This window comes from Dermacentor andersoni, chromosome 1 (genome assembly GCF_023375885.2).
Source record: "Dermacentor andersoni chromosome 1, qqDerAnde1_hic_scaffold, whole genome shotgun sequence".
Lineage (NCBI taxonomy): Eukaryota > Metazoa > Arthropoda > Arachnida > Ixodida > Ixodidae > Dermacentor > Dermacentor andersoni.
In genome coordinates, this window is record NC_092814.1 from 149,690,675 (window position 1) to 149,834,853 (window position 144,179).

General features: G+C 47.2%; 1 protein-coding gene, 1 long non-coding RNA gene and 1 other non-coding gene across 4 annotated transcripts; 1 reads left to right on the top strand and 2 right to left on the bottom strand.

Moving 5' to 3' along the window:
* Window positions 1–4,022: 4,022 nt before the first annotated feature.
* nenya lies at window positions 4,023–96,435 on the bottom strand. Of its 2 annotated transcripts, none has more exons than XM_050192376.2 (16): window positions 96,166–96,435; window positions 96,000–96,061; window positions 95,873–95,935; window positions 95,708–95,764; window positions 93,238–93,296; window positions 66,769–66,840; window positions 65,253–65,353; window positions 46,293–46,353; window positions 43,507–43,549; window positions 38,025–38,115; window positions 36,789–36,819; window positions 26,924–26,992; window positions 26,819–26,865; window positions 26,722–26,753; window positions 4,249–4,298; window positions 4,023–4,173 (listed from the first exon to the last, which is right to left on the bottom strand). In XM_050192376.2, the coding sequence occupies exons 1-16, from the start codon at window positions 96,275–96,277 to the stop codon at window positions 4,140–4,142; spliced, it is 984 nt and encodes a 327-aa protein (XP_050048333.1). In that variant the 5' UTR covers window positions 96,278–96,435; the 3' UTR covers window positions 4,023–4,139. The 2 variants fall into 2 exon arrangements, 1 of the variants encoding a protein (XP_050048333.1); XR_007602238.3 differs by having other exon boundaries at window positions 4,134–4,173; window positions 26,722–26,772.
* TRNAT-GGU (transfer RNA threonine (anticodon GGU)) lies at window positions 23,048–23,120 on the bottom strand. The gene has a single exon. It is a non-coding gene; the product is annotated as a tRNA-Thr (tRNA).
* Window positions 96,436–96,670: 235 nt separating the features above from the next.
* Window positions 96,671–106,743, top strand: LOC126544880 (uncharacterized). Its single transcript, XR_007602247.3, has 2 exons — window positions 96,671–97,241; window positions 106,394–106,743. It is a non-coding gene; the product is annotated as an uncharacterized lncRNA (long non-coding RNA).
* Window positions 106,744–144,179: the final 37,436 nt, after the last annotated feature.

The window sequence follows — 144,179 nt, forward strand, 5'->3', positions numbered from 1 at the left end:
ACGGAACTGTGGGCTTTTCTTTAAATATTCTGGCCTTCAGTGAGCATTTTCAGGTGTCAAGCTTAATGTAGCATATAGTAGTTATGTTGGACATTGCAGGGTTAATGGATTTCATGTGTTTCGAGCGATTTCCAGTGGCCATTTCATTTGAAGTAATTTCAGTATAGGCTGTCTGCATTACTCGTTTACTATCTTAGTTGAGCAGTGCGTACTTCTCTTAAAAGAGTGCTTGTTGCTTGAGCCATGTTATGAAATTCATTGGTATGTTCGAATTGAAGAATCTGTGGTGATGTGAAATTAAGCATATGTGCATTTTGTAAATATGTGGGTCATCATATAAACTACTGGACAAGTGTCAAAGAGTGCACAACATAAAACGTGTAATGCAGCCTATTTATCAGGCGACTAGGTTAACTGCTTTATGTAATGCTATTGTTAGTGAAAATCTGAACTCAAGCTCAAATGAAGGACTTGCTAAGGGTCAACTACTCTTGTGCAACTCCTGTGTGAACATGGCACCACTCTTGACATCGTTTTTGCAGAGAAATATTGAGTTCCGCTTTGGGATGCTTTCTTTAGGAAGTCACGTTAATGCAGGGAAAAACCATGTTTTTCTTTATTTATAGATCAATATGTAGAAGTGGTGCTGTGGCATTTTGTGACTGAGATTAGCAGAGGAGCTGTTGCATTGGCAGAGAATGTTTACAACTTTTAGTTTTATTATTTTGCTTCAGCTTATTGCACTGTTACTGCTGCTGAAAGTTGTCAGAGTTGTTTCCTGGCATTTGTAAAACATTGACAGTACTAAAGAAGACAAGAATCAAAAACTGCAAAGGATGCTGTTGCATGCCAAAGTTTGACAGCAAACGTGTACTGGGTTATAGGCGCAAATTTTTGCATACAGTAAGCCAATAACTGCATCAGCACTCCTATCAAGGTCTTAAAAAAGCAAATTGGTTAAGTAAGAGGGTGTGTGTGTCATGGGTGATCATGAGTGATGTGTTCTTGGATTTTGTTGCGAATGAGCCTTTCAAGCATATATAGTAGTCAAACTTCATGGATATAGGATAACTTGTAATTCCCTGTGAAATTGTTATGCTGTGCACATGCATTTATACTCTCATTTTTCCCTTCTGGTTAACCTCTCTGCCTTTCTTCCGTCTCTTTCTCTGTTCTCATTTGAACAAAAGAGAATTTTGTTTATGTGGATATAATGAACTTTATTTAGTGCAGAATCAAAATTTACTGATAATTTTGTGCTGATAGGCCAAAATTAAGCAGAGCTTGACACTGCTTGTGACTTGCCAGAATTTGCAATTAAGAGGAAGCTTTAGCTCGGGCCCAACTCCGACGCGGCCTATTGAAATACATGTAAAAACGCAAAAACGTTTTTCTGAGATAACCCCTGGACCGATTTTAATGAAATTTGTTGCATTTCAGAGAGAAAGTTAAATTCTAGTGACTGTTGGAAGCGGAATTTTGATTTAGAGCTTGAATTTTGTTAAAAGGAATTTCAAAAATTCGGGCGTCTGAAAAAAATAGCACGAAGTTTACAAGCTATTAGCTCTGCATCAAGAACAGATATCGCGATTCTGTAAACGGCATCCATTAGACCATTCAAAGCGGACAAATTTGATATGTCAGTTTATATCTTACGTGAATTTGTTACGTTGTTTACGAAGGTTCTGCAAAAGTTGTAATTGCACATTACTCCATTTTTTGAGGTTCATGTGTAACATATCAATTTTGTCCGCTTTAGATGTGCTATCAGGTACAATTCACAGAATTGCGATATCATTTTTTCTTGCTGAGTTAAGGAGTTGTAAACTTGATAGTTTCGTTTTCTGAAAATTTGTGATTTTTGCCAAATTTTTATAAAAGTTTGACGACCTAAATCAAAAATTCGAAACCAACAGTCGCTAGATTTTAAGCTTTTCTTTTAAATGCGGCAAACCCCGTCAAATTTAGTGCAGTGGTTGCTGAGAAAAACGAATTCTCCTTTTACATGTATTTAGATAGGAGCACCCGAGCTAAAGCTTCCTCTTAAGAACACTTGAGAACTGTCCACTGCCTGGCAATGCACCAAACCGTTGGTGCTTACATGTGCACTCTTCCACTGCTGCTTCGCACCACACATTGGCAATGCCACTGGGTCCTGCGCTCTTGTGCACACAGCACACCGTGCATTGCTGAAGGAGCACATGGCTTGCAGTACGAAGGCACACATGATACATGCTGCGTGATCTAATTGCGGTTGCAAGAATCTGCTGCATGTGCACAGCTAAGGGACCATATCTTCCAATGATCCATTTAATTTTCCAATCTTCTTGCCATTCGTAGTCGGCTCTGACAAAGCTGCGCCATTGTGATCACTTGCACAGGGCAACTAATGCAACAAATTATAAAAATGGACTATGAAATGTATTGTCACAAATTACAACCACTGCTTATGTTCTGGGCAATTGCTCGATGTACTGTATCAGCATTTCAAGAACGAGCCAATGAAGCGCTGATAGCCCACGCTTCATTGCAATGCCCATCACTGGCCACTAGAGTAAAGAAAATGTTCTTTGTTTATAAGCGTCGGCTTGCATGTAACCACAAGTGTTATACGAAATCGGAGCCTTGCCGCGCCCTGCCAACACATTAAACATTAAGGCCTGGTATGCCGCTACTTGAGCGCACGCAGCAGTGCCATAAATGGATTTTTGTTTACAGCTGCGTTAGCGAAAGCAATCATCACTGATAAAGACATGGCAGGAAACTATCTTTTGCTGTCCTTTGGCGGTGGGCACTGGGTTCTTGCATCAGCTTACCCGGTGGTCACTAACAGCGCACCCTGTGTTTTCCTGGCAGCCATGAGCGCGGACACCCATTATAACAGATAGAGATAGAACGATGTAAGTGCAGTTCCCACTTCAACTTTGTTATAGTGAGGTTTTACTTTAGGCCTCATTATAAAAGTTGATATATAACACCTTTCCTGTGCATTTCGTATTTTGTGCGTCTTCCATAGTGCTGTTAGCATATTTCATATTGCACTGTGTCATTTATGATAAATCTTCTACCTGTGGTAACTTTGTTTTAATCGAAATCACTGTCACCTGTCATTCCAAAGCTTTTGTTGATTGTTTCCATAATGTGTATGGCAGCATGAGGACATCTATCGCCTTCCCAAAATAGGTTGACAGTAACATCTCTGCACTCTTGTACCAAAGTATTTCTGTGTGCACATTATTCAAGTAGCAATCTGAAACATGAAAAGTGTATTTGCTGCCCTGCTTTTCTCGCAAACTACTGTGCCAGAATGAAGTGTGAACACAGTTTGTTTTGTTGCTCAACAGGTCTGGAGCAGTGATGTAGTTCAGGTTACATCGGCAAGTGCAGGGCGGGGACAACAGCACGTTATTGCAGCAATCTGTCGTAAAGAATCCGCATTACCCGCCGTGGTTGCTCAGTGGCTATGGTGTTGGGCTGCTGAGCACGAGGTCGCGGGATCGAATCCCGGCCACGGCGGCCGCATTTCGATGGGGGCGAAATGCGAAAACACCCGTGTACTTAGATTTAGGTGCACGTTAAAGAACCCCAGGTGGTCTAAATTTCCGGAGTCCTCCACTACGGCGTGCCTCATAATCAGAAAGTGGTTTTGGCACGTAAAACCCCATTATTTAATTTTTTTTTTTTAAAGAATCCGCATTGTCATTGTCGGACTGAAGGGAACCTGTGGCATGTGCTGTCGTGCAAGAAAACTGAAAGGAGTCCATTAGGATGGCAGATTTGGCCATCCAGAAACATTTCCTACAGGTGATAGTCTTCATGAGCTCATGTCCTATGCTCCCTTTGCTCAGTCTTCACTTCTGTGGCACTTCACCAGCAAGTTTGTACCAACTCAGTTTGCTGTTGTAATGTGTGGCCATATGCTAAGATTTCATCACACACTGAAATGATTTTCTGTCCCTTGTCTCAGTGCCACTGTTTGCATCTCATTCTAGTCCATTGGTATCAAAGTAAAATAAAGTGAATAAAATGTAACTTCTCTTTATTGAAATGACATAGCGTGTACAACATGGCTGTTGTCAACACAACCCCTTCTCAGCACTAGTGCCTTCAGCACTTCAGTTTTGGATAGCTGCACCTGTTCAACTCCTTGAAAAGCAAGTGCTAGCAGGTGACCTGCAAGAGAGATCAGGTTGACATAATTTGTTGTTATTACGTAGTTCAACTTTATTTCTCCCTAAATATACTTACAAATTCAGCTGCTTCCTCCTCTGGGTTGCCCCATACGGTGTTCTCGGCAGCTGTTGCAGAAGTTTGAAATATAAATAATGCATGTACTGCGGCAGTGGTTTATCTACAACACTAACACCCTCCCTTCAAATTTTCTGAAAGAGACCCCCCCATCTTTCTCCAGCACTGGAGGTACTGCAAAATGCCAAATGGACAGGAACAGATGTCAGGCATAAGGACAGACAAAAAGAATTGTCGAACTCAACTGCAATATACATCTCGTATAGTGTGAAGCGAATGATTATGTAGAGGTTATATTCTGTCACGTTAATATTCCTAGTATGATAGGATATTTCTAATTGCAAGATATGATTGCAAGCAAATTAAAACCTAGTGGCACATACACCTACTGGCATACGCACACATGCATACCCAGTGGCAATAATGACAAAAGCTGCCGGTGGCCATCTGGGTGTACATTGTAAGAAGTGCAGTTGTCAACCTTGAAAGTAATTTGAAGTCTTGGCAAAAGACTGCAATCAAATGACCCGAGAAATAATGGAAGCATATTGTGTGTGTGTGTAACCCCCTCCCCTACACACATTTTTTGTAGAATCCCCCACCAAAACCAAAATATAGAATAAATGCCTGTACTCTGTATATTTCAGCAATGCGTTGAATATAGCAGAGCTGTTTTTGGCAACAATGTTTAGGCTGGTAGACCTCACAATTATTGCAATTGCTGAATAAAGTTCTCTAGCTTTTAGTTAGGTCAGGGCACATGTTACAATTGCACAAGTGAAGCCAAGTATTCATCAAGGCACGTCCATGTTATTGCGGAATGTGACGCTCCCATGAGGTTAAACTTAAAGTATTCGGCGATTTTTCGATGTGCACTGATCTTCATAAAATTTCGAAGATAGGTTCTTTTTTGCACTCTGATTATCTGTGCCAAACAATATGGCTGCAAGTCGTTTAGTTTTCCCGAAAATGTATTTTAAAGATTGGTTGCATGTTCAAGACTTCTTACTGGCCACCCTATGTTTGTGACGTCAGAGACTACACTGTCGCTGAAATCGCGGTTGTCTAGTTAGGGAGATCTGTAAAAGCACCTTGTGTCGTCGGGAGGCATCATCAGCTTCGCTTTTTTGGTGTTAGCGCCACGTGTACTGCGTGTTTACATTACGGTAGTGTAGGATCTGATGTCAACTCATTGTGACATCACACGAAGCAGCTACCTGTTTCGGTGTTGGTATCTCGTCTATTAGTTATATAAAATTATTGATGAATTTCTAAGCAAATTGGGCCACCCTACAGGTGACAGGACTGTCAATGCCATTTGAAAATGACAATATCAATGACAAAAAGCGGCGGAGTTTCCCTTTTAGAGTGACCAATACCAATATTTCCTCCTGCCACAAAACAGTCCCATCAACGTAGATTAATATGTGGACATTTCCGAAACTACTATGTGTTATTCCTTTTCTAGGTTCACGTGAATGTTGTTTCTTAATGTAGGTTCGAGAACACGTTTGCAGTCGGCCAACCTGTTGCTGGTTGGTGGGGTTTTTTGGCACGAGGGCCAGATGTAGCCAAAGAGAACCAAGGCGATGATAATGGCTTACGAGTGGTATACGAACTCAGAATTACGAGGGGTGCATGAAACAGCTGTAGAGAGGCCTAAAACCAGCTGGAAAGAGTAAAATATGTATTACACTATGACAATGACAAATGATGTGTGGTACGAACAAGATATATACAGTTAAACCTCGATATAACGAAGTATTTAACTTTTCATTACCTGTTGTCGATAGAACATGTATTTCGAACCTCAATATAACGAGGTGTGTATGCGATTTCAATATAAAGAAATTTCGCTTCCGCCGCAAAGGAATGCCGAGACAATAAATGGAAACTTCCGCGGACGCAGATGGTCCAATGATTTACAAGCGGCTGCTTGTAAACGCGCCTCTCGAATCGCGCGCGGCGCGACAAGAGCGACCGCCAAAGTGGGAGCCGCATCATGTTCCGTGTAAAGTCCAAGTGCGATAAGGTCGTGCCACGCCCCGCGCACTTTGTGCTTAGGTGCGAGCGAAAGTGCCAGGGTGAGACAAGATGGTTTCACAAGTGCCGCCTTCCCGCGCGACCAAAGGGAGCGAACGATCAAGCACGCGCGAGGGGCGGTGGGAGGGGAGGGGGTTGGCGCGCGGGCGATTTCCGACGCGGCTCGGCCGTGGCTGCACATGGCTGTCAGCGTGGTTGAGCGCCGCGTGTGCAAAGAGTCAGTATGCCGAGACGGCTTGTCATCATGTAAGCCGTCTTCCCGCGCGTTTAGTATTGAGGGTGCGTAATCTCGAGTTTCGGTGACTCGGAGCGAGATGCAGACGAAGCACCCGCTGCCGGCGCTTTTCATGATAGCGTCGTCCCAGTGCGGGCGACACTGTCAGCCGCGGGAGCGGAGTGCACGCGGAAGCGTGGCTGGCTTCGCTTAATTCGCAACGCCTATGCGAAGGTATCGTCGACGTGGCGTGAAACCGTATCATTCGGGCGTCGATAAGCGGCAGAAGTGGTCGATGTTCGTGCGCAGAATTGACCCCGTTGAAGAGCAGCCAGATTCGCTCGTTTCATTTCGAGCGTGCCTGGTATAAACAAAACCAGCCTAGCTTAGATCAGTCTATCTTCCGCCAAGACTACGTACACCCCAAGCCTGGTGCTGTGCCGACTTTTACCTCGCCTCGTGTTCTGCTCTGGAATATGCTTCGTTTACAAAGCGCCTGCGACGAATGGCTCGTACTACTTGTACCATTGCGTACGCATATTGATAGCTGTCGCTAGCTGCACTTTCCGAGTCGCTGCTTTGTAGTGGATCCAGTCATGTGGTTGGCCACGTCTAATTCGGCGGCGATTAGAGCAAGCAGGAAATAGTCGCCGCTGGACAACGAGAACGAGGGCGACGGTGATGACGAGGACATCGCAGAGCACGTGCAGGCGTAGCAGACGAACTGGCAACACAGCTCGCGCGCCGGCGAGCGTGGCACGTCACAGTTTTGCGCGATCACGTGTCCAGCTGTGTTTACATTCCTTCTTTGGCCCATCTCGTTGCACTCTCAAACCGAAACTTGGACTGGTCGCGGTAAACAAGATTCCAAATAATTACCTGTCGCGCTCTGAAGCCAATGATGTTTCGTGCCGTGATTACCGAGTCATTAGCTACTTCTTGCAGCAGAAAAAACAAGATCGAAAATTTTGGTGTCCGAACTCCTTTAACGCAGGAACGGGCACCTAAGATCTGCGCTCTAAAAGCGTCTTTTCCGTGGCATATTAGAGTTACTGTATAGGCTGTCTTAAGGGAGCCTATTCAGTAACTATGGCATAGTACGGCACATCGATTCCGGCGCTGCTATCGAGGCACCCTATGGCATATGCTCTGCGGGCGCAGCTTGGCGCTATTGGCGGCGAGGAGTTAAGGAGTCGCCATCTATCGAAAGCGCCTCGCTGGCGTAGTATGAGGGATCACGCGGCGCGCTCCTCATAGGTTTTGCTGTCAGCGCTCACTGAAAACACCACGCGCGAGCTCTTCCAGACATTTCTGCAAGTACTTTCGAAACGAGAGAAGTTTGTTACTGTCTAAATAATAATCTTGTGCAAACTGAAAGCACAGAATCTCTTACAGACGCTATCTCTTTACCGAATACGTACAGTGAACGCCACTGCGCGCGGTCGCCATGATGGAGTCTCCCGAATCGGCTTCTTGCGTGAAAGGTAGGTAAACGCTGAGAGCAAACTATGTGCAACATGTTCTTATATAGTGTTTGTATAACTAAATGGAGCGTAATAGAATGAAGCCTCAATGCATTGATCGCACAGATTCGCAGCGACCTACTGCGCGTCTGCATGCTTGTCCACGCACTGTTTCGCTTTCGCCGCGTGCGCGTTCTCGCACCGTGTTATGAGCTTTAGGCCGCAGAATATGAGCATTTGACAGTATACAAGCAACCATTCTTGCGTGGGCGCTATCAGAGCTGTTCAAAAATAATTTCATTGTAGAGACTTCGACGCCTACAAGGACTGTGATGTGCCGTCGCTACGATTCAATCTTTTTTTTTCTTCTAAATTCTTGGACGGTTCAATAAGATTTCTCGAGTTTCGTCGCACTGTGTGTTTATCGGTGTTCTCAGCGTGCGATTTCCCGCTGCTTCTTTTTTGTAATCCAGTGCATCAATTCATAACACAAACGACCATATGCCATGCTTTTTTTTAATGTGCTTCTTACCGCTCCCTTTCCACTCCAGTGAACTTGCCAGTATCTACAGCATCAACAAGTTCATAGACCAAACCGTCATGGCATTAGTCGGGCAGCGGACTCGGGCGAGCGTCTCAGCGCGCGTTTTCCGAACATTGCAGACCCGGCGCCGTAGCAGAAATCTTCCTCGCTTCTGTGCTTGCTGCACACCCGAGTTGTAGCCGATGACTGTTTGCCGGTTTTGTGTTTCGCGAGCCAAGCTTCACGCAGCTTCTTGTCCTGGCACCGGGCTCCGTTGCGTACGTCCGGCACTGCGGCATCGAGCAGTAGCCTACCACGTTGCGCGCCTTCAAAGGCAGCCACTACCTATTGTAGTGCTTTCAAGCGTTGTAAAGGAGACACTCGAAGCGGGAATATCTCGCCACTAAATGAGGACCGCAGCGTACGAGGGAATTTAAAGGGACACTAAAGGGAAAAATGATTTCTTCTGCATCAGTAAGTTACCGTTCTACAGCACCAAAAACACCACTCTTACAACGATAAGAGGTTTGGTAAGCCAGAAAATGCGCAAGAACGAAATACGGGTGGCGACGCCTACTTGAGTTCCCGCACCTGGGGGCTGTGACGTCTTGAATATTGATGGCATCTTCTAGGGCCTACTAATTATATATAGCGGTACAGGTTGACTACATTGTGTTCTAAAAGAACCAATTATTAAACACGGCAAGTTTCGGGAACCTTTACTCAGCCAACGCGGCCCAAATGCGAAAACATACTTTGGAATCCCTGACGTCACACTGACGTAGCGGCGTCGGGGTTTCGGCGCGAAATTCAAATACTGATACTTGGACCTTGATTTCCTCATCTAATAATCAAACTATCTTATTGAAATTACTGCCTGCAGGGTTCTCAAACAATGCTTCATTAGTCTAAACTGATTTATTGTTTCGCTTTAGTGTCCCTTTCAACTCGTTTCAGCTCGCTTTGGCGCTCCCGAAGCAGCCGACGCGGCCGCTATGTCCACGTGATCCCTAATAGCACGTCACGTCGACGGTGGCGCCAGCTTTTCCAGTAGTGGAGCTCTAGGCCAATAGTCGGATACAACTCTTCAGTGAAGCCCCGCCCACGGCCTCATAACCGCCGGCCACTGTTCCTCCGCGAGGCTGCAAATAGTTCGTACTTCAAACTTTCCCCGTTACCTAAATAAGGCGGTAACCACAAAAATAAAAGCGCGTCATTTTGCACGTTTTCACTCGTCTATTATAGTGGGACGGTGAAGGCCTAATACTTTATTGAACTGAAATAAAACGCATGCTTCATTGCAACTAGTTATTGTCAAGTTTCACTTCAGTTGGCAGTGAAGTTTCATGAGTAAAACGGGGTCAGCAGTGAAATGAACTGTGCCGCCGACTTTTGAAGAGTGAAAAGCTCAGACTTCATATACTTTGTCCGTGTCTTTTGCACACCTCATCGCTTCCGCCGATAAAAAATACTCTTCAAGAACAGCAAACGCTCCAGAGGTATCAAGTACGACGCCATTTTTAAATGGTCGCATGACGACGATTTTGTTTGCTTCTGTGATTGGCTGGCGGAGTAACAATCCCGCGTGGTTCGTGCACCTTGTTTTCCAACCGCCGTTTATTTTTAAAGTTGTATCCTACTTTAGGCAGGAAATGGCTTGCAGCGTTTCTTGCTCTGTAACGATTTAAAGGGACCCAGAAACGATTGTGGGCGCGGCAGGGGCACAGCGACAATGCCGCTCACGAATCCTTTCCTGTTTTTCGTTCAGGCCGTGCTCTTCATCTGCCCGACACCCCCAGCCATCGAGACATGCTTCGGCCTTTCTGCGGCTGAGACGACGGAATACTGTATCTTCAGGCCTACCAGTCCACTGAGATGCGATATCAGTGACATGCTCCCGGACATGCGCACATGGGCACCGTTACTTGCCGGATTTTCCTCGCCGTCATCGGTTACGTCAGAGTTTTGGCAGCATGAAGGTCCGGCCACTTCGCGGATTCCGGCCAGTGGGCGCGGCAGGGGCACAGCGACAATGCCGCTCACGAATCCTTTCCTGTTTTTCGTTCAGGCCGTGCTCTTCATCTGCCCGACACCCCCAGCCATCGAGACATGCTTCGGCCTTTCTGCGGCTGAGACGACGGAATACTGTATCTTCAGGCAGCTTATACTTCGCTCGTGCGTCCCCTACTGGAATATGCTGACGTGATCTGGGATCCGCACACTAAAACGAATGTAAAAAGTATCGAGGAGGTTCAGAGAAAGGCACTGCGATTTATACACCACGCCTACGGAAGACAGGTATCGATATCTGATCTTAGCCGCTCCGGTCTTCCCACCTTGGAATCTCGTCGAAAAATGCACCGTCTGAAGATGCTATTTGCAATCATTAATAATTATACCAAATTAGACTTCCACACTTACATGCAGTACAACAGAACCCGACAGACTCGACACAAACACGAAAAAACAATTATAAGGCCTCAGTGCAGAACCAACACATACAAGCTGTCGTTCTTTCCAAGAACGATAGCAGACTGGAACAAGTTGCCCTACGATGTGGCCACCTTATCATCACCCGATGCATTTTTTTCAGCAGTCAGTTCTAGCCAATAACCTTTGTGAGCTCGGTTTCTTTTTTTTGGATTTGAATGTAACGCGTTTGCATCTTGTTTTGTTTGCTTTGCTTCGCAGTAACCTTCTGTGTGCCTATGTGGTTCTCTGTCGTAACTGTTACTGTTGTTGTTTTCTTGATGGACCATTAATATGAAAAGCGTCATGTACCCACTTCTGCCCTGGCTACCAAAAGGCGGCCGGCAGTATTGAAAAAATAAATAAATAAATAAATAATGACGATTTTGTATAAACGTGCTGAGCGTTAGGGTATAGGTCCTTCTGCTCATTAAGTGACGCATTTAAGTTCTCCGCGTAAAGCATGTAATTATAAGGTTTTAAATATGTGTATCGCTACCGATCGCAGCGACGCCGTTCCCCTGAGTTTTCAGTCGCCCCCTCTTAATTGACGTAACCCAATTGACATCAGTTTGGCGAGCTATCCGATTGGCTATATGATTCTACCGTGGTCGCGTCCAACTTTATTATGACCAAATGTTCGTAATAGTTGGAATGTTGGTTAATTTGTTTCTACAAAGACGCATACACAACGGCAATTTATCATCACACTCAAGCACGTCCAGCTGTGTACACAGCAAGTGTTGTCTGCTTGTGTTACAACGTTCTCCCTGTTGACGCGAATTGCGCAGACAGTGCTGGTCTCGAGCTTTCTTTTCGCGAGCACCATGGTTCGCCCTTGATGCGTTGTGGGCTGCAAATCTAGACATCGGCAATATGTCAAGCTGCGACATCGTGTCCCTCTGCAAGGCAACATGAGGGTGATGTGGCTGCAGCGCATCGGGCTGTCGATATCTGATCGGCGCCAGCATCTACGCGTTTGCGGTCGTCACTTCACGCCGGATGATTACTACTACTATAGAGCATTACAGCATGTCCGGTATTCCGGTAAATGCAGGCGGACTGCGTTTTACCGGATGAGCGGAGGCGCAAACGTGAACGGCCCGCACGTTGCAGCCACTTGGTGGCACAAAACTCAACCATGGCAAAGCTAATATGACAGTAACCAAGTGCATTCTATTTTGCTGCTGGTGTATATTTTCGTGAGCACCTTGTCTTTTTAAATGTTTAAAATCTTTTACACTTGGTTACAGCAATATTAGCTCTGTGTTTGGCTGGTTTATCTCTGCGCCACCAGCTGGCTGCACCGTGCGCGCCACTCATGTTTACGCCAAAGCCCCTTCATCACAGCGGCAGGACTACGGTTACGTGAATACCGGACACGTTCGGCGCTGCGACAGAATGCTCGCAACGCACGCTGCTTCGATAGCACTGGCTTGGGATCGACTGCCGGGCGGCTGGCGGAGAGATCTGGCTCCAGGACAACCGGAAGTAGATGACACGACGTGACGTCATGACGCAGAGCCAGTGAAAGCGGAGGTTAGCCATGGTCACTCGACGGGACAGTTGAGGAAAAAAAAGCATGGACAGGGAGGAGGGTAACTTGTAATCGTGCGTAGCCCTGTTAATATGAAACGCTTCAATTAAATTGCGGCGCGAATGGTTTACTGTAGCTGTACCCTACGTGTCTACAAAATTTATCCAAACCGTTTCAGGGACCCTTTATTACAGGAGCGTATGTTGTTAGTTCAGACGATATTAATTTCGCAGAGCTTTCTTAACTCGACATGCAGACGTGATTTAACGTATAACCCCAAGCAGACTGCTGGCACAGGCGGCTTGACTACGTACTAGAACTAAACTTTTCATGCAGAAGTGTTTGGTGTCTAAGTACCAAAGCCGTGTGCTGCAGGTTCTTAGAAGTCGAGTTCACCAAAACTGGAAGAAATGTTAGTGTGGGCGCAGGCGTTGTCAATTCAGTGCGCTTAGTTTCTCAGAAAACAAACTAATATGCGGTAGGCTTTTCATCGTTGAAAAATCTAACAAAATATGAGAAACTGAATACAAATTACAAAGCTAACCTTATACCGGGCTCCGATTATCGTTTTTATAGCAAGGCATCTTTTAGTAATTTTTAGTAATTGATTTTTTTAGCATCTTTCGTTAAAATTCCATGTAGATATTTTGATATTTCTTGGGGTATGTTATATTTCATCACTGTCTCTCTCTCTCTCTCTCTCTCTCTCTCTCTCTCTCTCTCTCTCTCTCTCTCTCTCATTTTTCTTCAATACGTGCATTCTTCTTGATTGATTTTATTTCCCATTTGTTCTTTATTATTCTTAACCGGCCGACGCCTCTTGATATAATTTAGCTTCTTTAAAGGGACTGACAACCATTATTAAGGACCTATTTTTTTAAGGCGCAACGCAAAGCTTACCCCTGGTAGTATTTACATCTGCAGCGGTTACTTCAAAACGCGCGTGGATACATAGTACGCAGAATTTTTCGATCTGAGCAGCCTCTAAAACAGTAGGAGTCCCTCCTTCAGCAACGCTGAGAAGCGAGAGCGATGTCGATAGCCCGCCTCGAAAATTGAGAAACCCGCCAATCGTTCTGCTTTCACAGGAATGAGTGTAACTGTGGTTAACCACCTATATTTTGACCTTTTCAACCACTGAAAATAAAAAGCTGGTGCAATAAGCTGGCGTTGTTGTGCAGACATTTCCTAAATCTGTACCGCGTTTTTCCCCAAGTACACGCCTACGTCATGGCTTGCTGGCCCCCGTCGTCGTCGTCCTGTCGATAGACGAGCCAAGCCAACTCATCGAAAACGAAGGCGAAGGCAGTGCCACTTTTCTGCTCACCACAAACGAATGCTTGTCTGCACATTGTAAGACAGGAAGAACTCATAATAATAAAGAGTATACTGCATTTCAATACTAATAAAGAGACCGGGAACAGCGTACAGTATTAAAAGGTCACGTGGTGGACCTCTTATGGAGCTTCATGTTTTTGCCACCAAAGGTCGTTTTTTGCACCTTATAGTGATGAATTAAACATATAAATCCACGTTTAGTGAGAAAAACATGGCTCGTTTTAGCCACTACGATAGGGAATAATTCCATCAGCGCGGTTGTCTCGATTCATGTTGTGAGCGGTTGCCTGTTCCTTTAAGCTTTCTATAGTCTTCATTTGTATTTTTTTGCTCGTTTTTAAGCAGCCAGAAGCCTATCTCTTGTTGTTCTCTATTTCGTGGAAAATCAAAGTAAAAGGTAATGTTTGAGGTGACAAAATCTACAAAGAATCTTCAGGCATGCTAAGTTGCGCTGCATAGTTTCATCGGTTTCTAACACGATTTCTAACGAGTTCTAACGCACGAAGAATTTAAACACGAACACGCTCACAGGATGATGCACGTTTCTGATTGTGCTTTCTTCGTGTATGTCCTCTATGACCTGTGCTGCTAAACTTTGCATACATGACCAAGAACTACCTAGCATTACACGCAGCCAGTTAAAGAATCTTCACGCGGAAACAGGCGTTGTCAATCCAGTGGGATTAGTTTTCCTGGAAAAAAGAATTATTTCAGTTTGTTATAGCTCATCTACCTACTGTTGTTATTTTTGGTGGTGCCTTTCTTACGAATCCACTTCTGCTTGCGGCAGAGTATCCTCTTAGTGTATTGAAATAAATAAATTGCCGATACCTGACTGCGCCTTGCAAAAAAGGAAGAGAGAGAACGAGATCAAAAAAGTGACACCGGGCAGTAAAAAAATTTATTGCGGAAGAATTCATTGCATAACCACACAGTGCTCATAATCAATTTGAACACTGTATCTGTTAGATATGAGAGCGCGCAAGGAATGTATTCGTTAAAATGGGAACCCAGCTTTAAAAAAAAAGGAAGCGAAAGAAAAAACAACCAGCGCTGTCAAAAATTTACTTTGCGAGAATTCACTGTGGATATCTGCACATGTAATTCCAATAGATCATGTCAGCCCGGTATTTGTGGAACGTGCTCATAAGGAAAGCATTTGCAGAAATCGGGACGCTCCTTAAAAATAAAATCAAAATAAATAAGTGGCGTTGTCGGAACATTTTGTGCGGATGCTCAAAGCGTGGACACAGAATGGAGGAAGAGGTCAAGAAAGTTGGCAACCAATTATAGGGCAATTGTAAGTGTAGAGAGACAACCAGGAGTAATGAGAGAGTAAGTCGGAGAAACAGAGACAGCGAATTGGATACAATGAATGGAAAGGAAAAGGACCAAGGAGATCTACAAGAACAAGAAAACTGAAAAATATATCAGAAGGGAAAATCTGTACGATAACACGAAGGGAAGTGCCTTGCTATTTGAGGCTCGAGCTGGTTGCGCAAGGACAAAAACATGCCGGAGCAAATATTCGCAATTGAATAAGGCATGTGTATGCTGCAGCGAAAATCCGGAGACCACTCAGCACATCCCAACGGAATGCGAAGGGATACATCCAGCGAGACCAGTACGTAACGTACAACTTCCAGAAGCGCTTGGATTTAAAGTAGACGGAAGTGTCAACCGGTCAGCAGTCGAGATAAGGAAGAGGCGTTTAGAGTATTAGTGAAAAAAAGAAACAGGGAAGAGATTGGTAGGACTGGATCCGCTACAGGCACATGCAGCGGTACACGGTAGATAGAGAAGATTATAAAGAGATGTATACAAGAATGCTAGAAGGAAATGCATTGATAGCATACCTGAGTAACTCAAGCAGGCTAGGTGACGATTTGTCCCCAGCCCGTTCCAAAGGGGATGCCAATAAATCCCAATCATCATCGTCGTGCAAAAATTCACTGTGGTTAACTTCACAATGCTCATAAATTGTGTCAACGCGATTTGTGTGAGATTTTGGCGAGTGATTTTTTCGTTTCTTTTTTGCAAGGACCGAAACGCACATTCGCTCGCTAAAAAGAAAAGAAAAGAAAAAATGTCACTACTGCGGTTAGCCTCACAGTACTAAAATGTCACGTCAACGGAGCATTAGTGTTATTTGCACGTGTAAATATTTCATTTGCCGTGCGGATGGATGCAAGTTCCACCAGCAAGTGGCAGTGGTGCGATGCTTCGGTGGGCAGCGCACCAGGAGGTTCGCGGTCGAACTAGCGTCCACTACGCTCGAACTGGTCCGACCGATGTGCCGCGACTCGTTTCCGAGCGCACACGTGACCCTGGCAACATTTAACACCCGAACATTCTCGAGTGAAGCTAGCTTAGCAGGCCTCTTTGAGGAATTAACTTTCAGGCATTGTTTGGGATATCATTGGCCTTAGTGAGGTTAGAAGAACTGGTGAGGCTTATACAGTGCTGACTTATGGCTACGTCCTCTGCTACAGAGGACTTCCAGATAAGAAGCAGTACGGAGTAGGATTCCTAATCCATAAGGACATAGCGGACAACATTGACGAATCCTACAGCATTAATGAGAGGGTGGCAGTAGTCGTAAGAAAACCTAATAAGGGGTATAAATTAAAGGTAGCACAAGCCTACGCTCCCACCTCCAGTCATGAGGATGATGAAGTAGATCAGTTTTATGAAGGTGTGGAATTAGCGATGAGAAAAGTGCAAACTCAGTATACTGTAGTAATGGGCGACTTCAATGCAATAGTGGGACAAAAGCAGGCTGATGAACAAGCAATTGGCAACTACGGCGTCGATTTTAGGAACACTAGAGAAGCGATGTTGGCAGAGTTCGCGGAAAGGAATAAAGTGCGAATAATGAACACCTTCTTCAGAAAGCGTAGCAACAAAAACTGGACTTAGGAAACCCATAATGGCGAAACAAGAAATTGATTTCATACTTGCTACCGATCCCAGCATAGTGCAGGATGTAGAAGTGTTACAGAAGGTAAAGTGCAGTGATCATAGGCTAGTTAGGTCTATGATTCACCTCAATTTGAAGAGAGAAAGAGTAAAATTGGTCAAGAAGAAGCAGGCTAACCTAGACGCAGTAAGGGTAAAAGCAGACCAATTGATACTTGCAAACAAATATGTAGCCTTAGAACAGAGAGATGAAAATGACATAGATGTAATGACTGAAACCGTAACTAGGCTGGTTTCAGAAACAGCAATTGAAGTGGGAGGTAACGCAGCAATGCACCCAATAGGTAAGCTCTGCCAAGTAACGAAGGACCTAATAAAGAAAGAGAAAGAATGAAAGTGTCCAACTCAAGAGATCAGATAGAATTCGCGGAATCGTAAAAACTGATCAACAAGGAGAAAATGAAGAATATTCGAAATTACAACGTAAGAAAGACTGAGGAAGCAGTAAAAAATGGGCGCAGCATGAAATCAGTGAGAGGAAAACTTGGAATAGGACAAGCCAATGCATTGAAAGATAAGCAGGGTAATATCATCAGGAATTTCGAAGATATAGTAACGGCAGCGGAAGAATCCTATACTAACCGGTACAATACCCTGAGAAGCCACGATACCTACATTCCAAGTAGTAATGAACAGGCCGCAGAGGCTCCTTCTATAACTAGCAATGAAGTCAGAAGGGCCTTTAGAGACATGAAACGAGGAAAAGCGGCAGGAAGAGGTGGAATAAGAGTCGATTTAATCAAAGATGGAGGAGGCATCATGCTTCAAAAGCTTGCGGCCCTTTATACGAAATGTCTAACGAACGACAGAAAGCTGAGCTAGTTGGTAAGGATTCATAACGCAAAGAAGGGGTGAGGCGTGCAGACACGGACAGAAGAGAAGTGGACAACACGAACGCCAACTATCAACTGAAGGAAGCAATGAGGCGAAAAAAGAAAGAAGACATAAAACTCATATGCGCATGCTCTGGAATGATAGCACCACGTGTCAATCGGCTACACGTGCCGGTCTACGTGAGAGGTAATTGTTAATACATTTGATCTCTTTCTTATGTAAGGTAATCGAAGGCTGACTCACGCACGCACTTCCACCATTATTGATATGTCATGCCTCTAGTACAATACGCGTATCTTCATTCCTATGCCTGTACAATATCACGCATTCATCTAACTCGGGCGTGCAGTTACAATATTGGCATTCCTGGTAATGTAAGGAAAGATAAGAAGATCGATCCGCCGGTTAATGACTTGAGACGGCAAGCTGGGCGAGTTGGTGATTGAACATCTTCCTATGGGTGGCCAGCGCAACCCGGACTTTAACCAAGTCCTTCATGACCCGGCCTACTTGGCCGCGACAATAGCCGTGTGTTAGTGCCGTCTGCGCTCGTATTGTGTACTTCCTCTCGTCCTTCGTCCGGGTTGCGCTGCCCACCCATAGGAACATGGTTAATGACTTTTTATGTTCCATTAGCCTCTCACTGATACACCGCCCCGTTTGCCCTACGTAGATATCGCCACAGCTAAAGGGAACTTTATATACCACACCCATACGACAGTCAGTAAAAATGTTGTTCTTGATGTGCTTCGCTGTACAAATATCTGTTCGTTTTTTTGCCTGCCACCTGCTCCTTTTTTCTCTGCTCGGCAGCGCATATCTTACGTAGCTTATTGGGAGCAGTAAAAACAACATTAACACCATATCTACTTGCAACTTTTTTAAGCCTGTGCGATACTGAATGAATGTAAGGAATAGTCACTACTCTTTTCTTGCTATTACTGCTATCTGTAATCACGTCCGTCCCCCTCGAAATCGTCTTTAGGCGTTCAGCCACATTGGCCACTGCTACGCTAGGATAACCTGCTCCTAATAGGCGCCGGACCTGTGCATTAAAACTGGCGCTCATTTTGTGCATGCACGATATGGTGAGAGAATACTTAAGGCACGACATGGCAATTCCGTTTTTTACTACTTTGGAATGCTTGGAGTGAAAGTTTAACAATGGCTTCGAAGATCTAGGGGAGTGCTGCCAGCACACGTGATTTTGTTTGAAGACCAAGGAAATGTCTAGAAACTGTATTACGCATCTCGGAGGGAATTCCTTGGTAAACTTTAATCCTCCCCCATTAAGCTTAAATTGCTCACTTACTGAAGTAGCAGCGTAATCAAATTCGTCCCCATTGCAGATAATCAGGTAATCATCAACGTAACGAAATACCTTAATAACACAATCGTCCAAGGCCTTCTCAGCTGACAGCTGCTTAGAGAAGGCCTTGGGTGATTGAAACGTGGTGCTATCATTCCAGAGCATGCGCAGATGAGTTTTGTGTCTTCTTTCTTTTTTCGGCTCAGTGCTTCCTTCAATTGATAGTCGGCGTTCGTGTTCTCCACTTCTATTGTGTCCGCGTCTGCACGCCTTACCCCCTCTTTGCATTATGAAATGTCGAACGACTTCGGGGGTCCGAGAGAACTGGAAGAATTCCAACATTATAGTAATCCATAAAAAGGGAGACGTTATAGAATTGAACAATTATAGGTCCATTAGCTTACTTCCAGTATTGTATAAATTATTCACCAAGATAATTTCCGATAGAATAAGGGCAACACTTCATTCAACCAAGAGAACAGGCTGGCTTCGGGAAGGGATACTGTACAATGCATCACATCCATGTAATCAATCAGGTAATCGAAAAATCTGCAGAATACTATCATCCTCTCTATATGGCTTTCATAGATTGCGAAAACGCATTTGATACAGTAGAGATACCAGCAGTCATAGAGGCATTACGTAATCAAGGAGTACAGACCACCTGCGTAAATATCTTGGAAAACATCTACAGAGATTCCACAGCTACCTTATTCGTACACAAGAAAAGTAGGACGATACCTATACAGAAAGGGGTCAGACAGGGAGACACAATCTCTCCAATGCTATTCACTGCATGCTTGGAAGAAGTATTCAAGCTATTAAACTGGGAAGGCTTACGCGTAAGGATCAACGGTGAATATCTCAGGAACTTTCGTTTTGTAGATGACATTGTCCTGTTCAGAAACAGCGGGGTCGAGTTACAACAAATGATTGAGGTCCTTAACAGAGAGAGTGTAAGAGTGGGGTTGAAGATTAATATGCAGAACACAAAGGTAATGTTTAATAGCGTAGAAAGGAAACAAGAATTTATGATCACCAGTCAGCCTACAGAGCCTGTACAGGAGTATGTTTACCTAGGTCAATTACTTCCAGGGGATCCTTATCATGATAAGAAAACTTACAGAAGAATAAAAATGGGTTGGAGCGCATACGGCAGACGTTACCAGATCCTGACTGGAAGCTTACCATTATCACTAAAAAGAAAGGTGTACAATCAGTGCATTCTACCGGTGATAACATATGGGGCAGAAACTTGGAGACTAACAAAGAAGCTCGAGAACAAGTTAAGGACCGTACAAAGAGCGACTGAACGAAGAATTTTAATTAATTAATTATGGGGTTTTACGTGCCAAAACCTTGTTTCTGGTTATGAGGCACGCTGTGGTGGAGGACTCCGGAAATTTCGACCACCTGGGGTTCTTTAACGTGCACCTAAATCTAAGTACACGGGTGTTTTCGCATTTCGCCCCCATCGAAGTGCGGCCGTCGTGGCAGGGATTTGATCCCGCGACCTCGTGCGCAGCAGCCCAACACCATAGCCACTGAACAACCACGGCGGGTAACGAAGAATGTTAGGCGTAACGTTAAGAGACAGGATGAGATCGGTGTGGATTAGAGCAAACGGGGATAGCCGATATTCTAATTGGCAATAAAAGAAATAAATGGAACTGGACAGGTAATGTAATGCGCAGGTTAGATAACCGGTGGACCGTTAGGGTTACAGAATGGGTGCCAAGAGAAGTGAAACGCAGTCGAGGACAGCAGAAGACCAGGTGGATTGATGAAATTTATAAATTCGCAGGCGTAAGTTGGAATTGGTTGGCGCAGGACAGGGGTAATTGGAAATCGTAGGGAGAGGCCTTCGTCCTGCAGTGGACATAGGCTGCTGATGATGGTGATCTTTTTTTGTCCTCGGGCAGCCAACTCGGGCTTCAAATAGCAAAACACTGCCCTTCGTGTTACACAAACTTTCCCTCCGGATTTGTTGCCGCTTTTGTAAATCTCCATGATTAGCATCGAATTTACCGTCTCTTTCTCCCACTTTCTTTTTGATTACTCCTGGTTGGCTATTTACACTTTCAATGACCCTGAGTAATAAAACTTAAAGGCGCCGCTTTGCGCATTTTTTATTTCTTTGCATCAATTCTGAAGCCGCTGTTGTCATAGCTTCTGTTAGATGTGTGAAAAGTCTTACAAGTTTTTTAAATATTTAGCCACTATTATTTCAAACAAAAGCTTCTTTTAGTTAAAAGAAATGATGGCTTAAAACACAAATGCCAACACCTCCTGAGAGGTATGGAAAAGATATGAGCATGAATCACGAACATAATAATTTGACGGCCTGAAAGCCCGAAAATGCGACGATACCGTCAACTTTCCTTTCTCCGTGGACGATACGCATTTCTGTCGGCCGCCGTGCACAGGGCCGCTCATTAGTATATGTATTTCGCGCGGCTTGTCGCACCGTAAATTATGGCCTAAGATCTCTGCAATGCCGCTTCGGAGCAGTGTCACGCAACGTCCAAATGATGTTGACTTAAAGTCCTTTCCTGCGACGTTACGGGATAGTTCAGCCAATCAACAAGCTAACATGGCGACAATCTTGGAACATCACAATACATTCACGGTATGACAGATCCAATGTAGGGGTGCCTGAGCGCGACCGCTAACGTTTATTCTTTAAGCGCGAATATCACCATATAGCTGCCGAGGACCAAAAAGTTTCCTTCGAGAAAGCGTACCGCTTTACGTAATATTTCACCTTGATGAATGAATGAATGAATGAATGTTTATTTCATCTTGAGTATAAATTCAAGGTGCAGGGGCAAAAGGCGCACAGCGCCTGACAGGGGCTCCTGTACCCGTAAAGTACGCGTGTATTATACATTATTTAGTGGTAGTTCATTGGCAGTGAGCGAACATAGATAACGTTACATATTTTTACACATTGTGCACGAGTTTACACAGAAAACTGAGAACAGCAGAAATTGACAAATTATTGGGTTACAGTTTGTTTACTAATATAGGCGGTGAAATAATAAAATGGTCCCCTTTTCCCCCCTCTTCCCCTTTCCTCTCCCGGTCCACAAGCAGTAAAGTACAGGAAAGCGCGGAAACGCTCTTTGCCGAACTTCCGCTTCCCGGCACAAATTAAAAAAAAAAAAGTGTCTTCTTGATGGCCGATCAGAGAGCGAACATGGCGTATAATTGCGGCCGTGCAGCCGATATGCGTGACGAGAATGAGCCCGAGGTATATCGATGACAACGGGGGCAACATGCATGTCAATGAGGTGGTGAGCTAGAAGATGGCAAAGCCACTTTTCTGCATGGCTGCAGACCCTTCGATCAACCAGAGCGCAACGAACTCGTCGACGCAGAAATAAAGTTAGGTGCAGGTGCACGCAAAGCCTACTCGAAGACAGACAATGATGCTAATACTATGGTTGGCGCAGCCGCTTCCACCAGCTCTTAGAGTGGCTTGCCAAATTACTGCTTGTGCACAAGAGAAGACGACCCAGCTTTGCGGCCGCAACAGACGCTACGAAGGGCGTATACGCCTCGAAACGAGACGACAGCGTGGCGGCTGGCCTGCCGCCAGCGACTCCCTGCTCCGATTGTAACAGGACGGACGGCAGGGCTGATGTCTTCCATGTGCTCCGGCCATGCGACGCCCACCGGCAAGTGAGGCCCGACACACGGCACCGTGTCATGTGCACAGCTATACGAACAGCGTGCACCGACCCGCAGGGACGAACGAAAGGTGCTGCTTCGCGCCGGAGATGGGAGAGGCAGTGCACCGCGTCTAGGCCTGAGGAAGAGTCAACAATTGCCGGTACTTGGGCCGGATTAAGCGCCATCGCTGCCTTAATTCTTCACAGGAAGGAGACACAATCTATGCAATGCTATTCACTACGTGCCTAGAAGTATTCGTTAAGAAAGGGGGTTAACCGAGGGGCCCGATTTTTATTAGTCATATCATAAGCCAACAAGCAGACACCAAGGACAACATAGGGGAAATTATTTCTGCTTAACAAATGAAATAAAGAAACGATAAATTAATGCAAATGAAAGTGGATGAAAAACAACTTGCCGTAGGTGGGGAACGATCCCACAACCTTCGCATTACCTGTGCGATGCTCTACCAATTGAGCTACCGCGGCGCCGTTTCCCCATCCACTTTCTTGGGTATTTATGTTTCCTAGTAGAACCCTGGGAATGTTAGCCAGCGCCACCACTCACAAAACCTTGGTGGCGGATGTGGAACATCCTTTCTGTCGCAGGCGTCACGAGACCGTTATCTTTTTTTGGGTGAAGGCGACCGGTCAATAAACACACACATGCTACCTGAAGGCATCAATGTTGCCGGATTCGAGACTCTCGTTATGTAATGAACGAGAAGAAAGGGGGTTAACCGAGGGGCCCGATTTTTATCAGTCATATCATAAGAAGCCAACAAACACTGACACCAAGGACAACATAGGGGAAATTATTTCTGCTTAACAAATGAAATAAAGAAATTATAAATTAATGGAAATGAAAGCGGATGAAAATACAACTTGCCACAGGTGGGGAACGATCCCACAACCTTCGCATTACTACTAATTGAATTACCGCGGCGCTGTTTCCCCATCCACTTTCTTGGGTATTTATGTTTCCTAGTAGAAGGTTGTGGGATCGTTCCCCACCTGCGGCAAGTCGTTTTTTCATACACTTTCATTTCCATTAATTTATAAATGTCTTTATTTCATTTATTATGCACAAGTAATTCCCCCTGTGTTGTCCTTGGTGTCAGTGTTTGTTGGTTTCTTATGATAGAAGTATTCGTTGTTAGACTGGGGAGGATTAGGAGTAAGGATCAACGGGGAGGCATCTCGGAAAGCTACGGTGTTCAGCAATGATGGAGATAACTTGCAACAAATTATTGGGACCTTAGCCGACAAAGTGCCAGAGTAGGTCTGAAGATTAACATGCACAATACTGGAGGGCAAGAGAACGAGAATGCGTAATTGGCAGAATCTGTGCAATAGTAAGTTTATCTATGCCAATTAATCACAAGGGACCCTGGTCATAAGAGGGAAATTTACAGAAGAAAATGATCTGTCGGAGCGCATATAGTAGGCATTCCAAGTTATGACTGGCAGCCTGTCGCTATCCTTGAAAAAGTGAACAGTCATTGCATTCTAACGGTACTAAAGTATGGGGCAGAAACTTTGAGCTTAACAAAGAAGCTTGAGAACAAGTTAAGGACCGCGCAAAGAGCGATGGGACAAAAAATATGATAGGCGTAACGTTAAGAGCGAGGCAAAGTGCGGTGTGGATTAGAGAGCAAACGGGGGTAGCCGATATTCTAGTTGATGTTAAGGATAATAAATGAAGTTGGACAGGACATGGCAATGCGTAGCGCAGACAACTAACTGGTGGCCTGTTAATCTTATAGAATGGGTGTCAAGAGAAGGGAAATATAGTGTGGTACGGCAGAGAACTAGGTGGTGTGATGAAGTGAGAAAATTTTCTGGCATGGCCTGGAGTCGGCTGGCAAAAAGACGGGTAATTGGAGGTCGCTGGGAGAGGCATTTGTCCTGCAGTGGACATAAATAGGCTGATGATGATGAAGCGTCATCGCTGTTGCAATAAACGTACATTCAACTCATGCCCGCGAACATACAGCAGATTGTGCGACTGTACATACGTACGTAGTACGTAGAAATTGGACGGTCGCGCCAGAAGAAACTTTTCGCTGTTTCCCATAAGGTCCCCAAACCGTGTCTCACGATGCGCACATGTACAAGCTTCGAAAACATCGGGGGGGGGGGGGGGGAATTGCACCTCTGTCTCGCGTATACTATGATGATCACTATCGAAAGGGACCCCACGAAGGCCTGTTTGCGTTCTTGCCTTCTTGCCATTTCGTCGGGGCGCGCCTGTCTCTTCCTGTCTGTCAAAGAAAACTGACGAAAGAAAGACGATGCACACAGACTTCTACGAATTCTTACTGGAGATTCATGACGTGTTTAAAACGCTGTGCTAATAAATTATTTGTGCTAGTACAACATGGAAATCTTCACGAAGTTTTCGGGAGAGAACGTCGTTGAATTGAGGTTTGACCCCTATTAGAAAGATGTGCGCTAAAGAAGTAATGTCCGCTTCGGACAGCTCCTTCAGGACAGTGCAGTCAAGGACGCCAAGAGCTCTTCTCGATGGCCATAAATAAAAAACATTTTCCGTCGCTATCTCAAATGTACCGGTCAGTAAACCCGACGATCTCCGATAGGCTCAGGTAGAGTTACTGTAGTAAGCAACTATGGGTTATTGAACCTGCCCTGTCGAAGAGAGCTCATTCTCGAAACCTTTTGGAAAGTAAATTTAAATTTTTTCATAATTCGACAACGTTTCATCGCACCACTGCTTTTTAAATATATAATTAGGTCGTTTTATTTCAAGGTTAACAGAAAATGTAAGATTTCCTGTGGCAGATAGCATAATTCTATTCCTTCAGCTTACTGAGAGAGGCTAACGTTACTTGCACGAGAAATAAAAATGTATAATGGACAATGTTTCACTGATTAACTTTAACTAATTACTTTAGTGCATATAATAACATTTCCCAACTGGAAAAGAGTTCGCAAGTAATATCCTCTTTGAGCGAATCCTGAGGATGGCACCAGTTTAGAGATATGCGTTCGCGAATTGTGCGACGAAATGCATTGGTGTTCCAGTAAATTTTATCCCGAAGTGCAAAAAAATGCACTTTGTCAAAAAATGTAAGCGAAACAACAGTTCGTCTGAACCGCGTTTGGCGGCGCTTACCTCTAAATTGGTTGTCGTTTCATAATTCCTTACAAGTGGATGTGCCTACAAAAGTCGCTGGCTTCAATTCGTAATTTGCAATATGTGCCCTAAAGCAATTGTTTATAAAATTGATTAGCGATATTTTGTTAAGTCAATGATTCATTTGGATTTCATACAAGTGCATTCCAACTCCTCTAGTAATCCTGCTGAAGGATTAGAATTGTGCGATCTACCACAGACAGTAATAAAAAAAGGTCATCATAAAGTAAAACACCTGCTATATTCAATATCCATTCTCTGTGTGAGTATGGACTTTACTTTTCTTTGTAAAGTACCAGCGAGACTCGATTGAAAACAGCAGCTTTTTCCTAGGCAAACATATGCAAAGTGCTTTTAGTACATAATAAAAGCGGAAGCAGATTTCAAGGGAGAAACAAACAAAGTAATGGTAAATAATGTAATCGAGAAAACTTGCAATGATGCACGCAGATACCCCCGCGCGCGCGCGAGGAATGTCGCGAGAAATTGGGAGCTTTCCGCGTCGTGACGTTAAATGGCACATTTGATAGAAGAGTGTGACGAACAGAGCGAATTTCGTCTTAAATCTGGAATGGTCGTACTCAGTCTGGCTCTTTGGCCGAGTGGCTCACTTAAGAACCGAACAAACTTTATTCAACAGCCGTTTTTGGTGCTGAGTTGATGGTGCAATAAAGCATTCGATTTGATAACTGTATCCACGCAAGTTATGCTCAAAGAGAAGCATAACGTAATATTCAACTGCGAGTTCCGTACAAGAAAGCAGCGGAGGCTATAAAGCCTCAGCATTGTCAAGAACGTGGCTGCTGGGATCTTTGAGTGGTAAGCCAGTTATTTGTGGTTGTGCGAATCATTTGGGGCATGGAATACGAGTTAAAATCACTGTGTTGCACACCTGCCTTTTTAGAGGAAATGGTGAAAGAGCACATTACTCACCCTTATCGATGGGTTAAAAGAGCTCTTCGAATCTGTGAACAAACGGAATATCTTTAGACAAGCATTGTGCTGCTAAGAGTGGATATAAAGTACATACTGCCGCCAATTTCGTGTGGTGCGATTGCAGGAATGCTCGTGTTATATCTGAAATACGGAAAAAAAATTCAGTCTCTTGATCCGTGCTCCGCGTACGTACACTCACCGTGACAAAGAATCGGTGCTCGGTGTCCGGAAGCAGCTGCTCATTGACGACTCAGAGTCTTGAATCGACCTGTAGGCACCAGAGGGGCTCGAGTATAGATCACACGTTACACTTTTGTAATAAAATCGCTGCTTTATTGTAGGGATGTGCAAATAGTGATTTTTGAGACCGAATCGAAAAGAATCGAATGATGCCAGAAGCGAATCGATTATCGAATACTTTCTAAAATAATTTTTGAATAATGAATAGCCGTTATCACAATTAATATAAAAACATGTTCGCAAGTTTATCAAGGTTAACAAGTTTCTGTCATTACATAGTACGCTACGAAGCGCTGTTTATTAAGAGCACAAATGAAGCATTAGGAGCAGACAAGTAGTTTCTTCGCATGTACAGGGCTATTCGGTGTTAAGAATGGCCTGCCAAGGTGGCAACGTGCAAGTTATTTCAGCCCGCTGCACGTCTTTCGATCTACCCGCGGTGGGGGCGCCCTTCAGAGAATCAGCGAGGACAGCACTAACCAACCATGCGCTATTCGAGACACCAGACAATGGACCGCGGCGGAAGCCACTGTGCGAGGTGCGCTCTGGAATTTAGAGGCGCCGGCTGGGGTTGGGCGTGACCACCTGGCTACGGGGACGCAGGACAATAAACACCATGATGACTGCGCTGCAAAGGTCGTCTGCTCGCGGAGGGGGTACTGAAACCTGTGTGTGCGTGTGTGTGTTTGTAAAGCGTCCCGCAGAGAGGCGGCTGGTTTACGATGACGTCGAACGTTTTGCCTCACTTAGGGATCTAGGGAACACGAAGTGGATAAAACCAGCTGTTGTCGGCGGTTAGAGTGTGCTCGTCTGCTGTATGCTTCGTCTTGCGGGCTCCATTTGGGAGTCACGCTAGACTGTGTAAATGTATCCCATGTTCAAATGTAAATACTGCAAATAAATCCTGCTCGCCTAGTCCTGTCGCCCCAAGTTCCTCCGATCGTCCTACCAGCCCGACTCCAAATCTTACATCAGGTAGTGCGAATGATCGCTGCGCAGCCCGCAAAGTATGGCTACCTAAGTGACGCGGCCTGCTCCACTACACAAGCTCTCATGTTTTATGTCTACAATATTCCTGCGGACGTGAAAACTTACCATACCTTTGCTCCAGTTTTATGTTTTATTTGGGTGCAGTTCACGTTTAGAAATATTCACTAACTATTCGAAAGATATTCGCATTCACGAATAGTGCATATTCGATTCGGATATAGGACACTATTCGATTGGCTATTCGAATATTCGCACACCACTGCTTTATTGTATACAGCCAGTGCTGACTAAACGATCACCTTCTTTTAACCGTCTGCTGCAGGGTCATAGAAAAGCATAAAATAAGAGGTGTGAGTGAGACAACGGAGCAAAGGGAAACGCAATTGAGCGTCACGTGAAAGGGTAGTGCGGACCTGTCCAACGCCTCAACGTCACAAAGAAAAAGAAGAAACATTAGTCAACACGACTTTTAAAGACGTACCCGATGTTGGAGGTCAGCAGAGAGCTGTCGCACATGGAGGCTTTGATCTTGACACGAACAGGTGGATACTCCACCTACCACTATCGATGTGTCAATCTGGCATGGCATTTTCCTAGCCCGTATAAGTTTCTTATCACATTATTAAAAAAACAGAGGAAACAAGAAAAGAACAGCTGCCCTGGCCGCCCATTATTTGACGACCACGAAACAGATAGTACGGTAGAACGCTTGTCTATCCATGTTTCCCTAAATGTCAGTTTTTTTTGTCATTTTAATCGTATATTCTCTATCTCATTTTCTAAAGCGCCAGTTGTTTTCCTAATGCCTGTCTGGCATTGCTCAATTACTGATTTTCCCGCATTTTCACTTTTTTTCCTATTGTTTACTGCTTACTTTTTCGTTGTATTTCTTTTCTTAAGCTTCTGGTACAAATTCTACATACGCTGCTCAATTCTTGGCCGACGTGTCGCAGATGCTATGCGCCACTAAGACAGCAACGGTTCGTTGTCTTTGTTAAGTGACTGAGGCCAGCTGTCTCTCAGATTGTAGGACTGTCTGCACGCAATCCTACAATCTGAGGACTGTAGGACTGTCTGCACGCAAGGAGGGTATGAGCCATTGCGTTGCTGAATGAACGTGTTCCACGTCAGCTCTCTGAATTTTCACTAATTGCGCCGATTATTCAACTCGGATCTTCATGAAAGCGCATCGACCGGATGTATGAACCTACGTGGACCACCGGGATACCCAATTCCGAGGTAGGCGTCCATTTCTTCGGTAATTAGAGCCGATTTTGTGACCCACGAAGAGCGCCCACCGGCCTCGGCTTCGGCCGAGGGAAGCGGAAGGCCTACTCTCAGGCCGCATCGAGCCGCAGCCAATTACCGACCAATTGCTAATTTGGCAAGCAGACAGGGACCCAATATGTCGACCGCTATGAGAATTGAAGTCGATGGCGAAGAAATTTCGCCGGATCAGCTCACGAGAGCCGAGGGGTGGAAAACCGCCGGCGAGAAGTTGAAGCAAAGGAGCCACGCAAGCCAAGATGGCGCCGAATCCACAGTTGACGTCAGCAACAGACGTGGCGATGACATCTATGGCACCACCGACAAGAGCCTTCGTCACAGGATGACGCGGGTAAACAAGGGCAAGCTGCTCAAGGGCGCGAGAATGCCAGACCTCCCGCGCGAAGACGTGAAGATTGTAATGCGGCCACGCGGCGGGCTTCAAGTGAGAGATGTGGCCCGGGTCGAAATCAGCCGAGCCATTACTGGGGCGGCCCAAGTCGATGCAATTGCAGCAAGAGAAGATATTATTTGTCCAAACCATCAACAGAACATAATCGTCGTGAGTACCTCGAAGAGGGAGCACGCCGACAAGTACGCCATGGTGAAACGCATCGACATTCGAGGAACGGCCCACGAGGTGAGCACTTACGAATCGGCGCCTCACGGAACAGATAAAGGAGTGATACGGGGCATCCCGCTAGAGGACACCGCCCAAGAAATTCAAGACCTAGTGGTGCACAAGCACAACCCGACGGCGTTGCAGGCGAAACGGATTGGCAAGACCAGATCCGTGGTGATCGCCTTCGAGGGACCCAAGGTACCCAATTACGTGCGTTACGGGAACCTGCTCGTTGAATGTTCACTGCACCGCAAGCAGATCGACGTCTGCCACCAGTGCGGCCGCGTCGGACACCGAATGGACGTGTGCCCCAATCCCCAAAATCGCATCTGCCGGGGGTGCGGCATCGCCAACCCGGACAAACAGCATGCGTGCGTGCCCAAGTGCGGCCTGTGCGGCGGCAAGCATCTCACCGCTGACCGGGCCTGTAAGGCAAAATTTAAGACGCCGTACGTGGTGCGGCGCCGGCGCTGGGAGCGGCGCCGGGCCATCGACGACAGCAACCAAGAAAGAGCTCCTGCAGGCCGACCCCAACGCAGCACCTCTTCGCGGAGCCGTTCGAGAACGCCGCCACGCAAGGGCAGTCACCAAAGCCCCCAACGATCGAGATCCCGTTCCCGGGATGGCCCGAACAGGGCCGACCAGGCGCCATCGGCCGGCTCCAAGGACGGCCGCCGCTGGGAGACGATGGGGAAAGGAGGCAGTCGCAGCTCGAGCGCAAGACGCCGGGGGTCCCGTTCGAGGTCCCGGACGAGATTAAGAACCCGGGTCGAGTCCAACCAACGAGGGATACTCGCCGAGAAAAAGGTGGGCTGGACCAACAGGTCTTCCGTCGCTCTAGGGAACGACAGAGAGTTCCCACCCCTCAACCCTACCCCACCTCCCCCCTCTAACCAAAACTCCGCAACACGCCAAGAGTGCGGCGAAAGTACAGAACTTAAAAGACTAATCGAAAGGCAAAACGCCCAGATTCAGGAACAGAATGTGCAGATCAGAGCACTCATGAGTAAAATAGATGCGCTAGTTAGCGGCAACTCAGCAACTAAAATAACCAAAACGAGCACGGTGCCCGAGAACGCCAACGAGAAACGCAAGGTGCCGCGGAGGGACCCCCTCTCACCCCGCCAAGAGCGGAGAGGAGATGCGCAGCCCATGCAACGAGCATTGAATGTTCAAGAAGAGATGGACGCTGAAACCACCGCTGACTGCAAGACGGCAGCAGCGGCACCGCAGACGTCACATCAACAACAGCAACCGCCGCAGGAGGGCAAACTGGCAGCGATACTCGCAGCCATCAATCAAATTAACGAGAATCTCGGCAATATGAATACCAGGTTAGAGGCCTTCGAGGGTCAAATAAAGATCCTGTCAGTCAAGCACGAACGACTGGCGGCGAAGACAGCGACAATAACCGTGAAGAACAAGTTCGCAGCGCTAAGGAATGAACGCGCCAATAAAGTCAAGGAATCGATCGCGTACAGGCGCGGTCGCATCAAAACGTTAAAGGAAGATGGCGCAGACGCCGAACAGTAGAAAGCAAATCCGCGGGGGGGAAACAATGATCATTTACCAATGGAATTGCAGGGGCATCCGCACCAAGGAAGCCGAGTTACAACTTCACATAGATGGGCTCGACCAGAAACCGGATCTGATCGCGTTACAGGAGACACACGGCAGACCCAGACTCCCGGGTTACGTGACCTACACGGATCCGACGGAAGGCGGGACGGCGTTACTGGTGCGTACCAACATAGCAGCCACCCAGCACCTCACGGCGCAAAAGGGCTGCGAACACACGCTGGTCGAGGTTCACACAAGGACTATTGGCAGTGCCGGAAACCTGTTTGTAATGAGCGCATACTGCAGATCGTCACAAAGGCAGTACGACTTCAAAACAACAGTAAGCCAGGCGAAGAGGTTGGCGGGGAACAGGCCGCTCCTGGTCCTAGGCGACTTCAACGCCCCTCACACTACATGGGGTTACAAATACCAATCTAAACGAGGCAAGGCTCTTGCACAGGCAATGGAGGACCAAGGAATGGCGCTCCTTAATGAACCGGGCGTCGTCACCCGAAAGGGAAACAGCGTCAACAGGGACACCACCCCGGACCTGTCGTGGATGGCGGGCTCCCTAGAAGTGGCCTGGCGGAACGAAGACGTAGACCTGGGCTCCGACCACAGCATCATAAGTGTAACGATCAAGGGACCAAGGTACCGGGCAGCCCTCGGCAAAGCCCGGATCACCGACTGGGACCGAATGCGCAAGCACGCGGACGAAGAAAACGAGACCTCCGGAGAAAACGAGGAGGAGGGCAGACATCAAACGTACGCAGAATGGGCGCGAGAACAAAAGATCGCGCTCGACAAATTTACTCAAGAAGTTGTAACAACGATGCAGACGCCCTTCGTCGACGCCAAACTAGCACACATGTGGGAGGCGCGGCACTCGCTCACGCGAAGATGGAAGCGTCAACGACGAAACAAGAAGCTCGTCAAACGCATCGCGCTCCTCAACAAACAGATCACTGAATACGCAACCAAGCTGTGCCGAGAGAACGGGATGAGTACGTGCGACGGGCTGCAGGGAAAGCTCTCGGCGCGCAAGACCTGGTGCCTGCTCAGACACCTGATCGACCCGTTGAGCAGCAAGACCGCAACCAACCGCAACCTCACCAAAGTTCTGAACGCTTACGATGGCAACGGCCAAAGGCTCATTGAAGACCTCAATGCGATCTACCTCAAGACGGAGAGAGGGTGATTTCCGATACCGGAGGAGTACGGGGGACCGGAAAATCCGGCATTGGATGAACCGTTCACCATCACGGAGTTATTAACAGCCATAGACGAGAGTAATAAGACGAGCGCACCCGGAACGGACGCCATTACATACAAGCTGCTCAATAACATGAGTGATGCGGCGGCACACGGGCTCCTGGGTCACATCAACAGAACCTGGGAAAGCTCGAAGTTGCCCGCAGAATGGAAAGAGGCCGAGGTACGGTTCATACCTAAACCCGGCAAACCTCTGACGATCGAGAACATGCGCCCTATCTCGCTCACGTCCTGTGTGGGCAAGGTCATGGAACGCATGGTTCTCAGAAGACTTCAAGCACACCTGGACGAGACAAATCAGATGCCAGCGACCATGCATGGATTCCGCCAGCACCTGAGCACCCAAGACGTCCTGATCCAATTACACGAATTAGTGATTAAAAGAGCAACGAGGCACGCGCCCCGGGGTATACTGGCTTTGGACCTGAAAGGGGCCTTCGACAACGTGTCCCACGCCAGCATGCTCGAGAACCTGCGCAAGACGGGTTGTGGCCGCAAGACCTACGGCTATATTAAAGATTTCCTAACCAATAGAACAGCAACTATCCGGATAGGAAATGAGCGGTCAGAGCCTGTGGAGCTCGGAGACAGGGGTACCCCACAGGGGTCTGTCCTGTCGCCTCTGCTTTTCAACCTAGCACTCCTGCCCCTGCCCGAACTACTCAATCAGATCGAGGGCGTGGACCACGCGTTCTATGCCGACGATATAACGGTGTGGACGAACCGCGCGGGGTCCGACGCCTGGGCGGAGGAAGCCCTGCAGAGAGCGGCAACGACCGTCCACGAGTATGCCACGACCTGCGGCCTGAGCTGCGCTCCACAGAAATCTGAGCTGCTCATGGTACAGCCCGGAAGACCGAAGAAAGAGCCGCCGCCAAAAATAATCATCACCATCGACGGCACAGTGATCAAACCAACGCAGCAGATCCGGATACTGGGCCTTCTGTTGCGCAGCGACGGCAAAGCGCACGCAGCCGTCAACAAAATCAAGACCACATCAGAGCAAGTCCTGAGCATGATCCGGAGAGTCACCAACCGGAACAGAGGAATCAAAGAAGAAGACGCACTGCGCCTGGTGCAGGCATTCGTCGTATCACGCGTAACGTACTCCGCCCCGTACCTCCAGCTTGCGAAGGTGAACCGCGAGACGCTGAACACGACGATAAGGAAAGCAGTGAAACTCGCGATGGGCATCCCAGTCTACTCGTCAACGCAGAAGCTGCTGGAAATGGGTGCCCACAACACGGTGGAAGAGCTGGTGGAGGCACACCTATCCCACCAGAGAGTAAGGCTGAGCCGGACAGAGCACGGTCGGGCCGTCCTACGCAAGATAGGATGGCAAATTGAACAGCAACCGACAACGGAGCCGCTCCCCACAACGTGGAGAGACATTATTAAGACCAAGCCTCTCCCCCGGAACATGCAGCCGGGGAGGAACGACGAGAGACGCTCTGCGCGGGCCAAGGCAATGGCTCGACAGCTGGAAAAGGACCCAGAGGTTCTCTACGCGGACGCCTCGCTTCCCAAGCACGGAACCAGAGCAACGGCGGTCGTCACCACCATCGATAAACTGGTCACAGGCGCGTCGATACGGACGACGAATACAGCCGAAGCAGAAGAAGTGGCCGTGGCCCTCGTACTCGCACAACCGGGAGTGAGGACCGTGGTCACAGACTCCCAGACCGCCTACGCAAGCTACCGCAAGGGGAACATCTCTCCCGCGGCACTAGCGATCCTCACCAAATGCAAATCACCGGGACGGGCCGTTGAGCTCCTGTGAGTCCCGGCTCACTCGCAAGTGGAAGGCAACGCACTCGCCGACCACTATGCCCGAGAACTGTCAATCCGGGCCGAGGACGAGCCAGAGCTACCGCACCCCGTGACAAGCTACAAAGAAATCACGCAAATGTACAGAAGCGGCAGATGTAGGCTTCCCCGTCCGCATCCGCAACTCAGCCGACAGCAGCAAACGATCTTGCGACGCACGCAAGCGGGGTCGCTAGCGCATCCCGTGCTCTTGCACAAGATGTTCCCAGAGCATGACACTTTATGCCGTTTTTGCAGACGGTCAAAAGGCACTCTAGCACACATCCTTGCAGAGTGCACTAAGCTCAAGAACCCCCCACCATCCCTACCCCCCACCCTCCCTAGCCCCAACCCCCCCGAGCGATGGGAGACCTTGTTGTCCAGCCCCGACCTACCGACCCAGCTCGCGCTGGCGGCTAGGGGCCAGGAACTGCTGGACGCATATGGGACCTGAGAATAAGGTTCCACCCCATCTGGTGCCAGCGCGCACAAACCGTCACTAAAGGCTCAGTTCAAAAGTTGATTCTCTCCCTCTCTCTCTGCACGCAATCCATTTCTCGACCACGACTGTGTGCAAAGCGCAAGACCTTAAAAAATTAAATTATGGGGTTTTACGTGCGAAAACTACTTTCTCATTATGAGGCACGCCGTAGTGGAGGACTCCGGAAATTTCGACCACCTGGGGTTCTTTAACGTGCACCTAAATTTAAGCACCACGGGTGCTTTCGCATTTCGCCCCCATCGAAATGCGGCCGCCGTGGCCGGGATTCGATCCCGCGACCTCGTGCTCAGCAGCCCAACACCATAGCCACTGATAAACCACGGCGGGTGCAAGCCTTTGCTGCGCGGTGCACGTACGCCAGTCGCTGAGTGCGCGGTGCCACGCAAGTTCAACAAAGAGCAAACATTTGGAAGGCAAGAACGCTCAAGCGGTATGTGTCCTCAAACGTCCCAGCAGAACGTGGGAGCGACCCGCTGCGCCATAGTCGCGTATCTCGGGACTCGCAGTAAAGTTTTTCGCCCCACCCACCCATCCATCTATCCACCCACCCATCCATCCATCCACCCACCCATCCATCCACCCATCCATCCATCCATCCATCCATCCATCCATCCATCCATCCATCCATCCATCCATCCATCCACCCATCCGTCCACCCATCCGTCCACCCATCCGTCCACCCGTCCGTCCGTCCGTCCGTCCGTCCGTCCGTCCATCCATCCATCCATCCCAGCAGAATCCTCTACCAAAGTCTGCCACGTGTGCGTCAGCATACGTTTTATCTGCTCAAGTCGCGACAGTTCGAGCATGCGGGAGTACTTACACCATATATAGTGCCACACTAGGCCGATGCGAAGGCTTCCCAATTCTAAACTGAGCTTTATGGAATAGAGCTGGTGTGGCCGCTACAAAGGACGTACCTTGTTTGCAATAAAAAATCTAGCTATACGTTATTCTTCCCGCGGGAGTTCGCCATTTGCGCCTTTGATTCTCCAATGATCTCTTTTAGAGAGCTGACGTGAATATTCTTGCGATTGCGCGCTCAGGGCCGCGGCTTCAGAGTCACTGGCCAGCTGAGGTTCTTGGAGGCGACACAGGGTGCAAGCGCCACTCAAGAGACAACCCGAAGCGCCAGACCAACTGCTGCTTCCTGGTCGCCGCGGCACAGCGGCGCAGCCATGCAGCCGGCGTCCTCACAGCGTAGAGCATAAAAGTCGCGTGTGGGATGTTTTGCGGACGCGGAAATGAAACAGTCCAACAGATTATCTGTCACGCTATTGTGAGTGCGTAGCAGGAGTCACTTTAAGACTTCAGCCTAAGGATTCACGCAGGATTCACCCCGTGCGACCAGTTTATACTCCTTGAGAATGTGCTGAGGACATAGCGCATGGTCTGGTCAAGAATAGTCAATGGCATAGCTGCGATCGAATCCTCAGTTCAGATAACCTGTACACAAAATGGCCCATTCTGAATGGTTCCTTACGTCATCCTTGCTTACCCCGTAAAAAAATAACATAAAGAAAGAAGAGATAAAGTCAACGTGAATACGAACATCCTCTGGAATGGTAACGCTCACGGAAGTGCTGGAAGACTTGGAACGCGTAGTGTTCCCGGAGAAAAAAACAAAACAAATAAAATAAATAAATTAATTAATAAATAAATGGCCGAACTTCTTTTTCAATGTTCCGTTTTTTTAGCTATGAACATATAATTATTATGTACGTGATGTGTCGAATCGTGTTAAAATTGAATTAACATTGTAGCGCTAAGAGATTGTAGCGCTGAAGAAGGAGCCGGTTTTCTCACCTGCGGCGGTCAGCGTTTGCTGTTGAAAAGCCTAGAGGAGGAGAAAAAGAAAACGAGGAAGTTGTTGCAATGTAGTAGAATACCGTAATTTCCAATGGCTCGTCACCTTGTACGGAAGACGTACTACTCGTTGAGCTTATGCTCCTCTGGACAAAGCGCGGCGTCAAATTAACCGAGCCAGTTTTGCGATGTTAGCATTTTTTTTCTGTTATGCGCCTGTCAAATGGTATGACATTATGCCGATCGCGAGCCAAATTTCCCTTCGTTCCAGGTTCTTACACGTCGCAGTTAAGGCTGGTGACCTCACATGTAGAATTAGTTCCTCGCAGCTGATTCCACTTTGTTTTAGCTTTGAGGCCAGATAGTGTTTAACCGTTTTTTAGAGCCACCCAGATAGGCAAACCGACGGAATTGGCCCGCGCTAGATTCGCCATGTGCGTCCAGAACAGAACTGTGGGTGTCTGACAGCGCGCACCTTGATTTTTGTGAACGCGTTACGACATGGCGCACGCGGTGCTCTCTGGTTTCGTTCAATAAGCTGGGGTACTAAGATAAGTAGTGTGTTACTCTAAGAACTGTCTTGCCGCAAGGTTGCTAGCTTGAGAACAGGAAGCCATAAGTCACTGTCTTTTCGCTGGCGATGCTCGCGCTCCAAACTACGGACCATACTGCTCAAGAGTATACGTTTCCACACGACAACGACGACGAGAATTGCTCAGCACAAATCGGCACAGAAAAAGCACCAGTAGCAAATTCTAGCGTTCTGCTCGTGCGCAATGCATGTCTTCCCATAAATGGCCACGATTCACGTACGCATACACTGTACATTTTTTTTAGTTTTCTTTTAAAAAATGTTCAAAATGAGAGAATTCGGAAAATTCACTGAATATGGGTTTTCGACGGCTACAACTGCCATATTTGTTTTATAGGGAAAGTAAAGATAATTCTTTTTCGCGAAACTATATATACCTCCAGTATTGTGCTCTTGGCTTGAAAATTTGCAACGTTTGCAAATTTCGTCATAGTTCTAGATGCATGTTGACCCTCATCATTTGTTAGATCTGCCCATGGAGTTTCACAAACGACGGTGACTAAACTCGTGATTGAACAATGTTTCTTCTTTTTCCCCTTATTTCCTTCCTTCCCGCGCGACATAATATGCTTGGACTAAGAACGCCTACATGCTGTACAGCCGCAGCATCATTGAGACATGCAAGGATATTGGGCGTGCCTTACGGAGGGGTGGTGTGACTGCTCCGACGATAGCGCGGCCACGGTGTCGGCCGTCATCATCGTAGGCGTGCTGACTTCTCTGCTGGGATATGCCCTGCGGTGGTCGTGCGACACCTGTCAAACCCCGCGCACACCCACACACAGTGGAGTCCTCTTGCAGTGTTGCAAGCGCTCGCTCACACCATCTGACCGTTTTGCTGCTTACAAAGAGGGACCCTAGTTCCGGCTTGCACCACAGAAAATAGAGCGCGCACGAAAGACAGTGGCGACACACTATTGCAAAGAGCGCGAAAACGCGACTAATATCAAGGGGACCGCAATTGTGCGACAATACGAAACCCCGCAAGTTTTCATCTGCAAATAATCGCAAATACACAAATCAATTTCGCCCTATATAAAACAGGGAAAATTATAAACGTCTGTGCTTGAGGCCTAACAAGCTTTTATATTATCGGCTATGTATAAAAGGACGCCTCACTAAGTTGAGCTCATTTGAAAAGCGTTTTTTTTTATGCGAAAGCGTCAAATGGCCCATTGAGCGCAAAAGCCGGCGTCTGTCGTCTGTAGCAGCCCAACGGCACCTAAAAGCGCACTTCCATTGGCTGCGACACCACGTCACGAGCGCGCCTTGACGGAACAGAGTGGGCGAAAGGGGTTGCCTGCTGCGGCGATAGCGCGCCATGTGTTGCGTGAGGGAGGAGGGCACCGCCGCAACGCCACGTCACCCTCGCTCTCGAAATCCGGCGCGCGGTCCGTGTCTCTCTCACCTCCCACTGGGCTCTGTTGCGCCAACACCACCTAGGCCTTTTCACTCCGATCCATGACGTCATCTTACCTGGCCCGACTGCAGCAGAATCTAATGGGTAGGCAATACTCCCGAGTAGGCAACAGTGATTTTTACGTCACCACATTCATCACGCCAGCCTTGTCAGAAGAACTTTCGGGTCAGGTAGTGTGACTTCATGGATCGGAGTAAACAGAACTTCTGCTGTCTATTTGTTGTTGGCTGCACGCGCCTGCCGACCGACGGCTGCTGATTCTTCCTCGGTCGTCTCTACACAGCAGGCTGCTGATGCTGCTTGCTGGCTACGGCAGCACGTACCGCTACGGTGCATTACTCGCAGCGCAAAGCTCGAAGGGCCGCTCAGTGCCGTTCAAGTGGACATAAATGCTTTCTCATTGACAATTCATAAGTGCTTAGGAGTCCTCGGATTTGTTGTTTAGCATAACAGACTGATAGTTACACGGGACCGGAGCGGCCGCAGGCTCACTGCTGCCAAGGCGGGTGAAAAATCGTCTATATACTATTTACAGGTGTCTTAACGTAATGCTGGTTTTTTTTCTTTTTCGTAGTTGTCCTAAGCGTTTCGAGTCGAGTTTTGTAGCCATGTTGTAGACCTCGTCATGGTTCCAAGGCACCAGCAGTTGGCTTCATGTGATAATATATATATATATATATATATATATATATATATATATATATATATATATATATCGTCAGCCTGGTTACGCCCACTGCAGGGCAAAGGCCTCTCCCATACTTCTCCAACTACCCCGGTCATGTACTAATTGTGGTCATGTTGTGCCTGCAAACTTAATCTCATCCGCCCACCTAACTTTCTGCCGCCCCCTGCTACGCTTCCCTTCCCTTGGAAGCCAGTTTGTAACCCTTAATGACCATCGGTTATCTTCCCTCCTCATTACATGTGCTGACCATGCCCATTTCTTTTTCTTGATTTCAACTAAGATGTCATTAACTCGCGTTTGTTCCCTCACCCTATCTGCTCTTTTCTTATCCCTTAACGTTACACCCATCATTCTTCTTTTCATAGCTCGTTGCGTCGTCCTCAATTTAAGTAGAACCCTTTTCGTAAGCCTTCAGGTTTCTGCCCCGTACGTGAGTACTGATAAGACACAGCTGTTATACACTTTTCTCTTGAGGGATAATGGCGACCTGCTGTTCATGATCGGAGAATGCCTGCCAAACGGACCCCAGCCCATTCTTATTCTTCTGATTATTTCAGTCTCATGATCCGGATCCGCGGTCAGTACTAAGTAGATGTATTCCCTTACCACTTGCAGTGCTTCGCTACCTATCGTAAACTGCTGTTCTCTTCCGAGACTGTTAAACATTACTTTAGTTTTCTGCAGATTAATTTTTAGACCCACCCTTCTGCTTTGCCTCTCCAGGTCAGTGAGCATGCCTTGTAATTGCTCCCCTGACTTACTAAGCAAGGCAATATCATCAGCGTATCTCAAGTTACTAAGGTATTCTTCATCAACTCTTATCCCCAAGTCTTCCCAATCTAGGTCTCTGAATAACTCCTGTAAACACGCTGTGAATAGCATAGGAGAGATCGTATCTCCCTGCCTGACGCCTTTCTTTATTGGGATTTTGTTGCTTTCTTTATGGAGGACTACGGTGGCTGTGGAGCCGCTATAAATATCTTTCAGTATTTTTACATACGGCTCGACTACACCCTGATTCCGTAATGCCTCCATGACTGCTGAGGTTTCGACTGAATCAAACGCTTTCTCGTAATCAATGAAAGCTATATATATAAGGATTAGTCATTCCGCACATTTCTCTATCACCTGATTGAGAGCGTGAATATGGTCTATTGTTGAGTAGCCTTTACGGAATCCTGCCTGGTCCTTTGGTTGACAGTAGTCTAAGGTGTTCCTGATTCCATTTGCGATTACCTTAGTAAATACTTTGTAGGCAACATACAGTAAGCTGATCGGTCTATAATTTTTCAAGTCTTTGGCGTCCCCTTTCTTATGGATTAGGATTATGTTAGCGTTCTTCCAAGATTCCGGTACGCTCGAGGTCATGAGACATTGCGTATACAGGGTGGCCAGTTTTTCTAGAACGGTCTGCCTGCCATCCTTCAACAAATCTGCTGTTACCTGGTCCTCCCCAGCTGCCTTCCCCCTTTGCATAGCTCCCAAGGCTTTCTTTACTTCTTCCGGCGTTACTTGTGGGATTTCACATTCCCCTAGACTATTCTCTCTTCCATTATCGTCGTGGGTGCCACTGGTACTGTATAAATGTCTATAGAATTCGTCAACCACTTGAACTATTTCATCCATATTAGTAATGATATTGCCGGCTTTGTCTCTTAACGCATACATCTGATTCCTGCCAATTCCTAGTTTCTTCTTCACTGCTTTTAGGCTTCCTCCGTTCCTGAGAGCATGTTCAATTCTATCCATATTATACTTCCTTATGTCAGCTGTCTTACGCTTGTTGATTAACTTGGAAAGTTCTGCCAGTTCTATTCTTGCTGTAGGGTTAGAGGCTTTCATACAGTGGCGTTTCTTGATCAGATCTTTCGTCTCCTGCGATAGCTTACTGGCATTCTGTTTGACGGAGTTACCACTGACTTCTAGTACACACTCCTTAATGATGCCCATAACATTGTCGTTCATTGCTATATTATATATATATATATATATATATATATCGAGTATAGGGGATCCATGGAATGCTAAGCAGCCAGACATGGAGCGAAGCCACATTACCTGTTCATACCAGTTTACAGCAATAGCTCTTCCAATGGGCTTCTTTCTTGCTTTCAGTTTTCATTTAATTTCAGCCTGAAAGTATTACTGGTGGCAAACATTTACAGGGTGTGGTTTCCACGAAAGAGTAGAAAGAGGGTGGCTTCCCATGCAGCTTGCCCATAAGAGCTTGCATGTAGACATAGCTGATTAAGGATATTGGCTTAAGCTCAGGCCATATGTGAGTAGGACTGCATTTATATTGCAAAGCAGCTTACATTACCATGTTTACTCAATTTCTACGTGCACTTATTTTTCTGTAAAGGTTAACTAAAAATGACATGTGCATTATAATAGTGTACAAATAATAAAACTGCAATAAGTGATACTCAAGTTGCACCTCCAGTGGCCTTAGAGCTTAAAATGGCTTTCTTTCTTTTTTTTCGAGAGAACAAATCACTACTATTTTTCTCTCACCATAAAAATGTTGTGAGAAAGCAATTAATTAAGGTATTGCACTTTGCATTTCAAAGCGAATAGCTTTTGCTGACTTTTTCGCCCCCCCCCCCCCCCTTTCTTTTAAATGGTCGGTGGTCGGTCTTTCACTGCCAATGCAAAGGCACTGATGCACAGGAAGCGTGTGCTCGAGCAACTGAGTTGCAGGGTGAGTTCGCTGCCGAACGGCAAATATTACAGGTGTTTCAGATGCAGATGCTGTCTACATATACTACAACTACAAATGTGCTGGTTAATGGCTTTGTTCTCTACGAAATTATGCTGTGAAACAATAAACCCTATTGAAATATCCTCACTGAAACAAGTATACGCCATCAAGCACACAATTCCTCTAATAAAGTGAATAGCTTTCCTGGCACGTTCAGCTATTTACTTATACTAAAAATCACTGTCGATGGTTTCTGCACAATTTTTTCCAAGCATAAAAATTTAGGTGCGCATTACAATTGAGGGAATTACACGTTTCATTTCTGACCGTGCAAAATGGGGTGTCCATTACAATTAAGAGCATGTGAGAAACTAGTAAATATTACATTTGAGGGCTCTCAACATCTGTGCAGTGTCTGTTTGTTTTGAAGTGCTCCTCTGTATATAGCTTTAGTTATATTGAATCACTATAAACATGTGTTCGGTGCACAATCTACCCCTGTCTCTACACTTTTATTACACCCTTTGTAGTCATTATATATATATATATATATATATATATATATATATATATATATATATATATATATATATATATATATATATATGTCAGTATGGCCAAAATGTCAGTAAAGATCTGTTTTCCAAGGGCCTCTATTCTTTAAACTATTTCTGTGCCGGATCCTGTGAGTATATGCTCCACTGATTATATATTTATTGCAGACGGCTTTCGGACTCGTCCGCTAAAAATACCCGTTAATAGAAGAGTGGCACTATGCTATAGCTCGTCGGGGTCAGTCTCCACGAAGCTCCTCTAATCAAATGTAGTTCGTATTCAAGCGAATTGGTGAAAGTTTGCCTTACGAATAAGCACAACGTCAAACGCATTCATTTCTCCACAAAGATATGTGAGCAAGAAAGTGGTACTTGGAATCTTCTTGGGGACGCAGTCACGCTTCGATAGCACGTGGACCAATATATGTTTTGGAGTAAGTTCAGAGATTCACTCAAGCTTGTCAATTCCACATGACCAGCGCGCAATAGGCGCGGCTGGTCTGTCAGTGTGGATTGACCTGTTTTGCTATACTATGCGGACTGTTAGGTGTAGGTGGTCGATCACAATATTTTTCATGACAGTAGGAGTTGCTTCAACGCGCAGTAAAGTATATTGGCGCTCTTTGGTCATACCTGACCGTCAATTGCGCCATAAAAATCCATACATCATCATCATCATCATCATCGTCAGTTAAATATGCTGGAGGTAAATTACTTTTGGGCGGCTAAATTTGACCATTCATCTATGTTGCTGTAAACTTACCATGCCAGCCATCATGACAGCAGCTTGGTTGCTCGGGGTGTAGCTTGAAAAAGAAGGAGGAGTAAAAGAAGTTGAATACTGCAGTTTAGGTAAAAAAGAAAGCGTCACTAGCGTTATACGAAACAGTCGAAAGCTTAACGTAAAGCCTTGTGCAAACCAATCGCCAGACGCGAGGGTGTTTACTGAGCAGACACCACTGCTCAGGGAATGAATCGTGCAGCACACTGCGTACAAAAGCGTATACAGCAATGGAGTATTTTCACATTTGCCGCGCGTGCGTTGCAGTGAAGAAAATATATTTCGGTTTTATGTTTTCTACTTCTTACATACATCTAACATGACCATAAATATTAATCTAGGAAAAAAAGCGGCAGTAAAAGTGGCAAATCTTTATTTTTTAATAACAAAGAGGAAAAATGTCGCTGTTTCGCCTGCAAGGCGAAACATCGATTGCGCTAGCAAATTAGAAGACAGCAATACGAAGTAAGGATAGCAGTTTTATCGGTCGTAGAGACATCTAAACATTCGCTTACTTACTAAATTAACAAGCATGGTGACACGCGCGCACAAGCAAACATAAACACATCTCACTCGATGACCGCACACGCCGCTGTCAAAACGCCGGAGTGAAAGCGCGGCAGCACCCTGACCTTCGTGCTGCCTCTTGCTTCAGCGCGAACTAAGCGGCGAGAACACAGTCACACAAAGCTATCAACACTCGACACACTATGTCGCATGCATCGCATATCGCTTTAAAGATAGGGCGTGCGGCCGCACCATAAGCAGCCACCGCCGAAGTACAAAGCCTCCCCCCCCCCCCCCGTGCCTTGCGCGCGACGGAAGATGGCGCGCTTCCTCCCCGCTTTCCTCCTACGCGCGCGAGATCGCAGTCTGACCAACGCATCGCCGATCGCTTTCAAAATAGGGCGCGCGCGGCCGCGCTGTGAGACCGTTTTACCGGCGAGGAGGAACTTAGCCTCGAACCAGCGCACCGCGCCGCTCTCCTCCTCGCACTGGTATGTGCGGATTCCGTTTTCTCCCAGCGACAGCTTGGAAATGTAGCGGTTTCATTGCGAATTAGTGCGATTCTAACGTGTTCTGTCTGGGATATCGGCGATGTCAGATGGCTCAAGGTCGACGGGCTACCACTCTGCTGTATTCGGCTATAAAAATAACTTTAGAAAGCAAGCGTGAAGTGCCTGTTCAGCCGCGGCGACTTCGTGGACACCGTAGCTGCGATAGCAGAGAAGCGTCCGCTTTGTATTGCCAGCATAAACAGGAAGGACTTGATGCCATCGCGTGTATGTTCGGAAGGTTTTGGTCCCAGTGAGCGCTCGGCGACGAACTCGAAACTGGACCCCCACGATCAAATTGGAATATGAAAAAAAGATGCGTGTTCCAGTCGGTCAACTACTGCGAATTGATGAAGCTAACTATTTCTTCGTGCACGCACATCGAACTTATTCTGTTCAAACGTCTTCTAAGATTATCACACTTGGCAACCAACGCTCTGGCGGAATTTGACGGAGGATGTATTATAAAAACAGCACGTGCCGACTAAAAAATGAAGGTGTGTTATTTTCCATTCTGTAGCCAAAGCCATGCCTGCCGCGTAACGGCCGGCCCTAGTTCACACGGGCTCTCCCGTTCTTCCGAATCTCGCCGGCAAGCTGTCGACGCCGCTCATCGAGGGCTGTATTACTGCAGAAAATAAAAATGCTGATGCAAAGAGTAGTTGTTCGGCTTTCAACTCTGACGAGTAGGCGAGGTGCCCTTGCACGCACAGGTACCATTCAAGACCTAAGAGTGCGCATAATCTTTTAACGCGTCGCGTGCGTCGTCACGTGATAGTGGCTGCATATTCGCAGCCACTATCATTTTATCCATGTTAACAGCCTTTCGATCGAGTTATATTACATTTCTTTATTTTGTAGAGCTTGATGCCCCGGTGCCAGATAAACAATGTGTAGAAAATCGTACCGCAAAAACTTTAGGACCATGAAATCTAGCAAATCGTGTTTACTCGGAGCTTCGCATAAGCTGGATTGGGCTGTACGCCGGTGCTGCACACCGCATGACACATGAAAACACCTCTGATTGGCCTCGCCTGAGTCGATACCGTAAGAGAGTTCAAGGCTAGACATACAATAAAAACACGTTACATGTATACGTTACGTGCAGACAATGTTCAGACTTGACCTGCCTCCTATTTCGATCGTGGGGAGAGCTGCGGGAGCGCCTCTAGGCCCGTCGCCGTTCGTATACTGCAGCTATATCGAAGCTAAAAGCTTAGTGACGACACGCTAACAAGTTTTCCAATCCAAATAACTTGTTGAAACCTCTCGGGAAAGCGCGAAAACTTGCCACTCATCGTCAACAATACGTTCGCCGTGCACCCTCCAGCGCGATCCCGCATAACAGCATGGTGCCGCATGGTGCCGCATGGTGATCGCAAAATGGCGGCGCCCTCAATAAAACGGTCTATAAGCAGCCGGAGCAGAACACCCCCCTCCCTCCTTTTCACCGTCGCCTTGCGCGCGAGGGAAGACGCGCGACCATCGTCGGCGCACCCTCGCATGCTTTCACTCGCACATACAGCATACGGCGCGCGGCTACAATGTTTACGCCTTTGGACTTTATACGGTACATCACGGCGACGGCGACTGCAGAAATGCGCCTGGAACACCCATACAATTGCTATCACAATAGAAAGTATGTCTTTTTCTTCACTATATGCTGTTGAAGGAGAAGGAGGTGCAAAGTGATTGTGCATTTATAAACATTACCTTGTTACGCTGGAGTGCTTCTTCCTTTGGGAACGATTCGACGGAGTGAGCAGCGCGAACTCTGTAAAAGATGCCAAAAGAAAGACAGACTGCTGTCGTGCACACTCGACTAGCTGAAAGATATGTGCACAGCTCGTGTACAGTTGCAGGTATCCCTGTGTCGAGGTCTTCTAGATTGCAGCACAGTGCCCTCAACGGAGCAACTTTCTCTACATTCACGTACAAAAGGAGAGACCAAAGTTAGGAAGTGCCTGGGAGACCTCCGATGAAAAATTACAACGTGTAATCTCGGTTTATGACAGGCGAAAGAAGACACAACAGTTAGTCACACATAGTATACGTGCACGGTTACAATAAGAAAAAATAATCTGAAATGCGTAATAAAGACTACAACAACTCAGTAAAGATCACACAACTAGAGACAATAACTATTGATCACCGCAACATATTAGCTGTAATCAGCGTGGTCAGCAGATTTCTTTTACTATTTTTGTTTTTGTTTTTTGCTTTGAGCGGCGCCGGAGGGCCGGGGGGGGGGGGGGGGAGAGAACGATTGGGGTGAATAACGAAAAAGGCGAACTTCGTTTCATACGTTATAGCAGCTGATTCAGGTATTGGATACCTATGACATGTGCTGTTAACTTCTCAAGGCGAAGTGAGAAATCAATGTTTTTTCGAATATTGTCTTTCCAGCACGTTTATCAGCACTCCATTCAACACAGTGCTGATAAGTTCCAACTGGAATATCAATGCATTTCGCGAGATTTTAGGACGCATGTCTCGAAACTGGTGCTAAGCACAGGATTTTTGCTAAAGTATTTCAATACTGTTCGTCTTCAATTTCACAACTGGGCTATGTGCTCTAAAGCGACTAATTGCAAAATTGATTAGATAAACTTTGTTATTTATCTAAGAAAACTGCAGTTTGTCTTGCAAGCAGTGTCCGCTTCTTCAAGTAAACCAACTGATGTGACATAATTGCGACCTCCACAACGGGAAATCCTTCTAATATCTGTTTACGTTAAAATATAGATAACCCGGTAGCCTATATACGCGTATCCAGTTTTCGTTACCCACTTTTGGGTATGTGTGTCCATCGCTACCTATCCGTTTTCACTCCAACATAGGTCTCAGGGTAGTCCATGATCTAATCATCTAATAGGTAAAGCATCGGACTGCTGTGCTGAGGGAACCGGCTTCTAAACCAACCGTCGCACCAACTTGGGTCACTGGGTATGTGACGCTGGGTATGCATGGTAGAGTGTATAAGCGCGACTGAACGAGGACGTAGAAAGAAACAGATACACAGACACAGCGCTTCACTTTCAACTATAGATTTTATTTTCGCACGCATCGATAAATATATACCGTGCGAGCGGAAACAACATAACAGCAAAAAAGAACATTCAGTGGTGCATTTCGAAGAACCGTACACATGTGTAAGGCATGGGGAAAACATGTACTGCAATGGTCACAAAGATAAACCGAGGAATCGTATCTCCTTTTCCGATAGTGACACCGAAGGCTTGTTTACGCACTTTTGCTCTAATTTTACAATTTCGTAGGCCTCCACAATCTCCCTCGTCATCCTGCTATGAGCCTTATACAGAATGGAAGTGCTTTCAAACATGGGCTTGCAAGAACAATCTCGGCAGTGAATACCCAAATGACCCGAGATTACCCTAGTGACGTTATATCGATGCTCTTTTAATCTCTCATTGATGCATCTGCCGGTTTGGCCAATATACGTTCTTCCGCATGAAAGTGGGATGGCATAGACAACGTTATGAGTACAGGTTACAAATTGTTTGCGATGTTGGGTAGAACATGCGTGCCTTTTGTTATTCTCTGTGTTAACCTGTTTGCATAGCTTCTGTAGACGCTCAGGGGTGCATTTCATCGAAATGCACCACTGAAGGTTCTTTTTTGCTGTTACGCTTGTTTCCGCTCGCACGGTATATATTTATCGATGCGTGCGAAAATAAAATCTATAGCTGAAAGTGAAGCGCTGTGTCTGTGTATCTGTTTCTTTCTACGTCCTCGTTCAGTCGCGCTTATACACTCTACCATGGATGCTAACCAATTAGCCCGCCAACGTGTTTTAACTGGGTATGCGCCGCTTTTCAATGAAGCTCTTTCACGCCAACTTCGGGTACTGCGCATGTGCAATTTGGTATGTGCTGCTCTTCAATGAACCTCTCTGACGTCTAGTTGGGTCACTGGGTATGTGCCACTGGGCAAGTGCCGTTCTTCAATGACAAAAAAAAAGTCGCAGTTTCGCCCGAAAGGCGAAGCATCGATTGCGATGGCAAATTAGTAGACAGCGGTACGAAGTAAGGATAGTAGTTTTATCGACCGTATAAACTTAACAGTCGATTACTAACTAAATTAATAAGCACAGTGTCACGCGCGCACAACAAACATTGACACATCTAACTCGATGACCGCGAATACTCGCTGTCCGAACGCTGGAGTGAGGAAGCGCAGCAGCAGGAGCGAGCGAAGTGACATTCGCGCTGCCTATCGCTCCAACGCGAACTAATTAGCGCCGAGAACACAGCGCACACGAAGCTCTCCGCCGTTGGTGCGCCTAGACTCTGTCCCAACGTTACTAGACGACTCTGTCCCCCATCGCAGATCGCTTTCAAGATAAGGCTCGCGCGGCCCCGCCGTACACAGCAACCGCCGAAGTAGAACGCTCCCCCTCCCTCCCCTCCTCCCGGTTCCTAACGGAAGACGGCGCGCTTCCTTCCCTGCTTTCGTCGCGCGCGGGAGATTGAGCCGCCATCGTCGGTTCACCCTCGCAAGCTTTCACTCGCACATACACATACGGCGCGCGAGGACGATGTTATCGCCCTTGGTCTCCATACGAAGCATCAAGAGGATGGCGACGGCAAAAATGCGCCTGGAGTGGCCATATAATTGCTATCGCAATAAAGATCCTTTAAAATTTATCTGGTGCTGGGCGGAACTGAACTCGCGTCATATATATTCAGAATAGTGTCTGAATGTATATTCAGACACGCGCCGCTAGATGGCGCAGTGTATCCAGAGGGAAGCGCGGGAGAGGACCCGGCTGCAGAACACACCTCATACACGACGCGTTTCGGCGGTAGCAATACGGTGTGTCGCTACATTCGTTCAGTGCTAATCACCTTAATGTCACCTGCCATCCTGAGCTCAGTTTATAGTGGCACAATGATGGTCTTCCAGTGCACATGAAAATAAACAAATTAATTTAGAAATTCAGAGGTGATCTAGCGGTAAATGCGAAATAAATGCGTCGCACCCCTTTGAGGTCCCGGGTGCATGATTTAAACCGCGTTCGCCACATTAGAAAGTGTTGTTAAAGAGCTCACTCAACGCACGACCTGCATCTTCGAGGAGCGAAGTGCAACTGACGATTGTAAAGCATAGGTAAACAACTCTAACCAGTGGCGTGCCAACTATTTTTCCAACGGGAAGAGGCGAGCCCCCTCTCTCTCTCTCTCTCTCTCTCTCTATATATATATATATATATATATATATATATATATATATATATATATATTGACGCGAAGTAAGCTGCCCACTACAGGCAACGATCGCCAGAGAGAAGACGACGAAGGGAGCAGTTGTGCCCCGGGGTTTCCATCATTAAAAGAAGGCTGTTCTGTTTCTGCGAGCCCGTCTTAGTTATCTTCGTGACATTTTACTGGTGGAGGTGCTAGGTACATGCTACCACTGCCGGAGACGCAGTGCACCCCTGACACGTCTCCTGTGTGTAGTCCGGGAGAGATTACCCCTATGCACGCACGTACCAGCCGCCGTCTGAAAGGGCTCCAACCTGAGCACGGTCTTTTGCCCGAGCATCCGGACGATGAACCCGCGCTCACCGCCTTCTGTGCGGCTGTTGTGCCGGCGCACTTCATCGTCAACCAGCCGCAGGCGCCGATTGTATTCCAGGGAGATGCTAATGAACACGTGGAAGATTGGCTAGACCATTTCGAGCGGGTAGCTGAATGCAACGGATGGAACGAAGAAAGACCGCAAGCTGCGCAACGTGTACTTCGCGCTCCAAGACTCTGCGAGGACGTGGTTTCATAACCATGAAACGACATTGTCTTCGTGGGACGAATTTCGACGACAGCTGAGCGCCACATACTCCAACACGGACAGGAAAGAGAGAGCGGAGTTGGCAATACAGGCAGATTCCAAGCCCCGAACGAGAGCGTCACCACGTATACTGAAGACATGGCTCGGCTTTTCAGACATGCGGATGCCTCAATGGCCGAAGTCAAGGAGGTCCGATATCTGATGCGAGGCGTGAATGAAGAGATTTTGCTGGGCTTATTCGAAATCCACCCACTACACTTGCGGACTTCCGTGCTGAAGCGACAGCAATGGAAAGGGCCCTTCGACAGCGTGCCAGACAATACGACCGCAACGTGATGGAACTTGCGAACAGCCCCCCTACCATGACTTCGGGAAACCACCTCGAGGTCCTGCGCAATATGATCAGGGCTGTGTTACGAGATCTCCAGAAACTGCAGGTAACCGACGCGCCGACAGCACGAATTTCTGTGGCAGAGATAGTGCGCGACGAGAAAAGGCAAGTCATCCAAGCTCCTGAACGCTACACGGTACCACAACGGCGGGAGCCAGTCCGCATGACTTATGCGGACGGGGTACGACGACCGTCGCTGTACGGCCCCTCATACATCATTCGCTCCACTGAACAAACTGAAGTAGTATTCAGGCGTCGCAGTCCACCGTCCATCGAGGAGTCGAGGCCTCGGGAAAGCGACGTCTGGCGGGCTACTGACCTGAGGCCCCTATGTTTGCATTGCGGAGAGGCTGGCCACGTCTAGAGGATGTGCCCCTATCGGCTCGGGGGTCTCCGTGGGTTCCCTCCAGGTGCTCCTCGTCCACGACCTGGTGAGCGCCCTACGGAGATAGAGAACTTCATCGCGCGTCGTGGTAATTCATTGGAGCAGCGAAGGCACGAGCCCCGTTCTTCATCGCCCGCTCGATACCGATCGCCCAGTCCCGTGTTTCCTCCAGACGCTCGTAGGCGTCGTTCGCCCAGCGCTACAAACCTGGAAAATTGAGTGAAGCGACCTCTGGAGGTGAGGCCGCTGACGCCGAGCGCATCGAATATCTTCCATCACGACGACAACGATGACAACAAAACGACGTTCAGCCGCACTGCGGTGATCAACGCCAGGTTGTAACGTCGGACATACTGGTTACCATAGACGAAGTCACAGCCGTCAGGTTGTCACGGCGCATTACAGCCGTCTTGCTTCGGGACCCAATTTACTTGCAACAATGCCGGGCTATCCCTTCGCTTTTTAGCAGAGTCAAGCATTGAATAGCCCAACCGGCGGCGTACGAAGTGGGGGCCCTCAACTTGTTTGCCCGTGCGCGCCTCTGCGCTTCTCAATTAGCTGTGGTGCGATTCGATGTGGTCTGGGGAACTCGAAGGGGGCTCAGGAAACAGCCCCATATCTAACAGCGCAAGTTCTTCAGCCACTTACCGACCTGCTGCGTCGCGACTCCAAAAAAAAAAAAGAAGAAAAAAACGCCTACCTTCCACTGGACCTCGGAGCACGAACACTCCTTCCAGCAAGCCAAACTGCGGTTGGCGACTACAGTGTTCAGTGTTGCGGATTCATCCGTTGCCCGAACGCGCCAACTCCCCTTATGGCTGAGGCGTCGACCACGGCAGTGGGTGCAGTACTGCAGGAGTACGATTGCACAGACTGGAGGCCGCTACGTCGACCACGGAAGTGGGTGCAGTACTGCAGGAGCACGATTGCACAGACTGGAGGCCGCTGGGTTTCTTCTCAAAGCGCCTCAAACACACAGAAGCTCGCTACAGCACCTTCGGGAGGGAGATGCTGAAGGAGGAAGATGTTGGCCAACTATTGCGCTGTCAAGCATTTCCATTTTTTCTCGACGGCTGTAGCTTCTACATTCTGACCGACCACAAGCCGCTAACCTTCGTTTTCAAGAACAACAGTTCCTCGTACTCAGAACGTGAGCTTCGGCAACTTTCCTTCATCTCCGACTGAAATCCGCCGTATCTCTGGAACCGGAAATCAGGCAGCTGACGCACTCTCGCGGATCGGCGGTGTGCTTGCTGGCCCTGAGGATTTTCAAGCTCTAGCCTCTGCCCAGCAAAACGACCCCAAGCTGCACCAATTGCGGGAACAAGGCTGGTCGCTCCAGCTTGCCGAGGTGCCGCTTCCCTACACAACAACAGGTCACGTGCGACAAACCGCAGGCAGCTCCTCGCCTGTTCGTGCCCCATCAGTTTCTGCAGCCGATATTCGATTCACTGCACGGGCTATGCCATCCCGGCGTCAGAGCGACACAGCAGCTTATCACAGAGCCCTTCGTCTGGCCAGGGATCAACAAAGATGTTCGAAGCTACACAAGAAGCTGCCAAGTCTGTCAAGCCGTGAAAATGACCCGGCACACGCGTTCAGCGGTGAAGCCGTTTCGACCACCAAAGAGCGGTTTCGATCACATATACTTAGACTTGGTGGGGCCTCTTCCGTCCTGCCAAAGTTTCAGGCACCTCCTCACGTGTGTCCACCGGTACTCAAGGTTGCCTGAGGCGACGCCTCTAAAGACATCACGGACGAAAGCGTGGCGGAAGCATTTGCTGCTACGTGGGTGCGGTCCGCTTGTCCTTTGCGAATAACTGATGACCGAGGTCGACAATTCCAAAGCTCGCTTTTTTTCTGCTCTGACGAGACTACTCGGCACGGGCCTTCATAACACCATCGCTTACCACCCACAGAGCAACGGCAAGGTCGAGCGTCTCCACTGACAACTAAAAGACTCGCTGACCGCTACGCTCGACAGACAGCACTAGGTGGAAAGGTACCCCTAGTACTACTGGGTACTAGGGGTAGTAACAACTATCAAGGATGACCTCGGAATCTGCGCAGCTGAGATGCTCTGTGGATCAGCAATCCACGTTCAAGGCCAGTTTTTTGGCACCCAGCAAGGCACTCCGTCAGCGGCCGCGCAGCACTTAGAGAGGCTACATTCCAGGCTCGACCAGCTTCGACCTACACCCTCACGTGTCGCCCGCAGGCAGCCTGTGTTTAGTTTCCCGACAATGGCCACAACCACGCACGTCTTTCTGCTGCGCGACTCTAGCAAGCCATCATCGACTCCTTCCTATGAAGGCTGTAAGAGTTGAGGAGGACTTTGGGATGAAAACTGGAGGTTTATTTACATTATTTACAGTGAGACGACCGAGAAATTAACAGTCATAGAAGTCATTACGGGCCGGCAGCAACTCGGACGCTGCGACCCGTGGCAAGAAGCTCGAAAGAGATGAATCAAAGAATGCTCTCTTGGTGCTCCCGGTCTGTGTCTTTTAAGCCCTTCGGTGTCTCGATGTCACGTCACGTTCGGCCAATGGGCGAGCCCGCTCAGGTGACGCCATTTCCGGCCAATCGGCGAGCCCGCTCAGGTGTCGTCATTTTCGGCCAATGGTAGGCGCCCGTGCGATTGTGTCACACCCGGCGCACAGGGTCGCTCCTTGGGCCTCTATTGTCCGAGCGCTTACTTCTCTCTGCGGTATTGCCATCCTGACTTGCAAGCGCCGTGACCAAGGCGGAGAGGGTCGCTCCTTGGGCCCCAATTGTCCGAGGGCTTTCTCCCTGGAACAGTGCCAGGCTCTCGCTTCACTTTCGGGAAGAGTCAAGCAGTGAATAGCTCCACCTGCGGCGCACGTGGTGGGGGACGCCAACTCGTTCGCACGTGCCGCGCCTCGGGAATGGAGTAGATCTGCTTCTGCGTTCCTTACTTAGGTGTGGCGCGATTCGATGTGGTATGGTGAACTCGAAGGGGGCTCAGGAAAAGGTCCCGTATCTAACAAGGCCGACAGAACCTTGAAGATTGACGTACGCGGAAAAGAAGACAAAGTAGAGAGTTTTAGTTTAGCCTACGCAATGTTACGAACGACCTGCGGGGGCTGGCGACCTAGAGCAGAAGCGACCGACGAAACCTGTTTGGCCCGCTGCGATGACTCACTTTGTGAAAACAATGCGTCGAGTCAACAGGCAAACGGCGCCACCATGTCTACTGCGGCGACTCGCTTTCTAAGGACGACAATACGGCAGTCCCCAACCGAACGGCGCCGGGATGTATACACGCAGTCGGCGGACCAGGTATTATTAGTGGATTCGCCGTCACCGTCACGGTTTGTTTGAAGCGGTGGAACTCCTGGAAGAAGGTCTTTTGCGGCGCCGTCTCACGGGTCTTAGAAGTCGTCAGTCAGTGGATAGACGCGGCGGCCACTGACTGAAGGGTCAACTTTGGGATAAAGAGGCGCCTGCTCTGGTCAAGACCTCTGTCTGCGAGAACCCTCTCACCTCGGTGTGGTCAGTGAAACCTGTGCGGTAGTGTGTGTAAACCCTCCACATCAAAGGCGTCCAAAGGCTACGATGCCTTTGGACGCTCCGAATAGGTCGACGGTTGAACGGCCGTTCTCTCTCACTTAGGGATCTAGGGAGGGCAGAGTGTTTATAAGCAGCTGTTGCGCGGCTGCTGAGTGTGCATTCTCTTTCAGTCATGCTAGACTGATGAACTGTAACGTTCTCATGTAAATACTGTAAATAAATCCCATATTCCTCGTTCTCGATGAGAACAAGTCTCTCCCTTCAACAACGTCCTCAGCGTGGATGAGTTGGACGACGGCATGGGCCAGCTACCATCTATTTCATGCCCGACTCCAACCATTACAACTGGCTGACAGCGGTGAGACGGACTTTGCGACGTGGTGCTGTCTGCGGTGATGACACTAGTACCGAGTTTAATGAGTGTAAGGCGACTTCCAACTATGAAATCACCCTGGAAGAAGTGGTAAAACATTCGGTAAGCTCGCACTCTCTTAAACCCGAGCAGCTAGATGAGCTAAAAGGGCTGTTAGGGGAATATCTCGACAGATTCAGCGATCGGCCAGGCAAAACCGAACTAATAACGCATGAAATAGAGCTGACATCAACCGAACCCGTAAGATCGAAGCCTTACAGGGTGTCTCCACGACAGAGAGAAATTATGGAGGCAGACATACAGCGCATGCTAGACTTGGGAGTTATTGAGCCCGCTGAGAGTGACTATACGTCACGGCTAATACTTGTAGAAACCCCTAACAAGGACCCTCGTCCATGTGTTGATTCATCATCATCATCAGCCTGGTTACGCCCACTGCAGGGCAAAGGCCTCTCCCATACTTCTCCAACAACCCCGGTCATGTACTAATTGTGGCCATGTCGTCCCTGCAAACTTCTTAACTCATCCGCCCACCTAACTTTCTGCCGCCCCCTGCTACGCTTCCCTTCCCTTGCAATCCAGTCCGTAACCCTTAATGACCATCGGTTATCTTCCCTCCTCATTACATGTCCTGCCCATGCCCATTTCTTTTTCTTGATTTCAACTAAGATGTAATTAACTCGCGTTTGTTCCCTCACCCAATCAGCTCTAATCTCTTAACGTTACAGCCATCATTCTTCTTTCCATAGCTCGTTGCGTCGTCCTCAATTTAAGTAGAACCCTTTTCGTAAGCCTCCAGGTTTCTGCCCCGTAGGTGAGTACTGGTAAGACACAGCTATTATACACTTTTCTCATGAGGAATAATGGTAACCTGCTGTTCATGATCTGAGAATGCCTGGGAAACGCACCCCAGCCCATTCTTATTCTTCTGATTATTTCCGTCTCATGATCCGGATTCGCCGTCACTACCTGCCCTAAGTAGATGTATTCCCTTACCACTTCCAGTGCCTCGCTACCTATTGTAAATTGCTGTTCTCTTCCGAGACTGTTAAACATTACTTTAGTTTTCTGCAGATAAATTTTTAGACCCACTCCTCTGCTTTGCCTCTCCAGGTCAGTGAGCATGCATTGCAATTGGTCCCCTGAGTTACTAAACAAGGCAATATCATCAGCGAATCGGAAGTTACTAAGGTATTCTCCATTAACTTTTATCCCGAATTCTTCCCAATCTAGGTCTCTGAATACCTCCTGTAAACACGCTGTGAATAGAATTGGAGAGATCGTATCTCCCTGCCTGACGCCTTTCTTTATAGGGATTTTGTTGCTTTCTTTATGGAGGACTACGGTGGCTGTGGAGCAGCTATAGATATCTTTCGGTATTTTTACATAGGGCTCGTCTACACCCTGATTCCGTAATGCCTCCATGACTGCTGAGGTTTCGACAGAATCAAACGCTTTCTCATAATCAATGAAAGCTACATATAAGGGTTGGTTATATTCCGCACATTTCTCTATCACCTGATTGATAGTGTGAATATGGTCTAGCACTGAGTAGCCTTTACGGAATCCTGCCTGGTCCTTTGTTTGACAGAAGTCTAAGGTGTTCCTGATTCTATTTGCGATTACCTTAGTAAATAGTTTGTAGGCAATTGACAGTAAGCTGATCGGTCCATAATTTTTCAAGTCTTTGGCGTCCCCTTTCTTATGGATTAGGATTATGTTAGCGTTCTTCCAAGATTCCGGTACGCTCGAGTTCATGAGGCATTGCGTATACAGGGTGGCCAGTTTCTCTAGAACAATCTGCCCACCATCCTTCAACAAATCTGCTGTTACCTGATCCTCCCCAGCTGCCTTCCCCCTTCGCATAGCTCCCAAGGCTTTCTTTACTTCTTCCGGCGTTACCTGTGGGATTTCGAATTCCTCTAGACTATTCTCTCTTCCATTATCGTCGTGGGTGCCACTGGTACTGTATAAATCTCTATAGAACTCCTCAGCCACTTGAACTATCTCATCCATATTAGTAATGATATTGCCGGCTTTGTCTCTTAACGCATACATCTGATTCTTCCCAATGCCTAGTTTCTTCTACACTGCTTTTAGGCTTCCTCCGTTCCCGAGAGCATGTTGAATTCTATCCATATTATACTTCCTTATGTCAGCTGTCTTACGCTTGTTGATTAACTTCGAAAGTTCTGCCATTTCTATTCTAGCTGTAGGGTTAGAGGCCTTCATACATTGGCGTTTCTTGATAAGGTCTTTCGTCTGCTGCGATAGCTTACTGGTATCCTGTCTAACGGAGTTACCACCGACTTCTATTGCACACTCCTTAATGATGCCCACAAGATTGTCGTTCATTGCTTCAACACTAAGGTCCTCTTCCTGAGTTAAAGCCGAATACCTGTTCTGTAGCTTGATCTGGAATTCCTCTATTTTCCCTCTTACCGCTTAACTCATTGATCGGCTTCTTATTTACCAGTTTCTTCCGTTCCCTCCTCAGGTCTATGCTAATTCGAGTTCTTACCATCCTATGGTCACTACAGCGCACCTTGCTGAGCACGTCCACATCTTGTATGATGCCAGGGTTAGCGCGGAGTATCAGGTCTATTTCATTTCTAGTCTCACCGTTCGGGCTCCTCCACGTCCACTTTCGCCTATCCCGCTTGCGGAAGAAGGTATTAATTATCCGCATATTATTCTGTTCCGCAAACTCTACTAATAACTCTCCCCTGCTATTCCTAGTGCCTATGCCATATTCCCCCATTGCCTTGTCTCCAGCCTGCTTCTTGCCTACCTTGGCATTGAAGTCGCCCATCAGTATAGTGTATTTTGTTTTCACTCTACCCATCGCCGATTCCACGTCTTCATAGAAGCTTTCGACTTCCTGGTCATCATGACTGGATATAGGGGCGTAGACCTGTACGACCTTCATTTTGTACCTCTTATTAACTTTCACAACAAGACCTGCCAACCTCTCGTTAATGCTATAGAATTCCTGTATGTCACCAGCTATATTCTTATTAATCAGGAATCCGGCTCCTAGTTCTCGTCTCTCCGCTAAGCCCCGGTAGCAGAGGACGTGCCCGCTTTTTAGCACTCTATATGCTTCTTTTGGCCTCCTAACTTCACTGAGCCCTATTATATCCCATTTACTGCCCTCTAATTCCTCCAATAGCACTGCTAGACTCGCCTCACTAGATAACGTTCTGGCGTTAAACGTTGCCAGGTTCATATTCCAATGGTGGCCTGTTCCTGTTGATTACAGGAAGTTAAATGACATCACTAGGGATCAGCTGTACGCGGTACCCAACACTGAGGAACGAATTGAAAGAGTTAGCGCCGCTAAATACATTTCAACTATAGATCTTGTGCGGCGATACTGGCAATTTCCCCTTTCAGAAAGTGGCAGCCGCTATGCCGCATTTATCTCACCTGTAGGCACTTTTCGCCCTCTCGCCCTCAGCTTCGGGCTGAAGAAGGGTGAAGAAGTAGGGTTTAGCTTCTCTAAGGTAATGGATATTGTCCTAAAATACTTGCAGGAGTTCGCCTTGCCCGATCTTGTTGATGTAGCAATTTTTTTGGACAGCTGGAAACAGCACGTGTCGCACCTCAAAGAGGTTTTCTCACGGTTGAGGGAAACAGGCTTAATGATGAAGGCGGAAAAGTGTAGGTTTGGCTGCTCGCAGGTTACTTATCTAGGCCATGTTGTCCGTCAGGGCACGAGACAGCCGGCCGAGCTGAAAATAGCTACGACTGGAGATTTTTCTCAACCGCGCACGAAAACAGAGATTCGTGCATTTTTGTCACTTGTGGAGCACTATCAACGGTACATTCCGAATTACTCGCAAATAGCAAGTCCGTTAACGGACGCCCTCCGAAAGGGAGCACCGAATAGCGTGCACTGGGATAAGGACAAAGAGAACGCTTTCCAATGTTTGAAAACGCTATTGGTTTCTCGTCCTGTGCTTCGTGCGCCAGACTACACAAAGGAATTCATAGTTCAATGCGACGCAAGCGACAGAGGTATGGGCGTGGTAATTAGTCAGGTCGGCGACGATAATGAGGAACATCCTATCCTCTATGCCAGTCATAAACTAACTGTAAGAGAGGAAGCCTACAGCGCTTCAGCGAAGGAATGCGCTTGTTTGGTTTGGGCAGTCCAGAAGTTGTCGTGCTACTTGTACGGAGCGAAATTCACCTTCGAGACCGACCGCTGTCCTCTGACGTGGATCAATCAAATGTCACACAAAAATGGCCGCTTGCTCCGATGGAGCCTCACTCTCCAAGAGTACAACTTCTGCGTTAGATATAGGAAGGGAAAGTTGCATAGCAATGCGGATGGTTTGAGCAGGCTAATTTGAATTCTGCGTTTAGGGATCCCGCCTAAATTTTGGGGTTGTTATTGTTGATTTGGTTAAACCAAGAAGATCCCCTCTCATTTAGCAGGATTCCCTCCATGATTGCTCAATTTGTCAGCACGAAATTCCTTTAAAAAAATTGCCATAGCGAAATTCAGCATTTTTTGTTTCTGCACTTATGTTTTACATGTTTGAAGCCTAGCGGGTCTAAAGTGATATCCAAGATACGTAATCTCGGCGCAGAGCCGTATTGTGGGGTTCGTTTTTCAGTTGCCTGTCCTTGTTGGATGTTTTGGGGTAGTGACGTCATTACACAAGTGGTCGCTGCAAGCCAAGGCATCACCCCCTTGCCACCAGCCGTTCTTTCCCTGCCCAGCGGTTGTCAGCGCTGGACAGTCAAGATTTTCCGGGCCATGGAAGAGCTGTTAGGAACGGCCTGCAGCGGTGCCGACATTAAAAGTTTTTCCAGCCACCTGCAGCAGCGGTGTTGGCGTTTTCTAGGAACTGACCGTCAGTCTCCAGCCGAACGGCGCCACTAGGTCTACTGTGGAGACTTGCTTTGAAAGGACGACAAGGCGTCATTCCGCAGCCTCCTGGCGTCACGATGTCTGCTGCGGCTACTGACTGTGTGAGGAGGACAATACGTCGAGTCAGCATCTCTTCATCGCCGGAATTGCGGGACGAGGTCGGCGAACCAAGCTTTTTTAGTGAACTCGCCATCACCGACCAGGTCTGTTGGGAGCGGGGGAGTTCCTGAGGGAATGTACTTGGCGGCACCGTCTCACGCCTTTCAAGACGCAAGACAATGGAGAACCACGGCGGCCACTCTGCGGGGGTCAGTTCGGGGATTAAGAGGCGCCTCCTTAGGGCAAGACCTAGTTCTGCGAAGACCGTCTCGCCTCGGTGGTGGCAGTGAAACCTGTGCGGAAGTCTGTGTGCCCTCCTCCTCAAAGGCGGCTCGGCTACGATGACTCTGGTCGAACGTTTTCCCTCACCTAGGGATCTAGGGAGGACAGAATGTATTTAAGGAGCAGTTGTGCGGCTCCTCAGCGTGCTTTTCTCTCGCAGTCATGCTAGAGTGATGAACTGCAACGTCCTTGTGTAGATACTGTAAATAAACCCATATTATTCGTTCTCGATGAGAACAAGTCTCTCACTTCAACAACGTCCTCAGCGTGGATGAGTTGGACGACGGCATGGGCCAGCTACCATTTAATTCATGCCCGACTTCAAACTTTACACCGGTTGCCTTCACCCAAAAGATCACGTTCTCGTGACGCCTGCGGCAGAAAGGATGTTTCACATCCGCCACCAAAGTCTGTGAGTGGTGGCGCTGGCTGACACTCCCAGGGTTCTACTAGGAAGCATAAATACACAAGAAAGTGTATGGGGAAACGGTGCCGCGATAGCTGAATTGGTAGAGCATCGCACGCGAAATGCGAATGTTGTGGAATCCTTCCCCACCTGCGGCAAGCTGATTTTTCGTCCACTTCCATTTCCATTAATATATCGTTTCTTTATTTCATTTATTAAGCACAAGTAACTCCCCTGTGTTGTCCTTGGTGTCAGCGTTTGTTGGCTTCTTATGGTAAGGCTTGTATATATATATATATATATATATATATATATATATATATATATATATATATATATATATATATATATATATATATATATATATATATATATATATACACGAAATTGCGGATTACTACTGTAATAAGGTAGGCTGAAAATGTGTCAGTGAGATTTATCTTTGTCATTCAGAGATCTGATTATCAATCATCAAACCTTTTGAAGGGTGTGTCGCTGATCTCTGTATCGATTCCTGGAACAATACGTATCCCACATATTTGCAGCTATTAGTACTACAGAAACGAGATCTTAGAATTTTCCGCATTTTAACTATCAAATCTGTCTACACACTACAAGTAGAATTACTGCAAATTCTCGTGCCCCGTCCCCTTTGCGCATTATCTATAATGAGTAGTACGTATAAGTAACTAATGGGAATTTAATTAGTATATCGAGTGGTGTCTTCACGTCACTCAAAAGAAACACAAGGTGTGCAACGCCTAGTGTTTAACTGCCGACATAGTTAAAATTAAAGAGCACCAAAATTTTGTGGCACTCTCGTATGGAAACAAATTCCCAATACTATCATGTAAGGATTTCGAGCCATCATTTAAGCGTTATTTATTAGACGTCTAAAAAACTAGGAACTTATTTAACGAAATAAAAATGAAAATTTTTCAATAATTTATTTAGTGCACATCTCGAATATTTCAGTTGTCGTGCAAAGCCTGAGTTGTTGAGTTGAGTTAAATAGTTGTAGACTACTGGTGGGATTAGCCTTGCAGTTGCTGCCGGCAATTGCTCCACCGTAGCGACACTTAAAATAAATAAATCACATAAATCAGTCACAGACCTCACAATTACAAATAGTCACTGCTAAGGTCACCATGTGGAGGCCAAATCCGTGTCCTGCAGGTAATTTAAAAGAAGGCGAGAAACCTCCTTCCTACACAACTGGTTTCCGCGCGGGAAAACAATGTCCTGAAGAGAACTGTGAGGAACTCCTGTCTTCTTGAGGGACCCGAATAACACACTCCTTTCTGCGTTATACAGAGTACAGCGCATAAGGTAATGTTCTATGTCACCGCACACACCACACGTTGAACACAGTGGAGACAAAACCAGGCCAGTCTTATACATCCACGCAGGGGTACGAGCAGAGCCCGTGCGAATGCGGAGCAGTAAAGTGGCTTAGTTTCTTTTGAGGCCCTTGGTCACACATGGCTTGTGAGGTGAGCTCCACAAAGAACTGAAGCGCCAGAACACCGCTTCTCTGAAGAGTCTCTTGTCCTCTTGAGGCACTTTTCTCACTGGATTCCCAGACAGCGCTCAATGGGCGAGGCTGTCCGCCATCTCGTTGCCTGTGATACCTATGTGCGAGAGCACCCATTGGAAACGTATGGAGAAGCCTTTGATATGGAGATTGTGCACCGGGCGTAGGGAGCTAAGACATAAGGCCTCAGTAGGGAACTCGTGCTCTAACCTTTGAAGGGCAGATTTTGAATCTGTAAGAATGACAACAGGCTGAGGCGTACAAAAGCGTAGCTTCTTTAGAGTTGCCTCAATGGCAACGCTTTCGACCGTTGTGGAGGACACGACTGCAGAGAAGCGAACAGACCAATCATACTTCAAAGAGGGAATGTGAAAAGTATCTGCACTAGATCCTCTGACCTTGTCCACAGAGCCATCAGTAGAAATTTGAAGATGACGTGCATATTGAGTCTCAAGATGTTCCACTACGAGCGAACCCGTTGCCGCCAAAGGAGAACTCCGCTTAGCGCGAACGTGAGGAATTGTCAACGAACAATCGAGGCTCTCGAATGACCAGAGTGGTTTCAACCTCTTAGTTCGACCTCTAGCGTCAAGACCCAGGTAACCAAGAGTATTAAGGGCCAAGTACGCTCGGGACTCAGATCTCTTTCGAAGGCGCTGTAGAAGGGCTCGCCCGGCTACCGTCTGTTTGAGGCGGCCAATTTGCATCAATAACCTTTGTGAAACGACTAGGCTAAGAGGTCTCGGTAGAGAATCATAAAGTACTGCATTGTCAGGAGCAGTCTGCGGAACGCCAAGAGCCCTCCTTAGGCCCTTTCTGTGCAAAACCTCAAGTCATTCCAGGTGTGATGGCGAGGAGGAAATTAAAGGGAGCTGGTACATTATTCCACTCGTCACAAGTGCACCGTGCAGCCTCATCATTGAAGAAGGGTGATTTCCCCATTGCTCACTTGCAACTCTACGGATCACATTGAGACGCGAAGATAGTGGTGTCACAATCGAGTCCACAGCTCGCCGCCACTGTAGACGGTAGTCAATTTTGACGCCCGAAAAGCGCTTGTGCTTCAATTGACGAAGGCAAGATTGATCAAGATCTATCTTCAGCCGCGCATACCGTCTTCCTCTAGCTGGAAACATGATGAAGCCAGATTTTTCCACCGAGAGAGAGCTTTAGGCCTTTCAGCACTAGCTATTTTCCTAGACGTATCAAAGGCTTATGATAGCGTCCTTCAGAGCTCAATACTAAGCAGTTTGCAGGCCATAGGCGTACAGGGCTATTTTCTGCGATTCATTCACTTATTTATCAGTGAACGTAAAATTCAAGTGCGGTTAGGAAGTACCACAAGCACCGAAAGGGCGGTATCGCGAGGTGTACCTCAGGGAAGTGTTCTTTCCCCAACGCTCTTTAATTTTGTAATGGCTGGTCTTCCCACTGAAGTGCAAGAACATTGCAGGCATGTCCATATGTCGATATATGCGGATGACATTTGTGTTTGTTTAACCGGATATCAACACAAGCTTGTGCTCTGATAGCTCGACAGGTATTACTTTCAGTTCAAAATTACCTTCAAGGTGCGAAGCCTGAGTTCGTGTTTTCCGCACTGGATGTCCAAATATTTGATGTGCATGTGACGTCTATCCCCGCCCTTTCGCTGTTTTGTATGCCTATTTTGTCATGGATCCCCATTATATATCGTTGTAGATGCGTTGTTAGCCTTGTTACTGAAATGGCAACACTGATTATTACAGACAGGTAAATTACCGAAAGAAACGCTGATTCCGGAGTATTTATGTGTGGCTGGGTAGTGCAGCTCGGCTAGCGTTAAACGGGCGAAAGCGTGTCCGCGTCCGTAGTACCTAGGTGCAGTCCTCACATTTTTCTCTTGCAACTAACGCACGCGCATGCGCGCAGGAAAGTGCGGCGTCTCTCTCTCGGGTGTGCCCCGTTACAGTGTACTAGCAGTACAAGCGCCGTTCACAAAACGGCAACGCGCTTAAAAACGCAGGTTCGCTGCGCAGAAGCCTATGATAAAAAAAAAAAAACTTATATTGTCTCAATAAGAACACACTGTATCTACCTCGACCATGTGACTTACTTCTGCCACGTGACCGGCTTCCCACAATTCAGACACAGGCTTTTTCAAATTTGTCCCTGTAACTACGTTTTGTAACTGTAACTGTAATGTAACTGCGTTCTTTCTTTGCGCATCACATGGCCGCTATTAATTCTATAATGCTGAGAAAATAGATATACAGAGTGATAAATTTTAAGTTTTACGAAATTTAAAAAATAGCCTTTTGAAGATAGCATAATTCTAGTCCTTGAACTAGATTATTCAGAGAGACGAACATTACTTGCACGAGAATTCGAAATACCTATTAAAGTAATTAACGAAAATTCACTAATTCATTTCTTAATTTTGTTACTTTACGGCACATATTGCAATTTACGAATTGTAGCCGATGAGCTTGCAAGGCGTATCCACTTTGAATGAATTTCCAGAATGACGCCCAGTTTGGAGACACGCGCCATCAAGGTCGCCGTAAAAACGCACTGTTCCACTTCTTTAACAGAACACTCATTGAAGCACAAAGTAAAAGAACGCCCATGCATTTCGTCCCACACTCTGGGAAATAACATCTCGAAACTGGTGTCATCCTGTAAATTTATTTCAAGTGGATACGTCCTGCAAGCTCAACGGCTACAATTCATAAATTGCAATATGGGTCGTGAAGTAATGAAGAAGTTATTTAGTGAATTTTCGTTGATTAGTTGAACATGTGTTTCGATTTCTCGTGTTAGTGATGTCCGTCTCTTCGAATAACCCAATTAAACGACACGCGTTGTGCTATCTGCCACAGGCGATTCCTAAAAAATCCGTAAAACATAAAAATGATCATCTTGTACATTCGGGCCACTGTGCTTGGGGCATCTCAACGGAATAAACACTCGTCAGGGCACGGAGTGACTGTTTCTTACCGTTGCTCGATTGCGAGGCGGTCGGCTGCTCAAAAGCTGGCGGGGCGGGGTAGTCAGGCCGAGTCAGGAAAGTTGGGGACTGGCTGATGTCGATGCCAGTGCTGCGTGTCAGGGAACCCATTACGATTGCTGGAGATTGCTTTGTGCACCCAGTATACGGCGGTTTTCATTGTTAACGCGAAAGCATTAAGTGGCTGATGAGGCGGAAGATCCGGCGTAGGCGGTGTGACCACACGATGGCACAAAAAGGCTACGAACCCTCCACCTTTGGTGCTAGTCGAACCCATGACCATCGGTGTCAAGGCTACGATCACTCGACCATTGGTGGGAGTCGAACCCAAGACCTTTGGTATTAATTAAGGCGAATTAAGACACAATTAATATATAGTTAATCAAGGGCCTCGAGCCCACGGCCGTTAGTGTTAATTAGGGCGAGGATAATTAAGACATGGTTAATTAAGGCACTCGAGCGCACGACCTTTGTTAAGAGTCGAACCATCGACCTTTAGTGGGAGTCGACCCTACGACCTCGCGTTGTGGCATATTGTCTAAGCATCGCGCGATGGTCGCAATGCTTTCGCATTCACCTGCGTAGGGATAACTAATTCCAGGTGTGATGGCGAGGAGGAAATTAAAGGGAGCTGGTACATTATTCCACTCGTCACAAGTGCACCGTGCAGCCTCATCATTGAAGAAGGGTGATTTCCCCATTGCTCACTTGCAACTCTACGGATCACATTGAGACGCGAAGATAGTGGTGTCACAATCGAGTCCACAGCTCGCCGCCACTGTAGACGGTAGTCAATTTTGACGCCCGAAAAGCGCTTGTGCTTCAATTGACGAATTTACTAATATTTTTTTTTCTTGGCACGAGGAACTTTGCAAACATCAACTCTGGATACATGCATGGACGCGCTTGAGCACCGGTTTCTAAATCAAGCAGATCCGCGAACTCGCACCACAGTGCACAACAAAGCGTTATTTCCTGAACCGAAAGTATCGTCCGAGCGAACTTCTGAACGCACAGATGTGACGACGTGAATGTTTGCTGCCTTAAAAGGAGCATTTCACGAGATAGAAGCGCGTCATTCGTTAGGAGTAGCCTTTTCACTCTTGCGCGTATTTCACTGCACATCCACTTAGCACAGGAAAACTGATTGCTGTCACGAGTCCCACGCTGAAACGTTCAGCCTCTTAGCATATACCTCGCAGGCAAGTGCCAAGGCAAATGCTGAGCCCGAGGTGAAAAAAAAAGGATGTTATTGGCGTGATTTTAAGAATGCATTATTGGTTACGTCGGCGACAATTATGTTTAATGCTCAACAGTTTTGGACGCGGATGCAACTCGCTGCGAACAGTTATGCGCGCTTAGTAGATACAGCCCTAGGCACACCTCCCGAATGTACTCGTATACGGAGGAAAAAACGAGTCGAGGGCCAGAAAGTGTGCCCACGGCAGCGCTTCCGTCGCACTAGCGCGGACGAGAGGAGCAACGCCATTTTGCTACGCCGTGTACCTTTGCTGGTCTCTCAGCTTGTTCAGCTCGCTCTTGAGGGCGGCGTTCTCCTTGCGCAGACTCTCGGCTTGCCTGCAAAGAGAAGTCTCGTTTGTCAAGACAATCTTCCCCCCCACCTCCTTTTTCGTTCTTTCTTTTTTTTGGAGGGGTGCGTGGTTCTCAACAGGAAGCTTTGGGGATAGAGAGAGAGAGAGAAGGGGAGAAGGAAAGGCAGGGAGGTTAACCACACTGAGTCCAGTTTGCTACCCTACCCGTGGGGAAGGGAATGGGGAGTGAAAGAGAGAGAGAAAACATGCGTCTATACTGCACTTTCACATGCACTACGTAAGCTGTAGGGTGTCTATAGTCTGGCACTCAAGTCTGTTGCCTTGAGGTAGCGAAGAAGCGCTCGAACTGCTTTCTGGGCTAATGAACTGTGAGGCCAGGCTCCCAAGATCTTTGCTTCTGTAAATGGCCTGTCATCCATTCTATTCAAGGCTCTGGATGGCTGCTTTCGAATCACAAAATATTGCCAATTTGTTGGGCGGTTCTTTTTCAATGTATTCGACAGCAGCGCGAAGAGCAGACAGTTCGGAACCTATAGATGTCGTTACGTGTGAAGTCTTAAACTTGATGACGACCGATTAAGATGGTATAACAATGGCGCCCGTCGAATTTTCCGAGACGGAACCGTCCGTGTAAACATGGATTCGGTTAGCGTATGAACAATGCAAAAGTTCCAATGTGATCTGCTTGAGAGCCGTGGTGGTCAGGCTAGCTTTCTTCACTATTCCTGGAACAGCAAGGTACACAGGAGGCTTTTTCAAGCACCACAGAGGGGATGGCGTTCTTGCTGCGTCTGAGTGCCTCAATGACAAAGAGTGACGGTTAGCCGCAACTGATCTGGAGAACACTGCCTTGGGTCTTTTCTCGGGCAAGCGAGCGAGATGGTGGTCAGGGACTCTGGATATATGGCGAACATGCGCCCGGAGAGCGTCGATAGTTATATAGGTCATTATAGGATGGTCTCTTGCAGTGGCAATTGTTGCTACGGTTGAAGCACTTCGAGGTAGCCCCAGACATGTTCGAAGGGTTTGGCCTTGAATGCTCTGTAGGACATGGATGTTCGTTTTGTTAGCATTAATTTGAACAGCACTGGTGTGCTATATCGCAAGTATCCTAGGAAGAGCGTCCTGTATAGTTGAAGCATAGATGCCACGGATGTGCCCCACGTTTTACCGACAAAAAACCTTAGTATATGGGCGATAGAAGTAAGCCTCTTCATCAAGTATGAGATGTGGGGGCTCCATGAAAGGTCCCTGTCGATACTAACGCCTAGGAATCGGTGAGATTCTGCGTATGAAACTGTTTGGTGTCAATAGAAATGGGATACCAGGTCATGGGCTTGTACGTAAAAGCGACTAAGGCGCACTTCTCGGTCGAAATGCTGAGGCCTTCAGCACGCAGATACGATGATGTTAGGGTCACTGCTTTTTGGAGCCGTGCACGCACCTGGAGACGTGTAACTGCCGAGGCCCATATGCACATGTCGTCAGCATATATGGAAAGAGTTACTGTATGGGTGTTAGAACGTCGGCAAGTCCAAGGATTGCAAGGTTGAACAAAGTGGGTCTAAGAACCCGACCATGCAGGACGCCACGGCAAGTGCTATGGTCAGCGGTTCGGCCATCTGTACTGTGCACAAAGAAGGATCTTTTGAATAGATAGCTCCGAATCCATGAGTCTCGATGTCAATCTGCTATGAGTCTCGATCTGCTATGAGAACTATCGAACATTTTGACCAAGATGCCGTGACACTAAAGTCAAATGTAAGCAACTGCTATAGATCGAACCACGCAAGTACGTTGGACTGCCATCGTTCATAATGCTGAGTTCGTGGTGGGAAGCAAATTCCACAAGTTTCCGGCTACTGGAATCTATTCTGGAGCTTATCCAAACCAAGTGATGAGCATTAAAGTCTCCCGTGATAATCCAGGGTCCAGAAGTCGCCCTCGAACCGACTAGTATATGGGGAGATGTAGGCGCCGATAACGGTGAAGGCCACTTTATTCCTTGTTATGCGGAGACACACGTATTGGTTTCCATCATGAGGCTGCACCGAGTGGGGAATGTAAGTTAGTTCTGTACGGATGTAAACAATTACTTTGCTGAATTGCCCGCACGTCGACGCCATAAAGGCTTCGTATCCAGAGAATCTTAGCGCTTTTGACACGTTCGGTTCACATATTACCGCTATAGGAAATCGGTTCGTAAAAACGTATTGGCGGAAACATGAAATCCGTGATTTAAGTCCTCTGGCATTCCACTGGAAAATCGTCGCACTACGCACTTCATTACGGAGTGAAGGCGGTGGAGGAGCCATTGTGCTTGGGCAAGATTTGCAAGCATTGGGCTCAGGGCAGCCAACACTTGCACTGCACTTCGAGCTGTTGGCGTATTCAAGTTGCCCACAAGCGTGCGAATCGCATTTATCAGAGACTTGATCACTGTTACAATTCGGCGGTCATGCTCTGTCAGCTCACCTGGGTGAGGGGTGGAGCATTGTGGTGCCACTCCTTGTTGGGGTTTGTCCACGGGGCTTATCCTTGGCAGTGGTGGCCATGCTTCATCCGCAGCATTTTTTTTCAGCTGCTCCATTATCAATACGCGGTTTGGTCACATTCTGCACTGGGGTTGGAGCCGATTCAACAGCAAGAGGCTTTGCGGCACGCGTATTCTGTGTGCGGAGAGCAGAATTCCTTGATGAGCGTCTGCGACGAGAGCGACGACGCCTGACGTCAGCAGTTGCTTCACGATGAGTCGACCGGTCACTCACCATTTTCTTCAAGAAGGCGAGTTCTCTCTTAACTCTTGGACATTCCTTATGATAAGGCGTCGTGGGGCCCTTGACACTTTGGACACTTATAAGTTTTAGCCTGGCAATTGTTTGCAGAGTGTTGTGCTGCACAGCAGGAACATATCGTAGACTGTCCACAGACGGCGCTCACGTGACCGAATTTCTGGCAGTTTCTGCACTGAAGCGGCTTGGGAACAAAGGGCTGGACAGCATGTCGGAAATGACCTACCTTCACATGCTACGGAAGGCAGTCACCTTTAAAGACAGTTTTTACGCATCTGGAATTTCCGAGACGGGCCACCTGCAGTATTTGGGTCCAATGATCGGCAGGCTTTATCAAAAGTGGCAAATCCTCGCCTGAGATGGCCGCATCAATGTCATATATGACGCCGGTAGCAGCCTCTTTTCCCATCGGGATGATGGTACGAACGTTCATGCCACCGAGGACAGTGACAACTCGCAGAGAATCTAACGCCGACGCTTGGGCGACGTCTAGCGCAACAACATTCTTCCGAGGGTTGACTCGGACGTCCTCAATGTCATTTGGCAACAGTCTCTCGAGTTCAACCGATGCAACTTGCCTGTTGAGGAACCTCATGTTGTCGGAGGGTAGCACAGGTAAGAAAAGGATGGTGTACTTCGGCGAACTCTGCGGAGTCCTCATAGCAGATGTGTCCACAGAAGCCCTCAGCATCCGCCACTTTGCTTTCTGACTCAGGACAGTCACGTAGTAGTCGTCGGAGCTGTCGTCGCTCTCGGTCGAGTCTATCAGGGTAGCCTCGATCGCTGTCACTCGAGAGGCAGTTCCGCTTCCTTGAGGCTGCCGACGCGGGCGCCCCTAAATCAGGTGGGAGTGCGGGTGGCTCCACTTTGATTCCCGTCGAGCAGGGAACAGTGTTCCCCGAAAGAAAGCGAGAATTACCAGAAAATACTGGTGACGGAGAACTGTGTAGAAATGCGAAAGTCATACGTGAGAACAAAAGAAGGGAATGCCACGGGAAGCGAAACACAGTTGGAGACGGCCTGCATGGTACAGGATGAGGTTATGAGGTAAGGCAATTTGTGATTATGGCTTCGGCACATGCAGGACAAGCGTAATTAGAGACTTATGCATTGCACATACCGTGAACACTTCAATATAATTAGAAGAATAGATATATCACGAGGGACAATTTCTGCGGCGAGAAAAGTGATGAAGATAAATTTAACCGTGTTTTGTACGACATAAAACACTTGGCCCCTTGGTCGTATCTCAGTTCTTGAACGTGCACCTATATTTAGATGAATTTTTTTTACATTATTGTGCCACCGACGTGTGGCCGCTGCGTCCATATTCGGACCCGCAGCTGGGCATCGACATAAAGAGGGAGCGACAGAGCGTACGACACCCACAAGCAGATATGGGCACCTTCACGAGGACGAGCCCTCATGAGGGCCTTCCTTACCCTGATCTGCCCTCACCTCACGTGGTGAGGTATGGATCACCTTCGGGAAGATTGGTGAGGTGAGGCAGGGCGGGCGTGGTGAGGTTAAACGAGGAAAAGACGATTCATATTGTTGAAGTAGAGAAAAGGCACTCAGATCGTATGCGTGGTGGGTTTAAAGTCTAAAGATTTGAAGTGCGCTGTCAGGAAGGCTCTCTTGCGCAGATGTTCGTCGAGGCCCACATTTAACTGACTAAAATCATAAATGTCTGTTGATGTTAGCTGTATAGCTAAACCTGAGGAAACTGAGGAAACTGTCTCCGCCATCCATAGACTAAAATCAAGAAACACGACCCCGGGCATAATCATTCGCTTTACTCGCCAGTCAACAAAGGACAAATGGCTTGCCAAAAAGAAACTGTTTCCAGGTATCGTACCTGATGCATTCATGCTGGAAAATCTGACGACACAGGACCGAATGCTTCTGAAGACGGCGAAGGAATGGGCGCGCGTCAATAAATTCCGCTTTGCATGGTACCGTAATGGCAAAGTCCTCGTGAAGAAAGAAGAGGGTCAGAAAGCTTGCCTAATAAAGTGCGCGGCAGACCTTGATAAGCTGGTACTTTAGGTCCAAGTAACAACATATATTTTTCTTTCTTTCATACCATAATGGCATCCTTATGTGAACCTTATGTTTTTCCTTCCGAATTAAAGGCGTTCATAGGACCTGGGCACAAAGGATAAGTTCGTTGTATTCATGTAAACTGTCAGTCGGCGAGAAACAAGACAGCTGAACTTGACGCCATGTTTAGCAGCCTGGATCTGGAGTTTGATTTTATTGTGCTGTCAGAAACTTGGTACCACCAGAGCTCGTTTCCCTGGCAGCTCCCGAACTATGATTATTTTATTCGATCCAGAACTGCTTCACGTGGCGGTGGTGTCTGCATGCTAGTGCGAAACAGCCTCAATGTGAAGTGTGTTGAGGAATTTTCCTGCGTCACTAATGATTATGAAGTGCTGTCAATCCTTCACGCGCGTACAATTTACTCTGTATTTTATCGTCCACCGAATGGAAATTCCGATTGTTTTTTGCTCTTCCTTCAAAGGCTTCTTGAACACACTTCCGATTTCCAGTACAATATCATCATTGGTGGTGACTTTAACATTGATCTTTGTGTTAACACTGTCCTGAGGCGTGATTTTGAGCTATTGTTGCACTCTTTTGCCTGCCGTAATGTCATACGTTCTCCTACTAGAGTCGCTTCTGATACTTCGACATGCCTTGATTTGTTCATCACGAATTGCGGTCAGGCTGATATCAAATCTGGTGTTCTTTCATATCGCATCAGCGACCACATGCCAATTTCTTTTTTAGCTGGAAACGTAAATCAAAAAATAAAAATAAATGTCTTCCTATATTTCAAACCATCACCAGCGATAACCTTGACCGTTTTCGAGAAGAACTGTGTAAAGTTGACTGGAGTTGTGTTTATTATTCTCAATGTGCTGACACCGCGTATGAGCTGTTCATTGACACTTTTAGCATGTGTTATCAGAAACATTTTCCGTTCCGTCCACGAAAGCCTCGCGCTTCCCGAATTCGCAAACCGTGGGTCACGAATGACTTATTTAAAAAAATTAAAGAGAAAAATAGGCTCTTTAACCAGTTTATTATTTCCAAAGATCCTGGTGATTTGAAAACATTTAGGTCCTTCCGTAACCGGCTTACAAAACAGCTACGTACGGCTCGTGCCTCATATTTTGAAAAGAACTTTTTAAGATGCCAAAATGATGGCCGTAAAATCTGGCAGAAGTTAAACACATTAACAAACAGAGAACCGTATCATACACCTGAGATGCACATTGTCATTAACGGTGAGGAAATCTGTAGTGATGCGCTTCCTGGTTGTTTTAATGATCATTTCACCAGTACATGTCACCAAACTGCCAGCCTGAGTGCCTGTCAATTTATAGATACTCACTGCACGGAATCAATATTTCTGAACCCTACTAATGAACATGAAATAACACTGCGCTTCCGTAACCTGAGTAATAGTAGTGCCTGTGATGCTGATGGCCTGCAAATCAAGCCCGTCAGCTACGTGCTTGATATTATTTCACCTGTTCTTGTTCATATCTACAATATCTGTCTCTCACAAGGCCAATTCCCAAAAAGAATGCAGGTGGCAAAGGTGCTTCCCATTTTTAAAAAAGGTGATAAAACACTTATTTCGAACTACAGACCCATCTCCATACTTCCGATTTTTTCCAAAGGACTAGGGAAGATATTTCGTAGGTTATCCTGTTTTCTTGACAAACATAACTTATTAACCCCACATCAACACGCTTTCCGCAGATTCATGTCGACTGAACTAGCACTCCTTAAGCAGAAAGAACTAATCCTTGAAAATTTTGAGGCACGTTTATTACCGTTAGGCGTTTTTGTCGACCTATCTAAAGCCTTCGATTCTATTGATCATAAGCTTCTGGTTCATAAACTAACTTATTATGGCATCCGTGGCATTGCTCTCAGCTTACTTGAATCTTACTTGAATCACAGAAAGCAATTTGTGCGTGTAAATGGATTATCATCCAGTGTCCTTCCTGTTCATGTGGGTGTCCCACAAGGAAGCATTTTAGGCCCTCTCTTGTTCAATATTTTCGTAAATGACTTTATTAACATTGATTCTGGCACAACGTACATTATGTATGCCGATGACACCACACTTCTTTTTTCATCCAAAAGTCTGGATAACCTGGTCTTACGTGCTAACAGCGTGCTCTCCAAAGTACACCAGTGGTCCCTTGAAAATGGTCTCACAATCAACTCCGCAAAAACCAAAGCCTTGCTCTTTCATCCAAGAAATTTGAATGTCGTGCTACCTGGAGATATTGTCCTTAACTCCAGTACTATTGAAGTTGTCCAATCAATCAAATGTCTGGGTGTGCACTTTGATCATGATATGACATGGTGCTCTCAGCTTACTTGAATCTCAGCGCACGCCAGAAAAACACGGCGTATCAGGCTGCAGTGCGGGGAAGTGGGCGAGAGGGGCAAAAAGGGCACTCTGCGGACAAAAAACTCATCTCGTAAACGTGCCGGACACCCCCTACAATGTCGGTATCGTCAAAGGTCACGTGGCCGAGATCTCCGTGCGCTGATACGCACGCGCGCGAGCGGCGGCGAAGGACGCGGCGTCGTCTCTTTCGACCGAGCACTGGCGCATGTTACCACGGTCGTCCCGGTGCGCCGGGCTGTGTCGCCGCGATAACATACAACATGCAAATAGTAAGAGCGCTGCCTCTCTTTAGGGATGGAAGGGAGAAGTCGCATGGCGGCGATGAAGCAGCGTGTCGGCGGCAGGATGTGGGTCGCTTGCGCCACGCTGACGCGCTCGGCTCTTCGGCTCGTGCGATAGCATCGTCAAAACCAACAGCGCCGATCTCACTGTCTCTAATACCGGGCCTTTTATTCGGCGAACGAGAAGCGAATGGCGCGGAATGGTTTGTCGAAAGGATCCGCAAGTCCGTTGGCGCGTTGCGTTGCACGTTAATGCACGTTGCGTTGCATATATCGCCGCCCGTTTCGCGAACACGAAACTCTGCGAATTAATGGGTTCCGCAGCGAGGCGCGTGCTAATCCTGCCTGGACGCACACAGGCCGGCGGCATGCTCCATGCGTGTCATCTCGTGCTCTATCGGCGTCGTCTACTTTTCACGTGCCGCTGGGTGCCGGCTCAGCGGTGCCCTTGATGTCGCATGTAGTGGCTGAAAGAAAGATGTGCGCGCATCTGCCAACGCATTGTATAGCGGGAGTCCCTGAATAAGGACACTGGCGATATAGCCTAAACCGAAATGGGCCATTCCACGCCAAATACGTATACCAGACGTGTGTCGCTCGACTATCCCGTATTTTCATGTAAAAAATCATGGCTATTTGGTCATTTCGCAGGATATTCTTGCTGAAAGAAATTTCATTGTCACGTGACGTCCTTTCAAAGTTTGCTCAAGTATGTGAAGCATAGTTCTGCGAGAAAATTATTATAACAGTTATGTTGGTTTGTATAGTTGCACAACTTCGCCTGTTGAACCTACAATTAAAGGTTTGTCTTGAATATGTGATGGTGTTTATTGGCTACACCGGTTAGGAAAGGTACTTTAGGGACCAAAAATTTGGCGAAAATTCGTCAAAATGACATTTTTTTACTGTCGAAATTACTATCGACTTCTTCACTGTAATTATGTTACGTGAATGACCTAGAGCTGTGCTTTACAATAAAAATTCTTCTGTGCCAAAATACTGTACGGGTTTCCTGAAAAAAAAAATCCCAGCAACATAAAAAAAAGTTGGTTTCGGTCCACTTTCGGCCCTGATTATCGCTGTGATGTGGTCAATGTAAGAATTTAAATAAAGTTTGGGGTTGTATGTGCCAAAACCACGATCCGATTATGAGGCGCTTATGAGACTGTACTCCTGGCAGATCGCGTTCAAGATAGGGCCCGCGCGGCTGCGCCATACGTAGCTGCTGCCGCAGTAGAACGCCCCCTCCCCCTTCCCTCCCTCCGGTGCCTTGCGCGCGACGGAAGATGGCGAGCTTCCTCCCCGCTTTCCTGCCTTACGCGCGCGAGATTGAGCCGCCATTGTTGGCTCACCCTCGCACGCTTTCACTCGTACATACAGCATACGGCGCCCGGCGAAGATGTTATCGGCCTTGGACTTTATGCGGAACATCACGGCAACGCCGACATGCGCCTGGAGTGTCCATGTAATTGCTATCGCAATAAAAATTCAGCTAAAACCATATCGGCGATGATTGTCAATGTAAGCGACTTGCCCGAACAAGCGAATGAAAGAGCGAGCGAGCGAGAGCGGGGGAGTGAACGAGAGAGAGAATGCAAGCGAGAGGCGAAAGAACGTTTTCCACGCCAATATCGACCACCGAACAACAACCTACCACCAAAACGGCCGAAAGAGCCAAAGAGAGCTATTCGCTTTAAAAATGAAGTCATCTTGCTTGCACGTAGGTTTAGTTCAGCGCTTCCCCCAATTAAGAAAACTAGAAAAGTTCACAATCTGGAAACAATCTCCATATGAACTTTCTCTGCCCGAATGGCATCGTTTAAGAATATATAGGTGCCCAATTAAAAAAGCCGCTCTACGAAAACAGGCTTCGAAAGAAGTTTTCGGCCTAGCAAATTCGTCTTTCGATGTCCAGAGGTATAGTCGAGTAAGAAAATTCGCGGCCGTAAATTGCGTTCGTTCAGAACGGGACACGGTTGTTAAGAGAACAAAAGGAGGGACTTTTTTCTTTGCAGTGCGCATTATATAAGGAAACAATGGAGATGATGATGACGACGATGATTAGGTAGCTGTCGCGAACGTGACGTTAGCGTTAATTTGCCTCATGACAGGTGTCCTCTTAACTGCCCCATGCACGTCTTGTCACTAGACTTTTATCGCAGGCTCGCGCGGAAGAACTCGCCCGCACTGCTTCACCGCTTTCTAGATCTTTATCCAGGATAAACATTTCATGTGGGCCAGACATTTCCAGCATGCGCACTCAGGTGTGTGCAGTTTTTCATAGAGGCGCGTTTTCGGAATGCACGAAAAAAGGACGGGTTGCGACAAAAGATGTGAACTCCGAGAGCACTCGCCCAACCTCCCGGCTTCCAGCACGCTCTGGCAGGTACAAGAGAACGACGAGGCAAATGCAATATTTGTAATGATTTTTAGGACTGGACAATACGGCGAAGCCCTCAGGAGGTGCTGAGGAAATTCACGTTACAGTCCCACGCTGACCGTGCGGAGTGCCTGAAGCATGACATCCATTTCCCTGTGCGGTGAAGTGGTGGCGCCGAACTATGCCGAGCGTGGTGCAGGGGCCAAATTCAAAAATTCACATCTCGCTTAAAACAAAAAATCAAAATGAGATAATGAACGACACGTAAGGCCAACAAACATGCACTTTGCGTCATATTTTACAGGGACCACATCATTGCGAAAACTGGGAGCTGAAAGTGGACTAAAACAGACATTTTGGTATGTTCGCCGTGTTTCTTTCTTTGTTTTTTTTTCCTCGAAAACTCGGCACAATGTCGGCATACGGCATTTCAGCGCAATCAAGCAAACAAAAAAACTGAGAAGGAGGAGAAGAGGAGGACAGTAGACAGGGCTTAGCGCCAAAAAGGCAGTCATCTTCCTTGCACATAGGTTGAGTGCAACGCCTCCAATTAAGGAAATTAGAAAACTTCATTAACACAGCAAGCTGGGCGAGTTGGTGACTGAACATGTTCCTCGGGGTGGGCAGCGCAACCCAGACGAAGGACCAAAGGAAGTGGACGATGCGAGCGCAGACTAACAACTAGTTTATTTTTTTCCAAACAAGTGATTAAATATACAGAGCATGGGATTATGTGATGAAGAGGCATTCGCCATAGGGAGCATTCGCCTTAGGGAGCTCCAAGGTGCGATCAGGAACTCAACAGGCTCGAATCTGGCCGCGCATTGTCGAAGTTGTCCATGCAAACCTTTGTTTGCAAAAAACCGAAATATTGTATAAAAATGGAAATCAAGTCAACCGCGAGATTGTGGAAGCTTGCTTCATGCATGTCAACTCAAACGCATATGCGTCAGCCAGACGTCTATCTCCCTGCATGATAAAGAAGCGAAGTTTTTGAATGGCAAGATAGGCTGACACCCTTTCACCAATTGTACGCGTCTCTTCATCACATAATCCCATTCTCTGTATATTTACTAATTTGTTTGGAAAAAATAAACCAGCTGTTAGTCGGCGCTCGTATCGTCCAGTTCCTTTTGTCCTTCGTCCGGGTTGCGTTGCCCACCCCTAGGGACATGTAGAAAACTTCACAATTTGGAACCGATCTCGACATGCACTGCTTTGCCGGACTGACATCATTTAAGAGTATAAAGTTCCCAATTCAAAAAGTCGCCCTGCGGAAGCAGGCTTGAAATGATATTTTCGGATAATCAAATTCGACTTTCGATGTCTGGAGCTAGTCAAAAAGATTCGGCAGCATGTTGCAATACTGTAATACGTGAAAGCGAAAGCCTGCTGCACACGTAGTAGTGCATTAAGTTATACGATCGGATGGGTTAGATGCAAGACATAACGAGCCGCAGTGTGAAGTAAGCGTATGGCGTTGTAAGTCGACTTCCTCAACGACACATGCGAGCACCTAATGCACTGCCTAAAGGTTCTCTCGTTCTTTCTTTCGTCCTCGCTTTCTTTCTTTCGTTCGTTCGTTCTTTTTTTTCTTTCCTTTTTTCTTTCTTTCGTTTCTTCATTCATAGTCAGCCATTGCATCTTTTCTTGCTTATGGGGGTATGAGCCATTCTTGATGATGATATTTTCCCCTCACTGAACTAGACGCCCCTTTTTTTCAAGTATGAGCCACTGCAAGGAGCCACTTAAGGGCTTAAAAAGAAATTCGCGGCCGTAACAGCAAGTCTCAGTACGATGTAGAGGAAGAAAAGATTGTTTACTGCTCAGTACAGCCCTGGGACATTCAAACAAAATAATTATAATGAATAAATCAATAGTTACTTTGCCAGTAAAAATAATGAATTCGGCAAATTTCTGTCAAAATTTGGGGCTCCTAAAGTACTTTCTCCGACAAAAGTTGCCAACAAACGCCATTACATGTTGAAGACAAGCATTTGTAGGTTCGGCAGGCGAAGTTGTGCAGCTCTACACATCAAAATAACTTTTATGTTAATTTTCTCGCAGAACCATGTTTCACGTACTTGAGCAAACTTTAGAAGCGCGTCACGTGACAGTTATTCTTTTTAAAGCAAGGTAGCAAATAATCAAGATTTCTTTAGCGAAAATGACCCAAGTGCGCGTCGGACGCGTGTCGTCGACGGCCGCAGTAATTTTAATGATTGCTAGCTTATGTCAGCACTGTAGGCCTTATAAAGGTTGGGTAATAACTAAAGCGACCCCCACGGCGAGACATGGCACAGACGGTCACCCACAATGAAGAACCAATGCGCGACGGCCTGTAAGGGTTAGGGTCGAGCATGTCAAAAGGGGTAGCTGGCCCATGCTGTCGTCCAACTCATCCACGCTGAGGATGCTGTTGAAGGGAGGAACATGCTCTCATCGAGAACGAGGAGTACTGGGTGTATTTACAATATTTACATGAAGAGTGGAATGGTTACGCCTTATCAGTCTAGCACGACTGAATTGAAGCACACTGAGGAGCCGAAAAAGCCTGCACAAACCCCCTCTGTCCCCTCTAGATCCCTAGGTAAGGGAAATATGCCGCCCCACCTTCGTCCAATCGGAGCGTCCAAAGTCGTAGAAGGACCCGCGTTGAGGGTGAGGGTCCACACAATCACTCCCGCACCTTTGTTCACTGAACACACGGAAAGGAGGGGAGCTTCGTAGACAGGGATCGTTACGCTCGACTCAAACTGGCGCGTTTTGGTTCCTGGGATGACCCAGCAGTTACCTGGAGCGTCTATCAAACGACCGTGGCGGTTAGCGGAGTCCGTGAGGAGACGCTGTAGAACACCCTTTTCCAGGAGTTTCTTGCTTCCATCGTCGGTGACGGCGACAGTGTACCAAAAAACAACACTCGATCCGCCAAACGTGTCTCGCCCTGCTGTCTTGACTTGAAAAAGACTTGAAAAATTTAGACCGATCACCTTACTGTCAGTTGCCTACAAACTATTTACTAAGGTAATCGCAAATAGAATCAGTAACACCTTAGACTCCTGTCAAGCAAAGGACCAGGCAGGATTCTGTAAAGGCTACTCAACAATAGACCATATTCACACTATCAGTCAGGGGATAGAGAAATGTGCGGAATATAACCAACCCTTATATATAGCTTTCATTGATTACGAGAAAGCGTTTGATTCAGTCGAAACCTCAGCAGTCATGAATGCATTACGGAATCAGTGTGTAGACGAGCCATACGTAAAAATACTGAAAGATATCTATAGCGGCTCCACATCCACGGTAGTCCTCCATAAAGAAAGCAACAAAATCCCAATAAAGAAAGGCGTCAGGCAGAGAGACACGATCTCTCCAATGCTATTCACAGCGTGTTTACAGGAGGTATTCAGAGACCTGGAATAGGAAGAATTGGGAATACCTTAGTAACTTGCGATTCGCTGATGATATTGCCTTGCTTAGTAGCTCTGGGGACCAATTGGAATGCATGCTCACTGACCTGGAGAGGTAAAGCAGAAGAGTGGGTCTAAAAATTAATCTGCATACAACTAATGTTTAACAGTCTCGGAAGAGAACAGCAGTTTACGATAGGTAGCGAGGCACTGGAAGTGGTAAGGGAATACGTCTACTTAGGGCAGGTAGTGACCGCGGATCCGGATCATGAGACTGAAATAATCAGAAGAATAAGAATGGGCTGGGGTCCGTTTGGCAGGCATTCTCAGATCATGAACAGCAGGTTGCCATTATCCCTCAAGTGAAAAGCGTATAATAGCTGTGTCTTACCAGTACTCACCTACGGGGCAGAAACCTGGAGGCTTACGAAAAGGGTTCTACTTAAATTGAGGACGACGCAACGAGCTATGGAAAGAAGAATGATGGGTGTAACATTAAGAGATAAGAGCAGATTGGGTGAGGGAACAAACGCGAGTTAATGACATCTTAGTTGAAATCAAGAAAAAGAAATGGGCATGGTCCGCACATGTAATGAGGAGGGAATATAACCGATGGCCATTAAAGGGAAGCTGAAAGCTTTTCCAGAAAAAATGAGTGAAGAGCAGTACGTCATGGTTTTCAACCCTCTGAATTCGAATATCGGATCGAAATTGAGCGAAAGAAAGCGCAAACATATTTTATTTCGACGAAAAGTGCAGCAGCAGACACGCCCAGCTCGCGCGCCTCGTTTCCGCCTGTGATTGGTCGGACGCCTCGTGACGTCAACAATGGTGTTCGTCCGGACCGACTGCTGCCGCTACACACGAAGCACGGTGCAAGGTATTTGGTGCTGTTTTGCTGAGACGGTCATGAAAAATTTCGAGAGCTTGCGTTTCTCTGAGGAGTTTGGCGTTAAGTCCAAACTCCCCGAGAGCGATTTTGAGCGCGACGGTGACGGGCGACGGCTTCGAGCGACAAAACGGGCCGTCGCTTGAACAGATCGCTCGGTGTTGTCGCTCGAGCGCTCGTTTCTAGAAATCTAGAACTCGTCGCTCGTCGCCCGGAAGTGCTATGAGCGACTAGCCAATAGTGCGAAGCCGGAACTGGATGTACATAACTCAAATACTACTGTTTCTCGCACGGAGCGAGCAAACTATTGAATTTTACACGTGCAAGAATAAGAACCTAGTGCAAGACCTTCAGAAATATTTTATGCTCCTTTTTCAGTAAAATACATCAGCTTAAATTGATAAAGCATGCGTCACGCTAGTTTCGGCGCGTAAGTCGTCGCTCAAACCCGTCGCTGGCGTGGAGTTCGGCTTGTAGGCGACGAGTGAACGCGACAGCCATCGCCTCGCTTGTCGCGCTGTCGCTGTCGCGTGCAAGATCACTTGTAAGGGGTTTATACTTTACTCCCTACATGTACGAGCCGATTGCGAAGAGCCGGCCTCTCCAAGAAGCAAAAAATGCTGGTGCAAGCACTGCTTTCCACTCAAACGAAGGCGAAGTGTTAGCATCTCCTTGTGTTGGAAATGTTCTTTGGCATGTATGTTTTTTGCTAAGCTGCATTCAGCGTTCCAGTGAGTACGTTTCCGGGCAAACAACTGTAGTGTTATGTTCCTGCATGCCTCCTCGTAGAACGTAAGTGGTGATGCGATCATCGGCATTTGTGCGCTGCCCCAAAGCTGTTGGCAATCTACACAGACGGTTTAGACGCGGAAAAAGTTTACCGGCTGTTGTAGCACGTGTAGTATAGAACCTTCATCAGCGCGCCATCCGCACGCTACTCGTAACCGGTGAATTCCGTCGGCTACGTGAGATGGTCGGTTTCTCTATGTGTGCGAGAGAAGGGGGAGCGCAGCGTCATGGCGTGAGCAGGCTTTCCAACACATGCAAACTTCACGCTTGCACAGCGTTATGGTAGCTGCATGCAGGCTGTTTCACAACACACGTGCGAATAGAAAATTCGCAGCGCTTGGCGATGAAGCCTGCGTCAAGGGTGGGAGATAAACATGCACCTTCCGTTCAGCGTGCTAACACGAAGGAGAACCCAAAGCACGCATTATTGATAAACTCCGGTAGTAATCGTCACGGAAGTGGTTAGAGCACAACACTGTTGTTCTGGAGCGCTTGAAGCTGTTTCGCTTCACAACAGCCTCCCACTTAGCTGAAAGCTTCTTGTCTTGCAGGAACTAGTGGAACATCGGAACATCATCGCGGCCGCTGGTGTTCGTGCAAGCGTAGGCTGTAGAGAACGCCGGCATGATCGGCCTACAAGTTCAATTGATGCTGCGCACGTCAACTACCACTCTAGATACACACAAAAAAAGGAACGTAGGGTCGAGCGAAGCAGATTAGGACGGCACGCACGCAGAAATAAGCCCGGTCAGGCACGGTCGCGGAGACTGCGAAGGAACGGAACACCAGTGCTGACGACACTACGCCGCAGTTTCCGGTCTCCGCTCGCATCGTCAGCGTCAGCAGCAGCGCGCGGCGCTCGACGAGGGGCGGAGCTACAGCGCAATTTTAACCGACGATTGCGTCGCTCCTAAGTGAACAACCCCCCCAAAATTTTACCTGCATGGTTTATAAGGTTCCCGCATCCGTATATGAGCGTCTTATTGAATTCGACAGACTCTTCAGCTTCCCTTTTTAAGGGTTACGGACTGGATTCCAAGAGAAGGGAAGCGTAGCAGGGGACGGCAGAAAGTTAGGTGGGCGGATGAGATTAAGAAGTTTGCAGGGACAACATAGCCACAATTAGCACATGACCGGGGTAATTGCAAAAGTATGGGAGAGACCTTTGCCCTGCAGTGGGCGTAACCTGGCTGATGATGATGATGATGTGTACTTTTTAATGGAATCAATAGAAACAGCAGTCCAGAATATTCTGGGCCCGCATTCACAAATCGCTGTTTCGGTGGAACTGTCGGTAAGAGCAAATCCTGATGCGGAACATATCGAAGGAGGGCGACCAATGGTCTAGTGCACTTCCGAACGCTATACGTTGCGAGTTCGACCCTTAAAGCTTTATTTGTGAAATTTGAAGCAAGAACTGAAGATAGCACAAAGGAGACTACTCATCTCTGGATTTTCTTTAATTATTATTGAAGGCCTGGGCCATGCAGGCATCAAGGAGTGGTGGGTGCCCTTAAACAATATATGTACAGTAGTTCTCAGTCTCCTAATGTGGTGTAATAGGAAAAATATAATATAAAATAAAGATAAGGCAAGAGAAACTGTAGCGGCGAGCCCTAAGCGCGCTCCCGATTGCAACGCCAGCATCGCGTTTCGCAAGACGCGCGAAATAAAGACAGATTGCACCTCTGCGTTCGTTGCGTGCTGACGTGCGTTCCGCCGCTCGTATGTACGCGGCTGTCTATAAGCGTCGCATATCGCGACCACTATGTAAACAAAAACCCAAGAAGAAGCGGATACTATACAAAATTGTGGCTGCGCTCGTGTTTCGCCCTTGACAAAACGCTTATTAATCAGTTTGAATGCGTGCGTGCGTGCGTGCGCGTGTGTGGTCACGGTGTGCACCATGTCTGTGTGCTTCCAAGCGGGGTTTGCGGCCAAATGCTTGTCGCTAACCAAGTCTTCTGCATAGTCACGCTCTAGTTGACGGGGAGCCTGCGCTGCACACAGATCACGGACGCTATCTGGAACTGGCCGGTGCATCACCGTTCGCGGGACTTATCGCCCGCCACGTGCGCATCAGGGCCACTACCTGTTCACCATCACAGAGCAAGCGCACGCATCGCCGAGCGCAGTGCTCTCCTATCGACTACAAGTAGGAACGTCGGAAACGTCCCAAGTGGGGTTCGCGGCCAAATGCTCGTCGCTAACCAAGTCTGCATTGTCACGTCCTATGTGAGTGTACCTTACTGGCGGAAATTATCTGCTTCATTTTTTTTCGGCTGCAAATCCCAACTGTGCATTTGTAATGGGTATAGACCTTTGCACGTACCGTGGTCACGTAGGCTGTTTTGCTGGAAGCGGCAGGCCCTGACAAGGTAAACCAGCTTCTAACCATTGTCAGAGGTATCCCCAGGGAAGGTGACAGACGTCCAAATAAATGCAACAGACATAAAGAGGCGTCTTTCCAAAATAGGAGGATACCCCGGCCCTGGCGAGGTAGCTGAGATACCTAATGACACCCAGGACAAACGTAAAAATATACAATCAAAGCAATTGGAACAGTCAAGCTTAGTAGTTGACCTCAAAACATATTGCGTCGGAACAACCTCATTTCTAAAGGAATTCCTGAGCAAGATTCTGAGACATGAAAGGACACGGAAGGAATTGTAGCAGAGTTTGTACCCAAATGTTTAGGGCTTGCAGCGGGAGAAATGGAACGTGCTCATAGAATAAAGGAGCGAAAACCAGACCACTCTCGGCCCATCAATGTGAAATTGCTCAACTTCAAAGACAGAAGAAACGTGCTGAAAAATGCAAACTGAAAAAACAAGAAAACTAAAATTGTCCCGAGTCTAGATTGAAAAGGATTTTGCGGCCAAGGTGCGATTTATTTGGAAGAAGCTCCGATGTTTCGCTCTTAACAAACAAAAGCCCGGCGAAAAATTCAAGCTTCTATTTGGGAAGGTTGCCCTAAACTGCACGGTTTACGTTTTTGACCGCACCTAGCGAGGTAACTGCCCTTACGAACCGTCATACACCCACGATAACCCAATGACAGAAACACGAATGCCGGGATGCTTCTCTGTCAGTTCTTCTGTCAAACTTTTGTAGTCTATTGCATAAGCAAGGTCACCTGTGTTCCCATGTTGGATCGTGTTCGGCAGATATTGTTTTTGGCACAGAAACCTGCATGGTTATCACCCGTCATTACTGACCGCGAGTTGTCCCTGTCTCGTCAGGTTTCGTTATTTAAAACAATATATGGTTGAATGACGAGGTGGCGGTGTGTTAATCGCAGTGAAAGATAGTTTGGAAGCTTACATTGCTGAAACTGATTCGTGCCTCGAAATTCTGTGGCTAGCTCTGTTTGCCCACACGTGTGTCATTGCGGTCTGCTATCGCCCACCTAAAACATTAATTTCTCGGGTTTAAACGTTCCAAAACCACGGCATGATTATGAGGTGCGCCGTAGTGGTGGACTCCACATTAATTTTGACTACCTGGGGTTCCTTAACGTGCACGACCCAATGCCCGGTACACGAGCGTTTTTGCATTTCGGCCCCATCGAAATGCGGCCGCCGCGGTCGGGATTTGATCCCACGCCCTCGGCCTTAGCAGCGCAACGTTTAAGCCACTACGCCACCAGGGCTGGTGCTATCGCCTACCTGATCCATCTGGCAAATTTCCAGAGTACGTGAATAAATCCAAGTTTTGTGAAAATAGGTACCCAACATCGCTGATATTTCTAGCCGGTGATTTTAATTATCCGAATATCGAATGACAATCATGCAGGCTCCTAGGTGGCACAAGATAGTGTGCATGTCAATAATAATAGCTTGGTGGCGCAACCAACCGCCTCGTTCCAAAGGGGACACTCATATGGCATCCATCCATACATCCATCAATATCTTCATGACGTACTGTCGTCGTTTGATTTGCACTAAGTGGTTTTTGTTCCCACACGTGGTGATTCACTTTTAGACCTTATGCTTACCACAGAGCCAAACAGCGTTTCGTTAAATGTACTGGATGGCGAGAGCGATCACAATATCTTGCATTGCGAATACGTAGATGCACAGCAAACCCGCGAGCGAATGTCGATATGCTGGTCCGTGATTTTGCAACCTTTTAAGTCGGCTTTTCGTAATCATTCCATCTTCACCATGCAAACATGAACTATAGGCTCTTATTCGTGACGGGCTGAGTTCAGTTAAGGAAACGTATATCCCTAAAGTCAAAATAACTGCCTCGACACAAAGCGAATGCTTTACGACGCACATAAAACGTCGCATTAAGAAACAGAAACGTTTATATTCAACAGCTAAATTATCAACTTCTGAGGAAGAATGGAGGAGCGAACCAACGCATTTGTGCCGAAGCTAAATAGCTACAGCTAAACACAAGCTCTTCCTACACGTTACCCCATGATACAGAAAAGTTTTGGAATGTTTTTAACCCTAATTACGCGTCACATTCAATGGTATCCTTTCTCCGGCACCTTTCTCAACGACGTCCTTTCTCCGGCACAGGTCGCTGTAGAATTTAATGAATTTATTACATCTGTTTTCACGGATCAGAGTCCAGTACCAAATAACCTTCAGTTATAAATTTTACTTTCAACCATGCACGACGTAGTTATCACTCCTGAAGGAATAGAATCCTCCATTGACCGTCTTCCGACGAACTCTGCATCAGGTTCTGATGACGTATGCCATAAGCTACTCAGAGAAGCAGTGCAACAGCTGACCTGCAAAGAAGGGGTCGAGCCCCTCCTTAAAAAAAAGGAAGGGATGAGGTTGCCACCGCTGGCGTAAATGGCTGGCAAACTTGCACTGCAGCTGGCCGTTCTTAACAGCGCCTAATTCGCAAACTGACAAGTCTTAACATAAATGCGAGAACTATACTATGCTTAAAGGGACACTAAAGAGAAAAATGATTTCTTCTGCACCAGTAAATTACCCTTCTACAACACTAAAAAGACCACTCTTAGCACAATAAAACGCTTGGTAAGCCAGAAAAAGCGCAAGAACGAAAGACGGGTGGCGACGCCAGGCCTCCTTGAAGTTCCCGCACTTGGTCGCTGTGACGTCATGGATTTTGATGGCATCTTCTAGGACCTACTTAATTACATAGTGGTAGAGATCGGCTATATTGTGTTCTAAAGGAACCAAACATTAAACATAGCAAGTTTCAGGAACCTTTACTCAGCCAACGCGGCCCAAATGCGAAAACATACTTTGGGATCACGGACGTCACACTGACGTACCGGCGTCGGGGTTTCGGCGCGACAAATACTCATACTTCGACCTTCATTTTCTCATCTAATAATCAAACTATTATTTTGAAATGACTGCCTGCAGGGTTCTCGAACAATGCTTTATTAGTATGAACTTATTAATTGTTTTGCTGTAGTGTCCCTTTAAAGGGCCCCTGAAACGGTTCGGACAAATTTTGTAGACGCGTAGGGTACAACTTAAGTAGAAGATTCGCACCACAATTTAGGTGAAGCGTTACGTATTAATGGAGCTACCAGCGATTAGAAGTTACCCTCCTCCCTAGTCATGCTTTTCCTCCTCAACTCGTTCGCCGAGCCATCGGGGCTAAGCTCCGCCTTCACTGGTTTCGCGTCACGATGCGACGTCACATCGTCGCTTCCGGTTGTTTTGGAGCCCACCCCGCCCGCGTGAAACCTCTCCGCTAGCCGCTTGGCCGTCGACCCCAAGCGAGAGCTATCGAAGCAGCGTGCGTTGCGAGCATTCTGTCGTAGCGCCGAACGTGTCTGGTATTCCGGTAACCACAGGCAAGCTGGTCATTTCGGCAAATGAATGGAGGCATAAACTCAAGCTGATGAAGGAACTTTAGCGTAGACGTACGTGGGGCCTGATCGGTCTGCACGGTCCAGCCACTTGTTGGCGCAGCGCTTAACCAGCCAAACAAAGCGCTAATATTGCTCTAACCAAGTGTAAAACATTTTAAACATTTATAAAAACAAAGTGTTGATGATTACACTCCTGCGAAAAATGCACACCAGCAGCAAAGAAGAATACACTTCGTTACTGCTACTGTGTATGGTAGAGCTCTGTGCCACCAGGTGGCTGCACCGTGCAGACCATTCGCATTTGCGATTCTGCTCATCCCATGGCTCATCCCGTTACGGCACAGTCAAGCGGCCAGACCCTGTCCCCTTGCGCTTGCATTTGCCCTAATACGGGACTCGCGAAACGCTATTGCGTTAGTAATTTTCCGGTGTAAAGTGACGACCACAAACGCGCAAACCCTGGCGCCGATCGGATAGCGGCAGTCCGATGCGCAGCAGCCAGTTCGCTCGTATGCTGCCTTGCAGAGGGACACGATGTCGCAGCTTGACATATTGCCAGTCGCTACGTTTGCAGTCCACAAAGCAACAAAGTCGAATCATAGTGCTCGTGAAAAGACAGAGCGACTCTGACGGCGGAGCTCTCGTCAAAATGGAGTACGTTGTAACACAAGCAGACGACACTTGCTGTGTGCCGGAAGTGCTTAATTGTATTGAAAAATTGTTCTTGTGCATTCTCTTTATGTTACTTTCTGTTTATAAAAACAAATGAACTAACATTCCAACTATTACGAAGATCATTTGTTTACCATAATGTTGGAAAAATTATTGATCACGCGCCCTGATCAGCCAATCGGATAGCTCGCCCCACTGACGTCATATGGGTGATTTTCGTCATATGGGTAGGGGCGGCTTAAAATTCCGCCGAGCAGCGTGCTCCGATCGGCAGCGATGTGCATTTTTAAAACCTTATAATAAATTACACGCTTTACGCGGAGCACTTAGATGTGTCAATTAATGATCAGAAGGACCTACTCTAACGACTCAGTACGTTTGTAGAAAATCGTCAAAATCGTTTCAGGGTCCCTTTAAGAACTTTTAAGGTAGCCGATAGCAATTAGTTTTCGTCAATGAACATACGTATCGCTTGATCCACGTTAAATCTGGACTACCACAAGGTTGTGTGCTCGGGCCGATTTTGTTTTTACTTTAGAATAACGATACCGGTAGTGGTCTGTGTTCCACAGTCAGACTATTTGCTGCTGATTGCGCGATTTATAGACAATTTACTAACCACGTGGCTGTTTCATACAATTTGATTTAAACAATCTCAGTAAATTGTGTAATGAGTGGCAAATGGAAGTTAACGTCAATAAAAGAAAAGCCATTAGATTTACCACTACAGCTAGCCCCATGTTATGTAGCTACATATTAAATAACGTGCATAACGTCGGTAGGTACTATGAAATACGTGGGTGTTCATTTGTCGTCCGATCTCTCATGGAACACTCATACAGAGGCTATAATTAGCAAGGCATCTAAATCATTTGGCTTCGTACGGCGCAATTTGCATTTGGTTAACTACGCCACTAAACGTCTTGCTTACACCGCCTTGGTAGGCTCTAAAATTGAATGCGCATCCATAATTCGGAATCCACAGAGGCCTACCTGATACACTGGAGTCTCTGCAAAATAAAGCTTCTTACTTGATCACAAAAACTTCCTTGCGAACATCAAGCGTAACGGAACTAAATTCGTCACTTAATTTAGCTAATCTCCGAATACGCGGACTACTCACACTTGCGCGCTTTTTTCCACAAACTTTACCACAGTCAGTCGTCACGCGCTACGTTACATATCAGGCTAACCCATCGTGTGTATTCGCGACTCGATCAACAACTTAAAGTAGAACCTATCTTCGCTTACACTCTTGTTTTATCCCTAACCGCTCCTCCTCGCCATCCGACAATGGAATCTTCTCCCGGCTGACATCGCATGCATTGCTGACCACTACGCCTTTGTAAACAGTTTGAATGCTTCCTAAAACTCTAAACGTGCGGTTGTTAGCAACACTACCACAAATGTTCACCATCTCCAGACATATTGCAGCTCCGTGGCAATACGAGATCTCCTGCCGTACCGATTTGGTCTGTTTTCTTGTTTAGTTGTGTATGCGAAGTAATTGGGTGTCGCCTTGTCCTATTTATTGCTGCTCCCGGCTGGCATCGCGTGTATCATCATAACGAGTTGCAAGCTATCCGAAGTGTTTTCTAAAACTCTAAACTCGCGACTTTTAGTAATATTTGCATAAGTTCTTTTTTTCATTATCATCTGACGCATTGCAGTTCCGTTGCAATATGTAAATCCTTGCTAAGTTGTGCATGCTAAGAAATCGTGTTATCTTGTTCCATTAATTGTTGTGCCCCCCTTTATAATTCCTATCAGGCTTTTAGCGTACTTTAAATAAATAAATAAATAAATAAATAAATAAATTGCGTGGTGTGCGTTAGAAGTTGCATAGGAAATATCTTACATTTAACATTTAAAATCCCCCAATTTATACGCCACAAATGAAGTTAAAACTGAAAGTGTCGTATTCATACTATGCAGTAGGTGACGTGAATCTGCTGCACCGATCAAATAGATCGATTCCTCGAAAGGTGTTGACGCAGTAAAGGAGTGGAGCCAGTAAGAAAAACAGCGGAACACTTCGCTGGTGAAAACCGCTAAAGCCAGACGTGTGCTTGAACGGAAAAATACAGTTCATTTTGAGCTATTGGTCATGTTTCGTGGGTGGGTCAAGTGTTATTTTGCTCGTCTACGTTTCTTTTTATTCCACTTATTTCCGCGTAAACGTTCTAGCTCCTAATTTCTCACAGTGTTAGCTCATCTGATGTTCCAAACTATACATCTGAACTTCGCGTTAAGAGGAAGCTTTAGTTCCGGTGCTCCTATCTAAATACATGCAAAAAATAAATTCGTTTTTCACAGCAACCACTGCACCAAATTTGGCAAAGTGTGTTGCATTTAAAAGAAAAACTTAAACTCTAGTGACTGTTGGTTTCGAACTTTTGATTTACATCGCCATTTTTTTTTATTAGAAAGTGGTAAAAATAGAAAATTTTCAGAAAACGAAACTATCAAGTTTATAACTCCGTAACTCAGCAATGAAAAATGACATCACAATTCTGTGAATCGCATCTCATAGTACATCTAAAGCGGACAAAATTGATATGTTACATATGAATCTCAAGAAGTTTAGTAATGTGTGTTTAGTAATACAGCTTCTGCAGAACCCTTGTACACAACGTAACTATTCCACGTAACATATAAATTCACAAATCGAATTTGTCCACTTTCAATGATCTAGTGGATGCCGTTGACAGAACCGCGATATCTGTTTTTGATGCAAAGCTATTCGTTTGTGAACTTCGTGCCCCCATTTTTTTCGAACTTTCGAATTTTTGAAAATCCTTTTACCAAAATTCAGGCCCTAAATCGAAATTCCGCTTCAAACAGCCACTAGAATTGAACTTTCTCTCTCAAATACAACAAATTTCATTAATATATTCGTCCAGCGGTTATCTCAGAAAAACATTCTTTTTTTGCGTTTTACATGTATTTGAATAGGCCGCGTCGGAGTGTGGCCCGCGCTGAAGCTTCCTCTTAAGGCGCAGATTACCGTCCTCGACGAAACACATACCTTATGTAGTGGCACAGTGCGACGACCGGCCGCTGTGGCTATATGGCGTCCTGCTGCTGAGCACGAGGTCGCGTGTTCGATTACCGGCCGCGGTGGCCGCAAAAACGCTCGCGTACTCATAGGATTTAGCTGCACGTTAAGAAAACTCGGGTGGTGGAAGTTAATCCTGAGCCCTCCACGTGTACAGGCGTCTCTCTAGCTGCAGTGTTGCTTTTTTGGTAGCCAAACCCCGTGGATCAGTCGAATCGACGATCCGCTAGGCGCCTTTTTTTCGGATGCGGTCGTCTTCATCAGCACCCACTCGGTCTGTGTGCTCTCCAGTAGTTTAGATAGCTTCAGGCTCATCTCGGCGTCGACGGCCGAGCTTCCACGCGCCCACCCGCGCTGTTCCTCAAGTGGAGACGGTGTCATAACGGGATCCGGCTTCATTTTTTCCATTCTTTTCTTGTCCGGCAATTGTCATTGGCTCGGACGCCACCGTTATCGCTGGGACCGGGACCCTCGTTGCGATGGACGAAAAGAATGAAACACGAAATGGTTCGTAACAAAATAGGACCCCAGACCAGGACTGTTTCGTCACCACCGTGTCCGCGGCGCGAACGATTAGCAGCTTCCCCCACAATTCGCAGACATGCAATTTCTTTCCCTATGGGCATACTACGCACCGTGTCGGCCGAGTTTTCCCGACCGCCGCATCTGTCACCACCGCGGCTGTGGTGGACGAAGGCGTCATCGGTGTTTCTCAAGCTTTCTCTTGATGGCTGCTTTCTTTCAGCGGGGCAGAGCATCGTGGGAAAACTTTAAGGAAGCTTTTTCTTTTCAGATGATAGGTTTTTCATTAGGCCCACCGTGCGCAGGCACTGTTCAGTGCTTGCTTACGCTCGCGTGGGCCCATGCGTGCTACGAGTACATGACAGAAACACCGAACCACGCATCACGCCCTCGTTGCATCACAGTGGTGACTCCGTCCAAGTCAATGACATCAGTATAGTCGGAATAATAACCCACACGGATGCGCACACCGGAATTGTACGAAGGCGGGGCTGCGCGGTATCGGGGCCCGCATTCGCAAAACATCTGATAGGCAAGTGCCATTCTCGGTTGGCGATCCTCTCGTTTTAAGGCAGGCAAAGCGCAAAAAACACGGACGCAACGGCCACTGCTCGTGGCCTACATAGAACGCGTCAATAGAGAGTTTTAGAATAGGGGCCCCAAACGTTTTGGGGCCCCAAAGAAATAGCGTCGAAGCCACTGTGCATGCGCGATACGCAAACTGCGTTTGGGTTTTGCGTTGGGAACGCTATTTCGCCGATTTAGCGGGAGCTCAAATAACGTTCCCAAAAGCTTTGCGTCAACAAACATGGCGGCACCCATCGAAGCGACGGCTCTAACCTAGCACCAAACTGGGTTCGATTCGCGGTAATGCGTGAAGTTCGCAAGCTAGGAGAAGTGACTGCAGTTATCGCTCTCTCTCAACTAGCATGTGTTATGAAGATTGATTCATTAGACGCCGCTGATTCCGAATTCGAGTGTGGATTTTATGGCTCGTAGGCCTAACACGGCTAAGCTTGGCTGGTGAAGGCACGTAAAGTTGGTTTTGTTGCTCCAAACTAAGCACAACTAATTGTTTGCTGCTTGAAGAATAACCTATAAATTGTAATTAAACGCGAATACACGCAAGTCAAAATTACTATTCATATAATAAGATGGTATATGTTATTTAATTATTTTTAATCGTTTTCAAGTGGCGCTGTCAGCGCAAGACGCTATCTGCAAACGCAAAGCCCTATTCTAAAACTCTTCACTCCTGCGTGCCCCAACGCTAACACCCGCAAAGCTCTTTGGGGCCCCAAAATATTGGGGCGCCTATTCTAAAACTCTCTAATGTGTCCAGACATACATGAACGGGTACTTACTGCTTGTACTTGATCCCCAGCTCGGTGGCCTTTTTGTGGCTCGCTTTCAGCGTGCTCACCTGGACGTGAATGAGCGTGTTTCAGTTACCAGGGTTTGTAGTCAAAGGCACGTTTTCACGAGTATACAGCAGTTATTCAGTGGGCAGCTAGCAGAAAATAAGCATGGTTATCCTTTATTTTTATTTTGAGGGGGAGGATAAAGGGTGCAGTTAAGCCGACTCGGCTTGGTTATAGTAAGTGTCATTCATCGTTGATACAAAAAAGCGTGATACATAAAAGTATTTTTCCGAGCGTGAAAGAAGCCCGCGAATACACGCAAAATCGCCGCGCGACTGCCCGCTCGAGGCACTTAGTGTGTATTCGCAGGGCTTCTTTCAGGCTCGGGAAAACGCTTTTATGTAGCACGCATTGGGCAACAGAAAGCTGTATCGGGAGTTTTTCGTGTTGCTGTACAATTTTCTCTTTGACACTTTTCATCCATTTATAGTTAAGAAGTTGCTAAATTAATTTAGACTCATTATCTAATTAGGCGGAATGCAACAAAATAATCTGAGTAACTCCAAGCGACGGCAAACAGCATTACCTTGGTTCGGTAAAGCTACGTGGCATTAGTATATTTTATATTTGCATACTTGCAACCTTTATATATATATATGCACTTGTAGGGCGACGACGCACGTACAAAAAAAATCGATGCTTTATTTCCTACGTTTCGGCCGGGGTCCGGCCTTCGTTAGGGAATACATGACATGGTAAGGCGTTGTGCTTAAATAGTTACATGGCATAAGGGAGGGGGGGGGGGGGAGCGGGCTCTACGCGCATGTCCACTGCCAAGACACACACTGTTGCTGTGAGGATCTTGCACTCGTGACGAATAAACAGTACATGCAAAAAGAAAAGAAAGGAAAAAAGAGAAGACGAAACGCGACGGGACCGTTGTAACAGGTTCGCAGAGCAACACTATATACACCAAAACCTCTTTTTTTTGTTGTTGTATATAGTGTTGCTCTGCGAACCTGTTACAACCATCCCGTCGCGCGTTTTCTTTTCTTCTCCTTTTCTATTTTTTTTTACATGTACTCGCTTTCTTTAAACGCCGTAGAAAATCCCCACGCAGCATGTACATTGCCACAGAAAATTGGATCGGTCGTTTCTGAAACCTCTGTAGAACACAACGAAACGCACTTGGCCCTAAAGTGAATATTACAAGTTTTGCATAATTCATGTTGGCTAATTAACTAATAAAGTGGAAAATAAAACATGCTCTAAGGAGCGCCACACGACGGCAAACCATATGCCGTTGGTTTCATTCAGCTGCGGCTAACCACATTCTTTTAAAATCCTTGGCACAAGTTACGTGAAACACCCTGTACACACACGCACTCTCTGGATGCAAGAACAACCAATGTCCTTTACTGTATACAAATAGTAATAATGTGAATAAACACATAAAAATAAAAGCATCATAAAAACAACAAAACAGCGTGATTCACAAACATCTTGGATGCACCTAGGAAAAAAGCGTAAGCAAAGTCATTTTGTTCTATTGCGTCACTTCAAAAATAGCCCTGAGATTTCATTTCATTACGCATTCAATTTTTATCTGGTTCTTTAAATCTGACTATAACTGCAGCACTCTGTGCTAAAACTCCTGAGATAGACATATTTTTCTTCTAACTTTATCTTCACACTACCTTATTTCGTCGCGTTAACTTACCTCTACGCCAAAGAACAGGCCATGAGTGTGCAAAGCGAAGGTATTCGGATTTATTGCAGCCGCCTCGAATTTCATCTTCCAAAACATTAATCTTAGTGCTCGGTTGTTCCTGCGGGGCATCTTGCCCCAGTCGAAATATCATCTACCACGGGCCACGCACATGAAACAAGACCGCGCTGAACGTTCCGGAACAGCGGCTCAGCAGTTGAGCCACCACGGCAGTTCATTTTCATTCCCCGCATATTACTACGGGCAACTAAGCAGGAAAGTACCTGCGGAAAGCACGCAAACACTATACAGGTATGTGACTTCATTTTACCCAGTTAGCGAGTTTTAGCTATATACCTGAGCATATAGAACGACACACATTAGCGCCCCTATAAGCGTATGGTCAACACTTTTGCAATGCCTGCTCAGTGGTCCGTCGCTGTGGCTCCTCGTTTCGAGAAATTTGATTACCGTGGTTGCTAGAGCACAAGCAACCATCGCCCGGCGCTGCTGCCGCTCCGTGTTCGCCATGGCGGTGGTGTTGCCCTAGCTAGCCCAGTTGCTTCCCTTGTCACGTGCGATGAAAGAAAGTTGACGTGACCGTAAACATGTCCGATAAACTGAAACCAATTACCGAGAAAGTAGGGCCCTCTAAGTGACCCACGGTTCCGGTGTCACTGGGCAGGCATTGGTCGACGAATAAGACATCCGGAAAAGCTTCCTGTGCGCATAAAGCACTGTTGCAACAAGGAAAAATGTTCTCACCTCTTGTCTCAGGCACGTCGCTAGCCTGACGAGTTGAGACACTTGGAATTCACTGATCTGTGAAAAAAAAAAGAGCGAGAAAGAAAAAGACACCGTGCTGGTAAAAACATCCATTAAAGTAAAAGGCGCTGAGGCTGCCATAACGGGTGACTGCGATGATCATACCATCATTGCTCTTTGTAAAATGTGTTTAGGGTCCTTGAAAAGTTCCCGAACATCCTGACTCATCTGAAATAACATCTCAGTGAGAACACCTTTTCGCAGACGACGCACAACAGAACGTGGTACATACGGTTTGAGACAAGGCAGCAGTCGTGCATGTCGCACCGCACATCTTGCACGAGTTCCGAGTGCCTAAGCAGAAGCGCGAAATCCAGCGGCAAAGTAAACCTTCAGAATCATGCGACATGCTAAAAACAGATGATACTAAAATGATTACAAATGCAACTCATACTCACAATCTTCCTTACAAGTATGGCAGTACACATGGGCGCATGTTGTGACATAAAACATTAGCGTTCGCGATGGCTGCGCAAAACAGTTGTTACAGTAGACCAACTTGTTCATCATGAATCCTGTAGATCAGTGAACGGCGCTACAAATTAATGTAAACGTAGAGCTCAGGCGTCAAGAAAGCTAACTACGAACGATGTCGACGACCAGTTTTTCACTAGAACTTCAGTTTTACAACGTTTTCTTGCGGCGTCTGAACGCGCTGTGACTTTGCGTGTCCTGGTGTGACTTCTGGTTCGTAACTTTCGGTTCTATATTTATTATAATGTTGTTCATACAGTAAATCTTTTATAAATAGACCATAAACTTCATAATTACCAGAGTAATCGAAAATTATAGCGCTTCGTCAAATCATATTTGCCGGGGAGAGTTCCGGAACGCGCCGCACCGCCTTTTGGCGACCCTGCGCAGCCAACGCTGAATCGGCCGCGCGCGGCGCGCCGCACTTACGTACCATGACAGAGAGGTGCGAGGTCTGTTGGGTCTGTTGCTTGTGAGCGGGTGAACGGAGCACGGGAGCGTGCATCGTTTCGTGGGCGGCGTCAGTCAAATAAAACTCCCGGCGGAGTTGCGGCGCCGCTAAGGAAAGTTGTTCTACTGCTTACGAGTAGTGTCCGACGAGCTTTACTGAACTATTAGAGGATTTCTGGCTTTCAGACTGAAAGTTTGCGTCTGTGCTGAACTCGGAAGTACGGCCTCTGGGCCGTCAAGCGCATCGCAGCGCATTGTATGAGAGTAGTGTGCGTGTGCGCGCGCGTGTGTGTTTGCCATCGGAGTGTGACTGCTTGAGCGGAGAGTCGGAAAGAGACCGGGCTGCGAGCATCGACGGAAGCAGACACTGCAAACTCTCGAGAAGTTCTCAACTAACGGGTGCGGACTACACCGACTAGCAGTATGACTTCTCGGTTTACGGTGTCCAAGACCGAGAAAAATCTGCTCGCCGACGACGCTTCGGCCGAGCCCCGCTACGGATCCACGGGCCGCGGCAGTGCGTCGGGCTACGAAGACGCCGACTTTCACGGTGAGTGATTGTTTTAGAGCTGTTGCGCTCTTGTTTGCGACGCTACCTTCTCCGAATAACTGTTCGTTAAATTTATTTTTCCATTTCTTTATAGTGGAAATTTGACCGCTTTATGACCCTGCACGAGCTGTAGCTGTCGGCATCGTGACTAAGAACGATAAGCGTTGCGGCATGTCCGGCTGCGCGAGCGTTGGAGCCTTTGAAATGCTCCAAGGAAACAATTGAAGCAAAAAAAAAAAAAAAAAAGGCAGTCTCGCCTTGATGGCCTTGCTGAGGTTGATTTTGATGCTATCTTTTTTTCCTTCTTTTTCTGCTCGATTTCTTGTTTCCCAACGCGGCAATCGCACGTAAGGCGGTTCGTTTGATTTCCCGCGACGGCAAAGCAATTTCCCAGCGCGTGCATCTTTAAGGCACGAGAAGTAACAAAATCGTGAGAATGGGAATGAAGGAAAGTTACCAGCTGTAGGACAGCCGTCTGTTCTCTCACTGTGTCCGATATGACCACCCCTGGCTCAGTTTAACTTACTTCTAAGCCCGGCAGTGACAGGAGGAACATACATAAAATTAACCTTTACTTTTGTCTTTATTTCGCTCAGCAGGCAGGGAAATAGCAAAAGTCGAGACGGACTGCTTGGACAGCGCTGAGCAAGCGCTGCTCACGCCGGTTTCCGTGTCGGTTTACCAGACGGGCCAAGTTAGCTTTGGCCGTCCATTTCGAAACCGTGGACTAATACGCCGGCGGCTCCGTGCGCGCAGCAGACGACATGAACGCGCGGCGCCGTCAGCTGTGTTATGCTGGCGCGGCCGTATAAACAGACAGAACACCATGGCCAAAAAGAAAAAAAGGAAAATAATGAAAGGAGGGAAGCGAGCTTTAGTTAGTTTGATTCGTGAATCGCTGTTTTATTTTTACTTTTTCTTGAGCGTGTTTTGTTAATCCATCGTAGGAGTGCTCAATCGTTTTGGTTTTGCGAAGGCACCCTCGCGTTCCTAACCATCAAAATGTTTACTTTGTTTCTGCCTTACAGCACGCATAAGCAATACCTATCCACATAATGAAACATTTGTATGCGGCTGGGTAATGAGCGCATATGAGAACCGTGTCAGCTTGAAAGTCAATTAAGTACGCCGCATGTCGCCATTTTTTTTTTTTCGTGTAACCTGTGCAAGGTGCGGGTTGGTATCATTCGTAGTCTTGCAACGTATGGCACAATGAACAGGTAGTAAGCACGTGGACTTTTTTTTTCGTTCCTAATTTGATTCAGCACGTCTAAGGTCTCTTGGTAGAAGCACGCGCTTGCGGCATCCGGCGCCTGTAAGGCTTGCAATACGTTGCTGTCGCTAGGGGGCCAGTTCAATTTAATTACAATTTCACGCTTGCGATCTAGTGATCAGTCTCCCCCTCTTTCTTTTTTCGCTCTGTTTTTATATTTTTTTATTTTGTTCCTCCAGCTCTAACGCTTATGTTGTGAAAAAAAGAAGGGGGGGGGGGGGGGGCTGTACGGGCCACAACCACGATTTGATTGCGAGGCACGCCATAGTGGGGGACTCCGGAATAATTTGCACCACCTGGGGTTCTTCAACGTACACCTAAATGTAAGCACACGCGTGTTCTCGCATTTTGTCCACATCGAAATGCGGCTGCCGTGGTCGGGATTCGATCCCGCGAGCTCCTGCTCAGCAGCCCAACACCATAGCCACTAAGCAACCGCGGCGTAACTTGCGTTTTGTCTGTACACAATTTATGTAAAATAAGATCGTTCCATCGCGCAAATATGACGTATATATACATATATATATATATATATATACTGCATGAAGTCATCGGTACAACGAATGAACGATGCGTACACGTTCTTGCTTAGATGCTGCATAATATCTGCATTGCTACTTCCGGCGAACAACGGTACTACATTACGGCGGTGTTGCGGGAGCAAATCCCGGACGCGGGGGACGCATTTCGATGAGAGCGAAATGCAAACACCCGTGTGCCGTGCATTGTGTGCACCTTAAAGAACCCCAGGTGGACAAAATTAATCCGGGGTCTCCAACTCCTGCGTGCCTCATAATTAGATCGTCGTTTTTCTCACGAGAAGCCCCAGAATTTAATTTTATTTACGACATCTTCTGTAAGTGTATATAGTTTACTCTAAACTGGATCAGGCGAAATGCGAAAACACCCGTGTACTTAGACTTAGGTGCACGTTAAAGAACCCCTGGTGGTCGAAATTTCCGGAGTCCCCCACTACGGCGTGCCTCATAATCAGAAAGTGGTTTTGGCACGTAAAACCCCACAATTTAATTTTCTTTTAAACTGGATCTGTAGCGCGTGTTCGGGTAGGAAATGAAACTTTCGCTGTATTTACTGCAAAGTTCCTGTCACTTGGAACGGAACTGAAGATGTACAAGCACCCGTTCGACAGCACCCAATCGACAGCCCAGGGGTGTTGCAGAGGAGCTCGAGGTTACGGGTTTGATCGCGAACGCGGTGGCCGCGTTTCGATGGGGGTCAAAATGCAAGAACGCATGCCCACTCGACTTTAGGTGCGCGCTAAAGCACCCCGGGGGATCAAATTTCATCGGGAGTCCCCCCATATGGTGGTAATTCTATAATCATATTGGGGTTTTGGCACGCGAGAACCCCAGAATTCATTTATTAAGATGAACAAATAAAACAATGTAGTAAGTGCGTCGTTTTCTTTGTGTTGTGACGTAGAAAGAAGTTTGTTATCTGCCGTTACTTCTTTTTGTTTTGTTTTCCGTAAACGCTCGCACAACTTGTACCTTTTCTTTGACCCGAACATTGGGTTTAACTGACACGTGAACTCGGTCTGCAAAGACACTTGTCTCGGCAAGTGTAACCTTCCTTCACTGCAGGGATGGCGACTTATTGTGACTGAGAGATTGTGGGATTTATTTAATGCGAGGGGAGTTGCGTTTCATTTGTCTCCATAAACTGGGTGCCCCCGCTGGCTGCTGCCACAAATTCAGGGGAGGAAACGTCCACTTTCACCTGATAGTCTCTGTGCGAGCTTTAGCCTAAAAAGATAAGTTCGAGGTCCCAACTGCAGGGCTTGCAAAGTGTCTGCAGACGCGTGCTGCGGCCGGCCATTGCCGGTGCACTCGAGATGAGCGCGCCTTTGCTGTAGTGGCGTCTACTGTGCCTGGCCTCACAGCGACGCCACTTGCGAAGGTGTCATCGCCAAAGCGCCACTTTGTTGAATTGTCGCCGTCTTCTCACTCGACCAGTATGTACACTGTTTTTTCTAGACATATTGCTTGCGTGTACTTGTTGATTCTCTCGGTTCGCCTGTTTCCTATCATTTGATTAACGCTGAAATCAATCTCGCTAATAAATTACTTTTCATTTAAATTGAACATTGAGCATAAACCCCATGAGAGCGATTTTCTGCGCGACGAGCGACGAAACGGGCCGTCGCGCGAACAGATCGCTCGTTCTTGTCGCTCGGTTATGGAAATCTAGAATTCGTCGCCCGGAAGTGCTATGAGCGAGTAGCCAATAGCGCGAAGCCGGAGTTGGATGTAGTACGTCAGTCAAGTACTGCCGATTGTCGCACGGAACGAGCAAACGACTAAACTTTGATACGTGCAAGGATAAGAAGCTACTTCAAGGCCTTCAGAAATACTTATGCTGCTCTGTTCAGTAGAACGCATCAACTTAAATCAATAAAGCACGGGTCACGCTTGTTTCGACGCATATATTGCTGCCCTCATACAGGTAACACCGGGAAGACGTCGCTCAGAGTTGTCGCTTGCATGGGGTACGACTTGTAGGCGACGAGCGAACGCGACAGCCATCACCATCGCGTCGCTTGCCGCCGTCGCGCGTATATAAGATCGCTTGCATGGCGTCTATGCTTTATTATGGAGGATGATATTATGAGGAAGAAAAAAAAAAACTTTATAGCATAGAACGCAAAGGAGCAAATCTGCGCCAATTTCCAAATATGCCACATGTCTGTCTTTTGTTTGTTTTTTTTTTTTTTGAAAGCGAGCATATTAAAAACGAAAAAAGAGAAAAAGGAGCCTGCGACACATTGCGTTCTTCCGCATTTTCAGGTGCATTTATGGAAGACACTGACGTTACTTGCTTGACAAATCCGAATACGAAATTGAAGTCAGGCAGTAAGTAGGAGGATGAAGCAACGTTTTCTTAGCTGAAATTGTAAGCCTAGCACCAATTTCGAGATATCCGGCCTTAAAACCAGCGAGCAATTTCTCAAAAGCGTGCGCCAAGCAGTTCGGGATGACCTTAACTGTAACGCCAGTCCATTTGTTTAGTGGATTTTGGAGGCGGTTATCTCGAAAGTGACGCTGTTCATAGGATTTTCGCACGGCAGACACGAGTTCACTGCGGCACGGCTTCAATTTCGCAGCTCCAACGTATGCCCTATAGTGATCAATTAAAAAGTTAGTTCGTGAATATTTCTAATTAGTCACCTTGACGTTGCGGTTTTTCGCTTAAGTATAACGTTCTGCCTCTTGAGGTTCTCCACCTTGAAGGGTGAGTCACTTTCGTGCCACAGTGGTGGAAACTCATATTAAATCTACGATTGCGCTTTCTTGAAAGCCAAGAAGCGTAGCTTTTCAAAAATGCGCAGAATTATCAATCTCTCGATTCACGTGCACTTTCCCACAAGGTTAAGACAACGGCAAATGCTGTTCTGCGTAGCGAGACTCAGACGTTCATCGTCAGACTACATAAGCAAGGCGTCTGACGAAGCTTTCAAAGCCAGTTTCTTTGGGTCATCGTGAATGAGAGAGTTACCAGGACTGCCTTAGTTGTGGTTTTTTATCCGTAAAATATAGGATTGTGACCCTCGACAAGCGACGCATGTCGACATTGCCTCTCTGAGCAACAAACTGTGGATATGCAGCGCACCACCAATATCGAAACTGTTTCACAAACTGAATAAAACTATAGATTATGTTGCTGAGCGCTATATTTGGGTTCATTCTAGCGTGGCACATTAAGCGCCATCTTTAAACGGGCCAGTGAGACGGACAAGATACAGGCGCTAGCTCGCAATTGAATTTTATTGGACGCCGCACGGCGTGCGTATGTGTAGACACGAAAACAGGTGAAGGTGCGCAGACTGCATCGCGCATACGAGGTCGCACGTATCTTGAAAAGCAAGCGATGGAAACAAAATCATAGCAGTCTTTCTAAAAACATTCCTTCTTTGCTCTGCAACAATGTACCTAGGTGTCACTTAAACGTGCCTTCTCCCTCCTATATGGTACGCTTCCTTTAGCTCTCGCGCAACCACCGCTCTTGTCTACACGTATGTGTACGCACGTGGCTTCTAACAAAATTCACTGGCGAGTTAGCGCCTGACCCTTGTCGTTCGCACGAACGAAATAATAGTTCTCTTCAATTTGGCTGCACTTTCTACGTTATAGTTCCGTTGCGGTACAGTAAGAGTGCTGGAGAGTACAGTGCCAGTTCAGAGAGTTCAAGTGTAGTACCCGCACTAGCGAAGCACGTTTATTTCAAGTAACGAGTAGAAGAAAGCCTTGCCGTCTGCTCTGCGTATTTCGCGCGTTTGGCGCATTGTGTCGGAGCGTCTGCTCTTGTGTCGCGCCACGGCGTGCTGTGGGGGCGTGTCGCAGCGTCTGATGTGGTCGCCGCATCGTTCTAGGGACGTTTTTTTGAAATGGCGTGGCTCCTCGCGGTTTGACATATGTTTTGCCTTGTGACTGTGCCCAAAGTCTGGCTCCTGTGAGGACATGTTTCTGCAATCTGGCACCATTTCCTATCAACTTAGTGCAGGTCTGTCGTGAACCGTTTCGACGAAATCGCATATAGCAAAAGGGAGGGTATTTTCTTTTCGTTATCGCAATAATCGATATCTTGATAGTACTACGTCGTGAGAACGGAATGGAGGAGGTGGATGCTGTTTTTTTGTCAGGCAATTTTACGATGGAAAGCAATTTAACGTGTCACATGACTTTACTAAACGGCCCTCGCACCTATTCAGGCATCGAACTTGTACCTCAGATTCTTATACAAGCTTTAGGAACTGTTGTCGCCACAGCGGCAGATATTGACGTCTGCGCGCCGTGTCGTCTGCCACCGAGAGCTTGCAGGATGCCTGCACTTCCGAAGTAGCGAGTGCAGGAGAACCGCGAACTCACGAGCGCAGGACTTGCCTTGCACGAATCCAAACGCGCTGCACTGTAAGATCGAGGACAAAAGTGCTGCACTTCCTGAACTGGGGCATATAGTGCAACCAAATCAAAGAGGCCGTTTGCGTCACCTGAATGCTTAGACTCACTAAGTGTCACCAACCTTATTTTTGCACGATTTACATCCATGTTTTCCATTTTAATGGGTAAATTTGGACCTTATGCTTTTTAAGGAAAAAAAAGTGAGAAGAAACTGCCTTCTTTTCTTTTTTTACAATTATTATTATTTTTTTTTAGCACTCGCACGTCTACTGATTCGCACAGCATCAATCTGCCCACATTCCTCTGAAATAAGAGAGGGCTGCATGCTTCGACGTTATCTTCTCAGGGGCCAGAACAGGGGATGTTCGAACAGTGTAGGGAAATCAGTCCCGACCAGCTGGACGGAGAGGTTTGCCAATTCTTTGGGTGTATCACTTTCACTACGTCCACCGTCTGATCACAATCTAGCTTATGAAACCTTAGGGCGGACATTTTTCTCGAATACGCGTCTGTCATCTTGTCCCCCCGATCAAGCTTACCAAATTAATCCATCGGAATCCACAAAAACAAAAAAAGAACAAAAAAGAAACCTGTGCGGCCCGCTTCGTTTCCTTTATAGTTATGATCGTCGCACCAGTATCTCGTATGTCAAATCGGCCCTTGGTCTCACCGCTCTGCTTTTGCGCCGAAAAATCAGCCCGCTATGTCTTTTCCACAACCTCTATTACAGCTCTCCCTTATCTACGAGGAACACTTCTGTTAGCCCCGGCCCGGTCTTCTAGCCACCGTTCCAACTGTGTCAGTGTACCACACCTGCATGGATCTACAAAGGCTTTTAATCAATCGTTCCTTCCCCCTGTGATTGAATCATAGAATTGTTGGCTAGATCAGACTGTCAATGAACGTGATCGAGACTTATGTAAACAACCCGTGTAATGTACCAACTTTTTTGGACGGGGTATAAACAGCGCGTAAGACGAGGACAAGTGAAAGAACGACAACACGAGCGCTGACTAACAACGTTAACTTTGTTGCAGCAAGGCAACACGTAGAAACCAGGAGAAGCTTCCCCGCATGCGCCGAGCATATCGTCAGGGATAAAAGGCTTTTGTTAAAGTTTAAAGCCGTGCTCGCGCACACATTGCCTCCGTTGTGAATAGCGTGTGCTTTGGCTATAAAACGCGCGTGAGTCTACTCACAACGGAGGCAATGTGTGCGTGAGCACGGCTTCGATAGCTTGAAGCAAAAAGGAAATCGCATTGCGAGATCGCTCCTGAGGAATAGTCACCTTTAAAACTGATGATTCTTCCTTCCTGCACAAAAACTTCAATCGATGCATTTTATCCTTGACGATATGCTAGGCGCACGCGGGGAAGCTGTACCTGGTTTCTATGTGTTGCCGTGTTGCAATAAAGATAACGTTGTTAGTCAGCGCTCGTGTTGTCGTTCTTTCACTTGTCCTCGTCTTACGCACTGTTATCCCTTCAAATGTGCAACACCAACTAGCCCAACGTCGAACTAACACTTGCTATCTTTCTCCCCACTCGTCATGTTGTTTGGGTAAACTTATTTGTATTTCGTACTGTATGGTATTTCTTCTTTTATTTTTGCTTTTCTGACCTTTCTTTTTTTGTCTCGTCACGATGTCAAAGCTTGTTCACCTAATGTGTTCGTTTACATAATATGTGTTTATGGAACGATTTACTCTGTGAGAGCGTTTTCATTAATGCATCACACCATGCAACAACTCACGTGACAGATGAATGACAACATTTTCTGACATGCTGCATCTAGTTGCTCGCTGCGCACGAGTGACGGCTGCGTAGACGTGGTAGTACAACCGCTTGTGCTGGGCGTCGTCGTTCAGCTCCCACGCGCGTAAAATGCTCGCCATCGTGGCGGAGCCTGCGTGATCCGAGTTAATAGCGAGCCCGCGGCTATGCGGTTCATCCAACAGTGGTATGGAGGAAACGCTCCATGGCACCTGCGGGGCAGTAATGTAGAAAACAGCGCGGCCGCCACCTGTCTGCACCGTGCTGTAGCAGTGCGCGGGGGATGCCAGCGGCCCGACCCGCGTTTGGCCGCTGTGTCGCGTGCCGCAGAGCGGCGTCCTTCGCCGGGCGCACCAACTTGTCCTTTCTGCTGCTCTCCGAGCGCGTCACTGTCCGCCGATAATTGTTCTCCTAGGGCGGCCCGTTGACCCAACCGCTCGCGGGGCTGCGTGCCGGCGGCTGGGAAGGGGGCCGGCCGAGAGCTCGCCCCGATGCGTTTTCCGCCAGCGGTGCCTTTTCTTTGGTCCCCCCGCAGTGCGCGGCTTTCTTCGGCCGGGATGGAGCCGCCCGTGCCTGCGCGATTGATGCTCGGAGGGACAGATGTGGGACCCTCCCTCTCGCCATTGGGCTTTGTCGCACACCAGGTGGAGCTCGTGTGCTAGCTCTGTGCTTGTTACAATTTTCTTCATTATTTTTTTTTTCGGTGCATGAACGCTTTGCACCCGAGCGCCTGGCATCGGACGCTCGCTGCGTCGGGTGCGTTCTGAACGTTGGTTTGTGCTGGCACCGCCTGTGGGTAATTCCTTTTCCTGCTTGACGAACACAGGGATGCGATCTCCCGCGCAGTGCACCATTTTCATGCTCCGAGCTGTGCACGCCTTCGTGACTACACTTTCGTGGGCTCTGCTGCCGTCGCTATATGTGCAGACACTGTGCTGTTAATTGGTGGCTGCTCCACTCCGTAGTTGCGAGTTCCGACTCATTATAACAATACCTGGTGCATATGTCCCTAGTGTTGCGTCCTGCAAGCCATGGTGTTCATCGTGATTTGCCCCTCCGTCGCCGAGTATTTAAACGCTACGCTTTAGAGAAAAAAAAACTGCAAAGAAAAACTGTTTTACTAAAATGGCTTCCCTGTTTTACCTTGCCTGGGTCATTCCCTAATTCCGTTCTTCATTTACTGTACAGGAAACCTGTTCTCAGCTGACCAACGAGCTGGTTTCAAGGAATACATGCTGCTGTTTGGACTGGTAACTTAGCCAGATTCGTTTTACGTGAAACCTTACTGTACATGAGTAGCATGATCAGTTAGTTAATATCTTGCGCTTTGGATGTAATGCAGAAACAGTGCGTCATTAGCCGCAAGGCTGCGTCGCCAGTCTTTCATACATACAAAATAACAGAACATACATACATATTCTTGCGGACTGATCTGCGGAAACGAAGCATTTCTTCACCAAGGTATATAGCCTTATGTAATATTATATAAGGCAGTATTGTGCAACGTTTATTGGCGAATAAATGAATAAGTATCTAGACTCGTCTGCTTACTCGTGTGTGTGTGTGTGTTTGTGTGTGTGTGTGTGTGTGTGTGTTTGGAGAGTGGCATGGGAGCGGCCCAGACCTCCTTTTTCATGCTCTTGTGCCCATAGGGTTCGACGTGATTGGCATGGTGTGAGCTCCTTCTCTAGGACAATACACCTCTAAAGAAAGTCAGGTGTGGGCCCATTCGGATAACCGGTGGCAACGTGGTTTTGAACCCACGACATCGCGCAGCCGAGCCGGGCACTCGACCACGAAGCCACGGCTGTGGTCATCACAGGCTCGCCGTCTAAGGCAGCGCAATTCCGTGATCTTGCTACGTAATAATCGCCGAGAGCTGTTCGCGCATCGTGGAAAGAACACGCGTGCGGTTATGGCCACCTCTCCTCCCTAGCTGTACTTTGCTGTACCTTGGTGTACCTTGTACCTCCAACTTGTACCTGGAGTAGCATGCCAGGCGATGAGCCAAGCTGACCTCTCCAGCATATCATTAATGTTTCTCTCTCTCTCTCTCTCTCTCTCTCTCTCTCTCTCTCTCATATTGATGTGTCTATAATTCTCTACGACCGCTTAAGTGATATCGTGACAATTAGCACAACTAAAAATTTAGATACTTACTTTTAATTAATTATATGGATCTCGAGTTGCTTTTTGAAGCGCCTTGTCTCCCCTTTTCGTTGCTGTTCAAAAAGCTCTGAAGATGAATATCAACCAACCAGCCCATTTGTCCATCTTATTGAAATATATTGACGTCATGGACTAAAATAAATTACAGGCTGTTTCTCAACAATATTCTAAGCAACATTCACTTGGTCTTATTCACATAGTATGACTCGTGTTTTTCTAAAGCTTGGTGCGTGATACCTAGGACAACCTGTACAAATGGGCCGTTCAGTTGCCAGAATGTGTAATGTGGATGCTGTAGCATGCAGAAGTGGGCACAAATTGCAATATACAGGAAGAAAATAAGAAAATTTCTCATGGACTCGTGCTGATAGCCCCACCAACAATCGCGCGTGCGCGTGTATGCGTTCTCAAACTAAACCTCTGTGCCGGTCTGCCTTTTCCTTCGCTTTCTATGTAATCGTCCAGTTTTGCGTAGCTTCGTGGGCGCAACATAGTCGTGTATCGGCTGCTGCGCCAGATTAGGAACGAAAAAAAAAAAAAGCAGTCGTGTTTGCTTACTAGTTTTGTGCAGCACCGGTGTACGGTGTGAAAACTCTTCCTATTTCGTAAGCACACCATAGTAAGTTCTAGGACTGCATCTTACTCGCTGGCGAGCTAGCGAAAACCGAGATGCGTGTCGTAGCCACTCATGGCAGCGCCAGTGTAACTGTCTGCATGCGTGCGCACTGCATGCGCGACTCCCGAATTGCACAAGTTTCGCGCTGCTGGGAACTTGCCGTTAATGTCTGAGCAGTCTCATTATAGAGAGACCTTAGTTTCGGTTATTTCGGTCTCGTAACCGAGTACAGTTTATGTGCACTTCTGGTTTTATTTGCATTGTGACGTGCAACTCTCGACGCCTTCGTGCCGTGCATCCCCGCCGAATACCTGCAGCACACGCTGCGCTGGGAAACGTTTGCACTGTCGCGCGGTGTTCGTGGCCAGAATACGTAAACCTTGTGCGTGGCCATTTACGAACTACAGTCGCGCTTGCATGCGTTGTTCGTCTGGCGTGCCAAGAGCTAATTTGCAGCGCCGCTGTTTATCAATGTGTTCAAGTGTAGCGTAGTGAGTAGCGGTCTGTACAGATGTGCCGAACGTTACGGGACCGCAAGCGTTGAACGTGGCCTCAAACTGAAGGGGGCACGCAGCACACGAGCTGCACGGGCACCAACCAACCCGAGGAGCAGCGTCAACTGCAAGCGCACCAACATCCCAGCAGCGGCTGCGCGCCTGTAGTGGAATGAAACGTGATCGAAATCCAGCCGCACGTTTCATCCGAGAGTGAAAATTACGCGTACGCACACAACCCGGAACTAAGTCAGCGCGGGGAGCGGGGAGAGAAAGGAGGCGAACAGCGGCCGCCAGAATGAGCGAACCGAATTGCGTCACCCTCCTGGCGCGCTTGTTGCTGCTTTTCTGCTGCTCCGCTTGCGCATAGCGGAGCAGGCTATCTATCGTGGGCTTCCTCTTTTACGGCGGGCGTATCGTAGACGGCGAGAGAGGAGCTTGCCGAGTTCCCCTCTGATCTGCCGCGCCCTACAGCCAGGCAAAGGCCAGGCGAGCAAGCCGGTTGCGGCTTGGCCTTATACTGACGGTGTTGCGTAACGGGCGCGCCACCACTCCTCTACGGTCGCGGCCGCGACTCCCCAGGGGATGCTAATCTCTCGCGCGTGGCCACCACGCGCTTGCGCGTAGAGCGACGTCACGTCACGCGGAAGGATGGTCGTCGCGGAGGGTGCCATTGGAGCCTGGTGCTGCCTGGTCCACTCGTCAGTGCGTTAGCTCTAATAACGGCACCCTTGTCATCGGGCTCCGGTGAGAGACGACGCGTGTCACTGCCGGTGGGCACCGCGCAAACAGGGAGACGACGACTGCAAGCGTTTCGATGTCACCGGAGAGGGGACAGAGAAAGTGTGCCGCTTTTATTGACACAATATATAGACAGAATGAGATCGTCTGTGAAAATAACGGAAGAAGACTACATTTTAGGGAACGGTGCTTTCCGAGATCATTGAAGAGAGCCCCCCGAGACTGCAACGCGGGCAGAGTTCCTCGGATGACGCATTCCAACCCAGCGTGCCCTGTTGCGCACATTGAAACCCTCGTGTATAGGGACGGTACTGTATACACGCACACTAAAAGGTAGAAATGCGGGCAATTGCGCCCCGGCTTCTCCTCCGAGAAGCTCGATATTAGAGGCAGAATATTGTTTTCTTTCGTCTCCCGGAAGGCTGAATTTTGCTTCATGCACTCTGTTATCGGTCTTACGGTGCGCACCCACAAACACGCTGTCGAGTGGTTCCACATTTCAGGGTCGCCCGGCGCACGCTAATTGCGATTAGCACTTTTATGCTACAGCGTTCAGTGGAATCGACTGCGCGTACAGTATAACGGTGCAGTAGTCGACGCGCGAGCTTTACTTGAATGGCCTAAATAACGGTATTAATACTCGGAGCCCTTGTTTTTTATCGCGTCACGTGAGGCGATCTGTATGAATTGATGGCGTGCGTGTACCGCGGATGTACTCCGTTCATTCATTTTTTTGTTTTAAATTCCTCTCGCAGTTGCGCAGTCTTTCACTTCACTCACAAAACTAGAAGCTGCCAGTACTTGTACAGTTGTCATTATTCAATTGGTGCTGAGGAAGTTTGTTATACACACACCTGTGTTTGACGTAGTAGTTCTGCGGAAACCCGCAAGGTGGAGAGAAGTAACAGGCGTCACACCTGTGTATGCCGTCCGCTCAGGGGTTCGAATCCTGCTGTCGGATAATTAGGGGATAGCTTTGTTTTTTATAACGAAAATGCTGGACTTTATATGAAGAATACGAACACGATAAAAACTGCCACATTAAAAATGAAACTGTGTGATAATGAATGCTTTATATGGGGTAGCAGCTAATTTTTGGCCAAGTTGGTACATAGAATGTCAACAGAAAACCAGTCAAGAAAACGCTGACTCAAGATGAAATGCTTAGGCTGGGCCTAGGAGATGCGAAATTTTTTGGACGTCTTGAGCGGCTCACATTAAATTTAATAAGCTGGTTTATTAGTGTGTGTTCTGTTTTCAGGAAAATGGGAAATTTTGGGGGCTTCTAGAAAATGTGTTAAAACACCATACTCAATGGTATATGCTCAATGGTAGAAAAATAATGATCTCCATGAGCGTCAGATAAACATGCAGTGGTATACGAACTGCTATCGAGCGAGTTTTCATCAAATTATTTGTTTATTTCATTTCAACGTTGCTCTTCACTCATTAAAAAGATGTAGGAACAGGTACATTCAAAGCCAGAAGAACCCAGAACAGCTACTACAGTAAAAGTAGGAACTCTTTTTACTATATGTCGCAGTCGTAATTAGATTAACCCCGAGATACGCTGTAAACTGAACAGTAGACGAACTCATTCGGTACATTGCGGTGTGGCGTGAAGTCGGCCACGCTTCGCTGCCTTATTAACAATCCTTTTACATGTCGAAGCCTCGCAAAGCGAAAGGCGCGTGACTGCGAAAAGCATTTATTTGAAATTTCAGCTCGAGTTTCACGCGTTTAGCCTCCCTTTAAGCTGACATCCGGCTAGCGCTGACGGAATTCCAACTCGGGAGATCCTGCACTGCGAGACCGGAGCTGCGGGTACAGTGTAACGAGTTTTAATCTGCCCGTAATCGCCACCAAACTGCGATCGTCCAGGGAACCGATAGGGGCTGTTGGCCCATCAGCCAGTGAATTTCACTCGCGCGACGCGTTGGCTATACGGGCGTTCGCGCCAGCATTTTTGTGAAGCGACAAGCTCAAGGAAGGGCGCGCACCCTGACGGGCGCTCGCGGCTGCCGTCGTCGACTGCGGCTGACGTCGCCCGCTGACGGCTTGGACAGGCGCAGATTAGATTAGATTAATTGCTGCTTCGCCGCCGCGGTCACAAAAGGGGTGGAGAGGACGCATCCCCCGTCGCGTTCCCTCCCCGTGCGGTTCTAGCTCTCTTCCGTGGTGTGCCTCGTTCGTAATTTGGCCAGTGTTGGCTCATGTGCCGCGCTGAGTTGGGAGAAGGAGATGACGCGGCTTTCGAAGTTGTCGCGAGGCGGAGGTTGGCGTGCGTCGTTAGTGGCTGCTTCTCGCTCTCGTTGATCCCCGAAAAGGGCCGCATTTTTACATACTGCCAAACAAGGGAGAGACGCCAGGTGACAGGCGCGCATACCCAGCTGTCGTATATACCTGCACTCATTGTGTCCTTTGCACGACCTCCGCCCCCCCCTCCCCCTCCAGCTTTTTTTCTTATGTGTGTGTGCGTTGCACTGGGATTAGCGAACACAACAGAAGCGACTAGCGCATAATTATTACGGTGCCGCGTCTTGCATTTAGCTATATATCCGGAGGTACAAAAGGTGACCGGCTACGTCATAGCGCTCTTTGCTGCATAGACGCCTACATACCTACATGTCCTTCTTTAGCTGTCGTACGAGAGTGCACGTTTTGCTTCAAGTATTGAAAAAAAAGTCGCAGTCTCGCCCGAAGGGCGGTGCATTGGTTGCGATAGCAAATTAGTAGACAGCTATACGAAGTAAGGATAATAGTTTTATCGGCCGTATGAAGTTGTAAACATTCGCTTACTAACTAAACAAGCATGGTGCCAGGCGCGCACAAGCAAACACGAACACATATCTCACTCGATGAGCGTGGATACTCGCTGAAAACGCTGGAGTGAGGAAGTGCGGCAGCTGCAGCGAGCAAATTGACCTTCGTGCTGCCCCTCGCTCAAACGCGAACTAAGCGGCGAGGACACAGCGCACACAAAGGTATCAGTCCTCGTCGCACCTAGACTCTGTTCCCATCGCAGATCGCTTTCAAGATAAGGCCCGTGCGGCCGCGCCATACGCAGCAGCCGCCGGAGTAGAACCCACCCCCCCACTTCCATCCCCTACCCCCGGTGCCTTGCGCGGGATACAAGACGGCGCGCTTCATCCTCACTTTCCTCCCTTGCTCGCACGAGATTAAGCCAATTAAGCCGCCATCTTCGGCTCACCCTCTCACGCTTTCACTCGCACATACAGCATACGGCGCGCGGGGACGATGTTTTCGCCCTTGGACTTTATACGGAATATCACGGCGATGGCAGAAATGTGCCTGGACTGTCCATATAATTGCTATCTCAATAAAAAAAGAACATGACATTAATTCAACCATATTCGTTTTAATTTTGCTTGAAGTGTTGGGAAAACTGGGTCTAGTTTTTACAACAACAAAAACATCTTTTCGAATTTGACCTTGGGAGTTTTCCGAGAGAGTGCGCCACCAAATCCGGTTAGTCGTGCACGCTGTTAAGAACGGCCAGCTGAAGTGCAACTTTTGCCAGCCAGTTGCGACAGCGGTGGCAACTTTTTCTTGGAACGCCACCGTTACGCTCTAGCCTCGTCGCCGTTGCTACTAAATACGTTCGACGAAGGAGGCTTTGTTACTGAGCCCGCCACCGCCACCCTGGTCTGCCGCGAGCGGGGAGTGCTCGCGGGAACGTAGTTCGAGGCTCCTTCCCACGCGCCGTTCAAGACGTAAGACAATGGGCACCTGGCTGCGCGCTGCGGCGGTCAGCTCGGGGAATAAAAGGCGCCTTTCCTGACGTAAGCCCCGAGTTCTACGAAGTCCGTCTGACGTCGGCTCCGGACCGTGAACCTCGTGCAAAGAAGTGTGTGTGTGAGTGTGTGTGTAAGCCGTCCCGCAGAGAGGCGACTTGTTTACGATGAGGGGACGGCCGTTTCCCTCACCTTGGGATCGAGGGAGGACCGAATGTTTATAAACCGCTGTTGTGCTGCTGCTGAGCGCACTTTCTCAAGCAGTCATGTTATACCCCTGTCAAGCAGGCAAGTTAAGTGCACTTACGGCGAGTGCACTCGGTTTTTAAGTGCACTTTCCCAAATCTTAACGTCGCAGCGGAGTGTACTCTCAGATGAGTGCACTCAAGTCGGAGTACGTTCACGGAACGCACTTTGCTGGCCGAGTGCGTAGCCTCGCCGCCAACGGTTTGAAGGAGTGCCTAGCCTCGCCACCAACGCTTTCAACGACGCAAAGTGTAATGCATAGAAAAAGGACACAAAAGTTCATTTCAGTTATTGAACAGCTTTTAACAATATAATTTGTGTTTAGCGAGAAGCGAAACAGCACAATAAAGAAACGAATTTATCATGTACGCAACTAACGGCGCCAGAATGATGCGGCACTGCGGCGCCGCCATGTTCATTCAGTTCGTGTTTATTTTGGTGTGAAAGCGTGCTGACCACGCTAGTCGTGCTTTGAGCTGTGTGCGTGGCATTTTGCAGTGTAGCTAAATATCGAACTCGCCGTCTTTGCTCAGATATACTCGCTCATATTCTGTTCTAGCAGGATCATGAGCAAGATCAACTGCCGCACGCCGCCGTGTTGTTTTGGATTGGCTAGGCATTCGTCTTGGCCAGCATTGACTTGCAACACACTTATAATAAAAACATCTTCGTTTTTTGTTGAGACAAATAGATGAAGTTTGTTTTTATATATAATTCTACTTAAAACAATCGCTTTTTAGCAGCTTTCTCTTGTTAATTTACATCTTTAAGAACGCGCTCTTAGTCTGTCGCCATTTTATTTTTACTACGAGTGCACTCTGTTTTCCCGTTAAGAAGCGCGTTGCCTAAAGTGTGACTCAAGGTCCCGAAGTGCACTCCCCGTAAGTGCACTTAACTTGCCCGCTTGACAGGGGTATTAGACTGATGCACTTTCTCTCGCAGTCATGTTAGACTGATGAACTGCAACATCCTTATGCAGATACTGTAAATAAATCCATATGCCTCGTTCTCGGTGAGAAGCAGTCCTTCCCATCATCAACGTCCTCAGCGTGAATAAGTTGGACGACGGCATGGGCCAGCTACCTTCTAATTCATGCCAGACTCCAATCTTGACAACGAGTTACGAACGGTGGGATTGAGCCCCCAATCCTGACAACGCACATTGGGCAGCTAGGTTGTTGGAGGTACGCTACGAATCAGCGTCTTCGATTCCTGTTATCGGCTGCCGGGTGTAGGCGGACAGATCGTCGCCACCACGTCATGCTTCTGCAGATTACGCGCTTCTCTCGCATTGGGCGTGCCCTTCGGGAAACGCGCTGCTGCTCTGGCGCTCTGGCCGCGAGGAGCATTCGAGCCCCGTCTGCGAGGACCACGTGCGCCGTGGCGCTGTCACGCGGATATGGAGCGCGGCGAGGTCGATCGCTGTCTGGCCGTGTGGTGCGGTCATCGGCGGCAACCGTGGCACGGGCATTGGGTTAAATGCGGCTGTGTCACGCCAGGCGGGACTCCTGCACAGGTGCGGTGCTTGCCCAAGCCGTTCGGCTCCGTCTTGAGGGAATTAACATAGCGCACGGCATATTGGAGGCGGAAGGTAAGGGGCTTAGGGGGGCGGACATCGTTTGAGACAACGCGCACCTGGCGTGGGCTCGCTTCTGACTGCCGCGAATCCTTTGCTTCTTTGTCTGCGCCCGTGCATGCGAGTGCATGACTGGATTGTTGCTCGCCTCCGCACGCTTCTCCGTCGCCGCACTGGTTTAGAGTGGCGTCGGCGCGGCGATGCCGTCGTCCGCGTGCAAGCGCCAGTGGCACGTGCAAGGTGGCCGCGTTCTCCGTTCTGCCCTCTCTCTTCGGTTTGGGCACCGGCTAGAGGTGGGGGTCGATCACTTGATCGACACGCCGTGAGAGTCCGCGGTGCGCGTCGAACTGTTTTCTCGCGGCATCCAACATGTGCGAGCCTGCCTCAGATTTGCTTACAAGTTCGCCGTCACGCCTTACCGCTCGGTTCTTCTCCCTTATCTCCCCCAACCTTTCTCTCTTACTGTTGCCCCTCACCATTTCCCGTACAGCGCTGTTGAGGTGCCCTCGCACGAGAGGCAGTCACGGTGCTGTACTTTTCTCTTCCCAATTACCGTAATTTCGCGATTCTAAGCACCCCCCTCTATTTTCGCGAAAAAATTCGGAAAGAAGTTTGCAGGCGAATCTAAGCATCCCCCCCCCCCCCCAATTTGTTAGGAAGCGCGCGTAGCCAAGGCCGCCAAGCGCGCTTGCTCACTCTGTCATCGAGCCGGAGCCGTCGGAGTCCCGAGGTGGCACGGCGTCCGCGGCGCGAGTACGCCGTACAGCCGGACTGTACGGATGTATGGCGAAAGCTGCAGAAAGCGTCCCCATCAACCATCGCAAATTGGATTTCGGACGCTTGGAAGCGGGTCGAAGTGGAAGTTGTCAAATCATTTAAGAACTGCTCGACCACAAACCACTTCAACGGAAGGGAAGACGACCTGCTGTGGGTGGGATACGGAGAGCGGCGGTTCAAGCGGTGCGACGAACTCGAGTGGCAGTGATAGTAACTGAGCATCCGACACAAGCGGTGGGTTCACTGTGTGCACCGATTTTTCTTTTGGATGTTTGCAAAATGAAATGTTATTTCTCGCACCCGTCTCGTCGTGATGTCGCAGCGAAAAGAGGGAGGGGGGGGGGGGGGTCATTCTAGATTTTTCGAATCTAAGCACCCCCCCTAACTGTGGGCATCGCGATCGTGAAAAAAAGGGGGTGCTTAGAATCGAGTAAATACGGTACCATTAAAGTCACTAAGAAAAGAGACGTTGGCCCTCTCAATATCTGGCGGCACACTCCTTCGTTAGTGTGTGCGCTCTCACTCATTTTAGCACTGAGAATGATTATCCGTGAGTGCGAACGTCAGTATAAGGGATTGGCACCTGTATAAAGCATTGGCGAGTGAGTGAGTGGTGCGGGACCGATCTTCTTGGGTCTCGTTCTCAGACTTCGCATGTGGCCGCCGAGCGGGTTACATTTGTCGCCTATATGTAGGTGTTACTCGAGTCACAAATGGTAGTATCGGAAGGGCTCTCGACCTCAACTTGGCCCCGCAATATTGTGCGCGGCGATTACGCAGGCGTTTATCTCTCGGAGACTGCGTGTCTCATGCACCGACGATTATCTTCTAACGAAATTCAAGCATTTTCTTGCACAGGTTTTGGTTGCTTGGGTTGTTTGGGTTCTTCTTCTCATTGTCATTCCGCTTCTTGCCGAAGAAAGCTTTTGCAGAAATGTAAGGTAGGCGAGTGCCTCTATATCTTGCATGTTGCGACGTCTTATCGCGTAACAGCTGCATGACTTGTCGCTATTTGTATGACCAAGTGTCACAGCTGTTTCGCTCTTTAACGTTGTACGAGTACAGGTGCATTATGCAAAAGCTTCACAGGGTGCGAAACGAATGCAAGAGTAGTAGTGGTCACAATGCGCTGCGAGGTGCGTTTGCTATCTGCATGATCGTGGCTCGCTAATGTCGGAAAAAGGTACAATTTTTTTGTTTTTCAAATGCAGTGCAGGAAAGCGAAACCACCGGTGTCGCACTACTTCTTTGCAAGCAGTATTTCTGCTCACGGGTCCGTGTTCGCAACGAGTGTGTTTATGCTAGAACTGTTCGTAATAACAGGTACCGGCCAATAATGATGTTGGACATATTATGAGGGAAGGCGGCCGGCCTATGGAAAAAAAGCTCTCACGTACGAGAAACTCTTTGTGAATCTGGCCCCTCATTCGCAATGTCCTGAATAATTGAAACGCGAGTTAAGATAAATTCAATCTAGAAAAATGCAAGATTGGGCGTGAAAGAGGCGATTGTGTGATTGATTTGGAAACGTCCTAGGGAAGGTAGGGAAAGGGGGGATCAACGACATTCTGTTGGTAGTTTTCCCGCTGGCGTTTCATTTCTTCGCGACCGTACATACTTCACATTTGCAGCGTCCGAGAGTGCAGCGCGCGCTGATAATTTTGGAGACGCGTTGTGTGGTTGTGGCAGCCGCGTATACGGTGAGAAGCGGAGCTATTGAGGGGGCCGCGCTTCTCGTAAGCCCGCAGACACGCCGTGGAGCCGGATTGATTGATCGCCGTGCTGAACAAGCGCGCTGAACCAAAAAGCCCCATCTCGCGAGCAAATTACTCATTCGTGCAGAATGCGGAAGGGTCTAGCGACACCGCTCAACAGCGTTTATGATACGCTTTTTTTTTTCATCTTGTCAGTATTTATCGTTGCCGTGATGAAAGACGAATGTCTGCTGTTGACTGTGTATGAGTGTGCGCGCTGGCCACTTTCTTAGAAGCGCTAGCGTCTGTCTCAGCTGAGATAAACTCAGCGGCAATGTATTGTAGCGAAGTGACGCAGCCGTTAGATATCAGACGCATCAGCTCACCAGGGAGACGAAGATGAATGAGGATGAGCTCTGGCAGGCCCAAGTCCAAATCCGCAGGTCGACGGCGAGAGTAGCATTTGAACAACTAGATTTATTCACTTGGTATTTACCTTAAGTTTAAACTGTACAAAATATCTACAAACAGAACGATGTCATACCCGTCGTCGTCGGCCTGCCTGACCGGCCTGGTCTCCCGTGGTGAAGTTGCGCCGTCCGCTGCTGTCTACTTGCTCACCCCCAAAACTACCCCAAACTATTCCTTAAATAAGTTTCCCCAGCATCCAAGGGACCCGTGGACCGGCGGGAGGCGCAGGCTTCTCCACCAATGGGTTACTTCGTTACTCCGACCAATCAGGCAAGCCGACATCATCCAATAAGCGGCAGAGTTCAAGGGGTCAAGAAATGGTCGCGTCAACACTCCGTACACAAAAGCACTCTGACCATAACTAATCAGCTTTTGACAGCCGAGCGTGGGAAGAGGGCGCTTCAGATGCACGTGTGACGTCAGGCGCGGCGGCCGGGCGGCAGCACATGCCCGCGGCGCCGTAGCGGTTATTTGTGTACAAAGGTTTCCCCCCGCGTCCCCACAAAATTCCCCGAAAGAAAGCAAAGAGGCCCGCGGTATACTCTCTTCGCGACAGTATTGTGTTCTTACTACGTATAGTGTAGTTGTGTATCTTTTGTTACCCGTACAAAAATGACTGTTGATTAAGCATTGATATATTGTTGGGGAATTGTTGACGGACTTCAGCAAATTTTTAAGAGCAATTGAGTTCACTCAACCCTTGCACAATAATATTACCGCTGAGTGTTCTCAATAAACAATTTATTGGGTAATTTGTGTTGATTTTTCTAGTTGTTTTTTTGTTGTGTAGCAGTTGAGTCCAGTACACAATGATTAGGACTCGCATATGAAGACATTCCAAAAATGTATTGCGAAGCGTTCCAACCTCATTCCTGTCACTTTGCGGCAGGTAGGTTCTTCTTTCGCATCGCTTTCATTAAAAGAAAATAATGTGTGACCGATGGGGTGGAGTCGGACGTCGGCCGTCGAGCCCGGTACTCTAACCAACAGGCCACGAGCGCGCGCATACTCCTCTCATTCGAAAGCCAGTAAGCTCTGAAATGCTCGACGCGTGCGCCGCGTGCCACTTCCTCGGGCTGGCGCTTTGAAGCGCCCATCTCCGGGGCCGCCCCACTTTCGTAGCCGTTTTCGCTACGTAAAAACTGCAACGTTAGACTAGATTCATGACCGCCCAAGTTCATAACGATTTATTTCTTCGCCGGTGTACAAATGCCATCATCGTTTTAACATAAACGAGATGACATAGCCATTGGTACGATTCAAAATGAGCACGTTTCGGGGAGCAGAAGAATGTGAAATTCACTTGCAAACACGGTGACTAGGCGCATGTGGATTTCCCCAAAAGTAGACACAGCGGCAGCGCGGCCGGCGATCAGACAGGCGCGGACACGCGACGACGCTACCTTGGAGCATCGGACGCGCTCTGGGAACCGTAGGATGCAAGCGCGCACACGCTAGAAACATACACGTGTGAGGTCTTCGAATTTCCTGCGACGTACCCTCTGTCCGTAAAGCAAATAGTTTTTTTTTTATCCAATGTCCGTGGTACTAGAGATCAAAGAACGAACGCGCTTTGAGATCGCAGCGCGCAGCCGCTATAACCATTGACTTCAAAGAGCTTCGGATTCAGCAACAGCCGCTACAATATCACAGCTAATCGCTGTATCTACGGCTGCTCCCGACTCTCGCCTTGCAAGAAGCACGCGATTTATTTCAGCCTCGCCGAACTGTCGTCTTCTCATCTCCCACGCCTGCAAGTCTCGTATGTTCAGAGACATAGAACACCAAAGGGAAATTAAAGAAGTACACGTAACGGACTCTTATCATACCTTACTTGTGACTATGCCATCTGCGAAGGCGCTACAAACTATTTTAGCAGCTTTACATTAGTAATACTAGCAAAATTAGTAGTAATTTTTATTTCTAGGTGGCGCTACAAACGTCAAGGTAGCGTTCGGGTGTGTGTGTGTGTGTGTGTGCGCGCACACGCTGTTGCAGCCGTTGTAGCTTCGTTTTGCGCACACCATAGAGTTTCTCACTACATTACCTAGAGGGAAATCTGGCGCTGCTGCGCTGTGGTATGCATGGGAATGCCGGTATATTGTGGATTCGGATTGGCATCGTTGTCGTAGAGACAGGACACCTTGAAGGAACCTTGAAGACGCGCTTGGCAAATACCGTTCCGTCTGTCACAACGATTTATTTTCTACTAGAACAGCACGTGAAAAGCTGTTTTAGCTTTATTATTACGCGAAAACATGTTTTGTTTAACTACGAGAACTTGTTATTGTGTGCACGACTACATGTTACGTAAAAAGGATCAGCGGGCCGCTAAAGTTGGAGGACAGACGAAAAGGTTCGCGCTCGCTTTGAAACAGTTGGTCGTCTGTTCTTGCTTTTCTTCGCTTGGTGATGCATCGTGGGTGAGTAAAGATGTAATATGCGTGAATGGAAACATTTTATGAAGATTTTACTTTGAGAACGCGTTATTTGCGTAGCCATATCCACGTTTTAGACGAAGCCTCTTACAACACCAGCCAACACGAGCCTCGCAGACACATATCCCGTCATTCCCATGACGGCACGGTGCCCCCTTAAGAAACTCCCATAGACGGTGGCGCCAGATTACCCTCTAGGTGTTATAGTGAGAAACTCTATGGCGCACACTTTTGCAACCACGGAGGAAGGAAACTAAGGAGAGGCCCTGACGTCACTCTTTGTGAAGCGAAAGTGAAGCCGGAATTTGGCGTTGCTCATGTTGATGCTCCGCCTTTTGAGCCACCCTCCTCTCTTGTTTACATCTTTCGCGAAACCACGCCGCGCTGGGCGTGGTGTCGCGCGCGGAGCGCGCGCTCGCGCAACATCTGGCAGAGCACGGTGCAGGTAACACAGCGCAACAACACACGGTGACTAACGCAAACCCACCCACTCAGCGCCTTTGCCACGGCCCGAAACCTACCAGAGCAACACGTGTGAGCGCTCAAAACCATAACAACGCCGCCATTGTGGCCCAAAAGGCGTGGCCATACAAAAAAAAAAAATAAAAACAGCAAAAAAATGAGGACCTACTACGTCATTTCCGCCACACTTTTCTCCTAGCGCGCGGAGGGGGTAGGGCAGGGTAGGGCCTCTCCTTAGTTTCCTTCCTCCGTGTTTGCAACAGTAGACATGGTTACCGCTAGTTTCGTAGTCACATATTTTGGTCGTAGTATTTGTTGTTTACGCTACAAATTAGGTTGTTCTTAAAAATTTATGAAGGTTAACGGATGAGAAATTATTGCTAATTATTTAGTGGTTTTTCAGTGCCGTTATATTGTGTCTGAAATATAACTCAATACAATAGTGAAGCTGTGAACGGCTTTCGCACTCAGTTAGTTGGTTGCCGTTGTGTAGTGAATCACGCATCGTGCTTATTGATGAAAGTATTTTTTTCTTTTCGGACATCATGATGCACATTTTACTGAAATGCTTTAACGACGATAAGTGGGACGTTTCTCTCTTGAAGTCGTTGGCTCACCCAGCTACTAGTCTTCGACTGATGTGCGAGCCTGGTTGTTTTGATGAGTTGCGCGGCAGAGGTCATGATGCCTGTTGGAGAGAAGGCACCCTGAAACAGTCGCAGCCGAACTTCTACAGATAGGTAAGTAATCTCGTTTTCTTGAGCGCGTAGCCTTTTTTTCTATTTTGACATTGACAAGCGTGATAGGTTAAGCACACCGTTCACTTTCTTCAAGCAAACCGCATGCCCCGGAGCAAAAGCGCGCGATACTAAATCTCGCTGCCGCCGTCACTTCGTTTGAAACAATGGTAGGCGAAGAGGCAGCGGAGCCCGCGTGCGTAAAATTGCATTGCTTCATTTGTTCCTGTCTAATAACGTTCCCTTAATTTGTATGAGAGAACACAATTGGAACATAAGGGTCGGCTTCTCTGCGCAGTGATAATTTTGTACAGTGGCCCGTCATCTTTCATGGGGGCTCACGTATGCCGTCTAAGCGCTTGTTATCGCGTTTCGATACGTGAGAGGCGCGCTGCCTTTCAAGGTATTTAGGCAGGCACTACGAGCTTAGGAGAACCGCGACAACTAATGCAGGTGTGCAGCTCTGCTACGCTTGTACCACACTCGTACCGGAAGGCAGTGTTGCACTTCACGCTTACGCATTTTGTAACTATGGCGGCCGCCGTGGCAATTTGGTGCTCGAGGTCGTGGATACGATCCCTGCAGCGGCCGCATTCCAAAGGAGCAGAATGCAAAAACGCTCGTGCAATTTGCATTGTATGCATGTAAAAATTTCCAGGAAGTCAAAATTAATACGGAGTCCCCAACTACGACCTGCCTCATAATCAGATCGTTGGTTTGGCACGTAGGACATCAGATTTATTTATTAAATCCGTAGTGGCTCATCGTATACCATACGGTTAGTGTGATCACCTTTTATGCCGTAGCGGTTAAGCGCGCCTCGATTTAGGCTGCGGCTAATGATGCGGCGCACCGCAAAAATATATTTCGCCTCTCTGGGATTTGCGGAGAACAGCCAACCGATTAGTCACAGCTTCCGCGCGGTGACTGTACGCGGATACACAGCGCAAATGAACAGAGGTGTGGTGACGACGTCGGGAAAGAACACAGCCGCCGACGGGCTCGCCTTATCGCCTATCACCGCCGAAACTACCGCATTAAGCATCTTTATCTAGCGCAGCGGGTTGCCGTTGAAGGCGTACTGTACAATTTTAATAGGCGATAACCGAAACATGCCACCGTTCTCTGCTGCCTCTATGAGTTGGACCGATGCAAATGTGCGTTACTTGCAGAAGTGAAAGGAGCGCCAATCGGTGCGTTGTCGCCTCGAGCTAAGCGTCGCACTCGAGCACCATGTGCGCGGCGAAGAATGACGCGTGCATGAAGCTAGCTCACTGCTACGCTACCGCGCAAAACGGGCAAGGGCGTGTACGCCACGTTCTGCACACAAATCGCGTGGGATTATCGGAGCCACACCGGAGCGGCTAGCTTCAAAGAAGCGGTACATGTTCTCACTCGTACAGTCGCGATCAATTTGAAGGTGATCGCTCGAGCTGCGACCGGCGAGCCTTCCAAGCAGCATAGCGGCCGATTTCGGAACTGCGAAGGTAAAAATTGCGCTGCCTTCTTCCCCTTTTACGCTCGTACAGGCTGCAACCGTCACCCCCAAGACTAACTCGACACAGTTTTGTGTTTGTTACCGTTTCATGGCAATGATGTGTGCGCGTCCCTGCCTCATGCATACATTGGCTAACAATGACGCCCCTGGGCAATAGCTGATAAGGCAATCAAAATGAATTAGCAGGTTATCTCGTGAAGGGTGACGAAAAGTTGCGAGTTGCCAGACGGGAGTGACACCTGCTCAGGGAACAGCAAAAGAGAGAGAGGGAAGCTATCTGATGTTGCGTGGGTCTATTTGTCGTACAAAAATCCCTCACGTGACCTGATCCTAGGTGCCTAGGGACAGCATCGTTTAGGGATTTTTCAGAAGGCGCGATGCTGGCGCCGAGCGACGCCGTGGCGTGTTCGTCCTCGGCGTGATCGTTCTCTGGACCGCGCGTTGTTCAACATTGCTCATGTATCGTGCGTGCGTTGCTTGTGTGTTGGTTGCAGGTTCTGTGTTACTTGGCGGAAAGCCGTGAGTAGTGGCGGTGCGGCAATGCGGCTTTGGCCTCGATGAGCTCTGGCACTACAGAATCTGCGTTGTGTGACCCGTGTTGTCTTGAGAACCCGGCGGTGGTGACAATTGAAATATCGAAGTGGCCTAGCGCCTCGGCAGCGAAGTTCTGCGAACCGCGATGTGGCATCGCCGTGTCCGACTTTGCTTAACGGACATCGAGGGATGTGCTGCTCGCTGCAAGTCATGTAAATGCAACTGCGTCGACCGCCCACTGTTCAGCGCTGAATGTGTATTTGGGTTTGCGATGTGTGTGGTTTAGGGTTTGCGCGTTCACAGCTCCCGTCTTGGTCTCATTAGCGGCTGTCGCGGGATTGTGGTGTGCTAGCTCCTTGCCTAGTATGAAGTTTACGACGCTAACACACAGCAGCTAACACGAGACATATAATGTTCTTCGCGTTTGTGTGTTGTAAATTACTTTCTATTGTGGAAGTTCTGGGAGTCTTTATTACGCAAGGAGTGCGAACGTAAACATAAACACATATGTGTGTCTGAAATTTTGAATTACCCATAATACCCTTTAAGACTGATAAGTGGGCTACACGGCCTGTGTGAATCAGCTACCGTATGTTGCGACGCTCTTCCGTGTGGTAGACTGATGCATGGTGCGCGTTTATTTCTGTACTGTTGTAAAAACCACTTGTTTATTCACTCAATACAAATGTACGGCTTCTTCGCCGCAGTACGTTTTAGTTACGCGGTGAAGCATACTAAAAGTGGGAGGGGGCCACTATCAGCCAGAATTAGTATGTCCTCTTAGTTGACCTGAGAGGCGGCGGGTGCGCGAGTGTATAATTTAAGAACTCTTATTATGTCCAGTGACAGTGGAGATCATTAACTGTAGCACCAAAGTAGTGGACCACTACCAGAACAAAGGCATGTAGTATGCCCATCTCAATTCTTGTGCTTATGCCAGTCTTATTTTTTACAGCAATAGCTGCTATGGGCTAACTCCCCTGGTTGTTCTGATGTCTACTGGTGTTGTCACTGGAATTCCCGAATTTCTTGCTAGAGTATTGCAAATAAAGTTCTCATTGTGCTGCGAAGATTTAAACATACGATCAAAAGAGTGGCAGTCCACAATTCTACATTTTAGCCACTCTGCTGAAGGTACAGTCGTGGTGAATACTGATCCCGGAGAGCGTGATCTAGCCAACAGGTGCGTAGATTGGCTAACACCTGCTCAATGTCTGCATACTGTATATAGAGCTGGCATCCACACCTTCAAGTTCTTGCACATCATCTTCCCACTTGTGAAGGTAGTCCTATGTTAAGTTTTCTTCTTGCATGTGATGACAATGATTGGGTGCATCTGCTTCATTAATCTTCTTCTAATGCTTGGCTTCTCAGATTTACTGGATGGAGCTGTTGGTGTCTTGTTTTCCTCAAGCAAAGCGCGAGACATAGCAATGCGTAGCCCAAATATAGATTTGAGAAAACCAAAACGAATTCAGCAGTAAGAAGCTGAAGGGTTGTTTTGGTGTAGATCAGTGGCTATGTCCGGATATGAAAGAGGAGGAAGAAAAGCAGAGTCTTTCCACTTCAACACTGAGGCACAACTCCCACAAATAAATAGGACTCTTACTTATTTTACTTTTTTAAGGAGATTACCGACTTGCATTGGCAAGTGTTCACTTCAGCAAACACTGCATGAAGTAAGCTTCCTGTGCATATTTCACCAGCTACTGCATCATTGTTTCACATTATGAGTGAAACTGCAATTTTCTTTATGCCACAACTTGCCCAATTTTGTGTTTTGCAGTGGGATGTTAGCAGTGCTAATAAGGCACCTAACTACTCCCATGAATAGTAATACAGAGAAAAAAAAGTAAGAAAGCAGTGGCTTTTTGTGCGTAGACTATGCATACACCTGGTGCTCTTATGGTCATTTTTTCCCTATCCGCTCAGCCATTCTAAACAAGAAAAGTTTATACACAATTAGTTTATACACAGACCACAACTAAACCACAGGTATCGTTGGTAAGCAAAGTATATTTATTCGGTGACATTTTCTGCAGCCCTGCTATTGAGCTTTCCTTCCTTCCTTTTCAGCTGTGCAGGTTCATTAAGAAGTGATGATACATATACAATTTTAATCATTGAAAGACTTGGCGAAACCTTTTCCAGGTTGTTTTTTCTTGGTTTCAGACTCTGCACATTGCATTTTAAGGCGTGTTTTTTGTGTTTGTTGCTTTTTCTTTATGGGTAGGGCATGTCAACATTTTTTACACCATTTCAAGTATGTGGTGCCATAGACTGTTCTTAGATGAAGTCTTGCCCTTTCATTTTGTACAATATGATGTCGGTTTTTTGTGTCCAAGGCCGTTTTACAGCGTGATTGTAGCATTTTGCTAAGTTTTGCCTCTGTCACCCAAGCTTGAAAGATTGCTACCCACTGGTGGTGGCATGACACATGTCACGTTTCTTTTTCAATAAAAGGAAGTCTGTCACTTATCCTGTGCACTGGTTGCGTTTTGTCTCTTTGAATTGTAATTTGTTGCCTATATTTGCTCTTTTGTTGCATTTCAGATCAGGAATGGCTATCATAATTGACATTTAACCATATTGCACACAATGTGGATGATATGTAATTGCAATATATGGCCACCATAAATATAATAGAAGTTAATAATTCAAGAATAGTGCCTTTGCATGGTGGTGCAGCCATGAATTGTGGCTATAAGGTACCAGCGCTGCAGATAGCACTGCTTGTGCAGAATATAGTGCAGCTCTACTACTTTCAAACATCATTGTTTTTATCTGCATCTGTATAGCTCCAGTTTCTGTGAACAACACACATCTGGTGGAAGGGTGGCTTGCACCTGCAGTTGGGTCCAATGAATAGCCAAATTTCTGCCCGTTTTCATGTTATTACCATATTAGTAAAGGCAGTCGTTCTTATAGTAGCCTGGTTGCCCAGTGTAAAAGCCGCTGCAGGGTGTCAGGATCTCATACACATCTTCAGCTTTGCAGGGGACACAGCATCTGGCACATAGTTTGTCACAGGCCATGTATTCGGGGCAAGTTGAATTCACTCACTAGCAAAGGGAGAACCAAGCTTGTCGGATATGAAGTAAACCGCCTGTATACTCAGTCGCCTTCATTTCGTGTGACATATGTGGTTATAGCGACCCTTGTTTTAAGCACTTCTTGTCCAGCAGCGGTCGTTTGTTTTTGAAACACTCAGGATAGCTTTCAGCAAGCTGGACAGGAATAACACTGAAAAACCAGCAGATGTTAATTGTCGCACTTATCATGCGAAGCTTCATACAGTATGATGAGGGCGTAAATAAATGAGGGCGTTCCTCAAGGCCTTGTAGCACATGTTACGAGTTTGGAGCAATATGATATATAGCACTTTTTTGATCGCATGCTATAGGTTTAGCAGGTGTGGCCATGGTTGAAGTGCAGTGCAAGGTCAAGAAAACAGATATCTATGAGCAGCACCCTGGTAAGGAGACTCTGGGAAAACCAGTGGGAAGCCTGTTGAACATCTGGTTGACCCACTTGCTGGCTCCACCAGTCAAAGTATGATAAAGAGAAGGAAGTCATCAACATATCAGAAGGTTTTTACATATAAACACTGTGCTAAGGTCATAACATGCCAACAAGTCTTATTGCGCAGGCTATGCACAACCAACTACATATGCCTTCTGTTCGGACATTGCTCATTGTAACTAACAAGGATGGAGTGGACAAAAAAATAACAGAAGCTCCATTAATTTAGTTTCACTGGTATCGACAGTAAGCGTACATTGCCATACTCCCGAATGCCTTCATGGGTGATATCAGCAAGGACCAGCTTGAGGCAAGGGGTAATAGACGTCTTTACAAGCTAAAAATGCATGCATGCATGGTGAGCACATTGTGTCCAAAAAGTAGGCACTTCACAGGGGCACTGGAGAAGGAACAGGTTATTAACAGTGGGCAAAGACAAGCTACTAAACACCCAACACTGTTGCCATGTAACGACCTCTGAAACAATCCCTCTTAAAGAGGAAATCATCTTTGTGTATCCATAAAGAGGGCAGATGGGCAAAGCCCCTTCAGTAATGCTGCCAGCTTCAAAAGCCTATTTTGCACATCCTGAATGCTTCCTTCTTAAGACTTTGCTGGGTGCAAGCATTCTACTGTCCAAAAGCTGTCATTGAGAGCCCTGTTGGTTTGGTGGCAATGAAGTTCGGAAGCAACTGCAACAAACCTCCCTTCCTAGTTGGCCTGGATGCTCACGGTGCTTATGAAGCAGCACCATGAGGCAAGCAAGGTGAATGGATGCCTCCAAGCCCTTGTTCGTTTATCACACTGTTCTGTTAGTAACAACCATGAGACTTGAAACCAACAAGCTCAAGCTCAGCACTCGCATGGTTACTGCGGAGGATGCATAAAAAGCACAAAAAGAGAAAACTCAAGGGAAAGGATAAAGCACCATTTAACACTTAGTATTGCTACAGCCCACCCCCTACTTTTATTTTGTCTGGTCGTGCTACATCTTTTTACTATATATAGGCATGAACTTAGGTGATGTTCCCAATCGGTGTCCAATATTTATATACGCTATGTGCTGGTGCAATGAGGTTCGAAACACTGCAATGGAAGCTTCAAGTAGAAAAGGTGCCTGGAAGAAAGAAAAAGCTGTGCTACAACCATCTCGGCAACATCTTGTCCCTTTAATAAAAATTGTGCTTCCATATTAACTTGAGCCCTCCAGTTTAAAGTACCAGTGCACTTATGAACAATGAATCAATTCTCAAAAAGCCTGTGCAGTCCAGCCAAAAGCAGGGGCAAGAATCTGCATTGTGCTCCTGCATTGAAGGTGAATAACACGTACCATAATGGCGAATGTGCTTTAGTAAGCTTCATTGCAATATTAATTTGTAATGTACAAAGATTGTCAATAAAGCTTACCACGAGCACAGATGCACTTGCAAATTATGTCACAATTGAAAGTAATGAGCACAGTGTAAATCTATGTGCCCTTTCCACTCTTAGTATGCTTTACTGCACGATGCTTATTTACGCCCCTGTATTGCGGTGTAGCAAGCTACAAAATAAACGTTGCATAATTAGGCTTTTTACGATGATCTTTCTCGCAATTCACTATTATTTCGCGGTGAAGCCTAAACAATGTACTGCGGTGAAGCACACTAAAAGTGAAAAGGGGCCACTGTCACTGGACATAATAAGAGTTCTTTAATCATACACTCGCGAACCCGCTGCCTCTCAGGTCGCCTAAGTGGACATACTATGCTGGCTGATAGTGGCCCCCTCCCACTTTTAGTATGCTTCACCGCGTAACTAAAACGTACTGCGGCGAAGAAGCCGTACATTTGTATTGAGTGAATAAACAAATGGTTTTTACAACAGTACAGAAATAAACGCGCACCATGCATCAGTCTACCACACGGAAGAGCGTCGCAACATACGGTAGCTGATTCACACAGGCCGTGTAGCCCACTTATCAGTCGTAAAGGGTATTATGGGTAATTCAAAATTTTACACACATATGTGTTTATGTTTACGTTCGCACTCCTTGCGTAATAAGACTCCCAGAACTTCCACAATAGAAAGTAATTTACAACACACAAACGCGAAGAACACTGTGTCTCGTTTTCAACTCGGCCGTCATGCAAATGACATATAGCGCGGAAAAACGTGAACATGCTGTGTGTTGGCGTCGTAAACTTCATACTAGGCAAGGAGCTAGCACACCACAGTCCCGCGACAGCCGCTAATGAGACCAAGACGGGAGCACATGTCTGTGGACACCCAAACGGAGCCACTCTGCTCCTCCGCCACCCCCACTGCATGGCTGCATCACTCGTTTCAAGCACAGCACACCAAACGCACATTCAGCGCTGAACAGTGGGCGGTCGACGCAGTTGCATTTACATGACTCGATGTCCGTTAAGCAAAGTCGGACACGGCGACGCCACATCGCGGTTCGCAGAACTTCGCTGCCGAGGCGCTAGGCCACTTCGATATTTCAATTGTCACCACCGCCGGGTTCTCAAGAAAGCACGGGTCGCACAACGCAGATTCTGTAGTGCCAGAGCTCGTCGAGGCCAAAGCCGCATTGCCGCACCGCCACTACTCACGGCTTTCCGCCAAGTAACACAGAACCTACAACCAACACACAAGCAACGCACGCACGATTACATGAGCAATGTTGAACAACGCGCGGTCCAGAGAACGATCACGCAGAGGACGAACACGCCACGGTGTCGCTCGGCGCCAGCATCGCGCCTTCTCAAAAATCCCTAAACGATGCTGTCCCTAGGCACCTAGGATCAGGTCACGTGAGGGATTTTTGTACGACAAATAGACGCACGCTCTGATGTTTCCCTCTTGACTGACGGTGATGACGTAACGTGGCGCTGCTCCTAGTTTCGGTCGCCGCTCGAGCGATCACCTTCATATTGATCGCGACTGTACAGGCACGCTCACGCTCGCACGCTCTCGGCGTATCTTTAGGTCATTCCTTCTGCTGGACTTCTACCCAAAGATTCGATATCTGCTTGGTATCGGCTATGCACTGTCGCGTGGTCTTTGGTTCTGCGAGAGAGCCGGGAATATTTTTCCCCGCTTTGAAACATCGCTGTGCGTGTTTTAGCTAACATTTACCGTAGCAACCCATTTCTTCCTTTTCTCGACGGCCCTCTTAAAGAGTTCCAAATTTTGCCAGTGTAGTGTGTACTTCTATTTCGTGCGTGGTTATATGCAGTGTGTGGCAGATTCTTAGTCCGCGTAATCTTTTTCTGTCCGCATTCCCTTCTCACAGGTTACACATGCAGCATATTCCCAGGTGCTAAAGTGTTCTACGTCAAGAGCACCTTGGCGTCGTGCAAGAGACACCCGTTTATATGTGGCTGATTCACTAGCAAGCTCGCATCTTTGTTGCCACTCTCCATCAAGTGGGATTTTCAACTATTGTGCTGCTCTGTGGTGTACTGGCTGCCGCATGGGCGCTGTGAACGCTTACTTTCGATTTGCTCTGGCGTTTAGTAGTAAAGGATGGGCTACCTTTTGAGGGGAGGCATTTACTTTTGTTTGTGAGAATGTTTACCAGCCTAACCAAGTGATACGTGCGTACTGTAAACAGCAGCACGAACAGAGGCGGACGACGGACGACGAAGTAGGTAGGAGCACACACGAGCGCAAGCTCAACTAAAAGTCTACTTTTGATGAAAGAGGTATTAAAGACACTGGTCAACTTGACAAAGGTAAAAAGCCGTGCATGCGTGGCAGAAACAGCCACGTGCGACAAGAAAGAAATATGAAAAAGCCATGCCATGTAGAATAAACGTGCGTGAAAAACGAGAACTATCGGATAAATCTTTCGAAAAAGCGAAAGATTTGTCCGATAAGTGATACTACCCAACGAGAAATACTCTTGAGAACTGCAACTTTTCCCCACTAAGGGCAACAGATATCTTGGTTATGCATTTGTTTCGTTTGTGATCAATAAATATTGCTTCTGGAACTCCTCTGGTATTGCGGTATATAGCAGAAAGAACGATTGTTTCATCACGGAGACCAGAACACAAGAGGACTTATGGAAGCATTATTTGTTGATCACGAAGAAAAATTCATAAGCAAGATTTCTGTGACCCTTAGTGGGAAACAGTTGCTGCAGTACTTCTCGTTAATATCACTTACAGGACAAACCTTTCAGTTTTCATGTTTTTGTTACTGTTTGACGCACATGTTTATTCTACAGGACGTCTTTCGGTCCTTCTTTGTTGTGCCGGGCTGTTTCTGCTGCGCATCCATGGCTTTTTCTTTGTGAAGTTGGCCAGTGTGTTTAAAATCTTTGTCTTCACGAATAAACTTCTAGTTGAGTCAGCGTTCATGTGTGTTCCTACCTTAATTCACCCTTCTCGTCTCTGGGTGGTTGTCAAATATATACACCGAATTGGCGAAGTGTCCATAGAATTGATACATGTAGTTCTTTGCGCTGTTTATTTCAGGAAGAACGCTATAGGGTCTTATCTTCTCTTTGTTTTAACACTGATGAACATTTTCTAGTTCAACTTCAAGGAGTGTCTTGAGGAAGCCAATAAGAGTGATGGTAACTTTGTGTGTAAGATTTATGCATTTCATCCATTCAAGGCATGACATGTCACATGCCTGTTTGTAGGTATGCAAGCATTCGTAGTTTTTAAACATACTAAGCTCTACTTTTTGGTTCTCATGACGCTGCTTTGTACTGTGCTGCATTCTCCAGGCGCAGCAACCTTTTTTATGCGGTAAGTGCATGTGTTCTTTTTGTATATATTGGAGAAAAAATTGTCGTGAGCTTAAATATGCATGTATATCACTTGTAATTTTTTTTCAACACCGGTGCTGTATCTCCCTCCGTCTTTGTTACTGCTTTGTCCCAATTTTTATGCAACTTTATGTATATTATGAAATAAAATTCTGGTAGCATTTTAATAACAGTTTACCTGCGCAATTGAGGTCATTGGTGTTTCGTATACGCATTTATTTGCATTTTTCACTGTCACCGATCTGGCTGTCCAGTCATTGGAACCTTTTGTAATCCTTTATGACTATTCCCCTCTTGGCCGGCGGAGACGGGAGGCTTTGTTCCGGCCGCAGAGCCCTTCACGTCTCAGTAAGGTGCCTGGTGGTGGTCTCGTGCGGACGATGCCCTCTCGGTGAGCGCATATTCCCCCTCATCTTTTGAGAGGTTCAATACTTACAAGCATTTGTCTCGCAAACCATATTTATTTCAAGGGAATTTTCCTCGTCTCAATAATTTCTCTCGTCGTATTCGAGTGCTGATTGCCGTGTTATAGTTTGTTAACGAAGCTTTCCCTCAAGTCTAAATACTTTAAGGCAGTTTTCCTAGTCTCTAAAGCCGCTCGAGTTCGCTCTTCTCCTCGGGCAGCCATTTTTCCAAGAAAGTATGCCTTTCAACCACTCGGAATCAGTCCCTTTCCACGTAAGTGTGAGGATCGGAGCAGGAGTTGTGGCGCTTGAAAGTAGCCTGGGGCCTGACGAACCAACGGACTGAGCTATCTTTCCGGGCAACATCCAAGGGTCACGAGTTCAAATCACCTGTTATGTTCCTTTTTTCCCCCTTTTTCTTTCTTTTTTTCCTTCTTTTTAATGTCTTTTCCTTTATTTTATCACTGTACGGGAACCCTCCTAAAATAAAAAAAAGATATATATCTTCAATTATGTATGGCCACACATGCGCAGGTCATAAATACCAGGTTCTCTAGCCGAGTGCCATCCGTGCGGTATAACCGAGCTCAGATTGGTCCACCTTGACTGATCAAATAGGGCACCACTGTAGGTTAAATGAGGCGTACAACTCCTGCGGGACCCGCCGTGGTTACTCAGTGGTTATGGTGTTAGACTGCTGAGCACGAGGTCGCGGGATCGGATCCCGGCCACGGCGGCCGCATTTCGATGGGGGCGAAATGCGAAAACACCCGTGTACTTAGATTTAGGTGCACGTTAAAGAACCCCAGGTGGTCGAAATTTCCTGAGTCCTCCACTACGGCGTGCCTTATAATCAGGAAGTGGTTTTGTCACGTAAAATCCCATAATTTAATTTTTAATTTAACTCCTGCGGGGACGGTAGAGTATCCGCCTCCCGTGCAAGAGGACCGTGATTCAAATCCCGGGCGGCACAATTCTCCACCGAAAAATACAAAAAAAAACCGTGTGTTGAGAAAATTGCACAAACAGGCCTGGAGTGCGGCCTGATCCCGGTGACCAGAACCGGTAACGCACTCTCACCAGAGCAGGATTGGCCACCCTGGTGCACTACTTGGCCACAACCTCCTATATGAACACAACAATCAAACCCCGGCCCTCAGTCCCCAGCAGCCGCGAAGCAACTGACCACGGCGGCGGTCAGACCTGCGACGCTGCAGAGGGTGCGAAAATTCCCTGGCTCCGGACAGGCCGCCATTGGAATATGAACCTGGCAACGTTTAACGCTAGAACGTTATCTAGTGAGGCGAGTCTAGCAGTGCTATTGGAGGAATTAGAGGACAGTAAATGGGATATAATAAGGCTCAGTGAAGTTAGGAGGCCAGAAGAAGCATATACAGTGCTAAAAACCGGGCACGTCTTGTGCTACCGGGGCTTAGCAGAGAGACGAGAACTAGGAGTCGGATTCCTGATTAATAAGAACATAGCTGGTAACATACAGGAATTCTATAGCATTAATGAGAGGGTGGCATGTCTTGTTGTGAAACTTAATAAGAGTTACAAAATGAAGGTTGTACAGGTCTACGCCCCTACATCTAGTCATGATGACCAGGAAGTCCAAAGCTTCTATGAAGACGTGGAATCGGCGATGGGTAAAGTCAAAACAAAATACAGTATACTGATGGGTGATTTCAATGCCAGGGTAGGCAAGAAGCAGGCCGGAGACAAGTCAGTGGGGGAATATGGCATAGGCTCTAGGAATAGCACAGGAGAGTTATTAGTAGAGTTTGCAGAACAGAATAATATGCGGATAATGAATACCTTTTTCCGCAAGCGGGTTAGCCGAAAGTGGACGTGGAGGAGCCCGAATGGTGAGACTAGAAATGAAATCGACTTCATACTCTGCGCGAACCCTGGCATCATACAAGATGTAGACGTGCTCGGCAAGGTGCGCTGCAGTGACCATAGGATGGTAAGAACTCGAATTAGCCTTGACTTGAGGAGGGAACGGAAGAAACTGGTACATAAGAAGCAAATCAATGAGTTAGCGGTAAGAGGGAAACTAGAGGGATTCCGGATCAAGCTACAGAACAGGTATTCGGCTTTAACCCAGGAAGAGGACCATAGTGTTGAAGCAATGAACGACAGTCTCATGGGCATCATTGAGTGCGCAATATAAGTCGGTGGTAACGTCGTTAAACAGGAAACCAGTAAGCTATCGCAGGAGACGGAAGATCTGATCAAGAAACGCCAATGTATGAAAGCCTCCAACCCTACAGCTAGAATAGAACTGGCAGAACTTTCTAAGTTAATCAACAAGCGTAAGACAGCGGACATAAGGAACTATAATATGGATAGAATTGAACAGGAACGGAGGAAGCCTAAAAGCAGTAAAGAAGAAACTAGGAATAGGCAAGAATCAGATGTGTGCGTTAAGAGGCAAAGCCGGCAATATCGTTACTAATATGGATGAGATAGTTCAAGTGGCTGAAGAGTTTTAGAGATTTATACAGTACCAGTAACACCCACGACGACAAGGTGAGAGAGAATAGGCTAGAGGAACTTGAAATCCCACAAGTAACACCGGAAGAGGTAAAGAACGCCTTGGGAGCTATGCAAAGGGGGAAGGCAGCTGGGGAGGATCAGGTAACAGCAGATTTGTTGAAGGATGCTGGGAACACTGTCCTAGAAAGATTGGCCGCCCTATATACACAATGCCTCATGACCTCGAACGTACCGGAATCTTGGAAGAACGCTAACATAATCCTAATCCATAATAAAGGGGACGCCAAAGACTTGAAAAATTATAGACCGACCAGCTTACTGTCCGTTGCCTACAAAGTATTTACTAAGGTAATCGCAAATAGAATCAGGAGTACCTTAGACTTCTGTCAACCAAAGGACGAGGCAGGATTCCGTAAAGGCTACTCAACAAAAGACCATATTCACACTATCAACCAGGTGATAGAGAAATGTGCGGAATATAACCAACCCTTATATATAGCCTTCATTGATTACGAAAAAGCATTTGATTCAGTCGAAACCTCAGCAGTCATGAAGGCACTACGGAATCAGGGTGTAGATGAGCCATATGGAAAGATACTGGAAGATATCTATAGCGGTTCCACAGCCACCGTAATCCTCCACAAAGAAAGCAACAAAATCCCAATAAAGAAAGGCGTCAGACAGGGAGATACGATATCTCCAATGCTATTCACAGCATGTTTACAGGAGGTATTCAGAGACCTGGAGTGGGAAGAATTGGGGATAAAAGTTGATGGACAATACCTTAGCAACTTGCGATTCGCTGATGATATCGCCTTGCTTAGTAACTCAGGAGACCAATTGCAATGCATGCTCACTGACCTGGAGAGGCAAAGCAGAAGGGTGGGTCTGAAAATTAATCTACAGAAAACTAAAGTAATGTTTAACAGTCTCGGAAGAGAACAGCAGTTTACGATAGGTAGCGAGGCACTGGAAGTGGTATGGGAATACATCTACTTAGGGCAGGTAGTGACCACGGATCCAGATCATGAGACTGAAATAACCAGAAGAATATGAATGGGCTGGGGTGTGTTTGGCAGGCATTCTCAAATCATGAACAGCAGGTTGCCACTATCCCTCAACAGGAAAGTGTATAACAGCTGTGTCTTACCAGTACTCACCTACGGGGCAGAAAGCTGGAGGCTTACGAAAAGGGTTCTGCTGAAATTGAGGACGACGCAACGAGCTATGGAAAGAATGATAGGTGTAACGTTAAGGGATAAGAAAAGAGCAGATTGGGTGAGGGAACAAACGTGGGTAAATGACATCTTAGTTGAAATCAAGAAAAAGAAATGGGCATGGGCCGGACATGTAATGAGGAGGGAAGATAACCGATGGTCATTAAGGGTTACGGACTGGATTCCAAGGGAAGGGAAGCGTAGTAGGGGGCGGCAGGAAGTTAGGTGGGCGGATGACATTAAGACGTTTGCAGGGACAACATGGCCACAATTAGTACATGACCGGGGTAGTTGGAGAAGTATGGGAGAGGCCTTTGCCCTGCAGTGGGCGTAACTAGGCTGATGATTATGACTATTTGTGGGGTACTTCATACTGCAAGTGCAGGTGACCATTTATTTGGCTGTTTGGAATTGTGTTAGCCGTGTGTTACTACCAATCTTTGCTAAATCATAATTTTTTCTCTTATCGCTCAATGTATTAGCCTTGCCTTGTCTTTTTACTGACTGAGGTATCACTTACTTGCTGGGTATAGTGAAAAAGGCCCCCAAAAGTGCTCTCATTAGCTTTGTGCAAGTCCAGAAATATTAACTGAAGATGAGCTCACTGAATTCAGGGAATGCCACCAGCAAATTCTTCTGTACCCCAAATTATCATAATGGTGTACTGTTTGTTCTTCACTTGTGCATGGGAGATAATCTGCATTCAGTACACAAAAGCTTTACAAGTTTATTTCTGAAGAAAGTAAACGTGGCTCGTCAGAAACATGATTCAGGTGTTCACCATGCCCGACAACTTTCTAAATGATGTCTCGTCAATTAATAGCTAAGTTGAGTGATGTTCTTTTATAAAATAATAGGGCAACATGAAAATATAAACATCTCAAAGACAAAAAGCTCAGGCAAGTCTACTTTGGTACTTCATTAAAATTTAATTGCGGTTAAAGACGTGTGCTAAACCTTGTAGATATTTACGTGAAGTCATTTGTTTCAAGTTTTATTTTGCCTTCTCACAGTCAGCCGTAGCTCTTCCTGTGTTAGTGTGTCAATGTGTTAGTGTGCGAAACATTTTAATGTAACATATTCAGATGTCTTGTGTATTCACACGCAAGCAGCTTCAAGTGTTCATGTGTTCAAAGGTGGTTGTTACAAGGGTATGCTTAAGCCCTGCCTTTTGAGTCGCTTTGCCTTCTAGTAATAAACTTAAGTCGAAAGTGAAGACCACAATTATTGTTTTGGTTGTATTCATATGTATAGGTTTTTTTTCAGATGTATTTACACTGCTAGAGTGCTGTAGGCACTAGCCTATGTCTCCAGGTTCGATGTAGTGATGCCTTATGTACTATAATAATGTTTCATGTGCACGCATCTTTAGTGTAAATAAAGGTACTTTAAATTGATCAGTCTCTCCTTTGCTTTTGTTTGTGTTTGGGAAAGTTATGAGCAGGCACCGGGGCATGCAAGTGTGAACAGCAAAGCAATTTCAAGATATGAATAAAAATGCACTAGCTCAATGAAACGTCAATCATATTTCAATGACGACTTTTGAAATCTCGATGCCATCTCAACTGGGCCACAATGTACTTTTCACTGCGTTTACAATAATAACTCAACATGTCAACAGAACTACCACAACGTCAGTTCAACGCAGAATCAATGGTAACCCAACCCCCATTCAACAAAACGAACACAACGGGCCGTCTAAGCACAATGGACTTTCAATGGTAACTTAACAATTATTCAACATTGAGATACCCAATGGTGTTTCGATTAAATTTCAGTGGCCAATATTCAAGAGCGCTCAACCCAACAATTCTCCAACAAACTCAATAATTCCTTAATAAAGGCTCAACATTGACCAACAATATTTCAATGCCTTCTCAATAATTTTTTTATACGGGTAGGACGGTCATACCATCTTATGGCTAGTTGTATTTGAGAAAGCATAGTGTCGGCTTCGTGTTGCAGGGATGGCAATGCATGCTGCCATTAGAGCCGTAGCTATCTCGCAGTTTTTTTAGTTAGTAAAATAAATGACTGCGAGCGATCTTTACAAGCCTCCATCGAATCTGTCCTCTGTGCAACCTGCAATTTCATCAAGTAGACGCAAGACGCCTTGTGAAATTGGTAAATGTTTATTTTGCTCTATATAAATGCTCGTTCCAGGCTTTATCCAATGTTCTGGCACCAGGTAAGCAGCAGTAGTTCCCATACGAAGCCCCACCGGACGGCGTCAATTGAAAAAAATACATTACAAACATGTGTAATTTTGGTATTTAGACGTTATAGGAAAACTGCGTGTACATGCGAAACGTGCGAAAGTGGTGCATTGGCGGCCTTATGACCAAAAGCAATTCGCTTTTACAAACATGGCGTCGAAAGTACCCGACTCATCCCAAACAATACAATACATAAAAAATTCGCGCAGAAACTCCCCTGGGAGTTGTCTAAGTATGCGTAAGCATTGTGCCACTTGCTCATGTGCACGCAACCCGGTATCGTTATCAATGTTATGAAACTCGACGCGACCAGTATAAACGACAGCGATGCGGAAATACGAACTGCTGCGGGCGGCAGCGCAAGATAAATTCACCTTAAAAAAAAGTTTACGCCCTTTGGGTTGTATTTTGTCCCCAAACGATAATCGTCATCTGTCTTGCCCGCATTTCCTTTCTTTAACGCTGCGAGCCCAGTATACTTACTAGTCACGAATGGCTTGCGCGTTATCCGCTTGACACAGTATTCGCGACAGTAAAGTAGCGAGCGCCGAATTTTCAAGAGAGGGAGCGCAAGCAAGGCAGATGATTATTGTTCGGGGACAAGATAAGCTCCAAAAGGTGTACACTTTTTTTAGAGTGTGGGTGACGCAAGCAAACTATTGCAGATGGCGGCGCCAGGTGCGCTAATGACGTTCCGATCATTATAAGCCATTATCGCTCTTTAGCGCCTTATATGAGAACATCCGCGTCGAACCATTATCAACCGTGATCAACTGTACTCAGCGGCGGCTACGTGTGGTGCGACCGGGCGGACCTTGAAAGCGATCTGCGATGGTGACACTGCGCCGAGTGCTGATAGCTTCGTGTGCGCAGTGTGATGATGTGAATTGATGTGTGATGATGTGTGAGTTGACGGCAACGTACCGGGAGCGTCGCCGCCAACTTCTAGCCACAGCCTGACTAAATCGACTTTGTGACGGGACGAGTTCGGCGGGCCAACTATTGTTCCCAAACTCCCCAACGCGCTACTCGGAACGGCTCCGAGTTCTACGGGGCCCTCTGACGTCGGTTCCGGGCCTTCGAACGTGTGTGCTTTTGTGTGCGTAGACCGTCCTGCGGGAGGCGGCTGGTTTGCGATGACTAAACGAACGTTCGCCGCCTTGTATCGCGGGAGGACCGAGTGTTTAAAAACTGCTGTTGTGCGGATGCTCGACACACTTCTCTTAAGCAGTCATGTTGGACTGACACTCTCTCTCTCAAGCAGTCATGTTAGACTGATGTACTTTCTCAAACAGTCATGTTAGACTGATATAAATATTGTAAATAAACCCATATTCCTCGTTCTCGATGAGAAGCAGTCCTTCCCTTCATCAACGTGCTCAGCGTGGATAAGTTGGACGACGGCATGGGCTAGCTACCTTCTAATTCATGCCGGACTCCAATCTTGACAACGGATCACGAGCGACGGTAGTGAGCCTCCAATCCTGACAGTACCCATTCCATGGTCCAACGGGTATTTAACCTGCGCATTACATGACCTGCCCAGCTCCATTTTTTTCTTTTAATGTGACTTAGAATATCGGCTATACCTTTTTGCTCTCTGATCCAAACCGCTCTCTTTTTGTCTCTTAACGTTATGCCTAGCAATTTTCGTTCCGTCGCTCTTTGCGCGGTCCTTAAGTTGTTCTCAAGCTTCTTTGCCAGTATCCAAGCCTCTGCGCCATATGTCAGTACTGGTAAAATGCACTGATTGTACACCTTCGTTTTCAGTGATGATGGTAAGCTTCCAATCAGAAGCTGAGAATGTCTGCTGTATGCGATCCAACCCATTTTTATTCTTCTATGAATTTCCTTCTCATGATCAGGGTTCCCTGTGATTAATTGACCAAGGTAAATGTACTCCTTCACAAACTCTAGAGGCTGACTGGCGATCCTGAACTCTTGTTCCCTTGCCCGGTTATTCATCATTATCTTTGTATTCTGCATATTAGCCTTCAACCCCACTCACACTCTCTCTGTTAAGGTCCTGAATCATTTGTTGTAATTCGTCTGCATTGTTGGTGAATAGACAATTTCATCGGCAAACCGAAGGTTGCTGATATATTCGCCGTCGATCCTTATACTCCTAAGCCTTCCCAGTTCAATAGCTTCAATACTTCTTCTAAGCACGTAGTGAATAGCATTGGAGAGATTGTATGTCCCTGTCTGACCCCTTTCTTTATCGTACCTTCTTGCTTTTCTTGTGTAAAATTAAGGCAGCTGTAGAACCTCTGTAGATATTTTCTAAGGTATTTACGTAAGCATTCTGTACTTCTTGCTTACGTAATGCCTCTATGACTGCTGGTATCTCTACTGAGTCAAATGCCTTTTTGTAATCTATGAAAGCCATATAGAGAGGCTTATTGTACTCTGTGGATTTCTCGATAACCTTATTAATGGCGTGGATGTTATCCATTGTAGAGTATCCCTTCCTGAAGCCAGCCTGTTCCCTTGGTTGAGTAAAGTCCAGTGTTGCCCTTATTCTATTGGAGATTATTTTGGTAAATATGTTATATAATATGGGGAGTAAGCTAATGGGCCTATAATTTTTCAATTCTTTACCGTCAACCTTTTTGTGGATTAGTATAATGTTTCCATTCTTCCAGTTTTCTGGTACCCTTGCAGTCGATAGACACTTCGTATAAAGAGCCGCCAATCTTCCAAGCATGATGTCTCCTCCATCTTTGATTAAAACGACTGTTATTCCATGTTCTCGAGCATCTCTTCCTCGTTTCATGTCTTGCAAGGCCCTTCTGACTTCATCGCTAGTTATAGGAGGAGTTTCTGTATCCTGTTCATTACTGTTTCTAATTGAGGTGTACTGACTCCTCTGGGTACTGTACAGGTCGGTATAGAATTCTTTCGCTGCTTTTACTATATCTTCGAGGTTGCTGATGCTATTACCCTGCATATCTTTCAGTGCATACATCTTGGTTTGTCCTATGCTAAGTTTCCTTCTCATTGATTTCAGGCTGCGTCCATTTTTTACGGCTTCTTCAACCTTTCTCTCGTTATAGTTTCGAATATCATTTATTTTCGCCTTGTTGACCAGTTTTGACACTTCCGCGAATTCTATCTTATCTCTTGAGTTGGACACTTTAATTCTTTTTGTCGTTTCTTTATTAGGTCCTTAGTTACTTGGGAGAGCTTGCCTACTGGTTGCCTTGGTGCCTTGCCTCACACTTCAACTGCTGCCTCTGAAGCCAGCCTAGTTACGGTTTCATTCATTACCTCTATGTCATCTTCATCTGTCTGTTCTAAGGCTGCATATTTGTTCGGAAGTAGCAGCCTGAATTCGTCTGCTTTTACCCTTACTACCTCTAGGTTGACCTGTTTCTTCTCGACCAAATTTACTCTTTCTCTCTTCAAATTGAGATAATCCTAGCCCTCACTAGCCTATGATCACTGCACTTTAGCCTACCTATCACTTCTACATCCTGCACTATGCTGGGATCGGCAAAAAGTATGAAATCAATATCATTTCTTGTTTCACCATTAGGGCTTTTCCAGGTCCACTTTTTGTTCCAACGCTTCCTGAAGAAGGTGTTCATTATTCGCGGCATATTCCTTTCTGCGAATTCTATCAACATCTATCCTCGAGTGTTCCTACAATCCACGCCTTAGTTGCCAATTGCTTGTTCACCAGCCTGCTTTTCCCCCACTTTCGCATTGACGTCACCCATTACTCTACAGTATGCTGAGTTTGCACTTTTCTCGTTGCTGATTCAACATCTTCATATAACTGTTCTATTTCTTCACCGTCATGACTGGAGGTTGGAGCGTAGGTTTGTACTACCTTTATTCTATACCTCATATTCAGCTTTATTACGACTACTGCTTCCTTCTCATTAATGCTGTAGAATTCGTCAATGTTGCCCGCTATGTCCTTATGGATTAGGTATCCTACCCGGCATTGCTTTTTACCTGGGAGATCTCTTTAGCTGAGGATATGTCCGCTATTCAGCAATGTATAAGCCTCACCAGTTCTTCTAGTGTCACTAAGGCCGATGATAACCCAAAAAATGTCGGATAGTTCCTCAAAGAGTCATGCTAAGCTCGCCTCACTCTACAGAGGTCGGCAATTAAAGGTTGCCAGGGTCAGTTTACATTGGCGGCTTGTCCGGACTTGGAGATTCTTTGCACCCTCTGCTGCGTTACAGGTCCGACCGCCGCCTGGGTCAGGTGCTCCGCAGCTGCTGGGGACTGAGGGTCATTAGTTAATTGTAGGAATCATTCTATACGTGTTTTCATTTCGCAATATATTGAGGCATCGCACCTATCACCGCACCGACGTGCTCGGCAACACATTCGGGTTTGACGTACGTAGAAGATCGCCGAAGAGCATGCAGCTCGACTAGCGAAAAGACGAGCGTCCAGTACCGTTCCCAAATCAACGTGGAGTCGGCGGAGCAACGAGAACAAACAATAAGATAAACAATGACGGCAGAAACGAGGGAAAGAACGCCCGCTCGAAATATGGGTTCGCTTCGTGGAACGAGGGTCATTTTTTACCTTTGCTCCTCTACAACTTGTCCTGCAGCACCTTGGTTTCACTTTCGGGAAGCTTTTTAACCGTGGGTAAACGAACTAACAGGTGTCCACAATGCTTCGTGCTAGTGACCCCTGCAGCGTCCTGGAGTTCTCCTTTTCAACAGCGGACAGTCGTGCAGTTTGATGAGCGTTCCTCGCATACTGTTAAAAGCGAGGGCAGTCGCAGAGATGGTGCGCTACAGTTTTGCCGCACGCACAGAACCGCGTCTTTGGGCCATGCCACAATAAGAATGTGTGTCCGTCCAGTCGACCAAAAATGATCTGGAGCGAATGTTACAGGCGCTGCCAAATCGAAAATTGTAGGTTGGCGATATCATCCAAACGAATGGCATGGTGCAATGGGTACGCGCTAATTCACATGGTAGAAACTTCGAGGATAACGTGGATTTGAAAGGAAGCTAAGGATGATGCGCGAGCGATGGAACGGAAAGTGAAAAGCGCATGCAGGGTTTCAGAGGTAAGAAGATGCCAATGTGAATTGTAGGATAAACGCTGGTAGCTGATATTCTAGTTTATATTAAAAGAAAGTATAGTGTGATTGGGGCAGGCCATGTAACGTGTAGGTAGAGCAGATAACAGATGGTCCGTTTGAGTGTCAGAATTGATGGCAAATGAATTAAACAAAAACAGTTGAAGTCGTCAGCGGATTATATGAGAGTGATAAGTAATACGCAGCACAGGATGGCTGGTGGTCGCTGGGAGAGGGCCTTCGTCCTACAGTGGACTGAAATTGGTTGATGATCATAATTGCGACAATGGCAATTGTGCTGATGTGTTCGTGAATGCCGCTACAAGCTTCGAGCCGTATACAGGCGACATATTTAAGTGGTGTTTCACTGTGAACGGTAAGCCAGACGGCATGACGGAGCTGCAGGTATATAGACTCTATAAAGGAACTCAAGGCGAGGTTTGTGAACTTGGTTAAATTTTCAGCGGGCGAATGAACTAGCCGCGGTATCCACTCTCGAAAACGGGATGGCAAGGATGGTAAAACTTGCCAGTAGCATATCCCTCGTACGGCTTGTGGACACAAACGCACCATGCCTTTGCCGTATTTCGCCATTAACGATAGGTAAACAGCGGGCGCAGTGAGTCAATCAGATCGCCGCGCAGTAAGTCACGCCACTGCTTCGATCCCCCGCTCAGCAATGTCTCCTCCCTGTCTGCCTAGCTATTTCCCTTCCGCTCCAGCACAGGCAGGAGTTAATTGCCCGCCTGAGAAACGCCGTCTGGTGCAGACCGTTTTCCCGTGGCCGCGCTCAGGGCTTTTTCATATTCAGGAGGCGTCACGCGGGTTTGTTGCCAGGAGTTGTAGCGGTAACAAGTGCTCGTTTGAGCAGCGTTGCCAAGAAAAAAAACAAACATCCCTTAGGGTGTTGCCTCGGCTCGGCTGTTTCACAGCCAGTTTTCAACTTTGACTGATGTGCAGGAATATTGCAGGTAGCATGGTGTCGAAGACGACTCAATAAATAATATAAACAAGATCGCGATTATATATATATATATATATATATATATATTATTAGATTTGGCGGTCGGGCTTGTAG

What these genes read in the sequence shown, in the direction of transcription:
- nenya (XM_050192376.2), bottom strand. Translation starts at nt 96,277, where the DNA reads ATGATGAACAAGTTGGTCTACTGTAACAACTGTTTTGCGCAGCCATCG. An exon ending in TTTTACAAAGAGCAATGATG is followed by an intron (nt 95,765 to 95,872) that starts GTATGATCATCG and finishes TTTTTTTCACAG; the next exon opens with ATCAGTGAATTCCAAGTGTC. An exon ending in GCAAACGCTGACCGCCGCAG is followed by an intron (nt 26,993 to 36,788) that starts GTGAGAAAACCG and finishes TGGTGCCTACAG; the next exon opens with GTCGATTCAAGACTCTGAGT.